General features: G+C 42.5%; 2 protein-coding genes and 2 long non-coding RNA genes across 4 annotated transcripts; all 4 read left to right on the forward strand.

Annotated features, from left to right (window-relative positions):
• Positions 1-37,683: 37,683 nt before the first annotated feature.
• Positions 37,684-48,328, forward strand: LOC109199389 (NLR family CARD domain-containing protein 3-like). Its single transcript, XM_025905282.1, has 8 exons — positions 37,684-37,800; positions 38,014-38,079; positions 38,241-38,427; positions 39,349-41,146; positions 43,049-43,222; positions 44,815-44,970; positions 46,609-46,655; positions 47,759-48,328. The coding sequence occupies exons 1-8, from the start codon at positions 37,684-37,686 to the stop codon at positions 48,280-48,282; spliced, it is 3,069 nt and encodes a 1,022-aa protein (XP_025761067.1). The 3' UTR covers positions 48,283-48,328.
• A 9,898-nt stretch (positions 48,329-58,226) lies between these two features.
• Positions 58,227-64,107, forward strand: LOC112846417 (uncharacterized). Its single transcript, XR_003219352.1, has 3 exons — positions 58,227-59,281; positions 63,027-63,156; positions 63,765-64,107. It is a non-coding gene; the product is annotated as an uncharacterized LOC112846417 (long non-coding RNA).
• A 17-nt stretch (positions 64,108-64,124) lies between these two features.
• Positions 64,125-74,819, forward strand: LOC112846048 (NLR family CARD domain-containing protein 3). Its single transcript, XM_025905283.1, has 7 exons — positions 64,125-64,153; positions 64,791-64,876; positions 65,009-66,803; positions 69,833-70,006; positions 70,243-70,416; positions 74,089-74,135; positions 74,284-74,819. The coding sequence occupies exons 1-7, from the start codon at positions 64,125-64,127 to the stop codon at positions 74,817-74,819; spliced, it is 2,841 nt and encodes a 946-aa protein (XP_025761068.1).
• Positions 74,820-76,975: 2,156 nt separating this feature from the next.
• Positions 76,976-98,103, forward strand: LOC112846399 (uncharacterized). The gene is made up of 2 exons (XR_003219327.1): positions 76,976-77,044; positions 97,961-98,103. It is a non-coding gene; the product is annotated as an uncharacterized LOC112846399 (long non-coding RNA).
• The last annotated feature ends 46,076 nt before the right edge of the window (positions 98,104-144,179 follow it).

A 144,179-nucleotide genomic window follows, 5' to 3' on the forward strand; every position in this document is an offset into this window, starting at 1 on the left:
AACCTCTGACTGAGTGCCCGTTTACTCAGTCTGACCACCTGTTGAAGGTAACGTGCTAACATGGCTAACGCTAGCATCACCGCACGTAGCCCCGTTATTTTAAGGTCATTTTAGCTTATGAAAATTTTACTTCGCAGCTGTACGAGCTAGCTACGTGTTTTGTAAGCTGCTGTGCTCTTCACAAATAAAGCTGGAAGCAGCTCAGACTGTTAGAACCAGCACTGAGCCCTGTTACATTTATACAGTGTTAGAGCAATGGCTGCAACCTACAGCCTTTAAACTAGCGATTAAAATGCTGACAGTAAACTCGTCAGTCCAGATGTTACCACATTACTCTATGGTACTTAGAGTTAAAACAACTGAGACAGGCTGATTAAAATAACAGCTGTCAGTTCTCTCATTCCTTATATCAAGACTGGAGATCACACTACTGATTTCAGTTCATTTAATATGTGAGTGCACAGATTCATTCTCAACTGGATATAAATGATGATCAAAGGTTGTATATATCAGCGGTCCCCAACCTTTTTTGCGCCACGGACCGGTTTATGCCCGACAATATTTTCACGGACCGGCCTTTAAGGTGTCGCGGATAAATACAACAAAATAAAACTAGTACCGGTACCGAAAAAAACAAGATTTATTCATAACACACGTGAAAAGACCCAGGAAAACCGAGTTAACGATAAAAACGATAACAAAATAACGCTGAAAACCGATAAAAACCCTGAAAAACATACATTTCACACCTAAGCCTCAACTCTCGCGGCCCGGTACCAAACGACTCACGGACCGGTACCGGTCCGAGGCCCGGGGGTTGGGGACCGCTGGTATATATGATGAATTCATCAAATCCCAGCCTCTAACACAGTGCGCTGAATCTTAGCTTTGAATGTCCAGTATATTCTAATCAGTGCAATTTAAGCATTCACTGAACCTACAGTATCTACACCTGTGTGGTAAATGTGTGGTAAAGATACAGATAATGAAGTTTAATTATTAATACAATATACATCATGAAAAACAAAAGCTGAAATTGATTCAGTTTAGTACTTTTCTCTGTATGTTCTGTGATCATAAAGGCCTTAAATTCTGTGATATATACTGTAAATGATTTTCACAGAGGTCTTAAAGTACTTAAATCACTGCTGATAGTCTGGTTGTTTATATTTTCACGTTTTTGTGTCTGTAGGGCTGTTTGATGACGATTTGGACTCCTCTGGGAGATGAGGACACACCCACATCTGTTCCATACTGCAGCCATGGATGGTGTTACGGCTCTGAGTCAGCTTGGGGCCATCAGATGCACACACTGGAAAACCAGCGCCTGTACTTCATGCAGGAGAGACGGCCTCAGTGATGATGGACTCTGCATCCTCTACTTTACCTCCTAATCTCTTTCTCTTTAACACACAATTAAAATCACTCTAAAAGAGTGTAAACTTACTGAGGAAGTCTCTAACTTGTACACATTTGTACTTTTACTTGTTTTAGGAGTTATTTTTAAGAAGAGTAAAGTTATTCACAAAGTTTTTATTCTTCTGTATTTATTCTTTTGTATCATGTACCACAGTCATACTGAAATTTACAGACCTGGTGAATTGGGGGGGGGGAAAGTCATATATATACATGAATGAATCATTCAGCAGTATTCATCTTATGAATTCCAGTCTAATGTCAATTCACTGTTTGAGTTCAGTTTTGGTCTTAAACTCCAGAGAATACCACCTAGTTCAACAATCTTTTTATCTGATTATTTGCAAAACGGTTTTCTTCTGAGAGATGCTGCTAGAGCTGAAATTGAGCCCAAAGAAACAACAACAAAGTTTAGTTCCTCTGGATTTTCCATTGAAAATTGTTTTATCACTCACTCAGGTGACTTCTCCAGTGTCACGGATGAGTGATGAATGTATCTCCCACTGGAAACCATTGTGTCCAGTTAAAGTCAATCGACTTTTTTAAGGAGAGTTGTTAGATGCTGTGCTCATGAGGACAATGAGTTTTAACTTGGAGCACAATAAAAAGCTGCCATATTGGATCAACGAACAAAACACTTAATTGAGCAGAATTAAGTCAAAATGTAATATCCTCATATAATGACACATCACACATGACCCAGCATTGTTCTAAGAATGCAAACTTTATTATTGGAAGTTTTCACAGCTGCCAGAAAGGGACAGATTTCTGGCTGGTCTTAATGAGTGGTCGTTGCTCTCTCGTTTTCTCTGGAATTGCTGCACAGAGGATGTAACACCCATGATAAGCGCTGAGGTGTGTCCTTGTCAGAAATCAGCCATCCTCAGCTTCCAGGTAAGGAAAAGTGGAACCAGAAGATATTCAAATGCATCTCTCCACAGCTGCTGATGAATTCTACAAAAAACAAAGTTTGTTAAAAACATTTGCAGGTGAATCACCACTGATTTATCAGTGACATCCATTTACTCAAAAATTACTGACAAGTGGATAACTAGAATATATAGTTTATACTTTCAACAATGTACTGTACAAAATGGAACTGTATATGACAAATGTGGTGTGGTGCTTGTGGAATTTTTAACAAGGGCCCTACAAAACTTTACAGTACTCATGCTGCCAAACTTCTGATGGCTAGGTGTGCAGTTCCTGCTTTAAATGCATTCACTGTTAAGATTAAGAAATCTAGGTGATAAGAGGCCAGAAATAGTTTGAACTCGCTTATGAACCTACATCACTGAGGCCGTCTCTCCTGCATGAAGTACAGGCGCTGGTTTTCCAGTGTGTGCATCTGATGGCCCCAAGCTGACTCAGAGCCGTAACACCATCCATGGCTGCAGTATGGAACAGATGTGGGTGTGTCCTCATCTCCCAGAGGAGTCCAAATCGTCATCAAACAGCCCTACAGACACAAAAACGTGAAAATATAAACAACCAGACTATCAGCAGTGCTTTAACTACTTTAAGACCTCTGTGAAAATCATTTACGGTATATATCACAGAATTTAAGGCCTTTATGATCACAGAACATACAGAGAAAAGTACTAAACTGAATCAATTTCAGCTTTTGTTTTTCATGATGTATATTGTATTAATAATTAAACTTCATTATCTGTATCTTTACCACACAGGTGTAGATACTGTAGGTTCAGTGAATGCTTAAATTGCACTGATTAGAATATACTGGACATCCAAAGCTAAGATTCAGCGCACTGTGTTAGAGGCTGGGATTTGATGAATTCATCATATATACAACCTTTGATCATCATTTATATCCAGTTGAGAATGAATCTGTGCACTCACATATTAAATGAACTGAAATCAGTAGTGTGATCTCCAGTCTTGATATAAGGAATGAGAGAACTGACAGCTGTTATTTTAATCAGCCTGTCTCAGTTGTTTTAACTCTAAGTACCATAGAGTAATGTGGTAACATCTGGACTGACGAGTTTACTGTCAGCATTGTAATCGCTAGTTTAAAGGCTGTAGGTTGCAGCCATTGCTCTAACACTGTATAAATGTAACAGGGCTCAGTGCTGGTTCTAACAGTCTGAGCTGCTTCCAGCTTTATTTGTGAAGAGCACAGCAGCTTACAAAACACGTAGCTAGCTCGTACAGCTGCGACGTAAAACTTTCATTAGCTAAAATGACCTTAAAATAACGGGGCTACGTGCGGTGATGCTAGCGTTAGCCATGTTAGCACGTTACCTTCAACAGGTGATCAGACTGAGTAAACGGGCACTCAGTCAGAGGTTGGCTCTCCGTTTCGCTGCAGGCTCCCTTCATTCTTCACATATCCGTGTCGAGCCGAGTGTAAATCCCGAGGCTGAACGGCCTTTGTACAAGCACACACGCTTTGTAGCAGGGCGAAGCTATGAGCTAGAAAAATCCAGGCTGGCAGACAGCCTGTCTGACCAACCAATCAGAGAGCTCCTTACATCCCACGGTGTGGCTAATTTGAATAGCAGCAGAATTTTTAAAATGAAGTTGTTAATCCAACTGCTAATCCACATGTTAATCCCTGAGCGAACAGGAAAGGGAAATGGATTTTGAAATGCAGTTTATTAAAGTGCAATTCGAAAATGTTTTTTGAAATGAAGACTTGAAAAGAATTTAAAAATCAGTTTATTAAAATTAAGCACAGAATTTTTTATTTCGATGCGCGTGGCTCTTGTGGTCCTCCATAGCCCCCAGCTGAACACAAAGTGCTGTACACTTGACATGCCAAAAATGATACATTGAACATGTTAAAAAATAATAATAATAATATAAAATAAATAAAATATATATATAAAAAATTATTATTAAAATGACATTTAAAATAAATAAAATTAGCACAAATAGCAAAAACAATAATAAAATAGTAAAAAAAAAAATGATGATGAGAATTACATTTAAAACAATAAAATCAGCACATTAGATTAAAACAATAAAATCAATAAAATCAGGGTCAGACTGTGTAATAAGCCAAGGAGTAAAAATGGGTTTTAAGACGTGTTTTAAAAGTGGACAGTGAACACTCAAAAAAATGAATGAGGTGGATTGTTCAGTGTATATTAATTATTTATTTTCATTTTACTTAAAATATATGTTTTTGTTAAGTTAACATATGTTTTTCTAATCAAGTCTACGTAATTGTGTCTATTATTCAACGTACATAATACTAATGTGTTACTTGATGGCATAATATTTAAGTTAAGTCAATTAGGATCGATATACTTTGTATATCCACAAGGTGGCACTAATGCAAAAACAGTTGTAATGAAACCGCGAAGAACAAGAAGGTTTCACAGCTTGGGCCTGCTCATGCGCAAGACTTCAAATTTAACTTAAAAACGTTGGCTGTGTCCGAATTCAGGGGAAGGATGCTCATAAGGACACTACCTACCTACGTCACAAGGTAGTGTCCTTAGACGGACGGGTAGTCAGGAAGTGAGCGGCTATGGACAGCCCCCTTTTTTTCTCCATAGAAACTTTATTGAACAAACAATGGGCTGTGGACAGCCTCCTAGCCTTCAACTCCGCCCTTACTTGTGTGTTTTTCCGGACGCTAGCGCCACAGCGCGAAAACTTTAAAATGGACCCAGAAATGTCACTCTGTTGTTTGGACAATTTTATTTATCGAGGAGCTACAAAAACCTTATCGTCGCCGCCCGCACGTTTTGTACCTTAGGCTCATCAGAGACAATCATATCCAGGTAAAATAATTTCCTTTAATCTACACGCATTTAGGAATTACTTAGCTAATTACACGGATAATTGAAATATCGCCGGCGTTGTGCCAAAAAAGTGTTCGCCTGCCAAAACTGATTTCCAATGTTTCCGAGTGTAATATGTGTAATATCTTTATGTATGTTGGTAAATAGACTTCGGTGAACATGGTTTACTAAGGGGTTTTATATATACAACAATTACCTGTTGTTCAAGTATCTTTATAACTTTATAATGTAGGTACAATTGATATAATTATACCTACATTAGGTACAATTGTACCTAATATATATTGTAATATATCTATATCACGGCTAAAGCACTTCTGGATGGATGCAAACTGCATTTCGTTGCCCTGTACCTGTGACATGTGCAATGACAATAAAGTTGAATTCTATTCTATTCTATTCTATTCTATATATTTGTTGCGCTGTCTGCTGTCCTCTTGGCCAGATTACTCCTAAAAAATAAATTTCTAATGTCAATAAGATTTTTTTTTAACTGGATAAATAAAGGATATATAAAAGTAACTGCCAAAAACTGATTGCAGCTTCTACCTTGTTACAGGAATGTTGCTGGTGGCTCAAAGTGACTTGATATCACTAATGAGGGATTTGACATGTTTCACGTATTATAGACCAACACGTTATTCATAGCAGGTTAAATACGAGCAATCAGTTTAGGGCAAAAACCGGAAATCATTTTTTGGCAGACGATCATTTTTTGCCACAACATCGGTCATTCTCACACATGTACTGTATCATATAAAATATATAAACTAAATATCTTTGAAACGTATAGAATCTAATCTTTTGTTTGTTTGTTTTTTTACATAGCACTTTATCAAACTGTTGTCTGCTACAGAGTTACAAGTATTATACTAATAATATAGCATCCACCATCTCCTGCTTGCATATTTCTGTAAACATCTTAGTGGTGTGGCAGCCACGAGTGAGCCAGCCCTGCAAACCCTGTGGATGGACGATGCAGTGGACAGTGGGAGGAAGCATCCTGAAGCTCTCTTTGCAGACCACCCTGTGTGATTCTCCACTCACCAACCAGAAAAGACAAACCGCAGGTCTCAGTTGCAGCAGCTCATCCACGTCTGATCTTGCTCGGGCAGATTCAGCAACACTGCCAGAGACTTCCTGCAATCTATTACAGTTGTTCAAGAAACGGTCCAGGAACAGGTCACTCAGGTTAATCCTGTGTGAACAACTGTAAATATTGTTTTGTCATCTTTACATACTGTGTATTTGAAATATTCTTGTTTAATTGTTATTGTTATTTACTTTATTGCTATCAAATAAATATCCAAGTAATATTGTTCAAAGTTAGCGTCATGTTCATACGTGTTACAAATGCCTGTAAATCAAATTGAGTTCAGTGACAATTACTGTTTGTTTGAATCAATTTATTAATAACATAAAACCTTTAAACTAATGCAACACATATAACAATGTAACAAATATATTCAAATAAATAAATTTCTCAATACATAACTCATTTGGGAACTAATCTTTCTAGAAGTGAAAACAGTCTGTCCATCCTCTCCCTGCTCTCCTCTCCTCAGCCTCTCTTTGCTGCCTCATGTTCTCTCTGATGAGGTCTAGCAGCTCATCATCCCTGTCTCGTTTCCTCTTTCTCCCTGTCGTAGGTGGCTGAGCCGCTTCGTCATCGCTGTCGTTTTGGTCACCCACTGCTGCGCTCGGCCCTGGAGTGTCCTCAGGGAGAGAGGAAATTAGGACAGGAGGCTTAATGGAAGGCATCTGTCCTATCACCTCATCCATGAGGGCAAACCAGGGCCAAGTAGCAGCAGTGGGCTTCCCACTGACCCCCTCTCCTGAGCCTGGATACTTGCAATCCTAAAGGCAGAGGAAATCAAAAATGACAGCAGGCAAATAAAAACGCCACAACAACTCTTAGTAATTGCACATTTATTAACTTGTGTTCTTAAGAATTATCTTCTTGATAACACACATACGTACTTTGTATTCTTTAAAGTTATCTCATGTCTTCTGGCCTGCAAGGGGGTGACTTTCCCCTGCAGGCCCATCTTCTCCAGAATTGTCCTGATCACACACAACAAATAAGAGAAGAGAGGAAACCATGGCAACTATGTTAATCCCTAAACCCAAAGGTTTTCACAGCAGAACACCAGAGGAACACCGTCTGGACATCACAGGTTCTGTACAGCAGCGGTCCGTGAGTCGTTTGGTACCGGGCCACAGAGTTAAGGCTCCGGTGTGAAATTTATGGTTTTCAGGGGTTTTATGTTAACTCGGTTTCCCTGAGTCTTTCCCTTGTTGTAATTGTGTGTCTTATTTTGAAAGAAATATTTACACGTTACCATAGCGACCAGAGAGCATTAAGCAGCAGAGAGGAGGATGTTACTGTCAATATTGGCGCATTTTCAGGAGGACACTGCTAATAAAGTTACACAATTACACAGTACATTCATGTTTATTATTATATTTACAAAATACCACAGTTTTTGTCTTGGTCGGATCATTTTATGTGGTTGTATTTATCCGTGATACCTTAAAGGCTCCGTGTCTGACATAAACCGGTCTGTGGCTCAAAAAGGTCGGGGACCGCTGCTGTACAGCATGAGGGTTAATAGGACCGTACTCATATGAATATGATGTGTACATTGATTTATTCTTGTACATCCACGCCGTAGCGGCCCAATTCTTCACCCCAGTGAAGAGGTGATCGTTTTCTCCTCGTTTTAATAAATTAAGCCGTTTGGTCTTAGTTCCCCACAACATATCACCAATTCAAAAAAATCAAAATTAGCTGTATGTAAGCGGCAATACATGAAAAATCATGGGACCCCCTTTACAAGCTGGTTTATGGTTATTTTAAAGAAAAGAAACATGTCTATGCAGATGCCCAAAGCTTAACAAAATGACCGCTATAACAATTTAACTTTTGTACAACCAGATTTTCATATACTTACATTTGAAAGTGTTTTCCTGTCCTGCTTCGACCACCATCGTTATCAGAAACAAATCTCCTCTATGACCCGCAATGAATCCTGGGATATAGTAGGACATGAAGGATACATCAGACCATCCTTAGAATTCAGGGCAAAGTAGGACGCATTTGTTGCCACATTTTGAGTACTCTTTGAATTCGGACAGCCTTCGTCGGGTCGCCGTGACGTCATTGCCTCCAAATATGGCATTGGCGCATCCTTCCCCTGAATTCGGACACGACTAACCCTCAAATTCGCGGAAAAGTAGGACACATTTGTCGCCACATTTTGAGTGCTCTTTGAATTCGGACAGTCCTCGTCGCGTCGCTGTGACGTCATTGCCTCCAAATATGGCATTTTAAGCATCCTTCCCCTGAATTCGGACACAGCCGTTGTTTTGGCGCCAAGCTGCTGTTTCTTTGAGAGGTAAGACCACTTTTTTCTTTGACTATGTTGTGTAGTATCTATATGTCGAGCATGGTTATATTTTGCGTTTGTCTTACAAGACATGTTATATCGTTTGCGTGCGCTTGTTCTACATTAGTTTTACTGGGTCCTGGACATGCTTAACATCCTTATTTTGTGGACTGTGTAAGAAACATTTTTATTGTTTTTTGTTTTATTAAGGGATTAGCTACAGGGGTTTATGGGGTTATTTTTTCAAGGGGTTATTTTTTCATTTGCTTTCTTGGGATTCCTTTACTGTAATCCGAGAGTCGTAATTATCGAATAGGATAGCAAGGATAGCATAAAGTGACATTTAAAATCCAAAAAGTCGAGGGCGAAAGCCACTGTGACACCATTGTTATGCTCTGTCAGTAATCTGTATTATGTAAAACTGGTCTGTAAATACAGCATGTTTCCTACCGGAGTTATACATATCAACATAGTTATAAATTACAGTTTGTTAAATTACACACTTAATTTTTTTAATAAAATTATTCACGACATGTGAGTGGACAGACAATGGAGGTCGACAGACCTGGTGATAATTGCTTCTATAGAAAGTTAGCACATGGCAGTGTCAATCTCTTGCTTTTCTTCTGAGTAGTATTTTATTTAGTTGTAATTCAATCAATAATTTGCTTCTTGAAATTAAGTAATGAATTTCTTGTTTTATTTTATAAATCTCAGATCCTGCCTTTACCTGCTCCCTCCTATACTGATGTGGTGTATGTGGTACCGCTGAGCTTGTATGTGGTATGTGAACTGTTATACTTTTAAAAACAAAACTGTTTTATAAGTTAAGTTTTCTTTAGTGACCCCTCCCATGCCCCTGTTATTTCTTCTCCAGATCTGAACCATTGTAAAGGTTGCAGTTCAAGGGCCTGAGGCATGAAATTCTTTTCAGATCAGCTGTGATCAATATTTTTTGGATCTTGATAAATAACAATAAAAGCTGTAATGGCTCCATTAGCATTTTGTGTAAATGTTTGTGTTAAAATTATAGCTTTAATGAGGTCTTTCTACATTAGTTTTAGTTATAAAGTATGTATATGTGTACATATAGTATATATATTTACAGTAACGTATGTTGTGTTTGTTGACATGTTTTCAGGTGGAAGCAGAATTTGTGAGGATTACTACTGCTCCACTTGTTCCAAGGCTTTTTGCACAACTTGACCAATACACTGACCAGCTCATAAAAGTCTTCAAGAAAAAAGGAGGCACTGCAGTGAAGAAAATTAGACAAATTTTTGCCCCCAGCCACACAGGTGTGTTATTCTGTTGGTAGCAAAATATTATGGCTAATAAGATCACTTTCAAATTTAACAGCTAGTGTATGGTAGCTGCACAGTGTACTTACATTTATATTAAGCAAGACAAAGTTTGGTACTCAAAACTTTGGAAAATTAAAATTCCCTAAACATAAGTAAAATCTGATCCTTCAATTTTGGGTTAAACCGGAAGTGAATGTTTTTATGTTAAAGATCAGTTTTTGAATGCAAAAAAGATGATGTATTAGTTTGTCTATACCTCCATTATGGACATATATAATGTGGTGGAAACCCTGCCCAACAGGTTAACTATTCATGTCCATGTGATGATTAGTTGGTCTTGTGTACATGTCTATCTGTGCAGTGAATATGTCATTCATTTTGCGTATAATGTGAGTTTGTGTCATCCTAAAGTATTTCTGTTTTCTCTTCCTGTATCTCTGCCACTCTCTACAGAAGCAAACTATTGAAAAGGGGAGGGAGTGTGTCCTCAGGGCACTACCTTTTTACCTGAATGAAGACCCAAGCATCCTCTTCAAAGAATAATAGGTTGGTAATTTTAGTTTAGTTTTTTATCTGTATTAAACCAAATTTTGAATAACTAATGTTGTTGTTGTTGTAATTTGCATGGAACCTGTTTAAATGTTTTGGGGAATCTTCTTGTATACCCAAACTATTTATATTTATTGTTGAATCTGTAGTCTAAAATAGTGGCGCACTGGGCTGCATGTTCCTAATATTGTGTTTACTTCATTAAAGGGTAGCTTTGGCCCTTTTTTTTCCTTTTTAAACTGGATGCCATTTTTCTATGTTTTTGTGTCTAAGCTGCAGCTACAGCTGTTCAGAGGGAGCTGGAACAAATCACCCTTGCTATCTTCACCATCGAAAAAGCTGATGTCAGCACTCCTCCAGCCGATGTGGGTATAACCATCTAGGGTGTTCTGCATGACCTGGAAAACATGGCCTCTGCATGTGTACTCTTAATGGGTGGGATATATGCACTGAATCTCAGTTAACCTTGAGACTGAAAGCTTTCTTTGAAGTACTTCAGAAGCTCTTCCTTTATCTGTATGTCAGCAGACTCTTGACCAAGGTACAGATGCTCAGGAATAAACTGAATGAATAAGCCAACCTTTAATTTGGATGATGAATGTTCTGTCAGATGGACAGAAGTTTTTCGGAGGCTGAATGGGAATAAAACGGTAATTTGTTAAATGACAGATAAAGGGAAAATTACATTTAAGAGAAATTTAGAACATTTTGAAAAGTTTGTAAACTACTACAATTTGAGAGATTTTACTCTTGTGGGTGGAGGGGGGGCTAGTAAGAGACAATCAAAAGTATTGAGATTTAAAGGATTTAATTGAGAGATGATACTGCACCAGAAATGTTGAAGGGTGGTGTGTATATTAGCGTTCAAGGCATATTGTTATGAGGTGGAAATATGTTCATATTCTGTTTGTGTTACATTGTGTGCATTGTAAAGGTAATTGCAATACATACTAAGTATAAGGGTAAGTTAGGAATGCAGGATGAATGTATATTTTGCGGACTTTTAAAGACGAACAATTGTTTCCATGTTAAAATGTTTACAACTTAAGTTTTTTGCCCATACACTGGTAAAATAAACGTTGAGTGTGGCAAGTGTTAAATGGTTACTGCTGTGCTGTTGCAAAAAACCTGAACGCTGACAAGCTGTTTTATTGTTAGACCATAATGCTGGCATGTTTTATTTAAGTTTTATTTGGGATGGTGATATAATTTTCTTTTATTGCTAATATCAGTGGACTATTTATTATTATCATTATTATTATTATTATCATTATTATTATTATTACAAAATTTTTTTTTTTAATTGTGGCTGTTGAGGTGGACACTTCACTTTGCATTGTTAAAGGAAAGCACTTCATTGGCGTTGTGTTACTGGACTGACCCTAAGCAATCATTGCAAATAGCAACTTTGCCATCCATTTTAGACACTAAAAGAAAAAACACTCCACAGACCTTGCTAGCATCACATGTGCATAACTCAAGTGTCCTCTTATCAACATGTTATGTGGTCTTCAATGTTTTTTTCTTCTATTTCTGGCAGATACAGACATTTAATTTAAAGTCTTGATGTTGCATCTGTCTACATACTGTTAGTTACTAACCCTAATGAGCTGTTGTGTTTTATTTTGGACTGGGTTTACACAAATGCTCACTGAATGTGTTGGCAAAAATAAGTTGGATGTACTTAATTCATTTGTGTGGAACCTGTTGACAAAATAGATTTATGTAAAACTAATTAGTAAAGCACAAGGTGGCTGAAAATATAATACTTGAATTAATCTAACTAAAATTTAACATTTTACTGCCACAAATAAGAAATGTGTTGAAGTAACTAATCTAAACTATCTAACCTGTAAATATATCATCTATGTTCATACAACATAACTTGATTTAGGTAGTCTTAAATATGTCTTGTTAATCTTAAGTAGTTTTTTAAAATTAGATGAACTAAAGATTTTTGCTTTAAACTAACACAATGCAATTTCATGGAACCTGTTGACAAAATAATTTTAATTAAAGTCAACGTTTCATTTTTTTGAGTGAAGGGGCCTCTCTAATGTGCTGGGAAAGATTGTTCCACAGATTAGGAGCAGCAATAGAGAAGGCCCTGTCCCCTCTGAGCTTTCTCTTGGACCTGGGTACCTCCAGGAGCAGCTTGTCAGCTGACCTGAGAGACCTGGGGGGTGAGTAAGGATGCAGAAGCTCAGAGAGGTAAGTTGGGGCAACACTGTTTAAACATTTAAACACAAACATGAGAATTTTAAAATGAACTCTAAGATGTACAGGCAGCCAATGGAGTGAAGCCAGGATGGGAGTTATGTGCTCTCTTTTACGAGTTCTGGTTAAAAGTGGTGCAGCAGCATTTTGGACCAGCTGCAGACGAGAGAGAAGAAGTTGACTAAATCCAAAATACAGTGCATTACAGTAATCTAAATGAGATGAAATAAAAGCATGGATTACAAGATGCAGCCTGGATAAAATAGGTCTTATCTTTGCCAGGCGCCTTAGATGATAAAAACTGGACTTGACAGTAGCCCTAATTTGACTGTCTAATTTAAAATCACTGTCCATCTTATAACCCAGGTTTGTAACAACAGATTTAACATACTGTGCCAGAGGTCCCAAATCAAGAGCGGAGGGTACACAAGGTGGACTAGGACCAAACAGAATCACCTCAGTTTTGCTTGAATTACATCTTAGAAAGTTTAGGGACATCCAAGATTTAATGTCTTCTAGACATGCTAGAAGTGGCTTAATAGCGAAGGCCTCTTTCTGCTTCAGAGGCAGATAAATCTGACAGTCGTCAGCATAGCAGTGGAAGGATATTCCATGCCTTCTGAGGATGGTTCCCAGGGGCTGTAAATATAATGAAAAAAGAAGAGGCCCTAAAATTGAGCCCTGCGGGACCCCAGACTGAAAAGTGGCAGAGGAAGACTCATACCCTAAAAAGTTCACACTAAAAGTTCTGTCACAAAGATAAGACCTAAACCATTTCAAAGCAGTACCATGAATGCCTGCAAGATGGTGCAAGCGAGACAGTAAAATGTTGTGGTCTATAGTATCAAAGGCAGCTGTTAGGTCAAGGAGGACAAGAACAACATGATTACCAGAGTCACAGGTAAGGAGGATATCATTAAAAACCTTTAAGAGTGCTGACTCTGTGCTATGAAAGTTTTTAAAACCTGATTGGAAGACCTCTAAGATACCATTCTCATTTAAAAAATCCATCAATTGGCAATGTACAATTTTCTCTAAGATTTTAGACATAAAGGACAACTTGGAGATAGGTCTGTAGTTAGCCAATACAGTGTGGTCCAGGGCAGGTTTCTTAAGCAAGGGTTGTACTACCGCATGCTTAAAATTAGCAGGGACTACACCAGATATTAAACTGCTGTTTATAACAGTAAGAACAGCCTGGCCTATGCTAGAAAAAAATCTCCTTAAAAAATTGTGGTGGGACAGGATCATTTGGGGAACCAGAGGGCCTCAGGTGGCCGACCACATCCTCTAAATAAGAAAGAGACACAGGCACATACTGGTTAAAAACAGCAGAGCAAGGGATCAAGACAGAGGGGTCAGACTCAGGGGAAGAAATGAGAGCCTGAGTAGTTGCAACCTTCTCAATGATAAAACACATAAAATCATTAGACAGTTTATGAGAGGCCTCCAAACAGCCACTTTGTGGAGCATTTAAGACGGAGTCAATAGATTTAAATAACACACGTGGATTGTGACTGTTGGAGGAAATGATCTTAGAGAAATATTTTCTTTTAGCCTCTTTGACTGTATCCTGATAGAGGTGCCAGCAGTCCTTTAGGATTTGAAGAGACACCTGCAGTTTGTCCCTCTTCCATCTGCGTTCAGCTCTAGGACACTCCCTCTTCACAGCCCGAGTGGCGTCATTAAACCAAGGGTCAGTTTTAGCCTTGGGCTTCCTGGTTTTTACTGGTCCCACAGAGTCCAGAATAGTAAGGCAAGAATATTGAAACCAGGAGCTGAGGTTCTCTGTGTCCAAGGGAGTACGATCGGCGGGGATAGACAGCTGGTTAAAAGCAGTTGAGAACTGGGCAGCAGTGAAAGGGTTAATAATCCGACAGCGGCGAACAGGAGCGCTGGTTTGAACTGTAGTGCGTGAAAACACAGCATCAAATAATACAGCCATATGGTCAGAGAAACCAGTGTCAGACACTTCCACGTTAGACACAGGTAAACTGTGTGACAAGACCAGGTCTAGTGTGTGTCCGTGTTCATGTGTGGGACCAGGTACAGACTGGACCAGATTAAAAGAGTCAATGAGGCTTAAAAACTCCTTCACCAGAGGTTTATCAGGGCAGCAGACATGGATATTAAAATCTCCCACAATAAGAACATGATTGTAGTTGGGCATAATCCCAGCTAGAAATTCTGAAAAGTCATTTATGAAATTCTTATTGTATTTAGGGGGACAATAAATAACAGCAAAGAGCACCAATAGCTCTTTGCTCTTTGCACCTCTTTGCTACCAATAGCAAAGAGGTGCAACACTGATGAAGCTGTGAGCTGAGCTGCAGTGATGAGTGAGGGAGCTGACTGTCTGCACTGCTGAGGTGAAGCAGAATAACAGTTGTACTTTCTTTTAAAGGTGGATAGTGGAAGGTTAGGGAAAGATGACTCCTCATTCATGAACAGGTGATAAGTTTAAGTACTCAGCAATGAGAGAGAAGGCTGGCTCAGATCCTCGTGAGTGAGGGTTAGTTACTCCAGGACAAAGTCAAGATATGATCAAGAGATTCTGGGAGACTGAACCAGTGAAGTTTAATGGAAATCATTTCTACTAAAGCAGAATTAATGATTAGTCCTTCCATCAGTCGTCCACAAAGCAGTGAGATAAAGTCTCAAGTCTCATTCTGCACAGTGTAAATGTCAATGTCCTCTGGGTCCTCACTGATCATTGGATTCTGTCACAAACTGTCAAGGTTCACAGACTGTGTACAGTCAGAAATCAAAGTGATGACATAGGAGGGATTGAAAAAGAATCAAGCTAATAGATCTAACAGCAGGAAACCTGAAGAGACATGAGGAATATTATTGAATCTACCAGCACAATACAATCACCAGTACAGTTCTCCAATCTGCTGGGTAACTGTACTGGTGGGGCTGATTGTAACATATAGAAATGAATTCATCTTCAGCTGAGCAAGAAGACCAGAGGAGGAATGAGGGAGTTGATGATTATCACCTATGGCTCAATCACAGTCTCTCAACGTCTTCAGTCAGTGCCCTGTGTGGTCAAGTCCTAGTTTATATTTCTGACCTTCTACAATCCTACAGCTCTTCTCACAGTCTGAGATCTTCCAGTGAAAGGCTGGTACTGGTCCCACTAACTCATTTATTCAGATTCCTGTACTCAGAGTGGCCTTTAACTAGTTTTAGGCTGTATGATGTTCAGTGTTTGCTGTTTTATGATTTCATCTTCTGTTTTTATTGCCTGTTTCTATTGTAAAGCACTTTGTGGTTTTTCACATGTAAAAGCTGCTGTATAAATAAAGTTTACTTACAGAATCAAAGTCATGATTCTGGACATGACTTTGATAAAAGCTGAAACCGAGAAATATTTAAGACCCTCTGACATTTACTGTTGCTATCAAACATTAAATAAAATCAACTTTATTTAGTGCTGATGATCATTTAAATAAATATGTTTAAGTTTTTAAGCGTCCATCACACATTACACTGATCACAGATTTACTTACAGAGCTTTGTTGGAGGCTTTGACCACTGGCAGCAGCCTCAGAAGAGCCTCCTCTGAAGCAGAGTATTTCTTCAGGTCAAACACATCCAGATCTTTTTCTGATGACAGTAAGATGAAGACCAGAGCTGACCACTGAGCAGGAGACAGTTTATCTGTGGAGAGACTTCCTGATCTCAGGGACTGTTGGATCTCCTCCACTAGAGAACGATCATTCAGTTCATTCAGACAGTGGAACAGATTGATGCTTTTCTCTGCAGACAGATTCTTACTGAGCTTCTTCTTGATGTACTGGACTGTTTTCTTATTGGTCTGTGAGCTACTTACTGTCTGTGTCAGCAGACCTCGTAGGAGAGTCTGATTGGTCTGCAGTGAAAGACCCAGGAGGAAGCGGAGGAACAAGTCCAGGTGTCCATTTGGACTCTGTAAGGCCTTGTTCACAGCACTTTGGTGAAAAGCTTCTTTTGGTCTAAAAGAGCTAGACCGCTTGGAGGTTGTTTGTTGTTCTTCCAGCAGATTGAGTCCAGAGTTGATGAAGGTCAGATGGACATGAAGAGCAGCCAGAAACTCCTGAACACTGAGATGGATGAAGCAGAACACCTTGTCCTGGTACAGTCCTCTCTCCTCTTTAAAGATCTGTGTGAACACTCCTGAGTACACTGAGGCTGCTCTGATATCGATGCCACACTCTGTCAGGTCTGATTCATAGAAGATCAGGTTTCCTTTCTGCAGCTGATCAAAAGCCAGTTTTCCCAGTGACTCAATCATCTTCCTGCTCTCGGGACTCCAGTGTGGATCTGTCTCAGCTCCTCCATCATACTTGACCTTCTTCACTTTGGCCTGAACCACCAGGAAGTGGATGTACATCTCAGTCAGGGTCTTGGGCAGCTGTCCTCCCTCTCTGGTTTCCAGCACATCCTCCAGAACTGTAGCAGTGATCCAGCAGAAGACTGGGATGTGGCACATGATGTGGAGGCTTCGTGATGTCTTGATGTGGGAGATGATCCTGCTGGCCTGCTCCTCATCTCTGAATCTCTTCCTGAAGTACTCCTCCTTCTGTGGGTCAGTGAACCCTCTGACCTCAGTTACCATGCCAACACAGTCAGGAGGGATCTGATTGGCTGCTGCAGGTCGTGTGGTTATCCAGAGGTGAGCAGAGGGAAGCAGTTTCCCCCTGATGAGGTTTATCAGCAGCACATCCACTGAGGTGGACTTTCTAGGGTCAGTCAGGATTGTAGTTTTGTGGAAGTCCAGAGGAAGTCGACACTCATCCAGACCATCAAAGATGAACACAACCTGGAAGTCTTCAAAGCTGCAGATTCCTGCTTCTTTGGTTTCAGTAAAGAAGTGATGAACAAGTTCCACCAAGCTGAGCTTTTCCTCTTTCAGCACATTCAGCTCTCTGAAAGTGAATGGAAATATGAACTGGATGTCCTGGTTGGCTTTGTCTTCAGCCCAGTCCAGGGTGTATTTCTGTGTTAAGAATGTTTTCCCAATGCCAGCCACTCCCTTTGTCAGCACTGTTCTGATTGGTTCATCTCTTCCAGGTGAGGCTTTAAAGATGTCTTCTTGTCTGATGGTTGTTTCTGGTCTGTCTGGTTTCCTGGATGCTGTTTCAATCTGTCTGACCTCATGTTCATCATTGACCTCTGCAGTCCCTCCCTCTGTGATGTAGAGCTCTGTGTAGATCTGATTCAGAAGGGTTGGGTTTCCTGCTTTAGCGATGCCCTCAAACACACACTGGAACTTCTTCTTCAGTGCAGATTTAAGGTTACGATGACAAACTCCAGCTGGAATATGAAAAAAATGTAGAATATCATTTGAAATAAAGACTTATTTCCAAAAAGAATGAATATTTAAAACATGTTGTTCCATCTCTTGAGACAGTAGTACTTCATTTATCCAGCAGCTTAAATCCTCTTACTGCTCTGCAGACGGTCAGCCAGCTCCTCCTGCTTCATTCTCCTCAGGAAGTCCACTGTGATCTTCACAAATTCCTCTCTGCTGCTCCTCTGCTCATCATCCTCCCTCTGAAACTCCAACCACTGGGGTTTATTTGGATTCAGAGCCTTCTGGATCTTCTTCAGCTCGTTCTTCACAAAAGTGATGATGTTGTCCTCCAGCAGCTGGAACAGAATACTTTATGAATGAGCCAATCAGACTGAAATCATGGAGCCAAACATCTGATCCATGTTGGACACACTGACACTGGTCTACAAAGAGCAGCATGGAGATGACTGTGAACAGAATAGATGTAACAGTAGTTGTTGTACATGTACAGACCATAAATATGGAGTCCATCTGTGTTTGATGCTGCTGGGCAGACTGACCACTGGGAACCTCTGAGCTCTGCTGGTCCACTCTGTGGAGGAAACATGAAGAATTAGATCAACACAGGATAAAGATCCAGGAGTTTCTGCTCAAATAACTTCATCTCAATCAAGTTTGTCAAACTTTAAACTCTCAGATTGTGAAAATATCAGTAATTTTCAGTCTGTTTTTATGGACGTCCTCAGTGGTGATGTTTCATTAGCCACTTTCATTACTAAAATATGAATTTAGCCTCTAAAAGCTCCCTGTGTCTGACCTCACGTATGTGCTTCTGAAAGAACCGTTAAAAATTCTCGTAAACACTTTTAAACCTGTGAAAAAACCTTTTTAAAACAGTTTAAGCTGTTATATGTTGAACTCTTGGCTGACATCATATTAAATGCTGTGGATTCAGAATCTGATGTCACTCAAGTTTACATGTGTGTGAAGGCAGACGAGTCAGTACTTTTGGTAATACAGTGTAAAGTTGCACTGATTGATTTCCATGAACAGCACTGTGGTTCAGTGTTGTCCTGATGGAGTAACAGCAGCCAGTATGATCCAGGCTTTAGCTGCTGGGTCTCTGTGTGACCTCTCAGACTGTTTCACAGATCAGACACAAAGAGAATCAGAGCAGCTCTTTAAAGACAAACATGAACCCACTCAGGTCACACTTTCCCCACAGATATGAGCATCACTGTCCTCAAACAGCAAATGACCAAGTCTAACATTTGGATCTTTTCTCTTTCATTGTTTTCTTTTTAATGAATCTTTGTAACAATCTGAGGATGTTTCAGGTCAGATTTATCCAGGAAACACAAACATGTAAAGGAGTCATCACAGCTCTCTGACCTCGTTGGTCCAGGTTCACCACTGAAGTCTGGAGGTCGATCTTTGGACCAGTCACTCCTCACAGACGGACAGCTGGACCCTGCAGACTGTGACCTCTGACCTCTGCAGACAAAAACATGATTGAAGCAGCTGTGATCACACAGACTGCAGATGATGCAGCTGTTTCCTGTCAGTAACATCCTCTTAGATTAGAGTTCAGCTGTTTACAGGAAAACTGGACAAAACTGATTTTTGTTACAAATTCATTTTCATTTCCTCTCAGCTCACAAACACAGAAAATCAACACTGATTATAATGTCAGTGCAGAATTACTTCTGTTACTCAGTGAGTTCAGCTCTCTGACCTCGTCGGTCCAGGTTCAGCACTGAAGTCTGGATTTTGACCTTTGGACCCGTCACTCCTCACAGACGGACAGCTGGATCCTGCAGACTCTGCTCTGTCCTCCTCTTCCTCCATCATCATCTTCAGTCAGTCTGAGAGGTAAACCACAAACACTCAGTGAGTTCACATTAACAGGAGTCACTGAGTTACAGTCGCTGACCTCTGACCTGTGGTGTAACCTAGAAACCAGGTCAATATATCTCTAGGTTCTTAGTCATCCAGGTCATGTGATCTAAGTTGCTTGGAAAGAAAAGAGAGACCTCTTTATGTTTCTTGAAGACGTTTCATCTGAGAAGCTTCTTCAGTTCTAAAACCAAACGGTGGAGAGTCCCAGATATTTAAACCTGAGAGGGAAAGAAAGCATGTTGCTGACCCACTATTGATCCTGTTATTTCAAAGAAGAAAATGAGAGCCTTTCCACCAGGAGCACAAACATCCGGAGCACAGACATCAGGAGCACAAACATCTGGAGCACAAACATCTGGAGCAGCATGTCGACGCTGTTGGTTGAGATCCTGAAGACTGAAGTCCAGGCAGCTCCAGCAATGATCCACTGATGTGTTTTTATTCCATGTATGAATGTTATTATTGACAGAGATGAAGTTTGTGTGTCAGTGATGCAGTGACTGTTGTTGTTACCTGTACAGGCTGGTTAGACTCTATGAAACAGATCATACAGATCTCTGCATGTTAGAAGAGACTATTAAAGGTCATGAATGAGACAAAGGCAGGGAGGCGTCCTTTACAGCTAAACAGCAGAGTGAGAGAACAGCCAGCACCTCTACATTTATCACATTATACAGCACATGTATGATACTGACAGGGATGATAAGGATTTAGTGATTCCATCATTGATATTACTTATTGATTCTCAGTAGCTCTGCTCTGACAGTCACCACCATCACTGAGCAGCATATCAAAGACATTTGTGCACATTAACTGCAAGTTGTGGGTCAAATGTTTGTGCACGTTGGAGGCATTTCCTCTTTGTTGTGATCAGTGTTGGGTCATTAGTCAAAAAAGTTATTATTACACTGTCTCATAACGACCATCTAACAACATAAAGCTGAGGTACAGCCCCACACACCAACACAGATCCTGATGAGGTCACGTGATGTTTCTCTGAGTGTTTATGAACACAAAGATGAAACAGCACAAATACACTTCAAAGTGATTCTACTTTAGAAACATGAACAGGTAGAAACCTGCAGCCTGACTGCTCATCACTGTGTTACCTGTTCAGGTTCAGCAGCAGCAGCTCACTTTATCACGGTGCTGGTCTGGGGTCAGTGTTTACTCAGCTTTAACGTCACTCTGGGCTCTTGGCTAGCTTAGCGGTAGCTTAGCTTTAGCTTAGCGTTAACATGCTGTCAGGTGTCTCGTGTCGTGTGTAAATATTAATCACAGTGACAGTAAAGGAGGTAAAGGGCTGTGACGTCATCACGTACGCTGCGTCCTCTGTGGACTCTGAGTGAACTCACAAAGTACAAACTACAAGTACACAAACACGAACGTAGCTCAGAGTGGCGGACACACTCGGCCTCGTTGGTCCAGCTGTGAACTATGGAGCGGCAGATTTGTGCTGAACTAAGCTGCACACAGCTGATGTTAGCCAGGAAAACATTACACACTGACTTTAATGGAGAGACCGGAAATACAAACACACACAGTTTGTTGTGTGAAGAACTCAAACATGAGCTGAACAAACAGTAAAGTTCCTAAAGACAAACTGTTAAAGGAGGAAACAAAGCAAACTTATAGTTTCTTCACACACCAACAACAAGCTCCACTCCACAGCTGGACACTATTTTTTTTTTTTAAACTTTATTTAACAAACAATGAGTATACAACATACGAACAGATGAAGTATACAAAACAACAGAACATGAACACACAAAGCCAGGGGTAAAAAGTTACAAGAATACACGCAAAAATTCACAGATATATATTGTTTTGAGAGCCTTTTTGTTGGTAGAGTCTGATATTGATTGTATATACATTTCCACATCCTTAAAAAAATGACAGAAAAATGGTGTTTTGTTTGTAAACTTACATTTATGGATAAAAAATTTAGCTAAAAGTATTAACAAATTTATCATAAAAAAACATTTATCATTCTTCTTGGGGAACTTAAAGAAACAGAATAAAACATTTTCCCATCGTAAAGAAAATTCCCTTAAAATATGGACAACAACAAACCTGCTAAATTCCTTCCAGAATCTCTGTGTAATAGAACAGTACCAAAAAAGATGTGTCACAGTTTCTGGATGATCCCCACAGAAAGTACAGTTAGTATTTATGTCTCTTTTAAATTTTACCATGTAGTGACTGGCTGGATAACATTTATGCAGAATTTTAAATGAGACTTCCTTCACCTTATTTACAATCAAATATTTATGGGGGATCATCCAGACTGTCTTCCACTTGATATCTGGAACATATCGGTTCCAGTAAGATATTACATATGGGAGAGAGACGACATCTTCTTGGAATAAACTACGTATTCTCTTATTGCTGTTACCAAGTTCCTGAGAAAAGCAGATTTTTCCTATTGGTGACTCAGCTGGATCAGGGAGAGTGACTGAGGTAGATATTGAGCTGTCAGTGTTTTTATATAACATTAGAGTCCCTGAGGGTATGGCACCAAGCACCATTGAGAATTCCTGAACACTGATTGGAAAATTATATAGTGCAATAAAGTCATTGTAAGTAAGTAGTTGTCCCTCTTTATTAACCAGCTGAGCCACCAATAGGATCCCATTTTGGACCCAAGTTTCCAGGAAAAGTGATTTATTTTTAAATAAAATATCTCTGTTGTTCCAGATAAGGTATTTGTGAGGTGAGAAGTTGTGTTTATAAATGAGGGTCCACTAAGAGCACTTGCTTATGGAAGGATGAAAGTTTTACAGGGAGTTTCTCAACATTGTAATTACAATTTAAAATAAAGTTGAAGCCACCAAAACGAGAGAAAACATGATATGGTATAAAGTTCCAGATAGAGGTAGGATTTTTAAGAAAATGTTTAGCCCAATTAATTTTGAAAGTGTTATTTAAAGTAGAAAAGTCTAAGACGTTAAGCCCACCTGACTCGTACTTATTCATCACAACAGTTTTTCTAATATAATGCGGACGGTTTTTCCATATAAAATTAAAGAGCATACGGTCAATATCTTTACTAATTTTCTTATCCAGATGTAAGGAGAGAGCAGCATATGTTAATCTGGATATCCCTTCAGCTTTAGTAATCAACACTCTACCTTTCAACGACAAGTCCCTTTGCAGCCACTGGTTGAACTTTTTTAGGGTTTTCTGTATAATTGGAGTGAAGTTTGAGGAGCATCTTGATTTTTGGTCTTTGGATATTAACAGTCCCAAGTATGTGACTTCTTGTTTAACAGAAATATTACAGATAGTATTTGCAGGGCAGTCTTTAATTGGTAGTAACTCACACTTTTTTAGATTTAGGCATAAACCAGAGGCCTCAGAGAAATCTCTAATCACACTAAGAGCTGGAGGGATTTGGTTTGCATTCTTCAAGAAGAGTGTGGTGTCATCGGCTAACTGGCTGATGACGAGCTCCTTATCAGCTATGGTGATTCCTTGTACAACACTGTTTGAGATATTAGTTGCAAGAATTTGTGTACAAAGTAAAAATAAATATGGTGAAATAGGACATCCTTGGCGAATACCACGTTTCAGGTCAAATCTCGGGGTGGAGCCGTTAATCATTTTAATAGAACTATTGCCATTTGTGTATAAGGTTTTGACAGCGTTACAGAAAAATTCACCAAAGCCAAATTTTTCCAAAGAATGGAAAATAAATTGATGTTCAATTGTATCAAAAGCCTTATAAAAATCCAGGAAGAGAATGAAGCTATTGTCAGGTACCAAATCAGAGTAATCAAGTAAATCCAGAACCAGTCTAATGTTATTAGAAATGTGTCTATTTCTCATAAAGCCTGATTGTGTCTCATCGATAATTGTGTCCAAGACCTCTTTAATTCTGTTAGCAAGTATTAAAGCCATAATCTTATAGTCATTATTGAGCAAGGAGATGGGTCTCCAATTATCAATAAAAAGTAAGTCTTTGTTTGGTTTTGGAATAAGTGTTAGGAGACCTTGAGTAAGAGTAGGAGGGAGGGTGTTATTCTCTATACTTTCTGTGAAAACCTGCAGTAAAAACGGAGCCAGGAGATTAGAAAATGATTTATAAAACTCTGCAGTCAAACCATCTGTGCCAGGAGATTTATTGGCCTTAAGTGCAGAAATGGAAGTACAGACTTCCTCCACAGTCAGAGGGCTGTCACAATAACTCTTATCTTCCACAACAATAGTTTTTAGGTTTTTAATATTATTGAAAAATCGCGTTGAGACAACATCATTATATTTTGAGTTATATAGTTTAGAATAAAATTCGGCACAGAAATGTGAAATTTCTCTAGGATTGTCGGAGACAATGCCATTAATATTTAGTTGATGAATAGAGTTTGTTTTTGATCTGTATTTTTCAAGCCTGAAAAAGTAAGCAGAATTTTGTTCACCCTCCTCCAGCCACCTCTTCCTGGATCTTACAAAAGCACCCTCAGCCTTGCGTCGATATAAACCGTCCAATTTATTTTGAAGTTCTAGTAAAGTTAATTTATCTTCCTCTGAGATTTCTTCTGGGGACCTCTGGTAATAAGAGGCAATTCTGCTTATTACTTCTTGTTCTTCAGCTTTCCTTAATTTAGCAATTTGACTCCCATATCTTCTCAAGAATTTGCATGCTTCAAATTTAAAAAGTTCCCAATTGGTACAAAAGGACTTCTCTCTGTTAGCTTTATTCCAATAATAAACAATTAATTTATTAATCTGCATGTTAACCATCTTATCTTTTAGTAAAGAATTATTTAACTTCCAATAAGAGAATTTATGAGGTATATTATCTAGTGTAAACATTTGGACGTCAATGTGAATTGCTCTATGATCAGTGAGGGGGGTGGCAAGTATATTAACAGTAATATTCTCTTTATCAATACAGTCAGAAACAAGCCAAAAGTCAATACGTGATTGCCTGGATCCTGTCTTATTGCTCCAAGTAAAGAGTCTATCGTCTGGATATTTTTCTCTCCAAATATCCACAACATTAAATTTTCCCATAAAATTTTTTAAGTTTGCACTGTATGAAGACTGCTGCCCTGGAGGCCACCTATCAACCGTATTATCCAAAGCAATGTTAAAGTCTCCACCAATTAAGAGGACTGAATTTGGGTATTTGGAGAGCCAGAAAGTAATTCTTTCTTCTAAGGAGTCAAGTAATTTATCATTTTCAGTTTTATTATTGTAACCATATATATTTACTGCAATGAAAGTACTGTTATTGTGTCTGATTATTGAGCAGAGGTAGTGTCCTAAGGTGTCACAGTCAGAATGTAACACATCCCCAGAAAAAGAATTTTTAAGCGTGGCAACTCCAGCAGAACGCTCAGAGCCATGGGACAACCAGACTTCATTACCCCATTGAGATTTCCAAAAATTTGTATCAGCAGGTGTGGAATGACTCTCTTGGAAAAAGCAAAAATCTGTTTTAAATTGTTTGGCAAACAAAAACAAAGCTTTGCGTTTACATGTTTGTCTTAAACCCCTGGTATTAAGAGAAACAAATGAAAAAGACAAAGTTATTAGAAAAAGAAAGAGAAAAAGTAAGTTCTAAACTTCTACAGCTAAGAATAGATCTATAGAATAAGGGGACCGGGTGCTGCACAATTTAGGTAATAGAACAGTAAAAACCCTGAGTGACTAAGCTTATAAAAATATAGTATTTAACTATCTGCTATGGTTTGAATATAGCTTTTTATAGAAAAACACACTCTTCAACACAAAATAAAACTTTAACCTGAGGGTGAAAATATCAAGTTCACCATGTAAACAAGCTTACAGAAATGTCATTTTGGAGACTGAAAAAGTGTCTCTATGAAGGAGGGAAAACTTCTGATCCACTGATGAATCCTCGGCCTCCCACGAAATAAGCCGACTTACCCTCCTTACGGGCTTTGTCTATCATCGGCCACAGTTTGTCACGACGTTCTCTGTCCTCCCTGGACAGATCTTCAGCGAACCTCAAATGATTGTCCTGCAGGTAGGAGGATGTTTTGGCTGCTTTCCATACAGCATCTCTGTAGATTCGGGAGGTGAACTGCACGATGATGCCTCTAGGTCTGGTGCTACCTTGTCGCTTGGCTCCGAGTCGATGTACGGTGTCGATGACGTCAGGCAGCCTATGATTTTGCTCTGGCAGAACAGACTGGCATATCTCGATCACCTTTCCCCTTACGTCTTCTTTCTCAGCCTCCTTGACTCCATGTAGTCTGAGATTCCACCTCCTGGAATATCTTTCCAACTCAGATATTCTCTGTTGGCAGTTGTCCACTCGACCTTCCTCTTTAGTTACTTTTTTTTCCAGGTCGCAAACTTTTCCCTTCACATCTTTCATTTCTGCGCACACAAAATCAATCGTCTTTTTGAGACCCTCAATCTGGAGCGTATTCTCTTTCACCATGCTCTCAATGTTATCAGACCTGGTGTTTATTAATGCCGACAGACGAGAAATTATCTGATTTACATCATCTGGGTCAGAGCTGCTGCGTTCATACATCACCTTCTTCGGAGCTGGCGATTTAAGAGGTGTAACAGGGAGAGGTGGGAACTCATCCATTTCTTCTTCGGCTAACGTGAGTGCCACCGCAGTAGCTGCGTAGTTATGGAAGCTATCCATTAGCACGTTGCTGGGTGTAGCCCTCTCCTCGTTAGCATTCTCAGGGGCTAGCTTAGACTTGGAACTTTCCAGTCCCCTTTTCGCTCCTTTCTGATTCGGCATTCTGCTGCTTCTTGCCCTATGATTGCTGTATCTTCTCTTGTTTAGTTAATTGTTAGTGTTGGCAGCATAAAGTTGAGGTTTTACTGTTGTTCGCGAATTTTCTGTGCAGAACTCGGTAGAGAGCGTCTACTCACTCCGCCATCTTGGCACGCCCCCTGGTCAATGACCTTGCGCTCTCCCACTGTCACACGTTGATGACGTATTTGGAAATCAATTTGGATGGGACATGACAACAGCGCCACCTGCAGGAAGATTTTCTGAGACCTGACAATTTTCCGTGTGAGTCTGAGACCTGACAATTTTCCGTGTGAGTCTGAGACCTGACATTTTTCCGTGTGAGTCTGAGACCTGACAATTTCCCATGTGAGTCTGAGACCTGACAATTTTCCATGTGAGTCTGAGACCTGACAATTTCCCATGTGAGTCTGAGACCTGACAATTTCCCATGTGAGTCTGATACCTGACAATTTTCCATGTGAGTCTGAGACCTGACAATTTTCCATGTGAGTCTGAGACCTGACAATTTCCCATGTGAGTCTGAGACCTGACAATTTCCCATGTGAGTCTGATACCTGACAATTTTCCATGTGAGTCTGAGACCTGACAATTTTCCATGTGAGTCTGAGACCTGACAATTTCCCATGTGAGTCTGAGACCTGACAATTTCCCATGTGAGTCTGAGACCTGACAATTTTCCATGTGAGTCTGAGACCTGACAATTTCCCATGTGAGTCTGATACCTGACAATTTTCCATGTGAGTCTGATACCTGACAATTTTCCATGTGAGTCTGAGACCTGACAATTTCCCATGTGAGTCTGAGACCTGACAATTTCCCATGTGAGTCTGAGACCTGACAATTTTCCATGTGAGTCTGAGACCTGACAATTTCCCATGTGAGTCTGATACCTGACAATTTTCCATGTGAGTCTGAGACCTGACAATTTTCCATGTGAGTCTGAGACCTGACAATTTTCCATGTGAGTCTGAGACCTGACAATTTTCCATGTGAGTCTGAGACCTGACAATTTCCCATGTGAGTCTGAGACCTGACAATTTCCCATGTGAGTCTGATACCTGACAATTTTCCATGTGAGTCTGAGACCTGACAATTTTCCATGTGAGTCTGAGACCTGACAATTTTCCATGTGAGTCTGATACCTGACAATTTTCCATGTGAGTCTGATACCTGACAATTTTCCATGTGAGTCTGAGACCTGACAATTTCCCATGTGAGTCTGATACCTGACAATTTTCCATGTGAGTCTGATACCTGACAATTTTCCATGTGAGTCTGAGACCTGACAATTTTCCATGTGAGTCTGAGACCTGACAATTTCCCATGTGAGTCTGAGACCTGACAATTTCCCATGTGAGTCTGATACCTGACAATTTTCCATGTGAGTCTGAGACCTGACAATTTTCCATGTGAGTCTGAGACCTGACAATTTTCCATGTGAGTCTGATACCTGACAATTTTCCATGTGAGTCTGATACCTGACAATTTTCCATGTGAGTCTGATACCTGACAATTTTCCATGTGAGTCTGATACCTGACAATTTTCCATGTGAGTCTGAGACCTGACAATTTCCATGTGAGTCTGAGACCTGACAATTTCCCATGTGAGTCTGATACCTGACAATTTTCCATGTGAGTCTGAGACCTGACAATTTCCCATGTGAGTCTGAGACCTGACAATTTTCCATGTGAGTCTGAGACCTGACAATTTTCCATGTGAGTCTGAGACCTGACAATTTTCCATGTGAGTCTGAGACCTGACAATTTTTCGTGTGAGACTGATACCTGACAACTTTTTTCCTGAGACCTGACGATGTCCTAAAATGTACACCGTACAGATGACACACCTTAAACATCATGTGATCCACTCTCAGTGTGCACTTTCATTCATGACTTCAACAGGTTGAAATGAGCTTTGAACAAACATTCAGTGAAATAAATCTTTCATCACAGGATTCATGTGAGCACCAGATGAACTTTGTACTAACAACATCTTCAATAACAGAGTCTGAATGAAGCTCAGGTGTTGATGCTGCTCCCTGATTGGCAGTGTTGGGAAGGTTACTTTTAAAATGTATTCCACTACAGATTACAGAATACATGCCCCAAAATGTATTCTGTAACGTATTCCGTTACGTTACTCAATGAGAGTAATGTTGGGATTCAGAGATTCTTTTATTGCTACCATATAATCTGCCTTATGATAAATGCATTAATAACATGTTTTACAGTATTATTTTATCAGTAATATTTCTTACAGGGTTCATATTGCATTGAATATGTTTGTCATCACAACGACCTTTCTATTCACAGGTTTAGTTTATTTTATACACATTGCATATCTGTGCTTGTTTAGAGTTGATGTGCCATCGAAGAGGGTTTTAAGCTTCACTGGTGAGAGTGTCCAGGTGATACATGTTGAGGGAAGATGAGAACATAGCAGGTTAATTGCATGCATGCTTACAATACACATATTAATCTAGTAGCAGGCCTGAGCAAAGGCCCAAGTGTCTTCTGCTTCTTTTTGAGACCTGAGACCTATTTTTGATCTGTATTGACGTACGTGGAGGCGTGATCCTCTATGCTATAAAACCTGCATCCATTGTATTTTTATCAGAGGAAGACATATGCTGATGTTTCCTCTCCGGTGTTAATAAACTCATCGTTTGATTGCACTTGTCTGGTGCCTCCGTCGTTTGTTGTCTGGTCTGCAGTTTCACTTCAGTAACGTATTCTGAATACTTTGGATTACTTAATATATTATCATGCTGTTTACAACTACGTGAATGTACTATTGCTGTGATTTATTACTGTTACTGAAGGTCCGCGGCTCCGAACCGTAGTAAAGGGACCTCTGACAAATATGGTTCCGTGTCGGGCTGGTAGCCGAAAACTAGCTTTACTTTGTTGTCTGGGTCAACTTTGCTAGCGAGAGACAGAGAGAGGCGTTGAAAGGCTGCTCCTATTGTTTCGGAGGAAAACACGAACACAGTGTACAGTTGAGTCTTAATAGCTTACTTACAAATGGGCTCGTCAGGCACTCTTCTTGGCTGCTGTGGTTATTATTATATTTACATGCTTCCAGCTCCCGTTTCTGCTACGTGACAGCTCGGACTTTTCCTTTTTCTTCCTCCCTCGCTCACAGACACATAACGGGTATGGTAGTCCATTCTCCCTGCAGCACGGACTACACTGCCCATGAGGCTACATTCTTTAGAGCTATACCTGTATCATTCTGCCTATTAGCTTAGCACAACAACAACAACAAAAAGGCGCTCTCTCACCCAGGAAACACGCAGAAAGAGAGAGCGTCACCCTGTAACCATGGCAACCGTAATGCTGCCGCCTGGAACAACAGAACGTAGCTGTCAAACAAACCCAAACGGTTCTGACATATTTCTTCACGTCATTATGCGGCCGCAAGTAGAGGTGACATGGGCTGCGAGATTGAGACGCAGGCACTATCTTAATGCGTGTTTTTTTGGGGGCGTGGAAACCAAAAGAGAGGGCATAGCCGAACATATGAAACAGGGAAGTACCGCCATGTAATCCACTTATTTCAACAAAGTAACTGTATTCTAAATACCACCTTTTTAAACAGTAACTGTAACGGAATAAAGTTACTCATATTTTGTATTTTAAATACGTAACGGCGGAACATGTATTCCGTTACTCTCCAACACTGCTGATTGGACGGTTGGTTTCAGCTCTGCTCTCAGTCTTTACTGCACAGGTGAAGGTAGAAAGTGTGACTGGATCTATAGACTGGAAAAAGAGAAACATGCTGAACATTTGAAGCTTTGCAGCAGAAATGTTCATGTTACAAATACAGCAGAGCTGATCTGGGATCAGTGTGTTCACACCTGCAGCTACAACAAGGTTTCGTGTCTTCACACGTCAGCATGTGAACTTTACTCTGACTCAGTCTGAGCAGTCAGACGGCATATTTTTAAAGTTAACACATCAACACACACAGCTGAGCCCCTCCCACCTGTACTGTTTCAGGTGGAGTCCCGCCTCCTTCCAGGAAGCAGCTCACCTGTGTGTCCGTGTTTAGTGTTCAGGTGTGCAGTGGAGCTTGTTGTTGGTGTGTGACGAAACTGTAAGTTTGCTTTGTTTCCTCCTTTAACAGTTTGTCTTTAGGAACTTTACTGTTTGTTCAGCTCATGTTTGATTTCTTCACACAACAAACTGTGTGTGTTTGTATTTCTGGTCTCTCCATTAAAGTCAGTGTGTAATGTTTTCCTGGCTAACATCAGCTGTGTGCAGCTTAGTTCAGCACAAATCTGCTGCTCCATAGTTCACGGTAACGGACTCACAGCTGGACCAACGAGGCCGAGTGTGTCCGCCACTCTGAGTTACGTTCGTGTTTGTGTGCTTAGTTTGTACTTTGTGAGTTCACTCAGAGTCCAAAGAGGACACAGCGTGCGTGACGACGTCACAGCCCTTTACCTCCTTTACTATCAACTAGCTGTGTCCAAATTCATGGGTTGCATCCTCATGAGGACCCGGCCTTCGCGGTCTACGTGGGCCGGGTCCTCAGAAGGTCGGGTAGGTCGGAAGTAAACGGCTGGGGAAATTGGACGGTCTCGCCTTCTGATTAGCGTCACCGCTGTCTCGGTGGAGTTTGATAAACTCGGCCGTCTGCTCCTTGCCATCTAAAATATAACAGGACACTGGAGTAAATTCTCGACCGTCTCATACTTCTGTTTAATCAGTTTTCTGTTTGACGTTTATTCAGCTGTGTAAAAACCACCCGGGGGATTAATAAAGTTTTATTTTATCTAATCTAATAACTTTAATCTCAGCCAAACGGATTTACTCACGAAATCTGTATACTCACTGAAAAAAGTCAAACAATAACATTTTTAGGTTGTCTAAGTGACTTATATATTACGTTTAACCTGAGTAGCAAAAGTCAGCGGTGATCTGAAAATGATGTGCCAGGAGTTGTGCCGTTCTCGGCGGCTTCAGTGACCCTCGAGCTCTCGGTTAGCTATCGAGCTGGTGGGTAACAGACGTCTCCGAAAACGTCGAAGTACTTTTGCAAATATGCCATATCTGTCAGGGTTCCTGGGTCGTTGACCCAGTGTTTTCTGTTTTGTCATGTTCAGTTTATTTTCACATCCATGTTTTCTATGCCAGCCTGTCTACTAGTGTATCATGTTCCAGTTCCTTCTATGCATCATTAGTTAGACTAAGTTCAGCTGTGCTCTCACCTGTCTCCAATCGTTGTCATTGTTAGTCATGTATTTAAGCCCTCTGTTCCCTTCAGTCCTTGTCGTGTCATTGATGTTCTTGTGATAGTATGTTGTCGTTTCCTCCTGCATTCAGTCAGCTAGCCTTTCAGTCAGTCAGTCAGTCGGTCACTCCTTCATTCATTCCTTCATTCAGTCAGTCGTCCTGCCAGCCAACCCTATCCTACTTCTGTTCTGTTTGTTTACTCCGCTGACAATAAATACCAACCTTCACCTACCTACCAGTGAGTCCAGTGTTTGGGTCCGCCTTCTTTCATCCACGACTTCATCCTGACAGAATGACAAGACCCCGCGTTGTGGACCCAGCGGACTCGGAACCTTTTGAGCGGCAGGAGACAGCTCTCCTTCGCTGGACGGAGGAGCTCAGGGGGAAACAGCAGATCTCGCTGAGAGAGCGCACGTCTTTGAGGGGACTCGTCTGGCTCTGGGCGGGCCTCGGAGACGCCGCGGTTCTCCACCTGCTGACTCACCTGCATCGGGGCATTCGCCGCGGAGAGTGGGTGTCACCGGCCAGGCATCGGCTGCTCGCTCTCCCGCCGCTCCGCTCCTCGCTCACCCGCCAGCCATCTCACTCACCGGCTCTTCCACTTCGCCACGGCACAGCGGCTATGCCTCCCACCTCGGCTCAACGGAGGCTCCCGCGCCAGAGGCTCAGCTGTTCACCCCGCCCGCTTCCTCTTCCCGGAGAAAGCGGCGCACATGCCGTCATAACTCAGACTATTCTCAGCAACTCCCGGTGGTGAGTTCCGGTGACTGTTTTCCACACCCTTCATCCTATTGTCCACTCAAAACGCATAACGGACTCATTTCTGATTCATGGGGAACTTCCCTCCTAGAGGATGAAGTGGACTGGGAAGATTTTTTCTGCTCTGCTCCCCCAAAGACTGTTCAGTCAAAGACTGTAAATAGTGGTGGCAGAAGGACCAGAATAAATCCCGATAGACCTGTCAGCATCACTCACCCAGTCATCATTTCCACTCCCATCAGTCAGCCTACACCCACACCTGTGCCAGCTCCCAGGGGGAGGGCAGCTGCGACCCAGTCTACCTCCATACCCACTCCTGTTTCTCGGGTGGGGGTGACTGGTGTCCAGCCACCTCCCGTGCCTGTCCCGGCACCTAGGCTGAGGGCAGCCCGACTCCAACCTGACCATCCCAGAGGCCCAGCCGAAGCTCTCCAGCCAGTGCCCTCATGCTCTAGAGGCTCGGAAGAGCTAGCCTGCTTCCCAATCAGTCCACCGCCTGATCCAGCCTTTTACGCACTAGCTCTATCCCTGGTTAGGCTAGCTGAGGTGTCCCCTGCTCAGGCACCAGCTTTATTAGCCCAGGCCGTAGCTTTATCTCCCTCACTAGCTCAGTCTATAGCTCAGCCACCAGCCTTACCAACCTCAGCTCCGTCGTCAGCTTCGCCTACCTCTATTCCTCCCTTAGCATCCCCACTCCAGCCAGTTCACTCTCCTGCTGTTCAGCTCCCAGTCCAGCTAGTTCACTCTCCTGCTGTTCAGCTCCCAGTCCAGCCAGTTCACTCTCCTGCTGTTCAGCTCCCAGTCCAGCCAGTTCACTCTCCTGCTGTTCAGCTCCCAGTCCAGCCAGTTCACTCTCCTGCTGTTCAGCTCCCGGTCCAGCCAGTTCACTCTCCTGCTGTTCAGCTCCCAGTCCCGTCAGTTCACTCTCCTGCTGTTCAGCTCCCAGTCTCGTCAGTTCACTCTCCTACTGTTCAGCTCCCAGTCCCGTCAGTTCAGTCACCTGTAGCTCAGTCACCTGCTCTCGTCCAGTCACCTGTAGCTCAGTCACCTGCTCTCCAGCCTGCTCCAGTCCAGTAAGTCCAGCCTGCTCCAGTCCAGTCAGTCCAGCCTGCTCCAGTCCAGTCAGTCCAGCCTGCTCCAGTCCAGTCCTCTATAGCTCAGTCTCCTTTCCTCCAGTCTCGTCCTCTCCAGTCTTTTCCGGTTCCCCAGTCGCCCGTCCTCCAGCCTGTCCAGTCTGTCGTCCAGTCAGTTCAGTCTGTCGTCCAGCCTTCTGTCGCCCAACCTTCTGTAGTCCAGTCACTCATTCACCACCCACTCCAGTTCCCGGACCTGCAGCCACAGCATCCAGAGCCAGCTGTGAGCTCTCCCGCTCCTCAGCCAGGGGTTTCCGCACCCGCTGGCCCGGCCGCTCCTCAGCCAGGGGTTTCCGCACCCGCTGGCCCGGCCGCTCCTCAGCCAGGGGTTTCCGCACCTGCTGGCCCGGCCGCTCCTCAGCCAGAGGCCTCCGCGCCTCCTGGCCCAGCCTCTCTCCAGCCAGAAGGCCTCCGCGCCTCTTGGCCCAGCCTGTCTCCAGCCAGAGGCCTCCGCACCTCCTGGCCCAGCCTGTCTCCAGCCAGAGGCCTCCGCGCCGCCTGGCCCAGCCTGTCTCCAGCCAGAGGCCTCCGCGCCGCCTGGCCCAGCCTCTCTCCAGCCAGAGGCCTCCGCGCCGCCTGGCCCAGCCTCTCTCCAGCCAGAGGCCTCCGCGCCTCCTGGCCCAGCCTGTCTCCAGCCAGAGGCCTCCGCGCCTCCTGGCCCAGCCTGTCTCCAGCCAGAGGCCTCCGCGCCTCCTGGCCCAGCCTGTCTCCAGCCAGAGGCCTCCGCGCCGCCTGGCCCAGCCTCGGCTTCTGCTTCTGCGCCGCCTGGCCCAGCCTCGGCTTCGCACGGTCCAGCTTCTGCCTCGGCGTTAGCCTCGCCTGGTCCTGCGGCTGCCACGCCGGCACCCAGGCCATGTTCTGGACGTTGTCGCCGGAGCGGCCGCCCACCGGACCTGCTCAGTGGCCGCCGCCATCTTCCTCGCGGCCGCCCACCGGACCTGCTCAGTGGCCGCCGCCGTCTTCCTCGCGGCCGCCCACCAGATCGACTCCAGCGTCACCGCCAGCCACGTGGCCGCCCACCTGAACTGTCTCTGTTTGGACTCCGTCCCTCCATCCTGGGCCCCCTCCGCCCGCCCTGTTTGGTGTCTTTCTCTTTCGGCCGTCGGGTGCCGGCCTTTGAAGGGGGGGGGTACTGTCAGGGTTCCTGGGTCGTTGACCCAGTGTTTTCTGTTTTGTCATGTTCAGTTTATTTTCACATCCATGTTTTCTATGCCAGCCTGTCTACTAGTGTATCATGTTCCAGTTCCTTCTATGCATCATTAGTTAGACTAAGTTCAGCTGTGCTCTCACCTGTCTCCAATCGTTGTCATTGTTAGTCATGTATTTAAGCCCTCTGTTCCCTTCAGTCCTTGTCGTGTCATTGATGTTCTTGTGATAGTATGTTGTCGTTTCCTCCTGCATTCAGTCAGCTAGCCTTTCAGTCAGTCAGTCAGTCGGTCAGTCCTACCTACCAGTGAGTCCAGCGTTTGGGTCCGCCTTCTTTCATCCACGACTTCATCCTGACAATATCTTGATAAACCGAGCAGATATTTGATGTTTACACAGCTACATTCTTGCCTGAAATTATGTTCAAAGTTTATTTTGTGACCCAGAAAGATTAATAAGAGTAATTTTAAAACTTAGTAGTGGCCGCCATTGCCAGAAACTGGATTTTGGCTTGGCCGCGCTATGAATTCTGGGATATGGTGGGCCACGAAGGACACACCCGACCCATCCTTCAAATTCGGGGATAAGGAGGACACATTTGTCGGCTGCATTTGGAGGAGTCTACGAATTTGGACAGCCTTCGGCACGTCGCTGTGACGTAATCGGTCTACAAATGCGTCCTCAGGAGGATGCAGACCATGAATTTGGACACAGCTACTGTGATTAATATTTACACATGAGACACCTGCAGAGCTCTAAAGCTAAGCTAGCCAGACAGCATGCTAACGCTAAGCTAACCCTAAGCTAGCCAAGAGCCCAGAGTGACGTTAAAGCTGAGTAAACGCTGACCCCACACCAGCACCGTGATAAAGTGAGCTGATGCTGCTGAACTTGAACAGTGATTATGAGACAGTGTTTCAGCTCATTTTACACAGTAACATCAAAGTAACAGCAGTATAATAAGGTATTTGTGTAATAATAACTTTTTTGAGTAATGACCAAAACTGATCACAACAAAGAGAAAATACATCCAACATGCACAAACATTTGACCCACAACATGCAGTTAATGTGCACAAATGTCTTTGATATGCTGCTCAGTGATGGTGGTGACTGTCAAAGCAGACCTACTGAGAATCAATAAAACCCACCATTGATCATGTGCCTGATCATATGATCAGTGGTGGGTCAGCGACCCTCTTTCTTTACCTCTCAGGTTTAAATATTTGGGACTCTTCTTTAGAACTGAAGAATCTTCTCAGATTAAACGTCTTCAAGAAACTTAAAGTCTCTTTTCTTTCCAAGCTCCTTAGATCACATGACCTGGATGACTGGAAACCTACAGACAGGTTGACCTGTTTTCTAGGTTACATGACAGGTCAGAGGTCAGCAACTGTAACTCAGTTATTCCTGTTAATGTCAACTCAAGTGTTTGTGGTTTACCTCTCTGACTGACTGAAGATGATGATGATGGAGGAAGAGGAGGACAGAGCAGAGACTGCAGGATCCAGCTGTCCGTCTGTGAGGAGTGATGTGTCCAAAGGTCAACCTCCACAGTTCAGTGGTGAACCTGGACCAACGAGGTCAGAGAGCTGTGTTGAAATGTAGATGTTGATGTAACGATAAGGTTTACCAGCAGGGGGCACTGTATTTAAGAAAGTTCATGAATACCAACACGGGAGCACATAAAAACTATGGTGTTGAACAATGATGATAATAAAATGTTTGGAGCAGTAGCTGGATGTAGCTGGATGTAAGTGGATGCTGTGTTATTTTTAACAAGCGCTATGAAGAAGAAGACACACAAGAACTGAACTCACTGAGTTAACAGAATTAATTCTGCACTGACATTATAATTAGTGTTGATTCTGGTTGATTTTCTGTGTTTGTGAGCTGAGAGGAAATGAAAATGAATTTGTAACAAAAATCAGTTTTGTCCAGTTTTCCTATAAAAAGCTGAACTCTAATCTAAGAGGACTGTTACTGACAGGAAACAGCTGCATTATCTGCAGTCTGTGTGATCACAGCTGCTTCAATCATGTTTGTGTCTGCAGAGGTCAGAGGTCACAGTCTGCAGGGTCCAGCTGTCCGTCTGTGAGGAGTGACCGGTCCAAACCTCAACCTCCAGAGTTCAGTGGTGAACCTGGACCAACGAGGTCAGAGAGCTGTGATGACTCCTTTACATGTTTGTGTTTCCTGGATAAATCTGACCTGAAACATCCTCAGATTGTTACAAAGATTCATTAAAAAGAAAACAATGAAAGAGAAAAGATCCAAATGTTAGACTTGGTCATTTGCTGTTTGAGGACAGTGATGCTCATATCTGTGGGGAAAGTGTGACCTGAGTGGGTTCATGTTTGTCTTTAAAGAGCTGCTCTGATTCTCTTTGTGTCTGATCTGTTAAACAGTCTGAGAGGTCACACAGAGACCCAGCAGCTAAAGCCTGGATCATACTGGCTGCTGTTACTCCATCAGGACAACACTGAACCACAGTGGTGTGGATGTAGTGGATAAATCCCACCATACTGATGCTCAGATTTAATCACAGGGAACAAACCAGATGTTACCTTCAGATTGTGACCTTTGGAGTGGACGATGCAGATTTCAATAGAGAATAAATGTTGTTGTTTTTCAGCTGTGAAAAAAGAATCTAATTTTCTGAACTTAAGAATTTATGATGCTGGAAAAACATGGAGACTATAACACAACATTTCCACTGTATTCATAGAATGAATGTAAAACTGTCAGACATTCATTAAATATGCAAAATGTCTACAGAAACATCAGAGGGTCAGATGTGAAGCACTCAGTGATTTTGATCAAATGACTCATCAGTTATTGATCTGTACTACACTGATCTACCACGTTAGTAAAGCTGGTGTTCTGGTGGTGGAGAGACCTCGGATCATGTTCTGGTGTTGGAGCAGTGATCTGCTGATGGTTCAGTTTAATGAGCTTCTTCAAAATCCTCCCTGACATCACCACTGAAAGGACGTCCATGAAAACAGACTGAAAATTACTGATATGTTCACAATCTGAGAGTTTAAAACTTGACAAACTTGATTCAGATGAAGTTATTTGAGCAGAGACTCCTGGATCTTTATCCTGTGTTGATCTAATTCTTCATGTTTCCTCCACAGAGTGGACCAGCAGAGGTCAGAGGTTCCCAGTGGTCAGTCTGCCCAGCAGCATCAAACACAGCTGGACTCCATATTTATGGTCTGTACATGTACAACAACTACTGTTACATCTATTCTGTTCACAGTCATCTCCATGCTGCTCTTTGTAGACCAGTGGATTGTCAGTGTGTCCAACATGGATCTGATGTTTGGCTCCATGATTTCAGTCTGATTGGCTCATTCATAAATATTCTGTTCCAGCTGCTGGAGGACAACATCATCACTTTTGTGAAGAATGAGTTGAAGAAGATCCAGAAGGTTCTGAGTCCAGATTACCCAGAATGCTTAGAGAGTCAGAGGAGCAGCAGCAGAGAGGCATTTGTGAAGATCACAGTGGACTTCCTGAGGAGAATGAAGCAGGAGGAGCTGGCTGACCGTCTGCAGAGCAGTAAGAGGATTGTTCTGAATTCAACAATATTGAGGAGGAAAACAAAGCAACAATGGTCCAGAAGAGTTTGGTCAAACAATGATTTTATTGAACACACGCGCGGGGAGATGAATACTGCAACACAATCAGCATAGATCTCCACCCAAAAATACACAAGCAATTCTCTTTATAATGTCAGGGTTTGACACCCCTTCACGCGTTAGAAGAACATTATTTGCATCTTAAGAACATTATTTGCATCTTTTACAGACAATTATCAGTTTTAAGAGCTAAATGCATCCCCTTTCTAGCGTCTTCTTCTAAATATGGCGATGATTTCAGGCCCTTGAGGTCCCCATGGACTTGTCTTCTTTTTGGCACATCTTCTGTCACCTGTTACTAAGCAAACTCAAACGCAACAGGTTGCTGAATATATTCAGGCCTTTGCTCAGGCCTGTTTCTAGATTATATGTACTATATGTGTTCTGTAAGCGTGTATGCCGTTTTAACCTTCTATAGCTCCAAGTCACTTACACAATAGATCGTCCGGACATTGCGCCAAACGAGGCTTATGACCTTTAATTAATTGATTGAGCTTCAACTCTTTAATAAGCACAAAATGCAATGTGTATACAATGATTATGGCTGCACCTGTAATAAAAGGTTAATGTGAGGCCAGCAGGTTTATTAACCATCTTAATGTAATATCAATGCTGTAGATTATATTGTTAATGCAATGTTAATGCTGCAGGATATATTGTAGCTATAAAATAATTTCTTTAATTCCATAGGATTTATCTAAAGATTTAAGCTGCTGGATAAATGAAACATTTACTGATGTCTGAAGAGATGGAGCATGAATGTTTTAAAGATTCATTCTTTTTGGAATTAACGGTTTATTTCCACTTTCAAATGATATTCCACATATTTCTTCTCTTTCAGAGCACCTTGATGCCATTTGTCAGCATAACCTTAAGTCTGCTCTGAAGAAGAAGTTCCAGTGTGTGTTTGAGGGCATCGCTAAAGCAGGAAACCCAACCCTTCTGAATCAGATCTACACAGAGCTCTACATCACAGAGGGAGGGACTGCAGAGGTCAATGATGAACATGAGGTCAGACAGATTGAAACAGCATCCAGGAAACCAGACAGACCAGAAACAACAATCAGACAAGAAGACATCTTTAAAGCCTCACCTGGAAGAGATGAACCAATCAGAACAGTGCTGACAAAGGGAGTGGCTGGCATTGGGAAAACAGTCTTAACACAGAAATACACCCTGGACTGGGCTGAAGACAAAGCCAACCAGGACATCCAGTTCATATTTCCATTCACTTTCAGAGAGCTGAATGTGCTGAAAGAGGAAAAGTTCAGCTTGGTGGAACTTGTTCATCACTTCTTTACTGAAACCAAAGAAGCAGGAATCTGCAGCTTTGAAGACTTCCAGGTTGTGTTCATCTTTGATGGTCTGGATGAGTGTCGACTTCCTCTGGACTTCCACAAAACTACAATCCTAACTGACCCTAGAAAGTCCACCTCAGTGGATGTGCTGCTGATAAACCTCATCAGGGGAAAACTGTTTCCCTCTGCTCGCCTCTGGATAACCACACGACCTGCAGCAGCCAATCAGATCCCTCCTGACTGTGTTGACATGGTGATAGAGGTCAGAGGGTTCACTGACCCACAGAAGGAGGAGTACTTCAGGAAGAGATTCATGGATGAGGAGCAGGCCAGCAGCATCATCTCTCACATCAAGAAAGCTCGAAGCCTCCACATCAGGTGCCACATCCCAGTCTTCTGCTGGATCACTGCTACAGTTCTGGAGGATGTGCTGGAAACCAGAGAGGGAGGACAGCTGCCCAAGACCCTGACTGAGATGTACATCCACTTCCTGGTGGTTCAGGCCAAAGTGAAGAAGGTCAAATATGATGGTGGAGCTGAAACAGATCCACACTGGAGTCCAGAGAGCAGGAAAATGATTGAGTCTCTGGGAAAACTGGCTTTTGATCAGCTGCAGAAAGGAAACCTGATCTTCTATGAATCAGACCTGACAGAGTGTGGCATCGATATCAGAGCAGCCTCAGTGTACTCAGGAGTGTTCACACAGATCTTTAAAGAGGAGAGAGGACTGTACCAGGACAAGGTGTTCTGCTTCATCCATCTGAGTGTTCAGGAGTTTCTGGCTGCTCTTCATGTCCATCTGACCTTCATCAACTCTGGACTCAATCTGCTGGAAGAACAAAAAACAACCTTCCAGAAGTCAGAAACAAGAGAATCTGGGGAAACACACTTATACCAGAGTGCTGTGAACAAGGCCTTGCAGAGTCCAAATGGACACCTGGACTTGTTCCTCCGCTTCCTCCTGGGTCTTTCACTGCAGACCAATCGGAATCTCCTACAAGGCCTGCTGACACAGACAGGAAGTAGCTCACAGACCAATCAGGAAACAGTCCAGTACATCAAGGAGAAGCTCAGTGAGAATCTGTCTGCAGAGAAAAGCATCAATCTGTTCCACTGTCTGAATGAACTGAATGATCGTTCTCTAGTGGAGGAGATCCAACAGTCCCTGAGATCAGGAAGTCTCTCCACAGATAAACTGTCTCCTGCTCAGTGGTCAGCTCTGGTCTTCATCTTACTGTCATCAGAAAAAGATCTGGATGTGTTTGACCTGAAGAAATACTCTGCTTCAGAGGAGGCTCTTCTAAGGCTGCTGCCAGTGGTCAAAGCCTCCAACAAAGCTCTGTAAGTTGTATGTCACAGTAGCATTCATATTAATTGCGGTTAATAGCCTTGTTAAATGATGAACTAATGTGTTTGATCATGCGTGTTTTGTTTATTTTAATTTTTTATGTTTTGTTCCTGTCCTGTTTGTCCATGTAGCTATTGAAATTGTTCTCTGAAGCCATCAATAGTCCACTTTTCCCCAAGTGGACCCTTTTGGCTTTTGCTGTAATTTGACTTGATAGTTATGTTTTATTAGAAGATTATTATTTTTTTCAACTTACTATCACAACGGTCAAGGAGAATGGACAAGAAAATAAGAAAAAGTAGTTTTTACAACACTTAAGATTAGCCTAAAAGCTTTCCTTTTTGCCAGAAAATATAGTTAATGATGAATTAGATGATGCTGAATCCACCCTTAGTTATGCTGAAATAGGAGCAGAAGAACTGGTGTTATTGTAGGGTCTACCTTATTATATAAACCACCTTGAGGCAGCTGTTGTTGTGATTTGGTGTTGTATAAATAAAGTTGAATTGAACTGCATTTACTCTGGGGTACAGATAAGAAGGTTGCACCAGTGCTTGCAGCAGCAGCCACCAACCCAGACCCCCAACTGGACGGCCAGCTCCTGCTTCTAGCCTCCAGCCCCCGATAGTGTACAGAGAACGGAGGTGTGAACAGACCCCATGCCTCATTCCGCCTACTCATGTCTGGTTGTCATGAGTGTAAAGTGCATTTAAAATGGGGGAACATAGCACCAATGACCCTCTGTGTTATGGAGTGGGAGGAAGGAAGCAATTAGGGATCAGGAGGAAAGTATGGGGGGGACTAACTACCACCTACCTGTTGCCTACTCACCTACTGACCGCCATAGGCACCTGGTTCCCCTGTGGTAATAACATGTTAAGCCCTTTGGGTTTTTTAGGTTACAGCTTAAAGTTGACATGGCCAAATCAAATTGACATTTTTTTTCTGCAATTACAATCTCTGTGTAAACCATCTTGGTATCAAAATGAAGCTAACATTGTGACAGCTCATCAGAAGTGCAAACATCAGAGCAGATGCAACTGTATCAAATAACTGACCATAGGAAAAAAAAATATGAAGTTTTTCTTTGCTTTAGTAGATAAAAAAAAAATGAAGAAAACAATGAATCAACAAATGGACATTACCTGTGCAAAGGTCAATACTGCTGAAGCGAAACAGAACTTTACAGACTGTTGATTTGAGACAGCAAATTATTTTTGCAATTTGTCATAATCTATCAAAGATGAAATTTCTTTAGTATTCAAAGACAGAAATTGAGTTGTTTTTTTTTTTGTAGACAGTAATTTTTGAAAAAAAAAATTAACAGAACCACAGGATTTTTGTTTTTAGATCTTTATTCAAAATCAGTTTACCTGCTCTTTAGTCATTTGTTCTTTTAATAGTTTGTTGTTTAGATTTTCTTTAAGAATCTGAACTTCAAAACTGAAATTGTGACGTTTCTGTGGATATCACCAACCTATATTTATTTAAATAATATACATGGTAGTACATCCTGTTAAATCAGATGTTCTCCCTCCCGCCTCTGCTACTGGAGGGCTGAATAAGCCCAGTTATTTCTTGATGCTTTGCACTTTGTGTTTTGTCAGTTGACCAGCATGCCACAGCAAAGTGTGTGATGCAAACTTGTGTTTCTTGTGTTTATTTGGTTTTCACTGTGTAGCCTGGTGTGGCTTACTATACTTGCTATACACATAAATAAGAGATTGATGAAGAATGATTTAGCTACCCCCCCCCCCCCCCCCCCCACACCCCCTCCAACATGAGCTCTATAAATGAACTGTCTGATATTTCTCTGAAAAATAAATAACAATGTATCTAAATTATATATTAAATAATACAAATAATTTTCTTGGTTGCTCTTATTGTCTTATCAGACTGAGTGGCTGTAACCTCTCAGAGAGAAGCCTTGAAACCCTGTCCTCAGTTGTTAGCTCTCAGTCCTCTAGTCTGAAAGAGCTGGACCTGAGTAACAATAACCTACAGGATTCAGGAGTGAAGCTTCTGTGCGTTGGGATAGGAAGTCAACACTGCAAACTAGAAACTCTAAGGTCAGTTCAAGTGATTTTTACATTTTTGTTGTTAAAGATGGTGCAAAAAAATACAAAGAAACTGATGTTCATCTTTCTGTTGTTTTATTGTTGTGTTCTTAGTAAAAATGTGAAATTTCTTACTTGGCTAATTTAGTTTAACACTCATGTCAGAATTCATGAAGGAACACAGGAAAAAAAAAAACCATTACATATTGCCAAATCTAGTTACTACTTGCTGTACCATAAATACACTTTAATAACTGGGTTATTTGTCTTTGTGTTCAAAATTTTTCAGACTAACTGACTGTAGCCTGACAGAGAAAAGCTGTGAACATCTGTCATCTGTTATGAACTCTCCGTCCTCCAGTCTGAGAGAGCTGGACTTGAGTAATAACGACCTACAGGATTCAGGAGCGAAACTTCTGTGTGTTGGAGTAGAAAGTCAACACTGCAAACTAGAAACTCTAAGGTTAGTTCAAGATATATTTAAACTTTTTGTCAATGATTGAGAAAAATACAAGTTACTAAGAAGCAGATCTTTATGTGTGTATTGTTGTATCTTTGTGTTATTAGTAAAAATTTGACATTTCTAATGTGGCTAACATGGTTAAATATTCCAGCCAGAATTCACACAAGAACGGGATAACATTACATATTGCCAAATCTAGCACCTCCTCACTGTATCATGAATACACTTTAATAAATGTGTTGCCTTTGTTTTCAATATTTTTCAGACTAACTGGCTGTAGCCTAACAGAGACTAGCTGTGAAGATATGTCAACAGTTGTGAGCTCCCAGTCCTCTAGTCTGAGAGAGCTGGACATGAGTAACAATGACCTACAGGATTCAGGAGTGAAGCTTTTGTGTGCTGGAATAGCAAGTCAGCACTGTAAACTGGAGAAACTAAGGTCTGATCAAGTGATGTTTATATTTCTTTTGCAGTGTTTGAGAAAAAATTACCAACAAGCTGAAATGTATCCATTTGCTGTTGTATCTTTGTGTCATTAGTAAATATGAGACATTTCTAATGTGGCTAACATAGTTAAATATTCAACTCAAAATTCCTGTAAAAACCGGATAACAATACATATTGCCAAATACAATAACTCCCCACTGTACCATGAATACACTTTAATAAATGTGTTTTTTGTCTTTCTGTTCATTATTTTTCAGACTAACTGACTGTAGCCTGACAGAGACAAGCTGTGAAGATCTGTCATCAGTTATGAGCTCCCAGTCCTCTAATCTGAGAGAGCTGGACCTGAGTAACAATGACCTACAGGATGCAGGAGTGAAGCTTCTGTGTGCTGGAATAGCAAGTCAGCACTGTAAACTAGAGAAACTAAGGTCTGATCAAGTTATATTTAAGTTTTTTGTCAGTGATTGAGAAAAAAATCACTAAGAAGCTGAACTTTATCCATGTACTGTTGTATCTTTGTGTTATTAGTAAAAACTTTAAATTTCTAACATGGCTCACTTGGTTAATCAATCAAGTCACATTCATGCAAGAACAGGAACAACATTGCATTGCCAAAAGTAATAACTCCTCCACGAGTGATGAATACACTTTAAGACCAATGTTATTTTTCTTTCTGTTTATAATTTTATAGGCTAAGTGGCTGTAACCTCTCAGAGACAAGTTGTGAAGCTCTGTCCTTAGTCCTCAGTTCCCAATCATCTAGTCTGAGAGAACTTGACCTGAGTAACAACAACCTGCGGGATTCAGGGTTGAAGATGCTCAACACTCCAAACTCGACAATTATCAGGTCAGATCAAGATTATTTTTCTTTTAAAAATGACCAGCAAGAATTAGAGGTAATGAGGAGATTGTTTGCACGCTATTAGGACATTGAGCTGTGCCCATGAGCAGAGTTTTGATTTATTAAATGCATCTGTTTTTGATTTACTTGTTTTGAAAATATGTTGTTTAACATATATTTTTACAATAATAATAATAATACATATTTTTTTCACAATAATTAATTTAGTATTTCTCATTCTTTTCATGCACATCATAGTTATCACTGAAAATATCTACTACTCAAGTATGGCTGAATTTACTATCATACTGATATAACTCCAACTATGCACAGTGACCCTTGTGGTGTCCTTGGGATTCCCATATGCTTGTTTGCCATTCACCTAGGGACCATTTTTGATCCCAGGACACCACTTAACAGTGTTCTGGAATACCACTGTCTCCAGGAATAAAAATTAACCATTAAACACAGCATTTGGCTGATTATCAAGGGTTACCTATCAAACAAAAATTTAGGCACTATTGAGGATCCGGATTGATATATTATTATGTTAATACATTATTGTTTAGGTTCAGCTTTACAATGGATATTGTTAATGGATATTTTACATAATCTTGGTCTTTTGCTCAAATTTATAATTTGGGGCCATCTTATATCTTAAAATTGCATTGTAGGTGTCAGAGAGTTGGTATCGTAACCACCACCTCCGTTCAAAAATGGTCATTCACAGTGGACATAGATGGGTTCTTTCACTCCATTTTCAAACCAAAATGCAAACCGAAAGACTGACGTTTGTCTTTTAGATGGAGATGTATATCTGAGTCTTTCCTGTTGAGTTGGCTCTTCGATGTTGTGCCATGTGTTTATGGAGTGCATGTTTCGTTTCTCCTATGTAGAGATCTAATACCTCCTCACTGCACTGCACAGCATACACTACATTGTTTAGTTTGTGTTTGGGAGTTTTATCCTTGGGATGAACCAGTTTTTGTTTGAGTGTATGATTGGGACCGAAGTGTACTGGGATGTGGTCCTTGGAGAAGACTCTCCTGAGCAGATAAACCTGCTACATTTTACATTTTTTGCCAATTTGATGAAAGCCCAAGTGGGATAACTACATTTTTTAAGTCCATGAAGGTTCTCAGTCACCCAGATCAGTTCTTTCCAAGCTCCTTAGACCACATGTTTTGAGAGCTTTCTTTACGTGTGTGGCCCTTTCTTTTCCTTTTTGCCTTAGAGGGAACTTTTTCTTCACAGTGTTGCAGGGTCCTGATCACCCCAAGATTGTATTGAAGAGAATGGTGGGAGTCAAAGTGTAGGAGCTGATCTGGGCTTCTGGTAAACTTTAATGTTTAGTTTGCCATTTTCCTCAGTGTGCACAACATACCAGTGCAGAAACACATCTACTCTTTGACTCGTACCATACTGTGAATCAGTTATTTTTCATTCAATGCAGTGGTGTACTGACAGATCCAGGATCAGTCCAAATCAACAGCAGTTTGATCCATGTATGGATTGAAGTGTATTTGGGAAAATGTTGGACTGTACGTTTATCAGTGTCTAACAGTCTGTGTATGAGAGCCATGTAATGTCCATGTGTGCATGCTGAAAGAGACTGTGCTGGTCTGACCCCCCTACTCTTTTCAGGGTGGAGCCTGCTGGAGTCCGATGGTTGAGACCAGGTTTGAGGAAGTGTAAGTGTGTTTTTAATGTGATTCATGAAATCAAAGCAGCACACATTCAACCATCTTCAAACTGTCACATCACTCATTCACATCTCTGATGTCAGGAGTCATCATCAAAGTGTCAGTCAATGAACAGGTGGATCAATAACTGCAGCTGATTCAATAAAAGGACTAGATGTTACAATCCCTGATAATACATTGCTTCAAATGGAGAAAGTCTTGAGGGATGGCTGCCTTGAGGAAAGGCAGCCCAGAAACTTTACCAGAAGGACACACCGTTGTGTGCCTCAACTTCCAGGGTGTTCCCATCTTTCATCAAAGGCTATTTTTATTAGTTTTTCTTTTTTTTTTACCTTCCTTGGTTAGGTTTAGGGATTAGAGATCTGATGTAACCTTTCCAGCGTTGATCAGGCCTCGGAGTGTGTCACTGGTTTATGTTAAATTGTTATTTCTCTTCTACTTTTTTCTGTTTAGTTGTATTCCAATTCATTTCCTCCTGTCAATTCACTACAAGACGCCATGAAATACTTACCTCTTTATTACTTAAAGAACCTCAGTTCTTTAAAGGGATAGAAAAGATGATAGCGAGAAGTAAGACAAAAGAGACAAGATAGGAGAGAGGAGGGCTGGAAGGGGAGCACCCAATCTGGCATCCCACCTCTCTCCACCGGATCGGGCTGTACGCTCTACATCCCCGCTGCATTCCAGAAAAGGGAAAAAGAGCAAAGGGGAGAAGAGTCCAGTACAGATTTTAAAGCTGGCAGGGCATGATTGCGGATACCGTGTAGGTGTAGGTGTGTCCGCCTTCCTCGTAGCGGCAACACAGACCACGTCACGCCACACAGCTGTATCAGTCAACCAGGGTTTATCACAGTAAAATTTCTACTGTTGGGTTTTCTATCCTTTTGACGCCCTCTGCTGATCAATCCTGGCTGTGTGTCTCGCGGTTAGCTGACTGCCTTAGCTGCCCAAGTGATGTGAGCCCTCTTTAGCCACAACCAGTTACTGGTCCTCTCAGCCGTATTAGTAAATTCTCGTTTAGCCTGCCATTGCACCTGTCCTCTGACTCCAATCTCTCTAAGCAGTGTTTGTGTGTTTGTTCTCTCCATCAGATTCCTGTCAACTCACAATCGACACAAACACAGTACACAGAAACCTCAAACTATCCGACAACAACAGGAAGGTGACATGTGTGAAGGAGGTTCAGTCATATCCTGATCATCCAGAGACATTTGATGTTTATCCTCAGCTGCTGTGTAGAAATGGTCTGACTGGTCGCTGTTACTGGGAGGTCGAGTGGAGAGGAAGAGTTGAGATATCAGTGAGTTACAGAAGAATCAGAAGGAAAGAACGCACTAATGACTGTTTGTTTGGACGGAATGATCATTCCTGGAGTCTGAACTGCTCTGATGGATTAGGTTACTCTGTCTGGCACAATAATAGACAAACATCTATCTCCTCCTCCTCTGTCTCTAACAGAGTAGCAGTGTATGTGGACCGTCCTGCTGGCACTCTGTCCTTCTACAGAGTCTCCTCTGACACTCTGATCCACCTCCACACCTTCAACACCACATTCACTCAAACTCTTTATCCTGGATTTAATATTTGGCCTGGTTCGTCAGTGTCCCTGTGCTGAGTGGAGTGTAAAGAGTGTCTCCTGTTAGAGAAACACTCTGACCGTTGAACAGATAGTTCAGTTTGTACATGTCTGTCTCTTTCATTCAGAAACACTTTTTCAGATTCATGGATTCAGTTGATGTTTGAAACTCTTCTAAATGATTCCTTGTAAACTTCTTCCTCTTCAGTCCTTTAAAGATGGAAGCTCCCATTATTCCAGGATCCACATGTTGTTTTTCTGTTTTTTTCCACTCAAAGCTTCACAGTGAATATCAGTATGTTGTGTTTCTCTGAAGCTCAGTTCACAACCAGCTCCTCTGCGTTTTCAACAAGTCTGAGCTCATTAAAATGAATCCAAATGTTTGATTTCTCTTTCTTAATGGGATGTTTCCATCATGTCTGAATAAGTGGAGATCCAATAGTACTCAGTGTCTGTGAAGGTTCTCAGTCATCCAGGTCATCGTAGACTAAGGAGCTTGGAAAGAAAAGCGTCTGGACTTCTTGAGTTGCTTGAAGATGTTTCACCTCTCATCCGAGAAACTTCTTCAGTTCAGAACTGAAGAAGTGTCTGTGAAGGTTCTCAGTCATCCAGGTCATCGTAGACTAGAAGTTTAGAAGATTCTAAAGATGAATGCATGGACTAGTTTTTCCAGGTCCTGTTGAGACATCAGATCTTTTATCCTTGAAATATTCTTGAGGTGATAGTAAGCTGATTTTGTTATTGTCTTAAAAGTGTTTTTCTAAGTTTAGGTCTGAAGTTTCATCTTTAGAAGGCTTGATTACTGAAACAGGTCTACCTAAAAAATCAGTCAGACAACTACAGCTCATTCAGAACTCTGCTGCTCGAGTCCTCACTAAGACCAAAAAAGTGGACCACATCAGTCCAGCTCTGAGGTCTTTACACTGGCTGCCTGTCCATCAGAGGATAGACTTTAAAGTTCTGATGCTGGTCTATAAGGTTCTGAATGGTTTAGGACCAAAATACATCAGTGACCTCCTGACCCAGTATGAACCTTCCAGATCCCTCAGGTCATCTGGATCCGGTTTTTTATCAGTTCCCAGAGTCAGAACCAGACACGGAGAAGCCGCATTCAGCTTTTATGCTCCTTATATCTGGAACAAACTCCCAGAAAGCCTCAGATCAGCTGAAACACTCAGTTTATTTAAATCCAGGTTGAAGACTCACCTGTTCTCAGCTGCATTTGAATAAAGCACCAAATCCACACTTTTAAGCTTAAATTTCAAAACTTACATTTTAACTACTGATTTTATCTACTGGTTTTTTTGTAATCAATTTTAAATCATGCTTTTTATTTGTTTTTGTTTTTAATGTCTCTGTAAAGCACTTTGAATCACCTTGTTGTTGAATTGTGCTATATAAATAAACTTGCCTTGCCTTGCCTTACATTTTCCAGAAAGACCAAGCAGTTAAAACCTGTAAAAATACTGAATTAAGAAAAAAGTGTCACACTATGTTTCACCAAGTTAAAAACAAATCCAGCAAAGCTGCTTCTAACACAAACATTTATCTTTCAGATCAGTGTCTAAAAAGCACCATTAAAAAATGATCCTGCATTTACAAAAGTAACTCCTGTTTGTACAAATTCACACTGAAAACCAAAATGCACACAGCGGCTGATAAACAAGATTAAAACAATGTATTGCACAACTATGTTTTAAAGATGGCATCAAAAGTCAATGCATATTTTCTCGAAAAAATTTGAAATTTAGACGGTCAAAAACACAAACTAACGTGCGGGTCTCAGGCTCAAGGAACAACAACAACAACAAACTTTATTTATATAGCACATTTAAAAACCAGTGGTGTACCAAAGTGCTTAACATGCAAGAGAGTAGGATGAAGTAACAGGGAGGGACGAGGGCTATGGCAAGGTACCAAAACTTGCTAGCCGGTTGAATGGCATTAAAACACAAAAGCAAAAGAATTGCATATAAAAGCGTGTAAAGTGTAAAACATAAAAAAAAATTAAAATGATTAAAATTAATTAAGAATAAGCTGAAGATAAGAATAAGCAAACGGGTGGTCACCTTCAGCCGGGATCTCGGGAGTACCAAGAGTGACTTGGAAGATGATCTTAGTGCTCTAGTAGGGGTGGGTAATCTAAGTAGCTCAACGAGGTAGCTTGGCACTATATTGTTAATAATTCGGAAGGTAAGCAGCAGGATTTTGAATTGAATGCGATACTTAACGGGAAGCCAATGCAGGTCAGCAAGGAGAGGGGTAATAGAGACATGGCGCCCGCTACCAGTAAGGAGACAAGCAGCTGCATTCTGAACAATTTGAAGTCTATGGAGGAGAGTAGAGTTAAGACCGAAGTAAAGTGAGTTGCAATAATCCAACCTAGATGTCACAAAGGCGTGGATAAGCTTTCCAAGGTCACTATGTGGAACATAATGTCTGGCCTTGCTAATAAGACGCAATTGATGGAAGCAAGATTTAACAACAGAAGACACTTGTTTGTCGAACTTAAAAGAGCTATCCAAGAATACACCCAGGTCACTAACAGTGTCGGTGAGGAAACTGTTAAAGGAACCGAGGGCATCACGGAGTTGGCCACGGGGGACTCTACTGTCAAACACTTTGTGATTCTGTCTACAAAGGTGCTACATAAATACAATTTATTTATTATTTATTTATTTGTTTGTTGTTTTTGTTGCACACATTAAAACATGTCTTTGCACATAGTAGTAAATGATGCCCAAGGAGTCTTCTCATATCTGCCACAAGTTTTTATGACTCCACTTACATTAGAAAAATAATGTGATGGATAAAAGGGAAACAAGAGAAGAAGACAGGCATATAAATAAATAGGTAAATACATGTTTGCCAAAAGTGTGGTTAAAATATGGTGTTCATTACAGCCTCTTTGCTCTTTATTGAACTCCATATCCAAAGATCTTAAATATAACCAAGATCGTAGGACATGTGGAAGTGAGATTAAAATATTGTTTCATCTGAACTCTATTCAGTGTTATAAGTAAGCTTTTCCACAGTCATGCATTTTACTAGTTCAGTTTTACAACTGTCCAAAATGGCTTTCAGTCACTCACAAAGCTCTATTCAGATTCTTTTCATGACCTTGTTAAGCCTCCTCCAGAATAAATAGATGTAGAGCTTCAGGTAATAGACCAGACTGACAGCCTACACTCCAGATGGATCAACCAGTCAGACGTTTTTGTCCTCCTGCAGCCACCATAGCTGGGATAATGCACTTTGGAGGGGCAAGACGACAGAACTCAGCTGACTGCAGTCTGTAGTCCAGGCACGTGCAGAGGGGTGGGCTAGAGGGGCTTGAGCACCCGCCCCTTTCCTGATGAGTGCCCTTTTGTTGAGGCAACTTAAAAAAAATTAATTAATTTTTTTTTTTTTTTATGTGTGTGTGTGTGTGGAGTCCTGTCAGTGCCCCTCAACAATAATATATACTATTAATCACAGTTTTGCTAAATAAAAGGATCTGGCTTGCATCAGTCACATGATCACATTTAGCCAATGATCGCCCTTGACGGCAGAACGCGCTGGTTACGAGCCGGGAACGAGCTCACAAAGAGCACGCGCATTTTTTGCAGTCCGGAGCTGTAGGAGAAACACAAATTAACTCAGAGACACAAACTGATGCAACAAAACCAGTAAGTAGGTGTACAACGTACACTGTATTGCTCAAGCCCCTCTAGCCCCCTCTCTCTGCATGTGCCTGGTCTTGTTGCAACTGTCGAACTGAAACAAATGAGCGTGCTGTGTGTGTAACAGCGCTACAAACATTACCTGTCATTTGATTAACTGCACAAGTAGTGCTGGTCATAGCTGCTGGCTAACTGGGTAAGGCTGTCATGGGTCTGTAGCTCTGTCACCGTTTTAGGGAACACATTTAGTTTTAAAGTAAGTTACAGGGCTTTTCCTGCCTTTTTGGAGGGCTTATATTTCACTTAAAACGATCTAATATGCATGTCCACATAATAATGCATTCTTATAATTATAATATATTAAAAAACACACGCTGTATTTTAAAGAACATACATTAAGAAGCAGATTATATTAGATTTATATTTTAAATAAGACAAAATTTGGATTTTACAGCAGCAAAATTATTGTATCTCTACAGTTTAAACATGTAATAAGCTTTCCCCCTGCACAGAGTGGATAGTGAAACAAATGGAATCATCATAAATACATTATTTCATATTTATCACTTCCCCCTCCTCATTGCTTTATTATTGTAGCTCTAGTAATAAATAATAATGTAAGGATTCTGGATCAGCACCATGATGGAAACTTGTGCCCACAGTATATACAGTATTCTGAAGAAGGTCTAAAATGTCACTGTGTGTGCATGCATGTGTGTGTTTTATGTATATGGATTTTTGAATTATTACTCATAATATAACATTGTCCAGACATGGCTGGTAAGGACATGAGGAGGAAACAGTAGGAGCTGTGTGAGGCTACTAAAGGCAGTGGATCCCTCAGCAGCTGGATTACAAAGAGCACAGGTAACATTAACACATGTACCAGTTGTTGGAGATGTATTCCAGTATAAAAATAATAATAAGCACAACTGAAATGTTTTGCTTCTATAACATTTTTCTGTCATCATTTTATTATAGATTAAGTGTAAGAGTTATTAAGTGTGGATAATTAAATAATAGTTTATTGCAATAGCAAGTTGTGCCTTGTTCTCAGATGGACAGCAAGTGGAGAGTGATAGATGAGATGAGGGGATGGAAGGAGGAAGAGAGGCAAAGAGTGATTCACAGGCAGGGTCTAGTTTATTTCTCAGTTTTTTGTTGCCTTATGGTTCCAAGTGCTGTCACCAATCTTTGCATTTTGTTATTATCTCATGACACTTGTTTAATCATCGTTGCGTGTTGACACTTGGAGTTATAGTTGAATTATAGGAATGCCCAGACCTCTACATTGGAGAGACCAAACAGCCACTTCACAAGCGCATGGCACAACATAGAAGAGCCACCTCCACAGGACAAGACTCAGCAGTCCATCTGCATCTTAAGGATAAAGGTCACTCTTTCGAGGATGCCAATGTTCACATTTTGGACAGAGAGGACAGATGGTTTGAAAGAGGAGTGAAAGAGGCCATCTATGTCCACTGTGAGCGACCATCTTTGAACAGAGGCGGTGGTTTACGACACCAACTGTCTGCCATCTATAATCCAGTTTTGAGTTCCCTCCCCAGACGCCTTAACGCCCACTCACATCCTGGGCCATCTGACCTCAGGAATTCACATGACAAGGTGGGGCCAGGTTTCACAATGGGCGCACCCGAAACCCTGGCTGATTAGGTCCCACACCCGCTTTCACACCTTGGCGCATGTGATTAGAGGATCACCAGGGGGTCCTTTGTCCCTCCTTGGGGGGATACTCCCACTGGGTTTAAATCTGGGACTCTCGGCCATTTGACCTTAGAACTGAAGAAGCTTCTCGGATGAGAGGTGAAACGTCTTCAAGCAACTTAAAGAAGTCCAGACGCTTTTCTTTGCAGACTCCTTTGACTACGATGACCTGGATGACTGAGAACCTTCACAGACATAGTTGAATCATGTTACTCTGCTGAAAGCAATGATCTTAAAATTCACTTATCAACTAAACTGAAAACACATCAGAATAATCGAGATTTTGTTCATGATGCAGTCGTGATCAGCTGATCAGGTCTGTGGTAAAAACACTGTTTCCTTTTTTTTTTCTTTCCCTCTTAAGAAATATCTGGGTATCAGCAAAAACTGCTGAGCAGTCAGTGTAAGTGTCACATGAACACTAGCCACAGTGAACCAGACTACTTCAAACGTCTACGTCTGTCACGGTTCTGGGTCATTTTGACCCAGCTTTTTTGGTTTCTTGTATTTTGGTGTTTTCTAGATTATGTGCATTATATTTATTTTATCTGATTCTTTAGCTATCCTGTGAGTATTATTATCATTCTGGTTTAGGTTTTGTTCTCTTGCCCTCATGTTTAGTAGTTCGTAGGTTTAGTTCTGTGCTTAGTCTTCTCTGCCCATGTGTCCCTCTGTGTAAAGTCCATGTTTCTCAGTCCGCGTCTTTCTGAATTGTTTCTCATTTCTTGTTTTACTTTGAAAGTTCATGTCTCATGTCAGTGTGTTCAGTTTTACTTCTCCCCTGTCTCATTAGCCTAATTTCTCCCAGCTGTGTCTCCCTCCTGTTGCCCATTCCCTGATTACTGCCCTGTATATATAAGCCTTGTGTTTTCCTGTGCTCTCTGTTGTGTCGTACCTGCAACTTGTTGTGTGTTTCTTATGTCCAGTCCTCCAGCACCTCTGTTTAGAGTCTTGTAGTGATGGGTAGATGAGGCCTCGTGAAGCGTTTCAGCACATTCCCCAAACTGTATCGATACTGTGTTGACACAGTGTTGCTGTTTTGCTCCATACTGACACCTGCTGGACCTTAAATATCATTGCAGGCAACTTACTTGAGACTCACAACAGACACTGATTCAATGACCTAGTCATACTTGTACACTGTAAGGTATTGTACTTTCCATGGAATCATTTTATATCTTTTACATTTCAAATATTGTAGACATCTATAAAATATATTGTGAATGACACTAAGTGAAAATTAAAATGAAAGTATTGTGAATGTAATATTACCCATTTGACTCAGAGTTTATTATAAAATTCTATTCAGAAAAAAAAGTTTATCCAATGTGTTTGCATTCAGTCCATTGCATTTTTTTGACACCATTTCCCCAGCTTTGGAAAACTCACAGGCACAGATGAAGCTGGGGCACACTAACTGTAAAGCCAGGTGGAAAAAGTTCTGATAAGATGTCTTCCTATTCCCCCAGAACGTTAAAGGATCCTCTGATCTTGGAATGTTTCTCTCCGACACTCTCCACAATACTAAGGGGTTGGCAGTCCTTTATAATAAAATTCAGGACTGCCTGGTCCAGAACAGTCTTCCTAGATGCTTGATTTCAAAATAATAAAACACATATTAATAAAAAAAAAAAAATGATGATAAAGCTGTTCAGTGTCAATATAGGCCTACCTGTGTTCATTCTCGGTGTGTTTGTCTCCTCATTTTCATGTTTGGCTCTGTAATGCCTCTGTAACACTGAGGAGGTGCTTTTGTTTGTGTAAGAAAGCGCCGCAGAACAGATGCGACATTTAACCTGCATAAAATGAAATAAATAATTTACACTTCAACTCACATTGCTGTTTTTCCTATTCTGATAGATTACACTGAAACAAAGACAGTCAAACTATTACCTTATTTGCAGTTAAAAGATCAAAATGATCCCACACAGCAGAAACATTTCTTGTTCTTTCGGGCTCCATTTTGTTATGGAGAGATGTGTATTTTTTTTTTTTAATCTTTGCGACAGTAATTTTGTGTTTTTTTGGTGGCGACTCATTCCGTTGACAGATGCGGATGCGGTACTTTTTAAACACAGTTTGGCGCGTTGGCAATGAGCGATACAGCAGCTGTATCGATCACGTGACTTTTTCTTAAAGCGACGCACGCACCGATACAGGCTTCGCTAGGTGAGCTTGATACATGCGTCGGTGCGTCAGTGTTGCAGGACCCATCACTAGAGTCTTGTTTTGTTTTTGCTTTTCTGAGTTTTATTTTCTGAATAGTTTTGTCCAGCAATAAAGCTGCATTTTCGGTTTAAATCCCGTCTCCGAGAGTCCTGCATTTTGGGTCCACCATTTCTGCCTGCCTGCCTGCCACACAGCCAACCATGACAGAACGACACGACCAGTACATGGACCCAGCGGACTCTTCCCGGGAGCACGACCTGGCCTGCATCCAGGGACTGATGAAGCTGATATCCCACACCTCGGACAAGAAGGCAAGGGTGGTTGGGATAAACGCCGTTGAGGCAATTCTGGAGGGAAACCCTCATTTTTGTCAGCTCCCGGAGGTAACGAGCCTGCTTAAAGAGCTGCATCGAGTCCGGGACACACTACAAGCTCAGGAGCTAGCAGATTTTATCTGCTCCCGGCGATCCACATCAAAGCAGCAGCAGCCACAGCAGACTCAGCTCGCCACGATGCAGCAGCAACAGCAACATTTGGGGAAGTGTTTCTGTCACCCCCTCCACACTTCAACTGGATCACCATTCACCTGCCTCTTTGCTGGCCACGATGTGGTCGTCGGAGGAGGAGCAGGTATTCACCTCTACACCATCTCCCACTTCTTCCATCGCCTGCATTCCCTCTCCTGGAAGGAAACGGCGTCCACGTCACCGGCACTCCTCTCCGCAGCCAGATGCTGGTACTCCTGAACAGCCGGTTGCAGTGAGTGAAAAAGACACTTTTTCAGTTTCTTCAGACCATGGGACTAGTTAGCCATCACTGTCGCCTACAGCTCCATCATCTACTGTTTCCGCACCGCCGTCTAGTGCATCACCCTCGTCATCGTCATCATCCTCGCCTGCGGCAGCCCCGTCGTCATCATCCTCGCCTGGTCCTGCAGTTGCTACAGCACCATCTGATCCAGCTCGGCCTGGATCACCTCACCTCTGCCAGCCACTTTCCAGGCCTCTGGCGGGACGTCATCGCCGTCGAGGGTGGCCCCCTGAACGAGGTCGCCACTGCCACTGCCTTCCATGCGGCCGGCCTCCGGACCTGCTCGGGTGCCGCCACTGCCGTCAGCACGGTCGGTCACCTGAACTGCCTCGTCGTCGCCGCAGCCTTCCCCGCGGTCGGCCTCCCAACCTCCTCGGGCGCTGCCACTGCCGTCAGCACGGTCGGTCACCTGAACTGCTTCGTCGCCGCCGCAGCCTTCCCCGCGGTCGGCCTCCGGACCTGTTTCCTCGCCGCCGCTGCCTCCCACGCCGTCGGCCTCCGGACCCGTTTCCTCGCCGCCGCTGCCTTCCCCGCAGTCGGCCTACAGACCCGTGTTGTCTTTGTCACTGGCCTCCGGGTCGGCCACCTGAACTGCTCGGACTCCTGTGTTGTCGGCCCCCCAGTCGGCCTCCTGAATGGTCTCAGTGGACTCTAGTCTGGTTAAGCCCTGTGTTTTCCTGTGCTCTCTGTCATGTCATACCCTCAACTTGCTGTGTCTGTGAAGGTTCTCAGTCATCCAGGTCATCGTAGAAGAAGCTTCTTCAGTTCTAACTGAAGAAGCTTCTCGGATGAGAGGTGAAACGTCTTCAAGCAACTTAAAGAAGTCCAGACGCTTTTCTTTGCAAACTCCTTTGACCTCAACTTGCTGTGTTTGTTATGTCCAGTCCTCCAGCACCTCTGTTTAGAGTTTTGGGTCCACCACTTCTGCCTGCCTGCCACACAGCTAACCATGACAACGTCACTCAGGTTTTACTAACAGACAATTTGGTCAGCAATGCTCAGACAACATGATGTACAAACACTCAAAGAGGCAAACATGCTGCTGTTGTTGGTAGATTTCCTCGGGGTAAAGTTCAACTTCTGTAGTTCACAAAACCGCTAGCTTTGAAATAATGCACAACAATAAAAATATGAAAACAGGGTAAAGTTTGTTGGACTGACAGGTTTGAAACATTTTTCCTGACGTCAGCTGGTTGTTGTTAGTACAGTGTTATTTGTTGCTCTTATGGACCTCCTAAAATATTACCATCACCTGCCACTGGCTTTTTGACAACCATTATTAGTTTATTATTATTAAAGCTTTATTAAGCTTTAATAACATCTAAATACGTCAGTGAGCGCAAAACTTTTTTTTTTTTTCAACCTATGAACATCTTTTTTTCTATTTAACATTTTAACATTTAAGGAGGTCTTATTTTTTTTTTTATGACGCACGAAAATGAACTTGAATGACATACTGTTCTTAATCCATCTTAATGTGATGTCTGCCCCACCTTTGCAGCTGTAACAGCTTCACCTCCTCTAGAAAGGATTTCCACAAGATTTGGAGTGTTTATGGAATTTTTTGTTAACACTCTTCCAGAAGAGCAAGTGTGAGATCAGACACTGATGTTGGATGAAGAGTCCTGGCTCAAAGTCTCCACTCTAATTCATCCCAGAGGTGTTCTTCCACACCAAACTCTTTCATCCTTGTCTCTATGGACTTTCTTCACTGGTGCACAGTCATGTTGGAACAGGAAGAGGCTATTTGCCTCAGTTTGAGCTTTGCCCTCATGCTCTTTCAATATCTGTGTGGGAAAAAAAAGCTAACTAATGTTCAAATCTTCGACATTGCTGTAGCTGCGTTTTTACCCCATCTACAGGAGCAGTCAGCTGACTGTGACTCAGTGTTTAAGTGATGATGTTTGAAATTCAGGCTGATGAAAGTGTTTTAATTTAGAATGGCTGTAATGGAGCTGTGAGCTGGAATAAATCCAGTCTGCTGCGTGGAAACAATCAGCTGCAGTTTGTTCATCGGCTCTTTTTCTGCAGACAAAGCATTTATAGAATCAGTGGAAAATTGTATATTTATAGAATATTGATGCATTTCATGCAAACACGTTTGAACTGATTTTATCTAAATGAATGCGTAAAATCAGCTCCAAACAAATCATTAAAGAGGAGCAGTTATTCACTGTAGTGAGACAGGAAGTCAAAGTTTCCAGTTAAAACAAGTAGAAGAACAAAACATGGCGCTGATAAAGTGTAACATGAGTTTGTCATGAAGAGGCTTCCTGCTCTGCAGTAAACTGTTCACTTCAGATTGGATTAATGACACGGCTCAGCTAAGAACAACTTCCACTAACACACTGAGTGTTTCTGTGATCTGCAGTGGAACCAGGTTAAAGTGTCACTACAATAGAAACTACAATAGAAACATAATTTTAATGCTGCACTCAGTAACAGGACAGAAGCCTCCAACAAACATTCCTACATGTTTCTAAAGTCCAGACTCCATTTCTGCTTTTGCTTCATCCCAGTTTCCCCACAAACGCCTCCTTTCCTGCTCAAAGTTTCACTTCCCTGATGTCAGTGTCAGATGATCGTCTCCACCACAAATCTGCTGCTCCATAGTTCACAGTAATGGGAGAACTGCTGATCATCTTTGAATCCTGGATCAGGAAGTAAAGCCGGTAAATATTTGGCTTTTAAATAAGTTTTTTGTCTTTCACTCAGCCTGCTGTCACTGTGTTTTAAAGAGAAAAGGAGATTTCAGATTAAAAGGTGTTCCTGCTGCTCCAGCACTAAAGGAGGTGACCGCGCTGATGCCTGTTCATAATTTCACCAAAGCTAATAAACTGTTGGCTAAATGTTCTTGTTGTCTGAGGTAAACAGAGGTGAGAGGAGCAGATGATAAGGATTAAATATAATGCTGAATAACTAAATGCTGCTAGACTGTGACGTCACTCCCAGCAGCATCAGCTTATTTCTTTAGTCTGACCTTTAACATAAGGTAGCTTAGCTAGCATAGCAGCTAGCAGTTAGAGTATGAACTCTGTAAGCAATCAGCTTGGTCTTGGTGGTTACCTGGTTTTCAGGTTCACTGGTTTAGATTTGATTACATTTGCTTCCATGTTCCAGATGTAGCATTTTTATTAATTTCATTGTATCAAACAGAGAAACAAAGAAGAGGTTTATTTCTGAGGTAGTTGTCGTGGAGTCCCTATTTTGTCTCTGAATCACTGAAACAACTTTTTATTGTCTGGATGAAAATCTCACTAAACTCATTTCTTAAACACCCACACCCCAAAAAATAGGGGCAAAAGGGAGGTGATCTTGTTTAATCGGTTATAACATGGGGTGAAAAATAGGGTGACCATATTTTGATTTCCAAAAAAGAGGACACTTAGCTTAGTCATGAAGAACTTGCATAAAGAAACATATTTAACATATTTAAACAATGCCTTCTCTGTGCGGTTAATAATTTTAGAAATAAAATATGTCATATAGGCTTTTACAAGTCAATGGGTGCAAAAAAAATAACTTAAAAACCTCTGGAATTAAATAATGGTACAGAAATAATGCCTCATCGGCATAAGAAAAATTACCAGTACTGGGTTGTATGAGGGCTGGACTGGGACAAAAAATTGACCAGGGCATTTTGACTAGAGACCGGCCCACCAGGTATTATAGGAAAAGCCATAAAGCCTTTGAATGAAAACAAATGCTGTTGTGACAGTGATGTACACTGTCTTGTTGGTATATGCATGATTCATATAATTATTTATGAAAAGCTAGACATTTTAAATGAGAATAAGAAAGAAAAGTATTTCTTTGAGACCCCCTCTCCCTGTTAATGCCCTACCTGCCCCCCTGGCAAAAACTTTGCTAGACCCGCCCCTGCACGGTTACCAGCTGTCAGCTACATAGAAAAGGATCCTGGTGTTATTTCGTTATTTTACACATTGGCCAGCATATGGCCAATCCACCACCTTTCACTGTTTATACTGTTACAAAAACAACAACAACAGCAACAAAACCATCAGCCCGTAAAAACGAACAAATGCCCGGTATGCCCGATGGCCAGTCCAGTTATGGTCAGTACAAGGGAAATTTCTTTAGCAGTTCATCTGAAAAGATGCACTTGCGCTTTGGGATCTAGTTAGCCTTAGTAACTGCTGATCATCATGAGGCTATCAGCTCCCAGCAAAGATAACGGAGGAAATCGGGATAGTAAGTCAATTTCTTTTCTAGTGCATTTGCGCTGCTGTGCATTTCTGTCATGGCTTGTTTTAGCTGTGTTTTGATGTTGTAGAAATGGTTCATATCAGATTTTAGCTTAGGTTCAGAGGTTTTTCTGGATACCACACATTTCAGAACTTATATTTTTGACTAGGGTGACCAACAGTCCTCTTTTCCCCAGACATGTCCACTTTTCACGTCCTATCCGGGGCGTGCGGGGGTATTTTCGAGATTGATACAAATGTCCGGATTTTCCTGTATTCTGACAGAGGACCCATGTGTGAGACGTCATCCCCGAACTGCTGTTTTGTGAGCGCTTGTTCTGCACTCACAGACTGGACCGACAGTGCGCAGCAACGCGTCTAATGATGTTTAAAAGCCGCATCAGAGCCATTTCTGTCAAAAAACGCCATTTTAGACCCAACTACAGACACGTGACCAGACAGAAACCACATGTTGTAAATTTTGGCCCACATGTGGTTTGGCTTTGCAACTTCTGATTGGTTGAAGTGACGTGAACATGATATTATTACTACGATTTTATTGGCTCAAACACATAAAAAGAGGTGTCAATCATGCAAATTGGCCAAAAGAAACCAAAGTTGCAGCCCCTCAGAGGGGTAAAGACTCCATGCGCACAGGAGACAGGGCCTGTTGCCTGTGAGTGTGTGGTTAATTCTTCAAAAATATTCAAAAACAAGCATTTTAATGAGAAGCCTGTTAATGAGATTAAATAATTTCTGCACTTTAATACCTAAAAAAAATTCAACGCACATATGGTGTCCAATGTGTGCCAAAATGGGACTTTTTGTACAACACCTGGATATTTATGAATTAACAGTACTGTAATTTTTCACAGTTTCACTTTAGAAAAATAAATTTGTGCACAGATAATGTTTATATATTAGTTGCTGAATTTCTGGAATAAAATGTAAACTAGATCATATTTTTAAAAGGCATATTTGCTAAATAAATAAATTAGGTGAGGATAAAATCTACTTACTTTTTCTGTGTTCCAGTTTCAATACTTTTGACATTGTAACACCTGCAGCGATATTTACACCTCTGGTGAAATCTCACAAGTGTTAGCTTTATTTTGATACCACAATTGTATACAAAGATTTTGTAATTGCAGAGAGAAAGCTCAGAAAACTCCTGAGGGCTGAACAGGTTAGAGATAAACTCACACAACACTGACAGACTTTGTGTGTTCTCTATAAGTCAGACTCAGTTGGGATAATTTGTTTTTCAAACAAAGGCTGATATAAAGATTTATTTCTCCTCATTTTTCTGGAAGTTGTTTTTATGTTCCTGGATGATGTTCATGATTATGCTGGACTGTACTCCAGGCTGTATCCCAGTCGTGTCCTCATCAGACAAGAATCAGCACAATGTGGGAAGATGGTGGAATTTTCCTTCTTTCACTAAAATCACAGTTTTGAAGTGTTTTCACAATGATGTGATGCCTAAAAAAAAGGGAAACAATGTTTTTCAGTTTGTGGCAGAGGTGTCAATATGGATGTTTTTTCCACTTTCGTAACAGGGTTTGTGGAGAAAAAGTGCAGTGTTTGTGTTGTGTGACAAGTTTAACCTTGTGTTTTAATCCCAGTACTGGAATCACTTTGCCAAATCATTAACAGGACTACTGGGCATTACCAGTCCAAGGAGGATCACATGGTTAACTCAATACATTGTTAAATGTTGCAAAGCCCCAATCTACTCATAAAACACTCACCATGAACTCCTGCAGCAAGACGTCAGGATTGTCATTCAGAGAGATGAAGAGGAGGGACTCAGAATTTATAGTTTGTGATGGCCGTAACAAAGAAATTCTCCTCGATGAAGTTTTGAATGGGTTATAACAATGGAACAGGACGGGCATCTTTAAAGAAAAAGGATGTTAATAAAGCAAATAATAAATTTGTTAAGATGTTTGTTAATAAAAAATGTTTACACAATTTATCAGAAATAACAGAACATAAACCACAGAAACCTACAAAGCGTTGTATAAAAAAAAAAAACACTTCAGTTTGACAAATTCTTCCCAAAGAACCTGAAAACACAGTGACACTATTTCACCTGATGTGGATCATGTGACCTGGTTTTTAGGTTACACAACAGGTCAGAGGTCAGCGACTGTAACTCAGTTACTCCTGTTAATGCGAACTGACTGAGTGTTTGTGGTTTACCTCTCAGACTGACTGAAGATGATGATGGAGGAAGAGGAGGACAGAGCAGAGTCTGCAGGATCCAGCTGTCCGTCTGTGAGGAGTGACCGGTCCAAGGATAAACAGCCAGACTTCAGTGGTGAACCTGGACCAACGAGGTCAGAGAACTGAACTCTCTGAGTGACAGAAATAATTCTGCTCTGACATTATAATCAGTGTTGATTCTGGTTGATTTTCTGACTGTGTTTGTGAGCTGAGAGGAAATGAAAATGAGTTTGTAACAAAATCAGTTTTGTCCAGTTTTCCTGTAAAAAGCTGAACTCTAATCTAAGAGGATGTTACTGACAGGAAACAGCTGCATTATCTGCAGTCTGTGTGATCACAGCTGCTTCAATCATGTTTGTGTCTGCAGAGGTCAGAGGTCACAGTCTGCAGGATCCAGCTGTCCGTCTGTGAGGAGTGACCGCTCCAAAGGAAAACCTCCACACTTCAGTGGTGAACCTGGACCAACGAGGTCAGAGAGCTGTGATGACTCCTTTACATGTTTGTGTTTCCTGGATAAATCTGACCTGAAACATCCTCAGATTGTTACAAAGATTCATTAAAAAGAAAACAATGAAAGAACAAAGATCCAAATGTTAGACTTGGTCATTTGCTGTTTGAGGACACTGATGCTCATATCTGTGGGGAAAGTGTGACCTGAGTGGGTTCATGTTTGTCTTTAAAGAGCTGCTCTGATTCTCTTTGTGTCTGATCTGTGAAACAGTCTGAGAGGTCACACAGAGACCCAGCAGCTAAAGCCTGGATCATACTGGCTGCTGTTACTCCATCAGGACAACACTGAACCACAGTGGTGTGGATGTAGTGGATAAATCCCACCATACTGATGCTCAGAGTTAATCACAGGGAACAAAACCAGATGTTACCTTCAGATTGTGACCTTTGGAGTGGACGATGCAGATTTCAATAGACAATAAATGTTGTTGATTTTCAGCTGTGAAAAAGAATCTAATTTTCTGAACTTCAGAATTTATGATGCTGGAAAAACATGGAGACTATAACACAACATTTCCACTGTATTCATAGAATGAATGTAAAACTTTCACACATTCATTAAATATGCAAAATGTCTGCAGAAACATCAGAGGGTCAGATGTGAAGCACTCAGTGATTTTGATCAAATGACTCATCAGTTATTGATCTGTACTACACTGATCTACCACGTTAGTAAAGCTGGTGTTCTGGTGGTGGAGAGACCTCGGATCATGTTCTGGTTTTGGAGCAGTGATCTGCTGATGGTTCAGTTTAATGAGCTTCTTCAAAATCATCCCTGACATCACCACTGAAAGGACGTCCATGAAAACAGACTGAAAATTACTGATATGTTCACAATCTGAGAGTTTAAAACTTGACAAACTTGATTCAGATGAAGTTATTTGAGCAGAGACTCCTGGATCTTTATCCTGTGTTGATCTAATTCTTCATGGTTCCTCCACAGAGTGGACCAGCAGAGGTCAGAGGTTCCCAGTGGTCAGTCTGCCCAGCAGCATCAAACACAGCTGGACTCCATATTTATGGTCTGTACATGTACAACAACTACTGTTACATCTATTCTGTTCACAGTCATCTCCATGCTGCTCTTTGTAGACCAGTGGATTGTCAGTGTGTCCAACATGGATCTGATGTTTGGCTCCATGATTTCAGTCTGATTGGATCATTCATAAAGTATTCTGTTCCAGCTGCTGGAGGACAACATCATCACTTTTGTGAAGAACGAGCTGAAGAAGATCCAGGAGGTTCTGAGTCCAGATTACCCAGAATGCTTAGAGACTCAGAGGAGCAGCAGCAGAGAGGCTTTTCTGAAGATCACGCACAGCAGTAAGAGGATTTATATAAAGATTTAAGCTGTTGGAAAAATGAGACATTTACTGATGTCTTATGAGTTGGAGCATGAATGTTTTAAAGATTAGTTCTTTTTGGAATTGAGTGTTTATTTTTCTTCCCATTCAGAACTTCATGCTGCAGTTTGTCAGCATAACCTTAAATCTGCTCTAAGGAAAAAGTTCCAGTGTGTGTTTGAGGGGATCGCTAAAGCAGGAAACCCAACCCTTCTGAATCAGATCTACACAGAGCTCTACATCACAGAGGGAGGGACTGCAGGGGTCAATGATGAACATGAGGTCAGACAGATTGAAACAGCATCCAGGAAACCAGACAGACCAGAAACAACCATCAGACAAGAAGACATCTTTAAAGCCTCTCCTGGAAGAGATGAACCAATCAGAACAGTGCTGACAAAGGGAGTGGCTGGCATTGGGAAAACAGTCTTAACACAGAAATACAGCCTGGACTGGGCTGAAGACAAAGCCAACCAGGACATCCAGTTCATATTTCCATTCACTTTCAGAGAGCTGAATGTGCTGAAAGAAGAAAAGTTCAGCTTGGTGGAACTTGTTCATCACTTCTTTACTGAAACCAAAGAAGCAGGAATCTGCAGCTTTGAAGACTTCCAGGTTGTGTTCATCTTTGATGGTCTGGATGAGTGTCGACTTCCTCTGGACTTCCACAAAACTACAATCCTAACTGACCCTAGAAAGTCCACCTCAGTGGATGTGCTGCTGATAAACCTCATCAGGGGGAAACTGCTTCCCTCTGCTCGCCTCTGGATAACCACACGACCTGCAGCAGCCAATCAGATCCCTCCTGACTGTGTTGGCATGGTGACAGAGGTCAGAGGGTTCACTGACCCACAGAAGGAGGAGTACTTCAGGAAGAGATTCAGAGATAAGAAGCAGATCAGCAAGATGATTTCCCACATCAAGACATCACGAAGCCTCCACATCATGTGCCACATCCCAGTCTTCTGCTGGATCACTGCTACAGTTCTGGAGGATGTGCTGGAAACCAGAGAGGGAGGACAGCTGCCCAAGACCCTGACTGAGATGTACATCCACTTCCTGGTGGTTCAGGCCAAAGTGAAGAAGGTCAAGTATGATGGAGGAGCTGAGACAGATCCACACTGGAGTCCAGAGAGCAGGAAGATGATTGAGTCTCTGGGAAAACTGGCTTTTGATCAGCTGCAGAAAGGAAACCTGATCTTCTATGAACCAGACCTGACAGAGTGTGGCATCGATATCAGAGCAGCCTCAGTGTACTCAGGAGTGTTCACACAGATCTTTAAAGAGGAGAGAGGACTGTACCAGGACAAGGTGTTCTGCTTCATCCATCTGAGTGTTCAGGAGTTTCTGGCTGCTCTTCATGTCCATCTGACCTTCATCAACTCTGGACTCAATCTGCTGGAACAACAACAAACAACCTCCAAGCGGTCTAGGTTTTTTGGAAAAAAAGAGTCTCTCCACCAGAGTGCTGTGAACAAGGCCTTAGAGAGTCCAAATGGACACCTGGACTTGTTCCTCCGCTTCCTCCTGGGTCTTTCACTGCAGACCAATCAGAACCTCCTACAAGGTCTGCTGACACAGACAGGAAGTGGCTCACAGACCAAACAGAGAACAGTTCAGTTCATCAAGAAGAAGCTCAGTGAGAATCTGTCTGCAGAGAAAAGCATCAATCTGTTCCACTGTCTGAATGAACTGAATGATCGTTCTCTAGTGGAGGAGATCCAACAGTCCCTGAGGTCAGGAAGTCTCTCCACAGATAAACTGTCTCCTGCTCAGTGGTCAGCTCTGGTCTTCATCTTACTGTCATCAGAAAAAGATCTGGATGTGTTTGACCTGAAGAAATACTCTGCTTCAGAGGAGGCTCTTCTGAGAATGCTGCCAGTGGTCAAAGCCTCCAACAAAGCTCTGTAAGTAAATATTTGATCATAGCTTCAGTTGTAATATGGCTGCTGGGCGTGAGCCTACATAGTTGTATAGTGTAAAAGAAAAACTTTTGACCACAATATTGCAACTTGAATGAATCCATCCATCCATCCATCCATCCATCCATTTTCTTCAGCTTATCCGGGGCCGGGTCGCGGGGGCAGCAGCCCAAGCAGAGAAGCCCAGCTCCCCCTCTCCCTCTTCCAGCTTGTCCGGGGGATTACCAAGGCGTTCCCAGGCCAGCCGAGAGATATAATCTCTCCACTGTGTCCTGGGTCTGCCCCGGGGCCTCCTCTTGGTGGGACATGCCCGGAAAACCTCGCCCAGGAGGCATCCTCGTCAGATGCCCGAAGCACCTCAGCTGGCTCCTTTCAAGACCTCCCAAGGGAAAGCCCTCTGCCACTTGGCTGCACCTAGAAATTCTGTCCATAAAGATTATGAACAGAATCAGTGAGAAAGGGCAGCCCTGGCGGAGCCCATCACCCACCAGAAACGAGTCCGACTTATTGCCAGCTATACGGACCAAGCTCTTTCAATGGTTATATAAGGATCAAATGGCCCGTAGCAATGGCCATAAAATGTTTCTCAGCTTTATTATTTTCAGTCACATCTGTTTTTGATTATTAATTGAATATTTTAAAATTCAGGCTTTTTATGTTATACAAAACATATTTTCTTATTATGTCTTGTATTGATTCTGAAGGAATTTTACTTTGTATTGGATAAGAAAGGAAATCAGTGGTATCACACATCACTAACAGCAACTTTAGTACCACTTCATTTTAATAAACGGGGGGTGCACCAAGATTGAGTATGAGATAAAGAATTATTTTTAACTGTAAGGTTGGAGAAATCTGTTGTTGGAAATTGGAAGAACAGGTCATCTTAAAAGTCACTGCATTGTAGTTTTCAGGCCCCTACAATCTGTGATCGCTTTTGCTTTGCATTATAAATGCTGCTATTTCTTTTTTTTTTTTTTGTCTGTCCCATTTGGTTCTTAAGCTGTCAGAATTGTTGTCTGAAGACCAACAAGGATACCAAATGGATTTATTTTGCCAAATGGATCATCATGGCATTGCCGTATTGGTCCATTTGATCAAACTTTGTTGTTATTATTTATTTTATTTTCAGTTGTTACAGATGGGACAGACATGACTGGGGGATAGGAAAGGGAGAAAGAAAGAGAGGAAGGAAAAGAAAAACAGAAGGGAAAAGGGACATTGAGAAAGGGCACTTACAAAGACAAAGAGAAAGAAAAAATAAAAAATCTCCTGGATCACCTGTTGAGAGAAAAAGAAGAGAAGACAAGCAAAAAAAACCAAACAAAAACAAAGCAACATACTAAACACAACACCATCACGTTAATCTAGCTGAGTGTGAACAGCAGTAAATACTAAATATTGAAAGTTGTTGTGCAGCACGCAGGACAGACAGCGCACAATGTGCTTTGAAGTAGCAGCTAAGAAAGGTGTAGTTTGTCTACGAACAGTGAACACCCGTGTGCACACCTGTGTGGATCAACGCGCTTGTATACAAAAGGTTTCCCCATGTAACGGTCTGCTAGAGGGTGTGGAGGCCCATAGCCCCGTCCCCCAGGGCATGAAGCAGGCATGGAGGAGATCCAGGCTCCAGACATCCAGAGGCCCCAGAGTGCGAGAGCCCAAGGAGTACCACCGGAGGGGCATCCGTGCCACCTTCCTGGGAAGGGCTGAGGAGATCCCCAGACGAGGGGGTCACCCAGTAGCCACGGAGCAGAAGCCAGAGGGGGCTGCACCGGCGTGCCCGCCGGCTCTGCCGGCAGCCAGCTGTGCCAGAGTGAACCGAGTTGCAGGCCCCGAGGCCGGAGGCCCGAGGGCCCCCTTTGCCCCGGAAGAGGCCTGACCGAGCGACAGGCATCGGGCCCCGCCAAGTAGCCACCGGGAGTGAGCCGGTGCATACCTGAGCGCCCAGCCCCGGACACCAAGAACCACCAATGCACCAACCCCTGAGGGCATCAGTTACCAGCAGGGAGTGTGGTGAGGGGAGATAGGCCTCCACACTTGGAGGGCCTGGGAGTACCCAGGGAGGTGGAGTCTAAGACCCGACCTGACATATAGACACAGACAAACAGGCACACACAGACATAAACATGCTTTCCCACCCTCATGCACACATATACAAACAGTCAGCACTCACCCAACGTAGGGACAGACATACATAGACATGTACACACAATCATACTCCCCAAACATACTCTATGCCCTGGGTCCAGGTACCCTCGCCCCCAGAGGGGGAAACGGCACCCAGACCCAAGAGATGTGACCCTTTCCCCCGGGGTGGAGGCAAGCAGACCGCCCCAGGCTCCGCAGCAGCAGGGAGGCCAATCGGACGGCCAACACCTCCTCCCAGCCCCCCGCCCCGATGGCTAGTAGAGAACGGGGGTGTGTGAAGACCCCATACCTCCCTCCTCCCGCTCATGTGTAGTGTTGCTGCGTGTTGTTCTAAAGTGCATTTAAAACAAGGGAGGGCATGGTGCTGCTGCCAGAGAGCAGCAGGTGTTAGCACGGCCCTCCCGAGAACCCTCAATGTCTACATGGATTTAAAATTGAGAGGTGGGCACCGGCGCCAGAGGTAGGGTTGAATGCTGCTATTTCAAAAGTCACGAATATTAGTGTATGTGTGTGTTATTGGGTAATAAACCAAAAAGAACAGAATCTACCAGCACCTCACTGATTTCTGCTTAAAAACAACAAAAAGGCAATAAAGCTGTAATTTATGGTCATTTCAATGGTCATGAGAATTTGCATAACCTCCAAGCCCATTGTTCCTTCAGTGGGCTGGTTTCAGTCATTATGCAAATGTACTGTTTATAAGATTTGGGGAAACCTGCAGTCAGCTGAGACTGAAGAAGTCACTTGGATGAGTGACGAAACGTTTCTCCCACAAAATGCTACGTCCAGATGAACAGAATCAACTTATGGAGAAAGCTGTGATTTGTTTTGTTGATCTTGTCTCCCTTCCCGCTTGATTTCAGACTGAGTGGCTGTAACCTGTCAGACAGAAGCTGTGAAGCTCTGTCCTCAGTGCTGAGCTCCCAGTCCTCTTGTCTGAGAGAGCTGGACCTGGGTAACAACAACCTGCAGGATTCAGGACTGAAGCTTCTGTCTGCTGAGATGAAGAGTCAATACTGCAAACTGGAAACGCTGAGGTCAGATCAAGCGATATCAATTTTTTTAATCAATTAACGTCATTTAATCAATTTCATTTGGAAAATATTCACATAATAAGTCACAGTAAACTGCCACTCTTTTGTCACATAAAGCAATAAGGATTCCAGCATTTCCTGAAACAGTGTTGAAATATTGTAAATATAGTAGCTCCTCATGGCACCATGAATATACTTTAACACAAGTGTTTCATGTCTTCTTGTCACCATTTTCTCAGACTGAGTGGCTGTAACCTGTCAGACAGAAGCTGTGAAACGCTGTCCTCAGTGCTGAGCTCCCAGTCCTCTAGTCTGAGAGAGCTGGACCTGGGTAACAACAACCTGCAGGATTCAGGACTGAAGCTTCTATTTTCTGCAGTGGAAAGTCCAAAGTGTACACTGGGAATTCTCAGGTCAGGATTCAGTCTTTTCTGATGATGATTTAAAACCTGAGTCACATCGGTAAATGGCTTACTCATTTATAACAGACATGATTTGTCAAATCGCCTTATATCTAACCCAAAGGTCCTGTATTTTACTACTTTACTACCTCCTAATAGTTATCTTAGAGAATGTATATGTTCAAGTTTCAGCACCAAAATACTAATCAGAGTTTTTTTTTTTTTTTCCCTGGATCACATGTGTACCCTCCTGGTTGGAGCTCTAGCAGCCTGTATCAGTGAATGTAGCTTTAAATGAAATTGCTGCCCCCTGTCAGCAAGTGGTCTGAGTGACCCACAAAACAGCAAATATGAGCACTGCATGTGTATGAGGCTATGCAGATACATACCTGAATGCGACACTAACTTTGTCTCTGAGAGATAACTTTTATTATTAAATACACTTCATTTCTCATCTGTGTAGAGAATGTAGAGTTTGACATGCTAATATTACAAAATGCAAAATCCCACTGAATCACAAAGAAATTGTTTTTGAGTATTTATGGTTGAGCTGATGAACTTGTTCAAACAAACCAGTCATTTACACAGAAACAGCAAAAGTGAAACTTTTTCAGGGGACTTACCACTAAGCTTGTCCTGCTACACCTCACTGCAGCATTGAAAACTGTTGATCACAGTGAACACATTGTTAATATTCTCACACATTTACATTATCCATGTAGTTCCACAGGGTCCTCTGCTGGGACCAATCCTTTTCATGTTATAATGTCTGCTTTGTATAATGTCTGCAGACTACATTTAGATAGTGACATTAAAATGTATTCAGTTGAATCACTGTCCACGGAGTCTGAGTCAGATGGAGACTATAGATTTAGTCTGGATGGATAATCAGTGTAAGTACACTAGGAGTAAAAGGACATCTTTGCACAGCCTGTGGTAGACCCCGGCCTCTATGGACCGTGTGCTTAAATCCTGTGCTGCTATTATTAGCGCCTGTGCTGTCTTTCAGTTCAGCTTTGTCGAGCCTCTGGTAGGATTTTTGATTTTTGATGTCAGACACTTTTTTATATGACCTGTGTAAAAACAAATCAGTAAACACATTAAGCTGAAGTAAGATGCACAGTTTGAAAAGTGGGGCACAAAAAATGTTGCTGTTTTCTGGAAAGTGTGTCTAAAAAGATGGAGAAAGTGAAGAGAAAAATCAAAGATTAAGAAGAAGAAAATGGCAGAGGCAGTTTCTCTGGGACTGCCTGCAGATGGGGCAAGACTTTATAAGCAGGGACGATTGGAGAAAATGTAAAGAGGCCATAGGATAAACCAGGAGATGAATATTCTGGGGATAGTTAACAGGCCATGCAATTAACTAATAACCACAAAGGCCCTGACAGGTAATAAACCTGTTATTACTTACAGTGGCTTCATAAATGCACTGACGGAAATGTCCAGTGTATCATAAGCCAGCCAGTCCTGTTACTGCAATTAACTGAAAATGTAGAGATGCTGGGCAAACAATTTGATCAAATCCACTGTGGGAATAATTGAAGTGATGACGGCAGATGTGAGAGAACAAAAATGAATCATATTGAAATGTTAAATCAGGAAAATCCTGGAGAGGAGGATAGTTCTAATGTTCAGTTTGTAATGTTTGAATTCAAAGCAGCTCTTAAATGTATAAAAATGACTTCACCTGGGAAGGATCAGGTGTGTTACATCATGATGAAGCAGTTAGAGGATGCTCTGCTGCTCTTCTATAATAGAATATATCAGGAAGCTGGAAAGAACTGTGAAAGCAGGGAAAGACCCCACTAAGACCACAGGTTATAGGCCTGCAGCTCTAACATCTCATCCAGGGAAAGTCATGGAAAGTATGACAGTGGACAGACTGATGTATGTGACTCAAAGAAGGCAGCTGTTTGCACCTTCTCAGCAGGGGGAGGAACACCATGGACCCAGCAGTCAGTTAGAGTCAGAGATGAGGAAAGCTCAGTGCATTAGGAGATGAGGTGTGGTTTGTATCAGCCAACTTAAATGATGGAAATGAATGAGCTGTTCCTGGTTAATATCCTGTGTTTGCTAACAGTATTACAGACCCAGGCCTAATCTGTCATCTGTTAACACGTCCAATATCTCCTCATTTATTGGTGGATAATCCCCTAACATGTTTTAATGCACAAGTTCATGTTCTGTGTGCTGATAACATCCAGTCTGTTCTGTGTGGAAATAAAATAACTCAATGAAACCAGAGGAGGTCTTTTCTGGAGAAGTTGTGGTGGGATTGTTGCTCCTGTCGGACTCGTCTGTGTCGCTGCTGCTGATACAAAGTTGGAGGTAAACATGTCGGCTAAAAAAACTGAAGGGAGATGGCTCATAGACAAGTGACCGCCACTTTATTAGGTCACAGGTGTACTGTACCTGAGACAGTGGCCACTGTGTACCTAATAAAGTGTCAGCCATGGTAAACGTGTTTCCAAGAGGAGAAAAGCAGCTGGCAGCAAAGGCAGGGAGGTGTCCTTTCCAGCTAAACAGAAGAGGAATATAAAGATAATGAAGGTCACAGTTTGAATCAGTCATATTTCATTCAATACAGTGATGAACTGATCTAGGATCAGTCCAATCATCAGCAGTTTGATCCACGGATGGATTGAAGTGTATTTGTGAAAATGTTGGACTGTTCCTTTATCAGTGTGTAACAGTGTGTGTATGAGAGCCATGTAATGTGGAGTTTTGATACGTGAGAGATTTGTGATGTTTAGCGTGTTTGGAGGCTGCAGTTAGTGTGTAGTTGGTGTGTAGTTGGTGTGTAGTGTAGTGGTTGTGTTGTGTGTCAGTTCTATAGTGAACATCACAGTTGCTGCTTTAAAGCCACCAAAGGCAGATTGCAGTGTAAACGCTGTCTCTACATGGAAAACAGGAGTGATCCACCTCCTCCTGTCAGACCTGCAGGTTTATCCCTGTGCTGTTCTCCTCTGTCTTATAGTGACACAAACTATTTTTTGCAGTGGCACAAATCATTTGTGTGGCTTCTTATTTGATGCAGAAAACCTGATTGTTCTGTAAATAGTTTGGAATGCTTATATAAAACCCTCCTGAGGCCTCGGCTGCATTTTTAGGGAAATAGTTGCAGAGTTTTTGTTTGCAAAACTTGTGCATCATTTTTAAAACGTACAAAATGATTGGTTAAACATGTTTGTGGTTTTTCCAGTAAAAACGTGACTTTTTTCTCCTCTGATATTTCCTCCAATAACTGGAGATATGGTGCTGATGAATGTGTCAGAACTAATCCAAAGATATAACCCTGTACAGTCTGGAGAAATGGCATCATCCAGTCTGTCCTGTTTCCATCAATCACTGTCTGCTTGGCCTCAGTCATGAAGCATGACGGGGCCAGACAATAAGGTCTTTAGAGAGGCTCATCTGTGCTGTCTTTCCTCCATCCAGGACCTGTAAAGGTCCAGAATGAGGGACAAACACATCTCTACAGACCTTTCACATCATGGAGATAAACTGTTCACTTTTCTTCCTTCAGGCAGACGATGCAGAGTGTTGTTAACAAAAAAACAGACACCACAGACAATTCATTCCCCCGGGCTTTCACTTTGATGAACACTGTGAATGTTCATGTGTATGAGAGCCATGTAATGTCCATGTGTGCATGCTGACTGCTCTGACCCCTCCTCCTTTCAGGGTGGAGCCTGCTGGAGTCCGATGGTTGAGTCCAGGTCTGAGGAAGTGTAAGTGTGTTTTTAATGGGATTCATCAAAACAAAGCAGCACACATTCAACCATCTTCATCATGTCAGGAGTCATCATCAAAGTGTCAATCAATGAACAGATGATGGATCAATAACTGCAGCTGGATTGTGTTTGTTCTCTCCATCAGATTCCTGTCAACTCACAATCGACACAAACACAGTGAACACAAAGCTCCAACTGTCTGACAACAACAGGAAGGTGACACGTGTGGAGGAGGTTCAGTCATATCCTGATCATCCAGACAGATTTGATGTTTGGGAACAGCTGCTGTGTAGAAATGGTCTGACTGGTCGCTGTTACTGGGAGGTCGAGTGGAGAGGAGACGTTTATATATCAGTGAGTTACAGAACAATCAGAAGGAAAGGACGCAGTGACTGTGTGTTTGGATACAATGATCAGTCCTGGAGTCTGAGCTGCTCTGATGATGGTCCTCTTTGTGTTTGGCACAATAACATACAAACATCCATCTCCTCCTCCTCCTCCTCCTCTGTCTCTAACAGAGCAGCAGTGTATGTGGACTGTCCTGCTGGCACTCTGTCCTTCTACAGAGTCTCCTCTGACACTCTGATCCACCTCCACACCTTCAACACCACATTCACTCAAACTCTTTATCCTGGGTTTATGTTAGACTGGTCTCCTGGTTCCTCAGTGTCCCTGTGCTGAGTGGAGTGTAAAGAGTGTCTCCTGTTAGAGAAACACTCTGACTGTTGAACAGATAGTTCAGTCTGTACATGTCTGTCTCTTTCACTCACAAACACGTTTTCAGATTCATGGATTCAATCAGTTGATGTTTGAAACTCTTCTCAATGATTCCTTGTAAACTTCTTCCTCTTCAGTCCTTTAAAGCTGGAAGCTCCCATTATTCCAGGATCCACATGTTGATTTTCTGTCTTTTTCCTCTCAAAGCTTCACAGTGACTCTCAGTATGTTGTGTTTCTCTGAAGCTCAGTTCACAACCAGCTCCTCTGCATTTTCAACAAGTCTGAGCTCATTAAAATGAATCCAAATGTTTGATTTCTCTTTCTTAATGGGATGTTTCCAAACTCTCCACATGCTCTTACTGTTTCACTGATTGTTGGAAGCTCATCATGTGAAAATGTTTCAGCCATATAAGCTGAAAATATTGGCTCAATAGTTTTGAATGCAGTTCTAACCAGTGTGCTGGGATTTTAAAAATCCGTGGCTGCTGCCTGATGTTGGGCCCACAGAGGAAGACGACTCACTCACTCTTCTTCTCTTCCTCCTTAAACATGTGGAAGGAGAGCAAAGTGCTGCCAGACTCTTATTTCTGACAGGAACAGAAGAAACCACAGCAAACTGTTCCAGTTATTCATCTTCATCACAATCTAATTATTTATGATGGTGTCTTCAGTCTGAGGGTTTGAAGTTTCCATGTCTGTGTGATGTGTGGTGTGAAGGCTGCTGGTTAAACTGGGACTCACTGTTTAAAGCACTGAGTGCTCATAGAGAGATGCTCCATGAGTCCCAGTACAGACTACAAACATGGTGGAAACTTAGCTTTGATATCCACACACTCTGCACGTCTGTGAGTAACTGTGATGAAGATGTGCAGAGATCTGTGTACAAACAGGAGAAAGACTGTAAAGACTCTGTGCTTCTAACAGCCTCTGTTAACATATGTGAGGCTGTTTGTTGTTGTTGCCATGGAGCTTTTCACTGTTTGGGTCAGCAGGTCATGTGATCAGGTTTGTTCTGTGAAAGCTGGACGATGGTTCAGTGTCAGGGTTTGTTTGCATTCATCAATAAATATCTAAATAAATCAAAGACTCCATGTTTTTTCTTTCATCATGTGACCTCTGCTCATCCATCTCTGTGTGTATCAGGATACATTTAGTTCATAATACACAGAAAAATCAGAGTTATTACCTGTAATAAATGTGAAAGTAAAGATTCCTGCAGTGATAACCAGGCAGGACTGAAACACATCCAAGCTGTCACCACGGTAACAGCACCGTCCATCCACAGGTGAGGGGAGGAGCAAAAAGAGGGACTTTCACCATTTTATACTAAAAACACTCAACTAATGTTTCTAATATGAAACAAATAAGCCCACATTAATGTGAGCATTTATTAAATAATAATAATAATGATTTCCTCCTGATCTCATTTCCATAGCAGAGAAAACTGTGGTGTATATTGAGGTGGAGGGTGTGGTCTATGGCTCAGGTGTAGAGTGAGGGTGGGGTGCACCACAGCAGCATGCTGGGACTGCTGAGGGTGGAGGAGGGAGTGATGATGACATCAGAGCTGCAGCAAAGCAGTCAGCAGCACAGAGACCAGTGAACACACAGTCTGTTCATCTTTGCATAGATACAATATATAGCACAATATTGAATGACAGAGACGCTGTGGGAGCTTCCACAGATACACTGACGTCAGCATCCAGAGTCCTCCTGCTGCTCCCCCCTCAGAGCCCCGTGATCAGCACCAACACATTCAGTTAGATGACAGAGTCCAGCTGCAGCTAGAATCAGCTCCCCTCTGTCAACAACAGCACAGCGTCAGTGTTTCACACTCAGTGAAAGGAGGAAACACCAGAAGAACACCATGTGTGCTACGTTTCCCAGGACACACTACAAACTGCACAAATACAGCACGTGGAAGGACCTGGAGCTGCATTTAAAGAGAAAAGACAGCGTGATGTCCTGTATGGACAGGTGGAAGGAACCAAGTCCTCAGCTGAAACACTCGTGTTTGTCCACAGACAGGAAACACAGCAGGAAACAAAGAAGCTCATGGATAACACACTTCCTGTCAGTCAGAATGAGGCTGGAGCCAAACACAGAAAGGTGTTTTTGTCCAGATGAGCCCAGAGAAGAAACACGAGTGTTCACAGACATCAGAAGCTCAGAGAGGTGAAACATGAGGTTGGAGTCCTCGTCAGCATCCAGAAGAGCTGCTGTGAAACCCTGAGTACTCATGACAGACTCTGATGGCACAAACACATCATGATTCAAACATGAAGACAAACATGGAGCTCCTGATCCTCCTGCATGAGAACAAGCTGACATGAGCGCTGTGTCTGAGAGTGTCTCCCTGTCACAGTGACAAGAACACAGCTGCTGCTCACAGTCATTAAACTGACCTGAGGTCAGCTGCTAGGACGTCTCTGTGCTCCTTACATATGAACCATGTGACCTCACATCAGTGCTGTGGATGACTGTAGTCCAAGGGCGTAGATTTGGTTTTGGCATTGGTGGGGACGGATGATTCAACCACCGAACCCTGCCCTGTTTCTTTTTTTTCCATTTTTGTCTTCGCTTCTTGATTAAAAATAAAGGAGAAATATACTTGCCTACATATGCTATTCTACATGCTTTTCAACCATTTAAAATTACAATTCATAGTTTTATATGTGAAATATATAATGTTAAATTACTATTAAACAAATGACTAAGTATTTTAGACTTTAGTTTACTTCAGCCATATTCCATATGAATCAGGTATCATACAATAATAAAAATAGCTTCAAATAGAGTCATGACAATAGAAGAATATGACTTTAAGGACTTAACAACATTACTTCAGTTATAGTACACCAACATCTCTTATACATTAGCACTAAGAGAACACTGAATGACCTGGTGGTTTTTGTCGATAAAACTACTCATCTAAGATTACCACAAAGTAAAACATCTCTCAGCAACATTATGCAACATTTTAGGCACTATTGCCCCGATCAGCTCAGTGAGCTGGGATTTTATTATTCTAAACATGAACTACTGTTACAGCAACAGACATGGACTACTGGTGCCCCACACAACAACTCAATGTCCACTATGTGAAGCAGCCAAACACATGCCTTCTCCTCTTGTTAACTGAGATGAACTGCTGGCATGTTTGTTTTACATCTATACTGTCCAGTCTCTCCTGGTGGACATACAGCCGCATTGTTTAATCTCATTTGAGTCATTGTTGACCTTAGCCATGTTTTTAGTCTTCTGAGAGCACTGAAGCTTCTTTCAGCCTCAGTACCTGCGTTTTATCCTCAGATTAAAATTATTATTCTGTGCTTGATGTGCCTCACCTTCGGCCCTGGCTCCTCCCCTCTGACTGCACTAGGACATATTGCCACCTGATAAAATAACACATTGATTTGTGCCATATAAAAAGTGAGACTTCTCAATTCAGATTCTTTGTCAAATATACACTATGAATCAATTTACATCAGCAGCCTAACAATTGTCATGATAATAAATACTAGTTAATCTTTAGCACCAACACATCAGTCAGTCACCTGTGACCTCGCCTCTTCACCTCTGAGCTACAACATGGCAGAGCTGCCTCTGTCACCTGATTAATGACAGTGAGACATTCCAAATACATGCAGTCACACATGTGCTTCAAATACAGTCATGAACCACTAGGTCATCATCCAATTTCACCTGTGATCTTGTATCACCATTACTCTCTGAGCTTTGTGTTGGTTCTTCTGTCACCTGACAAATAGGACATACATGACAATAAGAATAAAATGTGTAGCTGCTTCGGTGTTTCTGTCAATTTGTGCAGATCTTGACTCATCAGTAATGTTTGTAGGGTGAGTGCATTTTTAAAACAATTTGTGCAAACTGCACTACAAGGTGGAATATTTGCAAAATCATGACTACCTCATGATATTTTGTCTCAAAAACTAACCCTATGAATATGTCAGTACCATTAGGATGAAATTATTGTGTCACCAACATTTTAATGTTAGACATATAATTTTAACAGCCTCTGTAAACTAATATCCTGGCTTGCTCGAGGCTGCTGTTTTCTCTGACAGTTTCAATCAAAATTAGAAATGCTACTCTGAGACTGAGAGAACTAATAGTGCTGCATGTTGTGCAGTTAGTTTCCAAAACATGTTATTCATGGTTACATACAATTTTAGACTGATGTGGGCCAAAGCCTAGCATAGCCTGTAACGTTATTATGACGGACACATTTTATGAGGGAACTTGGCTTTAAGTGACTTCCAGGTTCTTCCTTTTTGCTGCCATCCTCCTCTCCTCCTTGCAGGTCCTTGCAGCGCAGGCTTGCCACTGCTCAAACTAAACAGAGCTACCTGAAAGGCACAGCCAATCACATTGGCCATATTTGTCACATGAGGTAGGACTCCAGTAGAGAACGTAATTTAACTCTTTCTGCACCGCTAGGTGAATGAGACGTTGACAGATCGTTTTTTTTTTTTCTTTCTATCGGGTTTATTTTTCTTTACTCGAAGAGATCAAATTATTGGTGGGGACAATTCAATAATCGCTGGATATTGGTGGGGACATGTCCCTTCCGTCCATGCCAAATCGACGCCCTTGCTGTAGTCATAGAAGAGTAGAGCTGTAGCAGGTGGTGTGAGGAGGAGGAGGAGGTGGTGTATAGGGCTTTGGAGTTGACGTCACGCCGCAATGCATTGTGGGAGCGTGGCACCATTTTCGGGGTCTACCAACGACTACAAGAAAGATGCTTAAAAGCAGCTCAAAAGAGAATGGACTGTATAGAAACCGATTGCGTTCAGAGGCTAAGCGGCGGTACTTGCAGAAAATAGCGTGCATTGGAAATGTGGACCCGTATGAAATACGGCCGTGGAGTAGAAACCCTGAAGACCAACCGCTATGGACGTAGCCGGACATATTTTCGTACCTTGTCTGTGGAGTGTTAAGGTTCCAAAATATAGGGAAGTAAATACAGGCGGAATGCAAGTAACCACACTGGTCCAAAAGGTAAAGACGATGATTTTAATGAAACATGCAGCGTGGGAGAATGAGCTGACTCTGTAAGCCGAGAGCCCCACAATCTCATCCTCCAAACATCAAACTACAGTTTTATATGCATCAGAGTATATTTAGTGACGCCCCCTCATTGCGTCAGTACATCAGCTTCAAAACCACAAATGTTCTGTTTGACAACTTGTGACACAATTAAAAGAACATCGCGTCTTCGCCTCCCTGCAGATGTTTTCCCCCACACCGCTGTCGCTTATCGCTGGAATCAGCAGATCGGTTTCCTGAAACAGCTCAGTCGCGTACGCCGGCACTCTTACAGTTATAGCAGAATTAAATCTGAAATCTTTACCACAAAATGGGCCTACTACTATGTGTATGTATGTATGTGGTTATGTCATAACCGCAGCTGCACTTTGTCTCACCTCTCACCTTCTCCCCAGACAAAGGCCAGCATATACACAACTGAAACTGATGTGTAATATATTGAATAAATGTCTTACTTAAATGGTACTACTTAAAACTTAATCAAAGAATGTAAACAAATAAAAGATCATAAAAATAACCTGATATACATGTCTTGTAAGCGTGTGTTGCGATCCTTCCACAGCTCCAGTCAAACTCACAGTATATTTGCTCGTCATAACGCCAACCAAAAGTTTTTGACCCTCACTTGACCAAGGAGCGACAGCTCTTTAATAAGCACAAAATGCAATTGTATATAAATGATTATAATCATTTTCATAACAGAAGTTCCAACAGTTTCAAGAGTTGCCAATATGTTCGCTCCTCCTAATATAGTCTAAAAGCAACCCCAAGCAAAACAATTTAAACTTTCCCCTATAAATGATCCCTCTAACTAAGTGTGTGTGTGTGTGTGTGTGGTTACATGTGTGTCTATGTGCTAACCACAATCGCACCCCATTTCACCTGCCGACTAGCTCCTCAGAATAACTTTCACTCAGACTCTGGTTTTGGTTTCACTTCCTGCAAAGCATGTAACTTCAAAAACATGTAACTTCCTGTCTTATTTCGGCACCAAGTTACTCTTTCACACTGCAGTCTGCATATAAACATTTAAGATTATAAATCCAACTCAACAGTTTAAAGTGGTTATAACTGCACCTGTAATAAAGCTTAATTGGGTGCCAATGTGTTTAAACATCTAAATGCAATATCACTATTAATAAATGCGTCAATGCAAATGCTTGTTGTATGATTATGATGCAATAGCAATAACAAAATAATAAAAATAGAATTAATAAAATGAAATAATAAAAATGGCAGAAAAATAACACCTCAATTTCTCACAGGAGTCAGCGCGTACAAGTCGTCATTCAAACAAAGGTAAGTCAGCTCAAGTACTGCGTGTGAAATGTGTTTGATTTCCCTGCAAACATTCAGATTAGTGCAACATAAATTCATTCATGAGGGGAAATTACAGTGAGAACATGTGGAGGCTGTTAGGTGGATAACATAGTGAGTTCAGTGCATTGATGTGACATTGTCCTGAAGGACTTAGTTATTCTTTATGGTTAAAGAAATTGCAATAATTTATTCATATTTATTATAAATAATTCTAATTATACATCTTGCTTCTATGTTTGTATCCCGTGTCACTAAAAATACATTTTATTTTAGTTTTATACATTGATTAATGACCTGCAGAATCTCCTTATCATATTAAGTGATTCATAATTGTCACTTTATGCTTTCTCCATTTCTAAAGTGATGACATCCTTACATTACATACTTTAGGTTCATTTTCTGCAGGCAGGTTTCTGACAGAGAACAGACAGATTTAGAATATAACATGCAGCGTTCTATAGATGAGAAATGAAAAATTACATGTATGTGCTAACTTTCTAAACACTTTGTTACATTTATGATAAAGTAGATAAAACACATTTATGTCGGCCTTGGCTCATAGTTCTTGTCTTTAAATGAACTTTGTCTGTGTGTGTTTCAGGTGCTGCACTCTCAAAGACTGAACCAGCATTGCAGCCATGGGTCACTGTGAGCATCACAGGGAAGGTTGAAGCCGCCCACTGCACCTGTATGGCCGGAGTCGTGGAGACCTGCATCCATGTCGCTGCTCTTCTGTTTAATGTAGAAGGAACAGTGCAGATCTGTGGCACAAGGCCTGTTACAGATGAACCTTCATACTGGGTTTTGCCTGGTAATATGACCAAGATACAGTCAGAGGTTGGCCATAAGATAGACTTCTCCTCTTCAGCTGCCCAAAAAAAGGCTCTTGATCAAAACATAAACAGACCATCCGTAGTGAAAGGTAAAAGGAGCCGTCCTCAAAAAAGAAAAATCCCACCTGCTACTGTGGAGGAGTTGTCACTGCTATTGGATACTTTCCTGGAACACAGTAAAGCTGTGGGTCGTAGGAATGACCCATAATAATAAAGTATTGTGACTTTATTATTGTGAATCCTCACAGTCATGTTGCAGCTCTGCTTTGCTTTAAGAAAATGTTCTACCAGGATGTTACTTTCCTAAACGTGTTCTCCAAATGTTCCCAAAGACTTTGTTCTAAGTAGTTCTACATGATGAAACATTCACACTAAGTTTAAGAAGGACACACAAACACCATCTGTCCTTTCATCATGTGTACAAACGTGTTCAGATGTCAAATGTACCGTGAATGGATGCAAATGTGGATCGTTCCAATAAAATGAGACAGTTTTGTAAGTGGATCCCAGTTTGAAGTTCATTGAAACCTATAAGAACATGTTATTCAAACCAACTTTATCCAACAGGAAGAAGCATCAGGGGAACAGGAAACATTCAAACATGTTTACTGTAAGAACTGCACAAAGGAAGGAAAACACAATCCTACACACGACCACTTTAAAATGGACATTTAGCTTTTCAAACATCAGGGAGTGCTGCAATAACAACACTGTGCCCATTCTGATCAGACTGAAAGATTTATAGAGATTTATCCATGTGCTGGAAAAGGATTTGATATCAACATATATGCAGATTAGTAGGAGCATTTTCTTCATATTGATTTAGAGTTCAGTACTAGGAATATGTAGAATTAACATCTGTGTACATGACGAGTGATGAAAACTTTCAAAGGACGTCAGAATTGGTGTCTCTATCTGTGACTGTCCCAGAGGAACCTACCTGAGGGATTATTAAAGATCTGTCTATCTAGAAAGACTTGCATTGATTCACAGTGTACAATTCTTTCTCATCTATTAACATCTTCCTCCAAATCCTGTTTCTGCTGCATCAGAAGGGCTCAAACCTCCTGCTGTTGTCTGCTGGACCATCAATTCTACTTTATGATGATCTTCAAAGATAAAAACGTGAGTTTATTTGTGAACTCTGTGAAATGATGTTTAGTTTGAACCAATCCTGTGTCAGCTGCAGCCACATCATTGCCACGCATACAAATGGCTGCGTTCCTGTTTAGACCTGCTGGCTGTCAATGGGCTTCATTCCATTTCAGACTGCCGGTGGTCGCTGTGATCTAAACTCAACATGGCTCCTGTGTTAGAAGAGCCTCTGATTTTAAACTTTGCACATTGAATAGTTTCTTTGCAACACTATGGAGCTACCAGCCCAGTATATGTAGCCCACAGTAGATGGAGTTATCAAGCTGCACTGACAAACATCAGGACTCATGTGATCCCTACATGTGGACCTTTCACACATGGATCCAAGTGCAGATTCAACTCTGCATTACATTTGACTTCAGCTGTTACACACTTTCATTTTCTAGCTGTGTCACTTCCTGCTTTTTGGATCAGAGAGTTTATCCATGTCCACAAATGTTTGGCTGCATGTTTGTATCATCTATATTTTCCAGTCTTCATACAGCCGATATTTCATGTGGACTCCAATCTGCCACCTGCCATCACGTTTTCAGGGTTCATTCAGTGTTGAAATGTAGGACAAACAGCAGCACATGTTCTCTAAATGTTTGCAGTCATTTTAAATGAAGCTGATACTACATGAGACATTTTGCACATTTATTGTCTTTGAACAGAGAATAATAAAGCCATCAAACATATACAGGCTGTGCAAATACAAACTTCTGTGGTGCATTTGATGACCTGCAGAGGAGAACAAGTCGGGCTTTTCAGCCCTAACACAACCTCTTTGTTCTCAATGCTACAAAACCTTCAAAGGCTGATATGCAAGTTTGCATGAATCACCAACACAGTTGTGTTTGTTTCTAGTATAGTTATAAATAAGCTGATCAAATATCTGCTGACTGATTAGATCCAGTATCTATTACAGATGAACTGGATATCACAGCATGTTGTTAATCCGTCATATCAAACTAAACAGTGTTGCTGCTGTAAATATCCTCCAATAAAGTCAGATGAGGGCTGCTGTTGCCAGGTAACGATGATGTCACACTGGACCTTCTGACCTTTAGCATCGTAGCGCTCGGAGTCTGATGTTGGCTCATGTGTTGTCATACACCAACATGACGTTCTACTAGTCAAGGCCTCACCTTAACCCACTGATGCTGATCACACAGACCCACTAATAGAACTGTTTTATCAGGTTTATGCAGCGTCACCATTAATGTCACATTTAATCAGACACATTTACATTACAAGCCCACTACAACCATTATCAACATGTTAAATTACATTATACATCTGCACTGATTTAAAGTATTTTAACCTGATTCATTTTTTCACCTTAACAGTTCATTCCTCAAATCAAACAACATATCTGACCCTCAAAAATGTACCAACAAATAATTTTGCAATAAAATATTTATTTCTCAACTTTTACAAGTGAAAATAAACAGGTGTATTTAACAGTGAAACCAGAGTGGAAGCTGCTCATATAGAGTCCAACCGAAGCTAAAAGTGTCGGCTCTCTGAACACGGTGCAAGATCGCCATCTGCAGGACAAAATTAGTTTTTCTCGCCCTCCTCGTCAACGTCAAGATGATGTCATCGTACAGCAAAACATGCAGATCAGGTGACATGACTGTCTGAGAGGCGGAGTTAAACTGTGGCATGTAAGCATGTGGAGGAGGAGCAACAACATGACGCTGGAACACCATCATTGCATTATACAGTTTCCTCTCTAACTGGATGCAGCTGTGAACAAGAACAGCTGTGGAACTGAGTGTCACCTATGAATGAATGCAGGTCAGTGTGTTGCTGGTGGAGGTGATGAATCACAGTGTCCATCTCACGTTGGAGTCACAGCTTTTCTTCAGCTGCTCTGGTCTTCAAATGTAAGGCATCGACAGCTCTGCTTTTCAGCTCCATTGGAATATCACCTTCTTCTGTCTGAGAAATATTCATGAAACAAACCTGACAAAACAAAAACAGCAGCAGTAACAGTAACTTGTACTTATAAATTCACTGAAAACCCACATTTGAAGTCTACCTACTTGTTCATCAAGGCATGAGTACAAGGGCAAGGAGACTTCACAGACATGTTGAAATTGTCCTTCTGATGTGAAGATGGTGGACTGTGGTCGCCACTGCAGACTGTTGGACTCTGTTACAATCTTCTTCAGTCTCCTGTTACAGACGTGGATTTGCTTGGACAGCCTTATAGCTGTAGGGGTGGCTGTAGCTCAGGTGGCAGAGCAGGTCAGCCACTAACCAGCAGGTTGGTGGTTCGATCCCAGGCTGCTCCAGGCTGCATGCCAAATATCCTTGGGCAAGGTATTAACCCCATGTTTACCTACTGGTGGTGGTCAGTGTTTGGCAGCTTCACCTCTGTCAATGCGCCCCAGGGCAGCTGTGGCTACAATGTAGCTTGCTACCCCCTATAGGTGAATGACTGAATATAGTGTAAAGTGCTTTGGGGTCCTTAGGGACTAAGTAAAGCACTACACAAATGCAGGCCCTTTACCATTTATAGCGACTCCCTGTCCTTCTGGAATAAGACATTTACAGAAAATACAAACAACACATGTTAGCATCACATGATATTTTATTATTTATGATATGATTTTAATATATTTATATTTATTAATTAAGGTGTGGAGGGGCATGAAGACCATCACTGGATTCAGGCCAGTGATAGTCCCTCAGCTCCCCTGCTGTCAGGGGAGCTGAGGGAGTTGAGGATAGAGCTAATGAGTTGAATCTGTTTTTCAATAGATTCGACACCACAGTGTCTGCTCACACCCCCACAACCTCACCTGTAGTCAGCCTGGAATCCAGAGCCAGACCACTGTGCCAGCCTCTCTCTCTTCACATGGCGCTGTTGCCTCCTGTGAGATTCCTGACACCCCTCCCCCACCCATCACCTTCACTCAATACCAGGTTGAGATGCAAATGAGGAGACTTCACTCAGGCAAGTCTGCTGGACCAGACGGAGTGAGTCCCCTCGTCCTCAAGACCTGTGCCCCCCAGCTGTGTGGAGTCTTTCATAAACTGTTTATGCTGAGTTTGAGTCTGCAGAGGGTCCCAGAGATGTGGAAGACATCATGCCTCGTCCCTATTCCAAAGACGCCACGTCCCAGTGGCCCCCAGGATTACAGGCCCGTGGCACTGACCTCTGTAGGATTAAAGAAATTATTTTACTGCTACTGTTCATAACCATCATCTTTATCGTTGCATTAATTATCATTTCATCAAAGCATTTATTGAAGTTGCTGGCATTATGTTATAATTTGTATTACAGGTGTTATCATAATCACATATTAACATGTTTATTACAGGTGCAGTTATAACCACTTTAAATCGTTGAGTTAAATCTATAATCTTAAAAGCTTATATGCTGAGTATATTGTTACAGTAAAAATAGTAGCGGAGCAAGGGCGTGTATTCAGCAACATATTGCACTAGAGTTTACTTGACAACAGGTGACAGAAGGAGGACAAGTCCATGGGGACCTCAAAGGCCTGAGATCATCACCATATTTGGAAGAGGATGCCAGAAAGGGGAACTTCTGTGTCTGCATTTATCTCTTAAAATTGATCATTGTCTGTAAAAGAGGCAAATAATGTTCTTAAGAGGCAAATATGTGCTTGTAAACGCAAGAGGGGGCGTCATAATACCCTGATGTTATAAAAGCAATCTGAAGTGTATTTTTGGGCGGGGATTTACAACTGATGTTTTGCAGTGTACATCTCCCCACGCTGCGTGTATTCATTAAAATCAATTGTTTTGATCAAGCTCTTCTGGACCATCGTTGTTTTACTCTCGTCCTCAATATCGGACCCTTAACACCTCCCACTTCATGAAGACCCTGGAAAGGCTCATCATGGACCAGCTGCGACCCATAGTCAGACCACATCAGGATCCCCTTCAATTTGCTTATCAGCCTCGTCTCAGAACAGAGGACGCCATCATCTACCTGCTCAATTGTGTCTACGCCCATCTGGACCAGCCGGCAAGCACTGTGAGGGTCATGTTTTTTGACTTTTCCAGTGCTTTCAACTAGAGATGGCACGATACCACTTTTTTATGTCCGATACCGATACCGATATCATAAATTTGGATATCTGCCGATACCGATATGAATCCGATATAGTGTTTTTTAATCAATAAAACTGTTTTTTTAATATCTTGCTGCATTTTGTATAAGTTCATACTCAAGTTTAAATAAACAACAACACTAAAGCTATTCTGTTATACCTGTATGTAAAAAATACACTGCACCCAAAATATTCTATAGTTCAGCAACACTGATCAATCTAATAAACTTAAACCTGCTCCATCCTTCCTATTCTGGTATTTTAAAGAATACTTAGCAGAAATATTAAGCAACCTAACTAATAGGGTTGCAAACTCCCAGCAAAAAAAAATACGGAACCACCCCCCACCCTCCACCTCATGATGCTTAATCGATGTAATCAACTTTAATTTGATGCAGGGTGAAAAAATATGCACAGAATTAAATTATTTTTCAAGAATAATTAAATAGATTCAACATCTTTCTTCAACAGAATTGCAGAATTCACAGATGGTACTTTCCCAAAGGAAAAAGTACTATAGCTTACTAGGGTATATTAGACTTAACAGTTACTATATACAGTAATGGACTTCTATACATTTTACATCAGATTAAAACTTTGGGTGTAAGATTCAGATAATTATTTATTAAAAGCTAGACATTTTAAATGAGAATAAGAAAGAAAAGTATGTCTTTGTGCCCCCTTTTCCCTGTTCATGCCCTATCGGCCCCCCTGGCTACACTTTGCTAGATCCGCCCCTGCACAGTTACCAGCCGTCAGCTACGTAGAAAAGGATCCTGGTCTAGAAAGTAATATTAAATACATTCTAACAACAGCTTATCAAGCTTACACGTGCTGCTGTTGTTCAGCCGCTGGTTTCCTCTTTCTGGTGCAAAGTGGGCCAAAAACAAAGAAGAGAGACGGACTCGCGACAGAAAAGCCGATCAGCTGATCATTAATCAGTTTCATGATTGAAGTAGCAACAGGAAGAGGCAGTCGCTCCATATATCGGTTGTTAAGCTTAACGTGGGAATGCTTTACAAACATTCAGAGATGAACTTACACACTTGCTTTACTTCTCTCTGGGATAACTTCCTCGGAGATGAAATGCTCGTTTGCTAGCGAGGATCCAGATACACACAGCCGCTGTATCACGTGAGGCACACTGCTCCAACGTGCTACGGTTATGAGCCGAGTTACGCAGTGTCGCAAGTTTTGTGAGGTGCTTTTTTGATATTTAATGGATCGGATTACATTTTTTATTTCTCGCCGATATCCGATCCAGTAATTTACGTCAGTATCGGACCAATACGTAATATCGGATCGGTCCATCTCTAATTCATATATGATTCATAATTCAGTGTCTAACATATTATCACAGATGGACTCCACAGGAGATCTCCTTTATGAAGAAACTGTGAAAGTTTGTCCAACAGTGGAAAACATTTCAGAGAATATCTGTGAAGCAGAAACTAAACATAATAATAGAAGAAAAGCCAAATAATGATCCAAATCCTGCTCTGAGACTATCAGACAGTAAAGGCTTCCAAAGACTGCTCACCTCTCAGACTTAAAGATACTGGTGCTGTCCACAGATCAGCTGGCCTGCTGGGTCTCCATGATCAGCTTTGTTTCTTGGAGATAAAGGCTGAACCCTTTAGAGCTTCAGTTCTCCAGAGCAGCAGGATGTCTGAGGTCTGCAGAAACACAAAAGCACAGCAGCTAAAAATAGTTGTTCAAAGAAAACGAGGTGGGAGCTGCTGGTTCCTGAGCTTTGATACTGGATTAGCTTCAGTAGTTATTCCCATCACTGCTGTAGGAGCTGCATTTAGTCACAGCTGATTGTCTTCTTTGAACAATCACAATGACTACTGTTGTAAAAACAAGCACACAAAGAACCAATGAGAGTGAAGAACAGGATAAAGAGCTCCTGTGATGGTGGCAAAGAAATGAGCAGCAGACAGCCGTCTACATGTTGTAGTGGTTTACAGTCACCAGGGGGCGCCGTCACGGCCACGCAGTTAGTGGGCTGCTCTGCTTATGCTGTTGTTGGTGAAGCTGAAGTGAAAGCGAGTGTTAAAACAATGAAAAGTGTCCACTGCAGCCTCCATCTGAGCTTCTCATGCTCTTCTTCTTTGATCCTCCATGTTTGTGCTGAACGCTGCTGTCGCTCTCTAACCGGTTCCCGCCCACTTTCTAACCAATCAGCATTGGAGCATGCACAGCGTCATCCACACTGAGCTTTGTAAGCGCGTGGACTCGTCTGCAGAACATTTCCAGTACAATAACCAGCTGTGCAAGCGCCCCAAGCAGCAGCTTCAAGCTCACCTCAAAGAAGTTTAACAGGAAGGACGACTCGTCCATCAGGCGTCCCGCTGTGACCGTGTCCACAGCAGAGTGTGACCGAGGCTTAATGTTAACACGCACACATGAAGCTAATACCACCACGAGCAGCTGCTCAGTGGATTTGGAGGAGAAATGTCTGCAGCTTCTCACAGGCAGTATGCAGAATGTGGATCTCCACAAAGACTGTGGACACCTCGTCCCAGACTCTAAATCCACACTTGTCTGCACAAAACTTCTCACACGTTCCCGTCACAAGTGTTTTCTAAGTGAAGCTACCAGGTTCAGGTCCAGCTCTGTTTATCTGGGGCTGCAGCAGATGGGTGATCCATCCTCACAAAGCAACACAGACACCAGATATGCAAACACCGCATCATACAACACAACCAGGAGATCCAAAGAATTTTCTCTGCATTTCTGTGGCTGATGCTGCTGGAACGAAGCTGTTTGAAACCTTGTTGTTCTGCACTTTGGGACCAGAAGAGGAAACTGAACCTCTGTGCAGAGGGTTCAACTCTGAGGATTCCTGTTCATTTTTTTTATTTCACACGGCAAAACTTGACAACTTTATGATAAATGTACAACTTCAATGTGAAAAATTCATTTTTTGCTCTTGTTTGTCTGAAGCTGCTTCCTGTTGGCTTCAGCTGTTTGGAGTTTCCATTTTCTAAACTTCTACATTCTGAACCTTCTTCAGCTCTGAATAGATGATGAAACACTGAATGATTTCAAGCTCACACTTTGTCTAATAAACTTACATCTTTCATTCTTTATACAGATTGGTGAGCTGTGGTTTATCAGAGATCAGCTGTGATTATCTGGCAGCAGCGCTGAAGTCCAACCCCTCGTATCCCAGAGTGCTGGACCTGAGTGGAACCTACAACAACCTGCAGGATTCAGGAGTGAAGCAGCTGTGTGTTCTTCTGGAGAATCCACGATGTCGATTTGAAACTCTGAGGTCAGTCACATGTTTTAGTTGTGCTGAGATGAATATGATGTGAAAGTTGTGCTGACACTATGGATCAGTAGGCCCACAGACCTCTATACAGGAAGTCTTGTTCGGCTTTTTGTAGAACTTCTGATCCCTGATCCTCTGAGTCTGACTCAGTAGATAATGCAGAGTTCTTAACTGATATGGATGAGCGGACTCGGGCAGCCTGACAGATTTGATGTCCATGTCTTCCCTGCTTGTCCTGATACACATAAACATGAGTATCCTTGCAGGTCAGATCCTATCAGTCACACCTGTTAGTGCAGCTCTCCTCTAGATTTTAGTGCTTGTTAAACTAGGATGATTTTAGGAGCCTGGACCGCAGACTCCAAGGGAAGTTATGACTTGGAAAGACTAAACCAACCTATTAGAGGTGTTCGCACTAAGATAGATAAATACTCAGATTTACATCTTTATTGTCTCACAAAGGGTTAAAAAGTAAATGTGCACAGAGAGGTTGGTCATGAGACGGGCACTTCCAGCACTGTAGATGTGTTCCAGCTCAGTGTTCATGGAAATAATCCGGAGAGCAGGATTCCTTGATGAATGTCACATCTTCTTAAAGTTATAATCCACAGAGAAAACTGTGAAACTGTCGATCTGATATCTGGTCAACCAATCAGGTGTTTACATGCCCTTCACTGATCTTCAGCCCCACCTTATTATCACCCCCTCTCTCTCTTTTACATCTGAATTATCTTCACCTCACATTCCAGTCAGTTCAGATTTCATTAGCACGTTCACTTTAGCGTAATCCATTTTAATCCAAACACCTTTCTCTTTAAACTCTGTTTGTCAGTCACAGTATACCCAGTACAATCCTCTTTTTCACTAAGTCACACACATTCAGAGATCAGAGTGTCCTGTGTGTGCTCTCATTCACTCACACTCACTCTCATATGGCTGAAGTCTGTTTGTACACAGGCTAACCTTAAGAAATCACATGATAGGATGGGGCTGGGTTTCACAATGAGCTCTCCGCAACCTTGGCTGATTGTGACCTACACCCATTTTCACACCTTGGCTCGTGTGATTAGGTAGAGGATCAACAGGGGGGTTCATGACCCCCTTGGCGGACTCTCCCACAGGGCTTAAATCTGGGACTCTCCACCATTTGACCCTAGAAATAAAGAAGCTTCTTGGATGAGAGGTGAAACGTCTTCAAGAAACTTAAAGAAGTCCAGATGCCTTTTTTTCTAAGCTCTTTAGATGACTGAGAACCTTCACAGACACCTCATCAGTGGGACTCTCAGAGCTACCAGCCCTTTGCTACAATCACAAAGCTCTTCATTGAAATCAATGATATCGAAGCTGGAATTAAATGAGTCCTACTCTTCTGCGGATTCAGCATCACATTCATCTTTGGTCCTTGTTCTGCATCCCCACCATGGACTTCATTCCTTTCCAATCCAGCCTTGAGTGTCCTTTATTCAACTTATGCTCTGCTTTACTTTTACACCTGATTTTAGCTGCTTTATCTCTCTTTCAACAAGTTTCTGTGCCTCGATCTTTTTCTTCTCTCCCTCATAACAAGACAGTTTCTTCTGACTGAGAACATGTTTGAGTGATTTACTAATCCAGGGCTGATTTTTGGGGAAAATAGTTCTTGTTTTCAAAGTAATCCCCATTTTTCCCAGAAAGAAATGTAAGTAGAAATAAATGATCTAAGTGAGAATATGAGCCTTTAAAAAGGCTCTTCTGAGGCTGCTGCCAGTGGTCAAAGCCTCCAACAAAGCTCTGTAAGTAAATATGTGATCATAGCTTTAGTTTGTAAATGTTTATTCTAGTTAACACAAATCAGGTGGAACAACTCAAATAAAATATCAAAAATATTAAGTGGTCATCGGTACTCAGTTTGTTCAATACTGAATACATTGGAGCACAAATTGTCAACATTTCTGAAATATTTCTGGGTGTAACTGTTGCCAAAGTGCAATTTAGACCTGACCTGTGTTTGTTATCTAAGTGATAATCATCAATTCTAACAAAATGAATACAAAATAAAGAAATTTGACACATTTTGTTGATATCAAAAGCACACTGAACAATTCAGTGTTGTTTTACTGCTGTTCTCTCTTCACTTCTTCTCCTCTAATTCTCTCCACATGTTGCTCTGCATAAGTGCTCAGATTCCTGACAAAGACAAGATTAAATATTGCTAAATATAATAGTATCTCATTACACTTCAACATAAGTGTTTTATTTTTGTAATCTGTTATTTTTCAGACTGAGTCACTGTGACCTGTCAGAGAGAAGCTGTGAAGCTCTGTCCTCAGGTCTCAGCTCTCAGACCTCTAATCTGAGACAGCTGGACCTGAGTAACATTAACCTGCAGGATTCAGGCGTGAAGCTTCTGTCTGAAGGACTGAAGAGTCCACGCTGTACACTGGAAACTCTCAGGTGAGATCAAGCATTTTTCTTTCATCAACTGACAGAATTAGCAGATTAATAATAAGGCAGTCCTCTAATAAGAGGAGAAGTGGAGGTGTTTTGAAGGGCAACATACTGTTATGTTAACAAGACAGGAAGTAGCTCCTGGGAACTGCTTCCTTTGTTATTGTCTAAGTAGAAACATGATGGTGAAACAGTGATGAGTTTGCAGAGGTGAATCCACAGCACACAACACAACAATGCTGCTGCGTGCTGAAAGCAGACTTCTCACAGATTCTGAGACTGCAGGTTTCATCACTGTCTAACCAAAATTCACTGAACCAGCAGTAAATGAACGTCCAAAACTACGCTTCATGTTTAAAAAAAACATGATCAGGGGGATTTGTGTTTACATCTTTTTTGTGTTATCTGTTCACCTGCTGTTTTAGCTGTTTGGTGGTTGTTGAGATGGTTTTGTGAACTTTTAGCTGAGATTCTGACATTTCTGTAGATACCACACATGTCTAATTACTTTGTATAGCATGAATGGCCATAACGAGGTTTTTAACAGTAAGAAAAGTTGTAAAACTTAAGAAAATATATTTAAAAGTCCAAAACCTTCTACGTCTGGTCGCTTGTGGTAAGGAGCAGATCAAACGAGTTAAGAATTAGGTTATAATTATAAAAGGCTTCAACAGCACATTCAGGTCTGTGAGACTCATTCAGACACTGAGCCATGGCTCTGTGCTATATGCACATATTTCTGCATCTCTGCCATTCAGACACACTGTATATATAGTTTATTTTATGTAGTATTCAATACTGAACTGTACATTTAGTCTTTTTAAAGGCAGCAATTTTTATTCAGTGTTTTCATAAAAGCCTTATTTTTATCCATTTACTGCTATTAGGAAGAACACGTGAAGTTTAAGACCTGGAAGAGTTTGAAACCATTTGTCCTCCACAATGGAAAATGGGTGGAAATAAAAATGGGTATCACTTTACCCAGCTCCTAATTTTATCAGTTCTACTCTCAGCGTCTCCTACAGGGAGTGCAGAATTATTAGGCAAGTTGTATTTTTGAGGAATAATTTTATTATTGAACAACAACCATGTTCTCAATGAACCCAAAAAACTCATTAATATCAAAGCTGAATGTTTTTGGAAGTAGTTTTTAGTTTGTTTTTAGTTTTAGCTATTTTAGGGGGATATCTGTGTGTGCAGGTGACTATTACTGTGCATAATTATTAGGCAACTTAACAAACAACAAATATATACCCATTTCAATTATTTATTTTTACCAGTGAACCCAATATAACATCTCCACATTCACAAATATACATTTCTGACATTCAAAAACAAAACAAAAACAAATCAGCGACCAATATAGCCACCTTTCTTTGCAAGGACACTCAAAAGCCTGCCATCAAATCAAATCAAATCAAAGTTTATTTATATAGCACATATTAAAACAACAGTGTTGACCATAGTGCTTCACAGTCAGTCAAAACACAAGACAATTAAAACAAACAATAAAATAGGACAACAAACAATAGGTAACAACACAATAAGCTAAAATCAGCCAACTAGTTAGAATCAAAGGCCAAAGTAAACAGATAAGTTTTAAGACGAGATCTAAAAGACTGGATAGACTCAGCCATACGAATATGTACAGGGAGGTTATTCCAGAGTCTAGGTGCCACGATCGCAAAGGCCCGGTCTCCTCTCGACTTCATTCGAGACCTAGGTTGTGCAAGGAGCAAGTGATTGGATGATCTAAGCGCTCTGTTGGGATTATATAGGTGGAGTAGGTCAGAGAGATAGGTGGGCGCTAAATTATTCAGAATTTGAAAAGTGAACAAAAGAATTTTAAAATCTATGCGATATTTAACAGGGAGCCAATGTAGTTTGGCTAAAATAGGAGTTATGTGTTCATGGATTCTTGTACCTGTTAAAAGACGCGCAGCTGCATTTTGAATTAACTGAAGCCGATAAAGAGAAGAGTGTTGGAGGCCCGAGTAGAGGGAGTTACAGTAGTCCAATCTGGATGTGATAAATGCGTGAACAAGCTTTTCAAGTTCCTTTAAAGGAAGGAACGACTTTGCTTTGGAAATCTGACGCAACTGGTAAAAGCTGTTTTTCACCACAGTGGACACCTGTTTCTCAAGTTTAAAAGAGCCATCCAGGAACACTCCGAGGTTTCTTACAGTGGGCGAGAGATGGCTAGCGAGAGGGCCTAGGGCATCAGTCAACTGGTCTAGCGGGGTGTGACTACCAAAGACTATGATTTCGGTCTTATTCTCGTTTAATGTAAGAAAATTATGTGATAACCAAATTTTTACTTCATGCAAACAGTTGAACAGAGGTTGCAAAGAAGCAGACACATCGGATTTCAGAGGTGAATAAATCTGGATATCATCGGCATAACAGTGAAAGGAGATGTTGTATTTTCTAAAAATTAATCCCAACGGCAACATGTACAAAGAGAAAAGAGCAGGACCGAGCACGGACCCTTGAGGCACACCACAATAAATAGGGGCAGAAGCCGAGGAGTGTTGCCCCATAGCAACAGAGAACGACCTCTCTGAGAGGTAGGATTTAAACCAAGATAAAACCGTACCTTTGAGACCAACAACATGTTCCAATCTTGATAGAAGAATGTTGTGGTTAACCATATCAAAAGCAGCAGTCAGGTCAAGTAAAACTAAAACCACGGAATAGCCAGAGTCAACAGTTAAGAGAAGATCATTAAAAACTCTAAGTAAGGCTGTCTCTGTGCTGTGGCGAGGTTTAAAACCAGACTGAAACTTTTCATTTATACCATTTGCATCTAAAAATGCCTGAAGTTGTTTTAGAACGACCTTTTCCAATATTTTGGAAATAAAAGGGAGTTTGGAGATCGGCCTGTAGTTAGTAAGACCATTAGGGTCAAGATTTTTCTTTTTCATAATAGGTTGCACAACAGCATGCTTAAAGACAGACGGTACACAACCTGATGACAATGATGCATTCAGCAGAGATAAGATACAAGGACCAATAACATGTAAAGCTTCCTTAAAGAAACGAGAAGGAAGAATATCGTGTGGGGAACCAGAGATTTTGAGATGATCAATTATATCTTTTAAAGCAGAATAAGACACTGGCTCAAACTGTTGAAAGACAGTCAAGCATTCAGAGGCTGGAACTGGGTCTAAAACTGATGAAAAATGAGATGGATGAGAAGCCCTTAGAGCTGAGATTTTATCAGAGAAATACTTTAAGAATTTATCACAAAGAGCAGGGGAGGCATCCCTAAAAATGACAGTGCAAGGGTTTATCACAGAGTTAAAAGTATTAAAAAGGGCTCGGGGGTTGTGGCTATTAGTCATAATAATACTAGACAAAAGGGCAGATTTGGCAGCTTTAACAGACTTTTGATACTTAGATAAACAATGATGGAGGATGTCCAGAGAGACGTGGAGTTTGTCTTTCCTCCATTTTCTTTCAGCACGACGACATTCGCGCCTAAGGGCGCGAGTAGTATCATTTAGCCAGGGTTGTGAGGGTTTGGCACGTTTGATCCTCAGAGGAGCCACAGAGTTAAGAATGTCAGCGCATGTAGTATAAAAGAGGTTAGCAAGCCCATCAGCTGATATAACCCCATTACAGTTAGCATCAGAGAGGGGAGAGTCAAGGAAAGCATCAATGAAGTGGGCGATTGACTGAGAGTTAATCGTGCGCGTTTGCCGCACAGGACCATCACTGTTCAAATCCACATCGCTCCCTACAGTATTAAACAAAACCGGGAAGTGATCAGAAATCCCAGAGTCCTTTATGTCCGTGATGCAAATATCCAAACCATAAGAAAGTACCAAATCAAGTATATGACCTTTAGTGTGAGTTGGTTCACTTACCCACTGGGTGAAATTGAGGGTGCTAATAAGAACGAGGAAATAGCGAATTGTCCTCACAGCAAACATGAATGTTGAAGTCACCAACAATTAGTATACGGTCATAACGTAGCACAAGGCTCCCCAGTAGATCAGCAAATTCTGGAAGAAAATCCTTGATAAGATTCGGGGGGCGATACACCACAGCGCAGAGGATGGAGGGGACGCAGTTCGCTTCCAATAACTGCACCTCGAAACTGGGGTACAGAACAGGTGGCAGCTGCCGATATCGAAGTTTGTCTTTAAAAACTGAAGCTAGCCCTCCACCTCTTCCAGTGGTCCGGGGTGAGCTGATAAAAGCGTACTCAGGTGGGAGCAGCTCCAAGAAGGGAAAAAGTTCGCCGGGGCGAAGCCAAGTTTCCGTCAGGAATAAGAAATCCAGTCCCGACGATAGAATAAGATCATTTAAAATAAGTCTTATTCGCCAGTGACCTTGTATTTAGCAAGGCCATACGGAGAGTGGTCACTGTCACTGGTAGAAGAACGCCGCAGCAGGCGAAGGTTGCCGAGATTCGCACCTCCTCTGGAGGACCGCACCCAGCACCTACCGGGTGGAAGATCAGCTGGGAGGTCCAGGTAACCATGAGGTCCAACGGGGCGAATCTAGCGGTGACAGAATAGTCTGAAGTTAGCATGGTCCCGGAGGGCAGGGATAGATGACAAGGTGTTTATAGAATAGCGATCATTTGTCGCAACATAGGACTTTAAAAAGGCCTCGATACGAACACGGATGCCGCCACGTTTACCCCGTCTCCGTGAACGTTTCCTTTGAGAGAAGGTAGATGGTAAGTGGTGGAGGTACTCAGGAAAGTCCTTCGAAAGCGGAGGAGGATTTTCAGATCTCCATTTAAAATCTTGTGTCTGGTAGTCCAAAGGCCGGAGATTCAAAAGAGTTTGGCGATCGTAGGCAAGTAACGTGGAGACATCAGGGCAGCACATAGAGAGAAGGACGACAAACAACAAACAACAGCGGAGTAGACGGCTTGCCGTGAACACTGGCGCCATCTTGGTGATGCTATTGATTATAACTCAAACATGAGGTTGGAGTCCTCGTCAGCATCCAGAAGAGCTGCTGTGAAACCCTGAGTACTCATGACAGACTCTGATGGCACAAACACATCATGATTCAAACAGAAAGACAAACATGGAGCTCCTGATCCTCCTGCATGAGAACAAGCTGACATGAGCGCTGTGTCTGAGAGTGTCTCCCTGTCACAGTGACAATAACACAGCTGCTGCTCACAGTCATTAAACTGACCTGAGGTCAGCTGCTAGGACGTCTCTGTGCTCCTTACATATGAACCATGTGACCTCACATCAGTGCTGTGGATGACTGTAGTCATAGAAGAGTAGAGCTGTAGCAGGTGGTGTGAGGAGGAGGAGGAGGTGGTGTATTCTAGTTAACGCAGTACTGAAACACTCCAGCAGAGGGCGCTGTTAAGTCCTTATTGTAACACAGTTACTGTGTGCAGTTAGACTTCATACATAATCTGCACTTATTTCAATCAGACATGCTGTCAGTAAATGATTGGTTTCTATTGATTCTACTTCCTGTTGACTAGTTTGATGACAGTGAAACAATCACAGCTGATTGTGTGATGATGTAAACTGTCACTGTTACATTCAGTGTGTGTGACATCATGTTAGTGCAGCTGATAACAGCCTGGTTATGATGCTGTTAGAAACACATGAACGTGTCCATAGATCAGTGTGTGTTTAACATGAGAGCTTCAGCCCTGCTGATGTGTTCAATAAAGACATGCAGGAAAACTGATGAGACTCTGAAATAACTCTTTATATTTATAATGTAACTCTGCATCAAAAGAACAACAAAGGATCCCAGACAGGTTTATGTCAACAAAGACGATTCTGATGTTTCTGTGTTTCTAACAGTTTGACATTATTAGTAAACAGACTGCAGTGAACAGGATTTATAAAGAGCTTATATATAAAGATATGACAGCTGTTTGTTGATCACTCTGTGTTTGGACCTGATCAGTCCAGCTGTTTACTTGAAATATGTTCATTTACCTGTGACGTTATATTTATGTTCTTGTCTCTGTTGAAAAACACATTTTAATCTCCCTCAGATTTTTCTCCCAGATGAATAAATATAAAAATGACACAAACTGACTGCAGCTACTTTTTGTCCTTTCTGTCAGAAACCTTCATGTGACTCATGAGAGACACGTTTCAGCTGTTTGTGACAGATCAGAGGCCAACAAGTCATTTATAACACTTTCCATCATTGTTTAGCACAAACACATGTTGACACAGCAGCGGGGCCGCAGTGAGAGTCAGAGCCAGGAGATAAAAACTCCTGTTTGACCACAGCCTCAGTTTGTTCCTGCAAACACTTCCTGTTGTTGACTGGGTGGAGTCAGGAAGCCAGCGAGGCCCTGCAGGACTGAGACTGCAGACTGGGACGTGCTCTGTGATGGAGATCAACAGCATCACTGACTGTTTCTGTGAGGACACCATCATCCCAGCAGGGCTGTTTCCCAACAACAAGCCTGGACCATCAGAGACCTGAAGCTGCTGCTGAATGAAAGAAGAGGATCTTCAGGTCTGGAACAAGGACGAGCTGAGAGTGTTAATAACGTTACTAATGTTCAGCTACACTTTACTAGGTCACATCTGTGACACACGTCACTTAAATAAAGAAGGAAATATTGGCTCTGTTTTATCTGCTGGGCCCAAAAGTGACTCCCCGTATTTAAACTGCTATGAATAACTTGTTGGTCTATAATATGTGAAACATGTGTCAAATGTCTCCATCATGAAAGATATCAGGTCATCTTGAGCCACAAAAACATTCCTATCATGAGGTAGAAGCTGGAATCAGTTTGTTGCAGACGTTTATATATCCCATATTTATCCAGTTAAAGTCACATTGAAATTCAAAAATGTCTTTTCAAGAGTCGTCTGTCCAAGAGGAGCAGAAACAAATATAACAACAGTTATTTAAGCTGTTTTAAAGGCCACAAAGGAGCAGATTGGTTATAATGCAGCTGCTTCAGAGGAATAAAGATGAAACACTGTTTTTATTTCATGTGTAACACCTTTCAATCATGTGTTGACTAAAGTCTATTGACCAGTATAAGTAAAGACATCACACACACACACATGGAAACACTGAAACCTGTTTTTGGTGCAGCAGCGGTCCCAGCTGCTCGCCTTTATCTAGACTGGGTCGGCTGCTTATCTCAATATAATCAATGTTTAAAGTTCTCAGTGTTTCTGTGTTGCTTCGTATAGGATCTCCCAGCATCATCACTGTGCTGTCCAATCATTGTGTGCTAGGTTACCCTTATAGTGCAATGTGTGTTTGCACAAAGAGAAGCATGTGTGTCAAATATAAATAAGCACAGAACAGAAAAAGCTGCCAGTTTCTTCTATTTAGAGTCAAGTTAGTGTTTTGTGTCTTTGTTTGAGGCCTAATGTCAAGCAGAGGTGTGTGTAACTGCACTGGTCTGTTATATGTGTGACATGTGTGCTTCAGCATCATCTTCGTCACTGCTGATTCCTTTGTGTCATCATGTGTTGAGAAGAGAGAACAGTTATAACGGAGGAGCAACAGGAAGCTGAAACTATCAAAGGTCTAAAAACAGCCTCAACCCTCCCAAAGACAAACTTTACACACGTCATCTTTCAGCTACAATCTTTGTTGCAGGGATCTTCTGCCAAACAAGGCTGAGAGAAGATTTCTTACAGCTGTCATGTTGATGCTGTTTCAATCTTTGGGCAAACACACTCATATATTAGGGCTGATATCAGGGCTGCACAAGTTCTTTGTGATCATGAATAATAGAAGTGTGCCTGTTGAAGATCATGTTTCTACATGATTATATGTCCTGTTATTGTTCTGTATTATATTCAGCTTTCAGCATCCTTTCCCAGCCCCTGTTACACCATCCATACAAAGCCAATCTGACTGTGAGCCAATGTGTTTGATAGTTTGTGTTGGATCAATAGATTTGACAGACTTGGTTCTCATCCAGAGGGAAACAGTCCAAATTCAGATCTAATGAAATGATGGAGGCTGTTTCCTACCACGGTGCTAATGTGTGACTAACAAGGCTCATGGTCTCCAGCAGACAAGCGCCTGGAATGAGGTGAGCTGAGTGTTGCTTTGGTGGGTCTGTGCCCACGTCATGCATCAGGATTCATATTGGCAATAGTTCATATCTCTGTTCTTTAGCCTTCATCACAAAGCTGTGAAGGAAAAACAAACATCTAACAGGATTTGATGGATGCAAAGTCCACTGAGCTCTGTCATTTACAAACTTGTCCAACCAACAAGAGCACAGATGAAAAACACAGTGACACTTAAAGGATTTTGCCATATATGAGCATAGATTACTTTCATATAGATTTGCAATGCAGGCTTTTGGTGAGCCGCTGGGTTCTGTCTAATAATCATCTCAGCATTTTACAATAGAATAGCTCTTTATTAGCTCTTCATTTATTGTTATTGGACATGAAACAAGGAAGCTGTGTTTCTCATTGGATGTTAGTTTCATGTTCATCAGGATCATTTTCTAAAGAGCTGATATTTAGACCATTTACTGCACTGGCTGCACATTCTGTCTACATTTCTCTGTATGTGCTGTGTTTGTCTTTCATATTTCTCCATATTGACACAAACAGTGAACAGCAGTAGATCTACTCTTCATCTGTTTTAGGCCCAGTGAAAGATCTGAAGCAGAAATGGTGTCATTAGGAGAAGAAGAGAAGAACAAGTCCGGCGAGGAGGCAGCAGCTCTTAAAGATGAAACACAGCAACTTAGCCCTGAGCTCAGAGAGCTTCACATGAAAAAGCTCCTCAAGCAGATCATGTCAGAGGTTTGTCATCAACAGGAGGAACTGTTCATATCATAGAATGAAGGATGCTGTCAGCTGGATGAAGAAGGTTATTTAATGGCAAACGTTCACATTGAAGTCAAATTGTTGTGGTGTTGAACAGATTCATGGACTGATTGTCTCCAGAATGTTAGAAGAGCTTCAATGAATCATTAGAAACAACTTACAGCTGCACAGTTGTGTCAAACACATCTTTGTGTCATTGTGGGATTTTTGTGTTTCTACATGTGACACACGTCTAAAACATGCACACAATTTGAAGACAAACAGGGATCATTTGTTCCCACAGCCAGATGCTGAGAGCCATTTCCTTGTAGTCCTGTGTCTATATATATGTACCATTAGATGTTATTGGAATGATTGTCAGCTTTGATAGTTTCATGTATGTTTAGCTGGACGGCTGTTTGATCCTCCACATGTTTAAAGGTGTCCAGTCCTGAGACACTGGGGGTGGAAACAGCTGTGATGTCATTGGACTGTCACAAAGACAGAAGTGCATGAAGTGAGCAGCCAAGGAGCCGCTGATGTTTTGGATTCAACAGCATTTGAAAGGTTGACACAGACACATTTGCACATAGAAAGCTGAATTTGTCATATGCCACAGTGAACTCACTGTTCAGTGTTTTTCAGGAAGCTTCTTAACTGCCTCTGCTGCCAAACAAGCAGCTGATGTCCTTGAGAAGAAGCTGAAGAAGTCTTCAACAACAAATACAGGAAGTGGACTTTCAAATACTAGATTCACTTTAGACTCACACAAGAAATGACTCAACTAGCTGTGTTTGATTGACTCCTTTGACTCTATGAAAGCTCAGTGTGTGTCTGTACACAGACTGTTGTGTTGGACTATTATTCAGTTGTTTTCAAATGTCTGCATCTCAGTGTAGATGAGGCTGGGGGTCATGGGAGGCCACCATAGCAGTCTCTTCAACATCATGACATCATCATAAATGCTGCTGGACTGTCTGATGGGCTGACGGTGAAAAAGCCGTCGGGAAGGAAACAGAAGACATTTCAGAGGCTGCAGCAGATTTCTTTGATTTGGGGCCTTTTTCAGCTTTATTGGACAGAGCAGTGAAGATAAGTGACAGCAAAGCAGAGGGAGAGAGAAAGGGGGCGTGGTCAGAATCAAAGCCAGGCCAGCTGCTCTCCACCTCGTGGCACATGGTCACCTGCTCATCCTAGTGAGCTCCACCAGCAGCCCTTTCACACAGTTTACACTGTCAAACACTGTGTGTGGACCTCAGCTAACAATAGGCTACATTTAAGTCTGGACTACATGCTTTTATATTGAGGCAGATTTTTACCTGTTTTTATTCCATCAGCAGCTCAACATCATGAGCAGCTTTGACATAAAGACATCAAACTCAAGCTGACTTTAAACTGGATCTACTTTTAATACAGGGGCTCAAAAACAACTAACATCTTTATTATATATCAGGACAGAAAGTCATTTCATCTCAAATGGAAAACAGCTTTATTTGGAATAATCAGCACTATCAACTGGTTTGGGATCTCCACCAGTTTCATGTCTTTCCAGCTTCTCCAACAAAGTTCCTGTAAAATCAGCATCTTTATTGGTTTGTGGTTTATTGGTTTGCCCTTAAATCTCCCTGCTGGGAGGGCTTAAGATGGGTCAGTGACACCAAACTTGGCCCTGATTTGCCTGTGGGAAAAAACTGTTCTCCCTCCTCTTCATCCTTGACTGCCCGAACAAGACAGTGCTGTTTTACCTGCTGCATGGACTGCATTGGCTGCTGCTGCTGCGTGGTGGGCTGCTGCTGCTGCTGCTGCTGCTGCTGCTGCGTGGTGGGCTGCTGCTGCTGCGTGGTGGGCTGCTGCTGCTGCGTGGTGGGCTGCTGCTGCTGCGTGGTGGGCTGCTGCTGCTGCTGCGTGGTGGGCTGCTGCTGCTGCTGCTGCTGCGTGGTGGGCTGCTGCTGCTGCTGCTGCGTGGTGGGCTGCTGCTGCTGCTGCTGCGTGGTGGGCTGCTGCTGCTGCTGCTGCGTGGTGGGCTGCTGCTGCTGCTGCTGCGTGGTGGGCTGCTGCTGCTGCTGCTGCTGCTGCTGCATGAATTCCTTTAACAGGTTAATATGGAAGACCTGATGTTTCTTCCTCCTGTCAGGCATGTACAGCTCATAGTTAACATTGCTGAGACGTTTTGTAATTTTGTAAGGGCCTTGCCACCTGGCTAGCAGTTTACTGTCTGTTGTAGGAAGCAACAGCAACACCTGCTGTCCTGGTTGGAATGTCCTTTCCCTGGCCTTCTTATCGTACCAGATTTTCTGCTTATTTTGAGCCACTTTCATATTTTGCTGTGCCAGTATTGTCATTTGTTCTAGTCTCTCTCTCATTTTCAGCACATAAGCTATTACATTATCTCCATCAGGCTCTGGATTCTCCCATTGTTCTTTCAGCAGGTCGAGTGGACCTCTCACCTGACGGCCATAAAGCAGTTCAAATGGTGAAAATCCTGTAGAGGCCTGTGGCACTTCACGATAGGCAAACAACAAGTAAGGCAGCCACTGATCCCAGTCTGAGCCAGTCTCTGTTACAAATTTGCGCAGCATGTTCTTTAATGTCTGGTTAAAACGCTCCACCAGTCCATCTGACTGGGGGTGGTAAGGGGTGGTTTTAATACCTTTTATGCCAAGTAATCTATATACCTGCTGCAGAAATTTAGACTGGAAATTTGTGCCACAGTCTGTCAGAACCTCTTTAGCTATACCAACTCTAGAAAACAACTGCAGGAGACAATTGGCAACCTGTCTCGCTTTCACTGATCTTAGGGGGAAAGCTTCAGGATAACGAGTGGCATAATCACAAATGACCAAGATGTAACGATTACCTGATGAGCTTCTTTCAAGGGGCCCCACTACATCCATTCCTATTCTTTCGAAAGGTGTATCTATGACAGGCAATGGCTGAAGATGGGCACGGGCCACTCCTTTATTTAGGGTGAGCTGACATATCTGACACGACTTACAAAACTGCTGTAGTTGAGTGTACATGCCAGGCCACACAAAACGGCTTGCAATCCTATGTAGAGATTTGTGAAAACCAAGATGGCCTGCCCATGGTACAGAATGACCAAGTTCCATGACTTTGTGTCTTAGTGCCTGTGGTAACGCTATAGCTTCAGTCTTGCCTTTACACTCATAAAGGACACCATTTCTCAGCACATAGGTTGCATCTGCCAGCACATCTACTTTCCCTTGCACCTGTCTATCAACCTCAGACACCTTATCAAACCAGGATTTTAATGTTGGATCTGCCTGCTGAAGTGAAGAGATATCTGGTGGGATATCAAGTTCCAGAGGGAGGTTGGGGCTCTGGTCTATTCCCTCTAACCTGGATGAACCCCTAAATTTGTCTCTTCGTCTTTGTGCTCGAGATTTAGCTGGTTTTGCTGGGCTTACTTCTAATTCTTCATCATAGAAAGGTACCTCTTTCAACGGGTCATTTGCACTCTGAGCTCTTGTGGTGATCAAACTGGGGATTGCACTTTCTGGCTGTGCCTGCAGAATAATATCTTGCTTCTGTAAGTTGTGATCCTGATCTACCTGAACTGTATGCACATGACCCGGAACTTCATTAGACACCAAATCTAGCAGTGTAGGTATATCTAAGCCCAATATCACTGCATATGGTAGTCTGGGTGCTAAAGCCACTGGCAGAAGAAATGTTTGGCCACCTACAGTCAGATACACCTCCGCCATGGGATAATCCTTCTCATCACCATGTACACAGCTTATTTTAGTCCTTGTGTCACTCCATAGCTCTCTTGGTACTAGACTAGCCAAAACCACTGACTGAAAGCTCCCTGTATCTAAGAGTGCTTCTTTACGCTGACCATTAACAAGTACAGGTGCTGTTCTTACTGCTTCATGATCAGGACCTGGCAATGTGGGTCTGGGGGCTGAACACAAAAGGGATGGCCTACTTTTTGTTGCTGGGCAGGTATACTGAGTGTGGCCTATTTGGTTACAGTGATAACATCTAACATCTGATTTTGAACCTGAATGTGACTTTTTAGTGTTGTTACTTTTACCAGAAACAAAATGTCTGCTTGCAGGATAACTTCTACTCTGGCCTATACCACCACTCCTTACACCCCCATCAGACTTACTTTGTCCAGTCACGAAGCTGTCCCGGCCAAAGGTGATTCCTCTCGATCCTGTTCTGGCAGAGATGAAGATTTCCGCTAGCTGTGAAGCCTCCTCTGCAGATTTGGGGGCACGTTCCCTGATCCACACCTCCAGATCTGGGTGGACCATCCTCAGAAACTGCTCCAAGATCATCAGTTCGGAAATGTCTTTCACTGTAGATTTTTCAGGTTTCGCCCATTTGCAAAACATATCTTTTAATCGCACATAAAGTTCTCTTGGAGTTTCACCGGGATGAATATCCAAGGCTCGAAACCTTCTTCTGTATGTGTCAGCAGTTATTTCATATTTAGCAAGAATGGCATCTTTTACTTTATCATAGACTTCCGAATCACCAATGTCCATTAGCACATAAGCACTACGTGCTTTACCTGTGAGCAGAGGTACAAGTTGAACAGCCCACTCTTCTCGAGGCCAACGGCAGACTTGAGCCATTCTCTCAAAAGTAGTGAGAAAATGCTCAATATCATCATCTGGAGTGAGTGGCAACAACTTGGGATCCCTCTGGTGAAATGGTTCCTGTCTTGGCAGAGACCACATCTGCTGACCAGTCAGACTAGGCCCCTCATCAGGTTCACCTCCCTCCTCGATTTGGTTGTCCTCTTGTTCCTGCTGCTGTTCTGTCATTTCTTTCACTTGAACTTGAATTTGCTGGAACTGGTGTTGCATACTTTTCCATCTTTGTTCTTGTCGGGCTGATTCTTTGTCCATTCTCTGGTCTCTTGTTGCTTGAGACTGCATCAATGATTTCACCAGAGCTGTCAGTTCATCCAGTCTATCGCCAGGTTTAGCTCCTGCTTTAGCCACTGGATCAGCTGTAGCACCTTCACCATCCTCTGCCACTTCATTACTGTCATTCTTCTTTCCACTTCTCGTCATCATATTTACCTCATTCATTAGAGGCAGCACTCCTGACACCACTTGTCAGTTGGCCGGCGGTCATAGGTTCTGTCCAATAATATGATGCGAGACTGGAGTAAAATACATCCACTTTATTAAAGAAGGAGCATGACAACACCACAAACACTAACATCAACTAAACAAAATGGCTTCCTTTTATACTCTACCTTTTCAGGTGAACATTCGGGAATAGCCCAAGTATGGGGGTTAAACTAATCAAAATGAACACATAACCCCCCACACACACAAACATACAATAACATTAAAGCACATCACAAACATATACATATTTCCAACACTTACTATAAACAAACCAATAACATAAGCTACACCCCTTACTATATAAATTAAAACCCACTTTATCCATACTCCCTAACCTGGCACACTGGTTTGCTCCAAGAGCTCTTAAACAGGTGATTGAGCCGCTTTCAATCTTTTGCTCCACATCCTGCACGAAGCGACCAGGACAGGTGAGTACCTTTATAAGTTCTCATTTCACACACCTTTAGGTTATTGACAAATGATTAACTGCAAGCAGCTCTAACTTTGGCTCTTCTTTGACACAGGTAGGATGGCCAGTCCCACTGTCTCATCACCGTTACAAGCTGTCAATTTAAGTGTATGTCAAATAACCTAATAAAAAAAATTCATAAGAACTAATGTGTTTTTCCTTTATTATACTAATTTAAATTTCCAACCCATCAATCAATTACTAACAATACCAACCAGGTAATGGAACCCCTGGTCTCCATTACAGTTTGATAGTGATTGATTATTCAGTCCCAATCTGCTGTCATCTAAAGAACAAAATGATGTTTCTATGAGTCAAAAAGCTCCAGATGTTGTCGGCTTCACAAAGAAAACAAAGATTAGGAACTTAAACACAAAGTGTTTGGAGCCAAAATGTTCCCAAGCTGCTCTTTTTGAAATGGCAGAGGTACAGTGGTGTCTAACAGCACACTGTGGAAGGCAAACATGTTATTGTTGGATGAAACTTCATGAATCCTTTGTAGATTTGAGCTTTTGGAGCCTTTCTTTTCTCTTCAGGTGTACAGAGCCTGAGGAGGCAGGTGAAGCAGGTGGAGCTGTTGTAATGCTGGCAGAGGGTGTGTCTTAGTAACTCTGTGAGGTAGAACTGGATCCAACATTGTGGATGTGTTGATGTTGGAGCCATTAAGATTCTCTGCACACTGTAGGATTTCCCTCTGATTCACTGCGGGGGCAGTTTGGAGTCTGTCAATGAAACTCTTCATATTTGTGTTTGACACCAGTTTATAGAAACAGAGAAATGTGTCATGCTTTTGTTCGGCCTCCACAAATATACACATTTGTTCATTGGTTGGACTTTTTGGAAGGAGACACATTGAAAACCATGTTAATAAGATCTTGTTGTTTCCTGTGGATCCGACACAGAGAGTGGACTTCAGACAGAAAGCGTGGAAGAGATTTTAGAGGCCGTGTGTGGCAACAGGAAGTTTCTGTGTGTTTGCTGATCTTACATGTGGAAAACAACACGTGATGTTTGTGAAGTTCTACAATGATCATTGTTCTGACAGCATTTTGAGTGGGAACAGTTCAAACTGAGAGTAGTGGGAGTTATTTACTGATTGAAACAAGCTGAATGTTTCTGTGCACGATGAAGATCAGCAGCTCAGCTGATCAATGAATTGACATCTATCAGTCATTTCATGAGATGAAGTCATCAGCAGACATTTGTTCTAACTGTGTGATAAATGTCAGAACGTCAGGGCTCTGCTTTAGTCACTACTTGATGCTCATTGGCTCATTGTTGAATCACGTGGCCCAGTCTGACCTCTGACCCTTTGCTGCAGGTCTTCTGTGTTATCTCCACTTTCATGTCTGATCTTCTGCTGTATCGTCCAAAATAAACATCTGAATCATTTCCAACACTTCAGCAGATCTTTAGTTTGGGCAGCACAGTACAAAATAACACATATTGTACTATACTGCCCACTTCCTGATCTTATTGGATCTGTGTGTGAGGTTGGTGAAGGAAACACATGTTTACTGAGTGAATCGCTGCCATTAGGAACTAGTTTTTATATCACAGCCTAGAAATCACACAGGACCATTTCTGCAAGTGAAAAGTCGTCATTGGAGGAAAATAATTGTGTAGTTTGTGCGACTGTTGTTTGTAAATGAAGAATTGTCCCAACTACATGTGCTGCTGACCTTTGACCTTTTCTTTAGGTGCACAGAGGAGTCTGTGGAAACATCCAGAACTGAGGCAGTGCTACAGATGTCTTCAAATAAAGTGGTGTATTATCCATGTTTTCTATGGATCACATCAATATCCTGATCTAACAAGCCCCCTTTTTGTGGATTTTAGAGCCTCTGACTTTTGCTGCGTCTGCGTCTCATTTCAAGCACAAGAGCAAGAAGTGGATGAAGAAATGGGGCGAGTGGGGTCAGTGTGGTGCATGTCAGCTGTGCTCATGCTGTCACAAAGAACATGTGTGTTCATTGGCAGCATTAAGGTGCACTTTAGTCTTCATAATAATAAAGTATTCTGACTTTATTATTGTGAATCCTCACAGTCATGTTGCAGCTCTGCTTTGCTTTAAGAAAATGTTCTACCAGGATGTTACTTTCCTAAACGTGTTCTCCAAATGTTCCCAAAGACTTTGTTCTAAGTAGTTCTACATGATGAAACATTCACACTAAGTTTAAGAAGGACACACAAACACCATCTGTCCTTTCATCATGTGTACAAACGTGTTCAGATGTCAAATGTACCGTGAATGGATGCAAATGTGGATCGTTCCAATAAAATGAGACAGTTTTGTAAGTGGATCACAGTTTGAAGTTCATTGAAACCTATAAGAACATGTTATTCAAACCAACTTTATCCAACAGGAAGAAGCATCAGGGGAACAGGAAACATTCAAACATGTTTACTGTAAGAACTGCACAAAGGAAGGAAACACAATCCTACACACGACCACTTTAAAATGGACATTTAGCTTTTCAAACATCAGGGAGTGTTGCAATAACAACACTGTGCCCATTCTGATCAGACTGAAAGATTTATAGAGATTTATCCATGTGCTGTAAATTGTAGTTATAAATTCACTGAAAACCCACATTTGAACTCTACCTACTTGATCATCAAGGCATGAGTACAAGGGCAAGAAGACGTCACAGACATGTTGAAATTGTCCTCGTGATGTGGAGACGGTGGACTGTGGTGGCCACTGCAGACTGTTGGACTCTGTTACAATCTTCTTCAGTCTCCTGTTACAGACGTGGGTTTGCTTGGACATTATAGTGACTCCCTGTCTGTCTGGAACAAAGCATTTACATTAAAAAACGACATATACAGAAAATACAAACACCAACAACACGTCAACATCACATTTTATTATTTATTATATTATATTACATATTGTATTATATTATTATTATCATTTATTTATATTTATGTTTCAATGAAGATGACAACCAACTGCAGCTTGAATCACTGAATTTACACAAAGCACTGCAGATATATTTTAAGACTTCTTTGTTTTATAAATAGTGAAAAAAATGCTTTGGGTTGACTATAGAGACACATTAAAGCAAACTTTGCTAGAGGACAATAAGCACAGTTGAATCAGTCCAATAAGTGTGGAGCCCTTCCTTCAGAACGTGTCTGCGTAGGTTCTCAGTCATCCAAGTCATGGTAGTCTAAGAAGCAACCACACCTTCCCTGAAGAACATAAGGAAGAAATATTGTTTTTGTACGTGGTCCATAACCATGCAAATCATTTATGTTTCACAATAAGTCTGGCCCACCTTCTGCATCTACATTTTAACCATCTTCAGGAAGAAACTTTCAGTAGAGAAATTCAGCAAAAAAGCTAGTCTGAATGATCAGACGTAGCTTTAATGATATTGCTACACTTGAAAGGGCTGTAGGGTGTAAAATTATTGTATTTTATCATAACGAGGGCAATCGCAGTCTGTGTAAATTTCAGACTGATACACAGCATGCAGTCAGGATGTAATCTGCAGGTCTGAGCTTTGTTTGGAGAACCATAGAAAAACCTGTAGGTAGGTGCCACCTGTAAAAGGTAAGCAGCAGAGGTGTGAGGCAAATACGTGTAGAATTTGTGGAAACATCTGATGATAGCGTCTTGATGTATTCTCAATCATCCAGGAAAGTAAATCTCCAAAAGTTGGGGATTTGCAGTGGGTTTTGGTCAGTGATTGTTGATCAATGGTCATAAGAATTTGCATAATTATGATTAAGGAACTGACCTCACAGCCCATTGTTCCTTCAGTGGGCTGGTTTCAGTCATTATGCAAATGTACTGTTTATAAGGTTTGGGGAAACCTGCAGTCAGCTGAGACTGAAGAAGTCACTTGGATGAGTGACGAAAAGTTTCTCCCACAAAACGCTACGTCCAGATGAACAGAATCAACTTTTGGAGATCTGATGATAGCGATGAAACACATCAGTGCAGGTTTTAGAAAGGGAGACGAGACATAACAACAAGTTGATTTTCTATGATTTTGAAACATTTGTAAACCATCGAGGTGAACACACTCCTTATCTCGTGTTACCAAATGGTAAATGTTGGAGCTCTGAAGCCGAGGATTGTACTGATAAGTTTCTTTCACATTTTAGGCGACCTCTCTATAAGGCCTTCATCTTTATCGCTCATAATTCAAAGGGTTTTGATGCTTACATTATACTGAGTGTTATGGTAAAGCAAGGTTGAAAACCTTCCTTGATGATGCAAGGATCAAAAGTGACCAGTTTTACATACTTTAATCAGCAGCATATCAACTCGTTCTGTTTCTGACTTGGTGAGAGTCCTTCTAACCTCACAACACAGCTGTGAAATGTCAGAAGTCTTTTACACAGTTCATCATAATAATAAAAGTCTGCTGATTTTGTTCCTCTCCTGTCACTGAGGGATGATAAGTTTGTGTGTGTTGATTTCTCTTGCGTGATTCCTGTTGCAGTTGCATTTCCCTCAAGCTCCTTTGTACATCAGGCGTTACTGTCAGGCTGAAAACAGCCCACAGAAGAGGGGCCTGAAAACTGAAGGCTCTCCCTCCCATTCTGCTTTTAAATATTCTAGGAACAACAAGTAAGCCTGCAGTGCGAGAGTGAAGTGCTCTAATAGGGTGATGCAGGACTATAAGATAAGATCTTTTAGTACTGTATCAGCCCATTAGAGCAGAGTTTAATGGATTATATTTTTCTGGACCAATTCCTACAGACCAGTATATCCATGTTAGATTAAATGTATCCAGCTTCATCAGACATAATGTGGTGGTTTGTAGGCATGCTGGCATAGTGTGGGCTCATACAGTGCAGCATGTTCCTCCATCGCTCATTCCTAAAGTGGGTCTTAAATCAAATAAGTACTCTCATACTAACAACAGTACTAATCCCTCCCACAGCATAATACAAAAAACAAATATTCACAGTTCAACTTTTAACTATTTAAATTTTCAGCCTTTTCCTTTTAAACATATTTAAACGAAAAAAAGTGCTAGAGAGTGTTAAGGGTTCGAAATTGAGGGAAGATACAAAACCAGAATAGTCCAGAAGGGTTGGGTCAAAACAATAATTTTATTGAACACACGCGCGGGAAGATAGTTACTGCACAACATCAGCAAGGATCTTCACCCAAAAATACACTTCCGATTGCTTTTATAATATCAGGGTATTATGACGCCCCCTCATGCGTTTACAAGCACATAATTTGCATCTTAAGAACATTATTTGCCTCTTTTACAGACAATGATCAATTTTAAGAGATAAATGCAGACACAGGAGTTCCTCTTTCTGGCATCTTCTTCCAAATAAGGCGATGGTCTCAGGCCTCTGGGTCCCCATGGGCTGGTCCTCTCCTTCTTGTCACCTGTTGTCGAGTAGACTCTAGTGCTACAGGTTTGCTGAATGCATTCAGGCCTCTGCTCAGATCTGTTTCTAGGTTATATGTGATATATATGTGTTTTGTAAGCATGTGTGCAATCTTTCTTCAGCTCCCAGCCTCTTATCCAATGGATCGTCCGAACCTAACGCCGAACGAAGCTTTTAACCTTTAATTACCTGGGGGAGCTTCAACTCTTTTATGAGCACAGAACTGCAATGTGTGTATAGAGATATAACAATATAAAAATGATTCTAACTGCACCTGTAATAAAGGTTAATATGGTGTCAGTGTGTTAAATGTCTCCCTGCCATCTTAAAGCTATATGTGATATTATTAATGCGATGCTAATGCTATGAGATATATTGTAGCAGTAAAACAATTTCTTTAATTCCACAATTCCTCCTTTTGACCTCTTGACCACAAGAGGTCACCATACTGTGTGCTGTGTCACTCCTCGGCCTCCTCAGCTGCTTCCATGTCTATCAATGGCATCATGGACACCGGGGTCACTTCCCCGGGATCCATTGCCCTCGTGATTACCTTTTCCAGCAATCCTCTGACACAAGGAATGAGGCAGCACCCACAGGTGACCAAAATCCCTAGAAAAGCAGCGATAGAAAGCATTGCAGAAATCACAAACCCCTTCCACTGCCCGAACACGGATGTCATCCAGCCCTCTAGGGGATTTTCAATCCCTGAATCTTCGTGCATGGTTCTGGACAGAGTTTTAAGGCCCTCCAGAGCTCGGGTAACTGAGCCGTCTGGGGCAGTGTTGTTGGGGATGAAGGTGCAGCACTGATCGCCGAACATGGCACAGACCCCTCCCCTTTCCGCCAACAACATGTCCAGGGCCATCCGATTTTGGACCCCCATCAATGAGGTCGGGCCCAATTGCTCCACTAATCCCTCCATGGCGTCTCTGGTTAGGTTTGAGAGTCTCAGCACATTATAATGAACATAGTTTATTCTGTCCACATTCTTGTTTGGGGTCACTGGGAAAAGAGCAGAAATTATTGGTAAGTTTTCAAAGCCAGCAGCTATCTGATCCACTAATTTATATTCGTTTGGAACCCCCCTGGACACTCCTATGGAGTCAATCCAGGTGGGTGAATCCATTCTAGGGTCGTATGCATGTGTCCCCTGAGTCCCTCTCTTTCTCAATATGTGTCTCTTACGTCTAGCTGCCAATGTGCGTGTATTTCTTTGTGGTATGACTTTTACTTTGTTTCCAATTAGCATCAGTGGAGCTCCCAATCTCACCATAGCGCATGTCCCGACACTTCCCATAGGAACACGAACCAAAATAGTTTTCTGCCCACAGTAATAATATAACCCACTTCTTGCCCATGTGCCAATTACCGTGCTCGAATCGTTTCTAATATTAGTGGTCCTCCCTGTGAGTGTCACAGAGCACCAGCTAGGGTCAATCTCTCCCAGCTTGTATCTCATGTCATCTGTAGAGAACTTAAAGCACGTATAGTTATCTTTTTTACTTGTGAATGGTCCTACCTGTGTCTGCTTGTCAATTGGCGGAAAGAGGCTGGCCAAGATTGAACAGTTGCCAGTACTCACCGCTTCTCTAGTAAGTCGCAGCATGCAGTCGTACCCCCACTTGTCCTCTGGGTACAGTGGAGCGGGCTCTGTAAACAACCGCGGCCTAGCTGAAGCACAAGCAACACAGTTAGATACCTGTTGTTCTTTAGCATTTTGGGCCACCCAGTCCAGCCAGAGGTTACTGTCACTGAAACCGGTGGCGCGCTCGATTAAATCCTGAGGCTTCAACCTAGTATAATCGACCGTCAGCACTCGTCTGCCTTTTGGTTCATGTTCCTCTGGTGTGGCGGTTGGCGACCCATCCCCTCCTTTTCCTGTAATGTTCGTGACAGAGTTTGTTACATTGTTAGTCATGGGATTGACTAAGTTTATTCTAATTACCCCTATTGGATCTGTACCTGACACGTCTACCCCAATTACCAGGTAGAACACATTTCCTGGGCTATCTGACCTGGGCAGAGTGTCCCAGGGGCCCAGAGAAAGTGTGATAGGGTTTTGGGCAGCAGAAAAATCCCTCTGAATTGCTATTCCCTTCAATCCCTCAGGCACATGTGGCTGCCACCCTACTCCGGTCCAACTTACCACGTTCCCCCAGCCAGGGGCGCACCACTGTCCTGCTGTGTATGACGCCAGTACAGGGCGGATTCCCCGGCTGGAGTGAGGGTTCCCTCCCCGGGTGCAAATATCAGGGTGACTGCAAACCCACACATCATATCCCCTCCAGCTGCTGTTTGCTCCTTTACAATTAATCACTTCACACAAATCAAACGTGTATGAGCTTGTGGACCCTTTAACGTAGTCCAGTTCTATGCCATTATATGCGCTGAGAAAACCATCCCTTTTACCTGACACCTCACGCTTGGGTCTTTTCAACGGCCACATCTCAGTGCTCAGTTTCTCAGTGGGTGTTGGGCTGGACTGGCCTCCGTGCTCAGACAGGTTACCTGGGGCGGTCTGCAAAAAATACACAAGAAAACACACGGCCATAACTAATATTATCTGATATAGCAAGCATGTGGTTGTGAGAAGCATTTTTACCAATTTCTTCTCTTCACGTGTCCCATTACGTGTATCTGATTCGTGTGGGTGCATTGTGTTGTGTGAGATTTGTATTTTTAGCATAAACTTTTGTTCCTTTTCTTCTCCTTAATTTGTTACCACTCCTTTGTGTTGACGTGGCGATCTCCTCCTTGGCTGTTCTTCTTGCTTCGGCCTTCCAGGTGGACTACTGGTCGGCCCGTTGCACACGTGAGAGGAGTTATTCTACCTCTGATTCTCGTCACCACCTGTGTCTGGTATAGCTGGGTTGTCTTGCACCAAGCTCTCGTCTGCTGCAGCGCACTGCGTCCAGTGGAACCAGGTGTCGCCTTTCCCTTTCAGTCAGACCGCTGTGGCCGTCCGGGCAGTCACTTCGTACGGACCGGTCCAGCGGGGTTCTTTCCACTTGCGCTTGATGACTTTCAGCCACACTGCTTTTGCATCTGGGACCTCTTTTTCCGCTGTGGGTCTTCCAGAGGTAACCTGTGTTGTGAAACTGGACACAAGAGCTTTCAACTCATTAAAATATTCAGCATGAGACCTGTTACTTTTTCTGGGCTGCTCCACTGGGACCACTGTCCAGGGCGCCGGAAACTGCCGTCCTGTCAGCAGCTCGTAGGGCATGAAACCTGTTGATTGGTTAACAGAGCATCTTATGGTCATCAAAGCAATTGGCAGGGCTGCAACCCAATTTAACCCTGTCTGCGTGCAGATCTTAGCTAACTTGTTCTTCAAATTTAGGTTCATTCTTTCTACTTTCCCCTGGGACTGCGGATGATACACTGTCCCAAACTTATGCTGGACTCCCAACATTTTCTCCACCTCTGCCAGATCTTGATTCCTGAAATGGGTTCCATTATCTGACCTAATTCTCTTGGGAAACCCATGCCTTGGTATGTAGTGGTTGATCAGACATTTAATAACGCTTCTCGCGTCCTCTCTTTTAGTCGCCCACGCCTCTGGCCATCCGGTCAGAGCATCCACACACACCAGCAAATACCTGACTCCTCCCGGTCCTGGATCGATCATGTCGGTGAAGTCAATCACGATTTCTTCTCCGGGCCTCTCTGGCATGAGGAACTTACCTGTTTCTGGCTTCACCGCTGGCTTTGGATTGTGTGCCCCGCAAATTAGACAGGTTCTGGCTTTCTCCTTTATCATGTTTCTCAGCTCAGGGTGCCACCAGTGACACAAGTTTCTCTCCATCTGTGTCACTCCTACATGGCCAAGCCCGTGCGCCTCACTTACCTTCTTTTCAGCCAGCTTAGCTGTTAGAACCGGTCGCCCGTGAGGTCCTCGCCACAGACCTCCTTCTTTCCGGGCTCCTCGGTTCTGCCATACCTCCTTTTCCTCTTGGGCGGCTCCTTCCTGAGCCTGTCTGGCTTCCTCCAACACATCGGTGCTTGGTTCCTCCTCAGCAGTGACCTCCACCATTTGCCTTCGTCCTTTGTAGCCTGCAGCTTCTTTTGCGGCTTCATCTGCTTTCTGGTTCCCTTTGGCCACCATTGTGTTTTCCTGAGAGTGTCCTTTGCATTTTATGATACTTACCTCGTCTGGGTCATTCAGAGCTTCTTCCAGTTCCTCCATTTCCTTCTTATGGCATATTGGGGCATTGGTTGCTGTTCTGAAACCTGCTCTCTTCCATTGAGCAAGTTCCATGTGAGCTGCCCCAAACGCATAAGCTGAATCAGTGTAAATGTTCACCTTCATGTCCTTGGCCAGTCTGAGGGCTCGAGTCAGAGCTATTACTTCAGCTCTCTGTGCTGACTGTTGGCCCTCGATTCTTCCAGCTTCTCTTACCTCATAGTGTTGTCCTCTCCTGCAAACCACAGCGTAGCCTGCTTTCAGTCCTTCTTCATCACGGTGACAGCAGCCGTCTGTGAACCAGTCCTCAGCTCCGGGGATGGGCTCCGCTTTCAGGTCTTCTCTGACTTTCTCTTCAGCTTCGGCTTTTTTGGCACAGTCGTGTGGTTCCCCTGACCCCATTAGGTCTGCCATGTTGATTCCTTCATGTGTGAATGTCAAGTTTGGAGCGTCTAGAACTTTGCTCAACCTCTGTTGTGTCAGTGGTGTCATGGTGAAGGCTTGTGAGTTCACGTATGCTACTACACTGTGTGTGGTGAGCACTTTAAGTGGATGTTCTCTCACTACATGTGCTGTTTTCTGGATGATTTTTGCTACCCCAGCTGCGTGTTGTGTACATGTGGGATGCCTGGCCTCTGTTGGATTTAATCTTATGCTAACATACATAAGCACATCTCTACCTCCTCCTTTTTTCTGAAACAACACCCCATTTACAATCCCACTTGTTTCAGAAACATCAAGGTAAAATGGTTCGTCATAGTTGGGTGTGGCAAGGTCTGTGGCTCTTGACAGATCTTGTTTCAGTGAAATGAACGCTGTTTCTGTGGCTGGCGTCCAAGGCAATTCAGCCTTAAGGTTTCGAACGCCCACCTTTTTTATCAGGTCCCTTAAAGGGGCCGTTTTGCCTGCATAGTTAGGAATGAACTGTCTGCTGTAACCTGTCAAACCAAGAAAAGAAAGGAGCTCCTTGACAGTTCTTGGTTTAGGGTGTGTCAGAATCTGGTCTCTGTGTGTGTTCATCAGGCCCACTGACCTGTGTGCAATTACACGGCCCAGAAACGTTACTTCTGGTCGGACCAACTGCAGTTTTTCTTTACTTACTTTGAATCCACATTCTGCCAATCGGTTCAGTACCACGAGCGAGGCTGCTGTGCAGGCTGATGCTGACTTGGCTGCAATTAGAAGATCATCAACATATTGTATTAGTGTACAACCTTCAGGCAGATGGCACGGTGACAGTGCATCTTTCAGCACCTGATTGAAAATGCCTGGGGACAATGCAAAGCCTTGTGGCAGGCTTGTGTATCTGTATTTCTGGCCTCTGTATGTGAATGAAAAAATGTCCCTTAGTGACTCATGTAAGGGGAGACAAAAGAAAGCATTAGCAAGATCAATACATGTAAACCACTTTTGGTCCCATGAGATGGCGGTTAAAGCCGTGTATGGGTTTGGCACCGGCACAGTGTCGGTGCGCAGTATGGCATTAATGGCCCTCAGGTCATTTGCCATCCTGTATTTTCCTGTCCCGTGCTTCTCCACTGGCAAAATAGGTGTGTTCCAAAATGACTGTGAGGGCTCAAGCACACCTACTTTCAGTAGCCCTTCAATGGTTTCTGCAATTCCTTCCTCAGCTTCCGGTTTGTGTCTATACTGTGGTCTATTGATTGGCGCCTCCGACTTCAGCTGAAACAAGACAGGTGAACAGGTAGCGAGGCCGACGTCAGTGGGCCCCGTCGACCACAGAGTGTCAGGCAGTTGTGAAAGCGCGGCGACTGCATCAGGGTGGTCAGTTCTTTCCCTGCCATGTGTTCTTGAGATTTCCTGGTGTTCTAGAACCACTGCATCATTAGACAGACAGGTGATTCGGTACGTTTTGCACTTTGGCGCATACCATACATTTGGAATCTGAGTGCTTTGCCACCAAGCGTTATCCAGCGCCCGCTTGACCATCGGTCCCATTTCTCTCGCCTGATGACCTACGTGGACCGCCAATGTGACATGAGGAGCTGAATCTGATCCCATCTCGTACCAAGGCAGTTGTTCGTCCGTCAATTTCACAGCCGCTGCTACTCCTTCCGGGCCCACATAGATATTGTGGCTACGCACGTTCCAAATTTGACCTTCAAGGTCAGATTGAAAGCTTTCTCGGTACATGTCGTCGTCGTCCCTGTCATAAAAAAGAGTGACGTGGTATGGATCGCGCGGCGGGGTGTAGACGGCCAGGCTCATTATCCAGGGTTTCCACAGCTGATATTGTCTGAGAATGCCGTCTTCTACTAGCCTTCCCCAGTATATGTCGGCTGTAGCTTGTTCAGAGTCTTGGACCAGATATTGGTTCTTTGAAAGTGTCCCCAGGCACGGGAACTCTTTTCCTCCTGGAAGACTGACAGTAAGCCCATCTGCAGAACACATGATAGTGGCTCCCAGTTTCACGAGCAGATCCCTGCCCATGAGATTTACAGGCACTTGTGGGGACACCACATATTGGTGCTTCAAAGTTTGTTTTCCCAGCTTTGTGAGTGCTGGATCAGTTAGTGGCAGAGTCATCGGAACCCCGGAAAAACCCACCACACTCACAGTGTGGTTGGAGAGTGTTGCACTGTTTGGTGTGGCTCTCAGTGTTGAGTAAGTTGCTCCAGTGTCCACCAGGAAGGTCAGTTGTGTTCCTTCCACGGTCATTGACAGCATGGGATCTGCCATCCCCACGCTGTCGGGTTTCTCAGGGCCCCGTCAGTATTGCTCCTCCTCCCAGTTCCAGTCAGCCACTGGATACTGAGCGACTGGCGCTGCACCTGGGTTTGGGGCTTGGTGCCCTCCTCTGTATGCACCTCTTCCTCTGGGAGCTCCGCGTGCCTGGGTTTGGTAGCCTCGCCCTCGATAGTTTAGGGGCGGTTCCGGGCAGTCTCGCACCCAATGTCCTTCTGCTCCACATCTCAGACAGGCATTCCATGACATGTTGCTGGGATTCCCCATACCACGAGCCCTTTGTCCTCTCCCGGCGGATCCACCACGCCCTCTGAACGGTCTAACAGCTCCCCAATTCCCCGCGGGTTGTCGCTGCCTTGGTGCATTGACGGGCCAGCGGTCATCAGGGTAGACGTTGGGATCCAGATCTGGCCATTCAGGCACGGGACCAGGCTGGGGCTTTACCACCATTATTGCCTTGCTTGCGTCTTTCGTTTCTTTTTTCTTACCGACGTATTTGTCGCGAGCCTCACTTAGCTGCAGCTTCAACAATTGAGCTTGTGCCTCCTCCAGTTCTTTTTTCTGTTTGTTCACCTCGTCCTGCTCCAGCGTCAGTCAGTGCGTCAAATGCCGCTCCCATTGTGTGGAATCTGCGACAGCAAAGTCTGGATTCTTCTCTAAATCAGTTCTCACTTGTTTGGGCAGCCCTGCCAGCACCGCAGCACGAAACCACGCCCTGCTTTCTCCTTCCTGACCAGGGTGTATTCCAGTTTCTGACAGCCATTGCTCCTTTGCTCTCGCTAAAAACTCCCTGGGTGTGTGTTGTGGATCCCAAATTATTTTAGGAATGGCTCCCGTGTTGGGGGTTGGGTACTTCTCACGAACTGCGTCCGCTAGGTCACTTTGCACTTCACGATATGGCATGTCGTTAGCGCGATGAGTCGTCCCAGCGATTTCTTCCACGTCGGCCAGCCCCCCGGCGATCATCGCCCTCCCACCAATCGCGCGAAAGTCTCCAATCCCAAGCTCCTCCCCTTCCGTCAGCGTGTTCAGTTTCCTCAGCCATCTTGCTCCTCCCTCTGTGATGGGTGGCAGTTGTTTAACCAATGCGTCCAGGTCTCTTACCTTGTATGCGCGATAGATTGGTTCATGTTTGGGGCCCATTATCAGTGGCAAACTCAAACTTGTTGTTGTGGCTTCATCCCTGAAATTCACTTCCTTGCTCTTCCTGATCTTTTCCGAGCCCCTTGGGACGTCAAACACGGATTGGCGTTGTCCTCTGCCACTGGATTTCCATTTTGTGCTTGGTTCTCTGCTCACTCTCCTGTTGCGCAGTTTGATGCTTGTGCCTGGGTCAGAGGCCGCTTCTGCTGTAATGGCTTCCTCCTCTTCTTCAGTCTCTTCTTCTGATGAAGTCCCGCGGTTTTTGATTTCTTCCTCCGCAAGTTCCTTCAGGGCTTTCTGTTTCACAAGGGTCAGTGTCTCAACGACCGCCAGTAGAGCGTCTCGGTCCTCGTGCATGTGCCCATGCACTTGTCCTTCCCAATGGTCTTCCTTCACTGTAGTTGGCTTGCCTGGCTGCAGCTGTGCCTTTCTCCTCGGGGTCGGCAACTCAACAAACTCTGGTCTTCTGATTACCCCGTCTGGTGAGGTCATGTCTTCAGTCAGGGGTGTGAGTGGAGCCTCACTGTGACTGACTGACTCCCCAGGCCTCACAGCTTGTCCTGATAAGTCCTCCAGGTTTGAGGCATGGCCAGGCGAGGTCAAGCCTTCACTTGTGGCTGAAGCCGCCTGTGTCCCTCCATCCTCCGTGGTCTGTAGTCCCACTGCTGTCATCTCCTCGGCGTGGGTTGCTGTGGTTGTGCCTGTGTACCTGACGTCTGCGATTCCTCCGAGCACAATGCCAGTTTGTCCATCTGGGCCACGCACTTGTCCTCCTTCAAAAGTCATCATAGGCATCACGTAAGGTGGTGGGGCTTCAACTCGAAGAGCCTGAGGTGGGGCACTGGGCAGTTGCGGAATCCACGGGTATATTTTTGGTGTGTGTTGTCTGTTTGCTTCCTCCTCCTTAGCGGTGAGTTTTGTCATCTGATCCTCCAGCTTTTTGTTGTCGTCCTGTAACTGGCGCAAAGTTTTCATTATACTCACCATGTCCTCCGTTCCCTTTATCTTCTGATCCTCCTCCTTTACAGGTTCCGTCTTTTCCACTTGTTCCTTCATCCAAGATGGCACTGCATTGCACATCATCATCCACTTACAGCAATTGCCATGCATTGACTTCAGGGCCTTCATTTCCTTTTTTGTTTTCCGGTTGACTGAGCGGCCTCCAGATTCCTCCTGTAAATCTTTCAATTTCTTTTCACATCTCTCCCCTTCAGTTTTGAGCACAAGGTCCAGGGACACCCTATCATCCGGCCCTTTCTGTTGGGATTGAAAGAGTTTGCTTACCTCAGCTTCCATGGCTTGACACTCCTTTTCTGCTGCTTTAGATGTACCAGGACAGGCCATCCGTATGGCCTTTTTCAGCTGTTCCACCTGATCCTTCAGTGTTTTGTAACGCCTCTGTCCGCTGGCCGAGCTGTCCGCCATTTTGTGTCTCTCCCTGCAAGACAGCACTTACCTCTTCAAAATGGCTGCTGTCGGCTCCTCCCACCGAGTTACCCCCAGACGCTTCCCTGTTCAGTCTCAGAGCCCGTCTCACCGCTCTAACAGTCACTTCCTCTTTTTCTCCTGCTTGGTGACACACACACAACAGTGAACTCAGGACTCACAATTCAGTTTTTATTTCATCATTCGTCACAACCAGCCCCTTGACAACACCCCAAACTTAATGTGCAAGGAACTGTAGTTTGTCACTGAAAATACACCCAAAAAACCCTTAATTAAGTTGTAGTGCGTATATATATATGTGTTTTATGTTCTCTCCAACCCCTTTAACTCCTGAAAGGCTTCACTGTGTTTTCTCCGAAAGCATCCCAGCTGCCCACCATGCACCAGTGAGAAAGAGGAACCAGGCCCGAGCTCCCCAGGGCCCAGGCAGCTCTTCTACTAAGCTAATTTAATAAAATACCACAACATAACAGTCAATATCCACAATTTCGAACTCAAAATCAAGTATCTCAAATGTACTTATTGTCACAGGAACCAAATAAACACAAATCCACATTGTCTTTAACTTCGAGAGAGAAACCAGGCCTCCCCCTGTGAAAGTCGTAGCTATAGTGATAAGAAAAGGACAGAATCGCACCCCAAAGTGTGTGTAAATGCACTCAACCGTTTCAACGGGCAGCTCAGTTCTTGGTCAGAGATATCTAAGCACAACAAACATCACATACAGAACAAGGCGAAATCACATAGAAAAACCCGAGGTGTGTAAACACAACAATGATCACATCCAGGGCACGGCAAAATAACATATAAAACCCTCATCACGTGTCTTCCGCAGGGCTCTCCTCCTCTGCTGGTACCCAATCAGTGGTACCTGCTCTCTCGCACAGGTCAGCTATCATGACAAACAATGCCAAGGTCCTGCCCAACCACTCGTCAAACTCCGATTCTCTAATATCTTCTGCAATGGAGAACTCATAAGGTTCTTCCACCGTTTCCCCTCGCATGACACAAGTCACTGTAAGCTGATTTTCTCCTAATGGCACAATTTCTATCCTGCAGGAACCAAAAATGAGCATAATTCTATGTAACTGGACAGTGACAATAACAAAATCAAAGAAATAGAGGTCCACTGACCGACCAACATGCACTCCTTACTAAATCACACAATATCGCCCGCAGCAAACTCAGGGTAGATATGGTATCGACTATATTCACATAAATATAAAAACTTATTTCTAAAATCTGGGTAATTACATAAATCTTAGCAAAGTTATTTCAAATATTTAACTGAAATTACGACAAATATCACAGTTTCACCCCCAAAACCGACAGCCAAAAAACACATGTAAGTGAGAAAACAAGGTATTACTTATTATAAATATTTCTCAATATATTGCAGTATTCATAATCCTACGGCATTCATATATTTCATAGCAAACCCAGCCAAAAGTCATACAGCAATTGCAAACATAAACATCATTTATAGCATTATAAAACACAGAGCCAGAATTGTGAATAAAGGCCTTTAGTATCCGCCAGTAGGCGTTTAAAGGTCAATGGTAATCTAAGAAAGTCACAGCTGGCTCATTTGCATACAGACAGACACACAGTCTTAAAATAACATATTTTCAGGTCTCTGTGTATGACAGACTTCCTGGATCTACAAACTCTTATATTATATTACAGAGACGTCTTATAATTACAATAACAACAATTATCAGGCCAGACATTGCACAACCTAAAGAATTTTGACAAATTTAAATTAACCCTCCAAGGGACAAACTCCAAGTTTTTTATTATCAGTTACACAGTATCAGTTCCAAACTGTAGCTGGTCGAATCCCTAAGGTCCCTAACACAATTTAAAAGCGTCTAACGCCCAAGCTCCAAGCTTTACTGCCCAAAAAAGCGCAAATACCGTTCCAAACGGTAAACTGATCGAATCAGTAGCTATTTTGGAGGTTCCCAAGTTCTCTACGAATGCCAAATCGGACTATCCCTACCAACGGAAAATCCTGAGCGTCCCCAGGAAATTTGGAGCGTCACCTCCGAGAAATGCGCTTCTTAGAACTTCCAAAGTTCCGTTCTACAGAAATTTAATTACTTTCAGGACAACTCATAATATCACACAAGCAATTATATTGTTGTCCACGCCCAACTTTATATTCAATTGACACCGCAGTATCACAATAGATGACCAATTACCTATTATCTTCTATTATGTTAAACCTTTTTCTCATGTATTCATTACCTTTATCACAACACTATTATTGTCAACATATCATATCCGACTTTGCAAATTTTCAAACCATCACAACACAAACATTTACCAGTAATCTAATGAGTAGACTTTAATTTCAACATCCAATTCGGCACACTTTGGAATAATTCAACAGGTAGTGCCTACCTTTTAGATGGGCTGCCCTTTGTCCACTCAGTTCGATCACCGGGTCTGTCCGTGTGACCCCCCTCGGACGTCCAAACCTCCAACAAATCTCCTCACCTCAACCACCGGCCAATGCACCAAATGTTAAGGGTTCGAAATTGAGGGAAGATACAAAACCAGAATAGTCCAGAAGGGTTGGGTCAAAACAATAATTTTATTGAACACACGCGCGGGAAGATAGTTACTGCACAACATCAGCAAGGATCTTCACCCAAAATACATTTCGGATTGCTTTTATAATATCAGGGTATTATGACGCCCCCTCATGCGTTTACAAGCACATAATTTGCATCTTAAGAACATTATTTGCCTCTTTTACAGACAATGATCAATTTTAAGAGATAAATGCAGACACAGGAGTTCCTCTTTCTGGCATCTTCTTCCAAATAAGGCGATGGTCTCAGGCCTCTGGGTCCCCATGGGCTGGTCCTCTCCTTCTTGTCACCTGTTGATTTTTGTTTTGTCCGAATATTGTAAACTCTTTCACTTTTATCAACATAAAATCACATCTTAATTAAAGTGCTGAATGCAAGTATTTTCATGCAGCTATTAATAAGTTTTCACTGGCAGTGCCTCAATGGATTGCAATATAGTTTGAAATGTATGAAGGGCTCAGGTGAAATTTTGTCTAAAAACCCGGAGGTTGTTACTCTTATGTTTACTCAAAAATGTTTTTGTGCTATAACTCTCTTCTGTTCCCAGTTACAACAGTGACTACCAAATTTTCTGCACTTTAAGGTGCACTTAAAATCCTTTTGTTAGAGTGAATTGTTAAATGTTGTCATTTTTATGCTTACCATCTCTACATTGTTTTAACTGTGTGATGAAAGGAATTCCACTGTCCCCCTCCCCAGCCTCTCGAGGTTCTGGGTGGGGGGCTGTAGTCTTTTATTGCAGACACATCCTTGTGAAGGTCTTTTTGATGTAAGCTTCCTGCCCAGGAGGACGGACTCACACACACACACAAGTACACACACACATTCTTACATACATACAGAAGTTCACACATATACATACAATGCCTTGTCTTAGAACCATGTGGGCGTTGCCTTGCTGTGATGAACTGTTTTCCCAATAAAAGGCAGCGAGAGGAGGCCATTGTCGGGGTCATTCGTAATGAGCTGAGATACCATGAGACCTCCCTTGCAAGTAAACGATCGATCATTGTTGCCTTGTTTTTCTTTCACGGGAATAAGTCCTGGATACAGCAGGGTCTGAGTTTAGACCCAACACCTTTAATTATCTCAAAAATCAACAGTGCGCTTTATAATAAAAATGAAGAGGATAATTAAGAGGGAGCATCAGTTCTGTCTCATCTAACTACACAGTATTATAATCATGCACTCATGTCTCAAACTAAGACTAAATGAGACAAAATGAGTTATGTGAGTCTTTAGATTATCATTAATGTGCGCGCCCATATCTGAGAGGACATGGAGAGAGTGTCGCAGACTCGAGGTGAGAAGATAAACCTCAGAGCTGGATGGCCTGCACGTTACCTATGTGCATCTTTTCAATGACATCAACTAAACCCATAATAAGCATTTCTATGTCTTAGACATCTTCGGTCCCGCGAAGGCTGAAGATGCGATGATGAATTAATTTCTTACGCTGGCACTGAAACTGGAACTAGTGTTCTAGTTTGTGTTCAAAACGGACTCTTTAGTGCGCTGCACACTCGCTCTCTCAGCCCGCGGGTTTGGGAACAAGAACAAAGGACAAAAAAGAGCACGAGCGCGCATCGTTAAGGCCGACTAACGTGAAAACACGTGACGAGACGAAGGTAAGCGGTACGGTTTGGTGACGTCACAGTGAAATCCAGCATCATGACTTTAACATTAAACAAATCCAGTCCGCACAGGCTCAGGGACAGACTTCATCCTTTTACTTTAACCATGAAACATGAAGCTGTCACTCATAATGAGACAGGAGCTCAGCTTTCAGCGTCACAGCTGGAACAATATCAGCTGACATGAAAGAAACACAGACGTTTGTTCCCTGTTAGCAAAGATGAAGATGGAGAGCGTGAGGGAACTACAGAGAGGAGGAGGAGGAGGACACGGGCTGTGAGGGACGCAGTGGAGCAGCCCTCAGACCTGTGTGTCTCACACTGTGATTACACTCCACACACTCAGTTTCAGTAACACTCATGAATAACAATGAAAAGATAAAGTAATAAGTTACTGTAGTTCTCAGTTACAGCCTCGTGTTTCCTCCACATTCGTCTCTTTTCAGATATCAGCAGGAGCGAGGACGACCCCCCCAGTCTGAGGACGCTCCCACCACATGAATGGGGGACAGGAGGCGGAGCTTCCAGCCCAGCTGGTAGGAAAGTCCTCCTTGGGTGGACTTCTCTGTAACTATGGACTCATGCATGCAGACGTTTCAGTCCACAGTGATGTCAGTCAGTGCTTTTTAAAGATGTGCACGTGTGCAGGATGTGAAATCTTCACTTTGATTGTTAAATGTTCGTTCACTTTGTTTGTGCTTCAATTAAATTCACTTCATGGATGAAACAGTTTGTTTTGGTTCTGTGGCCCCATGAAACCCCCCTGAGCCCTAAATGTACTCTGTCCACTGATGACTGCTGACATCTAGTGGACATTTGATGACATTACAACAACAGCCTGCAGTCAAACACCACCTTCAGCATGTTTAAGCCTTTTATCCACCATCACACCATGAAGCCGCCTCCAGTCAGAGATGTTACTCTGAGCGCTTTGTCATCGGGTCTCCTTCGTGTTCTCGTGTCCTTGTCTCCTCCCTCCTCGTGTCTCAGGTGAAGCTCCACAGAAACCTGCCCAGCTCGTGTGATTCATCTGTGCAGAGCTTTAAACTCACACTCTCCTGTCACACAAGCTCAGTGAAATCAAGTTTTTGTCCTCATGTGAACAAAGTGAGTGTGTGTGCTGAAAGCAGCTGCTGTGTGTGTGTGTTTCACTTCTTATTGCACACTAAAACACACACACTCTCTTTCAGCTTAGTTTTGTGTGTGCAGCCAAACATCACGACAGACTGCCACAGAGTTCAGCTTCCTCATAGTTTCACACGTCATAAGCCTTCACATTAAAAACATTGTCCTAAAGTGGTGGGAAAGTGTCTGTAAGCTGGCTGTACATGCACTGTGTCCAGTACTCCCAGTACGTGCACCTGCAGATGATATCCACAAAGCTCTGAGTGTCACAGAGTGGGCCTGTGCTCAGGTCACTCTGCCCCATTGAATTCTACTTACAGAGTTTTACAAGTGTGAGGAAAGTTATATATACAAGCTGGTGGCTGATAAGTTCTTGTAGTGACCCCTGACCCCATGGTTCTTATTGGTTAATAGTAGCTTAGAGCATCTGCACCAATCATAAAGCACCAAGTTTGGAGCTCGTGGGTCTCTGCAAGTAAGTCCCTCTGATAGTTAATCCTGCTTAACTGACTGAAACTGTTTAGAATACAATCAGGTATAAGTTTAACCAAAGCAACCAATAAGAAAACATGATAATAACTCTGTAGGCCCCACACTGAGAGTCTGTGTGGAAAGGATGGAGGAGCCACTAATCTAACATTAACATGGAAATCAAATCAATTATACTGAATATATTTGTTTCTGGGAAGAAAGTTTTCCTGTGTGTTTGAATCAAAAAGACATTATGTGGATGCTCATGTGAAAATGAGCTGATGGTGAATCTAACTGAAGATGAACTGCATGGGTTGATGCTTCATAAAGTGAAGTATATTCATATGCAGCCAAATGTTCATAATGGAATTTTCTATGTTAAGAAGAAAAGAAGAAAATGAAATGAAGCGATTTTGAAGCTAAAAGTCAGACACAGAGAGGATGAACGTTTATGGTTAGTTGCTCGAGTTCTTGCGATGAGCAGAGACGTCATCTGAAGACTCGTCCCGTGAGTCCACAGTTTGACACAAATTCATAGAAATTCTATCAGGATAAGATAGAAGATCTTTATTGTCACTGTTACCAGAACAATGAGGAGTTTCTCTCCATTGGCAGCTTGTATCTGTTTACATTCAGATTCTCAGGATAATAGAAGAAGATAAATAAAGATAAGAACAAGTTTCAGAGGTACCTACACAGGGAATGTGTGTAATGCACAATAAATGAAGTAAACAAAAGGATCTGCACAAGTTCTATACAGAAACAAATCTATAGATATATCTGCAGGTACAGTGTAAAGAGGAGGATCAGGTCAGTATAAGGTGCTCTGTGATTGGTGGGATTGCACATTGAGTAAGTGGTAGGAATGCTGGTTGCTGCTGTAAAAGAATACAGTTCTATAAATAGAGGCAGGAATTCTACTGTAATGAATACTGGTTAAAAATAAATCTAGTGCAAGTGTCCATGAGTGTTAACAGCACAGTTAACCTTCAATCAGGGTGGAGGTAGAAACTTCTACTGAGTCTGTTTGTCTTTGTTGGACCTGTAGAGTTTACCAGAGGGAAGGTGGGAAAGTGAGTGTGCAGGGTGGAGGGGTCCTTGATGATGATGATGCTTCCTGCTGAAGGCTGCTGTTAAGGTTCAAAAATATTGAGAGAGGGATCTAAAAATAACACAGATCCAGCCGGGTGTGATTGGACGGCATTTTAATAAACACATGTGTGAGTCCGACCGCTGTGCAGATTTCAGCGTCGAACTAAACTTACAATCATTAGACAAAGGTTTTATAGGGGTAGGACAACAAAGCCCCCCCTTTTGCAAAACAGACAAAGTACAGCTTACGTCAGTCCAAACCACAATGACTTTTAACATAGTTTAAAAGAACATCGTCTTCGGGTCGAAGGCAAATGCTTCCTGTCTCCATCCTGCCCAGGCTTATCTTCCTGGAACAGGCTTCAGGCTTCAATTTTCAATCCAATTATATCCTATATTCTCGCAGTCAAACTCGTCCAGCTTCATCTCTCACTGGTCCCTCTCTGCACAATGTCCTGTTCGGGCTTCAAAGCTCCAGCAAAGACAGGCTCAACTCAGCTGTTGTCCTCTTCTCTGTTTCTTTACAGTCTTTTCTTTCAAGATTGCTCCAAGCATGGCAAATATGACACTCAATGTCCAGTGCTCTTCCACAATTCTTTATCCCACTGTTCAACTGCCCAGCCTACTTTACATCACAAAAGAAATATATTTCATACCATTATTTCATACACACTTTTAAATGTTCTAACCTCTTACAGACGCCATGAATCGTCTCACACACACTGCCTTTTCTCTCACTCAGACAACTCACGCAGAGTCACTCAAATCAAATACTGACAGCATTCACACAGTTAAAATCACACGAAATACGCTTTCATGCGAGTATTTTGGACATGCCTTCCATGATCAGAAAGAGCAAGTCAAAAAGAAAAAAGAAAAAGAAAAACTGAAACCTCTCATCATCCTCACGGCTTCTCACCACACACACATAACTGAAAAATAAAACACACCAGCATTTATGGCTCAAGATATATACAGCTATCAAAATTCAGTCATTACTATACATCCACACTAATGAATTCACACTCTATTTATACTCTCGTAATAAGCAAAACCAACCTCTTATATACAGGCATTTAGCAATATAGGCAAACAATAGTTATAAAGCTCAAGACTCTCGAAACTGAAACCACCCTCTCTGCGCGTCACCGCTGCTCATTTGCATGAACACACCATCAGTGCACATCCGGTAGTGCACTGGTGATACAGAGACGGATCTCCCACATAGATCTCATATTATTATATTACAAAAGACGTCTTTATATTTACAACTGCACAGATTCTAGGCCTCTTAGGTCCTACAAATTTCGATAAATTTAACATAACGGCTCCAACCGATAAGTCCCTGACTTTTTGTGCTCAATTCACCAGACCAGCTCCAACCGTTCCGTCCACATTTCTAGCCCTAACTTAATTTACAGGTAGCCAAAAAAGCGCAAAATAGAGGCTCCAACCCCTAGCAATTTTGGAGGTTCCCCAGTTCTCCCCGGTTTGTCGTACCATACTATCCCATTAGTCGCCGCTAGGTCAAGGATAAACGTCTTTATCCAGGAGGGAGCGTTACCTCCGAGAAAATGCGCTTCTTAACAGACGCCGCTGTCGTTCTACAAAGATTTAGAGTAATTTGAACCAACAATCTACACTCCCACACAGGAGTAAGAATCCGGCAGACCTATCCTTGTGGACATAGGGGCTCCAACCCACAAAATGACCATCACAAAATAGAGTCAATTACCAATAGGGCTCCAACCCACAAAATAACCAAATTCCCTACCTCACTAAATTAGCAGCTCCAACTGCTTTAATTCTCTCAACGGCTCCAACCGTTCTTAATTCTCTCAGCGGCTCCAACCGCTTTTAACTTTCTCAGTACTGTACTTTATTACTTCATTATCATTACTTCAACCGGTAAACCTCATAAAAACTTCAGCAAAATCAAAACAGACCTTCACCAGTAATTTTCAGTGAGTAGACTTTAATTTGACATGTCCAATCTAGCACATTTTGGAAATTCAACAGGTATGTGCCTTACCTTTGTTTAAGCCGGCTTGTCTCTCACTTCAGACCACTGACTCGTATCTGCCCATCTAATCACCACGGACCCTGGATCTCTCCATCTACACCAAAATTCCCTCTCTCTCACCGGAACGAGCCCCCAAATGTTAAGGTTCAAAAATATTGAGAGAGGGATCTAAAAATAACACAGATCCAGCCGGGTGTGATTGGACGGCATTTTAATGAACACATGTGTGAGTCCGACCGCTGTGCAGATTTCAGCGTCGAACTAAACTTACAATCATTAGACAAAGGTTTTATAGGGGTAGGACAACAAAGCCCCCCCTTTTGCAAAACAGACAAAGTACAGCTTACGTCAGTCCAAACCACAATGACTTTTAACATAGTTTAAAAGAACATCGTCTTCGGGTCGAAGGCAAATGCTTCCTGTCTCCATCCTGCCCAGGCTTATCTTCCTGGAACATCAGGTCCACGTTCTGCACAAAATGTCACTCATGCACAACTTTGCAGTCGCGAGCAAAACATGATTCACTCTTACCTACTAACTGAGTCTATCTAATTTGTGTGCGTGCACGTGCGGGGGCGCGTGCATGCTGTGTACTGCGTACGTGTCGTGACCTCTCTATTTGTGTCTGTGTGTGTGTGTATGTCTCGTCTGTCTGTGCGCAGATGCTCTCTGCACCTTAGTTGACCTCAACTTAAGCAACCAGGCTACGGCCATCCTGTGTGTAATGATCTTGACTTACATGTAAAATGTATAAAACAAATGTTTCAATCTAATACACTACTTAACGCTTCCTCAACGCTAAATCAACGATAAATGCATAATAAACACCCTGCTCTTTAACTTGCAGTTAAACTCTGGTTTCAGTTTCACTTCTGCAAAAGCATGCAACTTCAAACACATGTAACTTCCTGTCCCTGCAGTCTACACAGAAACATTTAAGATTATCGAAGCATTAGAAAAGCATTTAAAATTATAGATTCAACTCAACAGTTTAAAGTGGTTCTTCTTGGACCTGTAATAAAGACTAATTAATACCAATATATTTGAACATCTGAATGCATCTGAATGCAACATCACTATCAATACTGAAATGGTAACGATGATTATAAAAATAGCAGCAAATAATAGCAGTAAAATATTTCTATTCTCAATACTGCCAGTATAGATGTCTCTGAGGGGGGTCAGTGAAGTGCTGATTGGCCGCTCTGCTGCCCTCACCACGCGCTGCAGTTTCCTCTTGTCCTCCACAGTGCAGCAGTTGAAGCAGAGGGTGCAGCAGGAGGTCAGAAGGCTCTCGATGGTGGAGCAGTAGAAATTAATTAGCAGGCTTTGGGGCTTGACATTGCTTCCTGAGGAAGTGCAGCCTTTGTTGTGCTTTCCCTACCTGGTGGGAGATGTTTGTGGACCAGGTAAGGTCGGCCGAGATGTGGACTCCGAGGAACTTGAAGCTCTCCGCCCTTTCTACCTCCTCCATCAATGTAGAGGGTGGAGTGCTCAGATGGCTTTGTTCTGCTGAAGTCGATTATCATGTCCTTGGTCTTGGCTGTGTTCAGATGCAGGTTGTTGTTGTCACACCATTGCTTCAGATGCTGAACCTCCTCTCTGTAGCTGAATCATCGCTGTTGTCCATCAGTCCTATGATGGTGGTGTCATCAGCACATTTATAATGGTGTTACTGGTGTGGAGAACAGTCATGGGCGAAAAGTGAGTATAAGAGGGGACTGAGGACACACGTTCAGAGTGAGGGTGGAGGAGGTGTGGCTCCCATCCTGACGTTCTGGGGTGTGTTGCTCAGGAAGTCCAGTATCCAGCTGCACAGTGAGCTGCTGGGTCCTAAGTTGCTGAGTTTATGAACCAGTTTGTGGGCTTGAACTGTGTTGAAGGTAAAGTCCACAAACAGCATTCTCACGTACGTGTTTCCTGCTGTCCAGATGTGTGAGGGTTGTGTGAAGAGCTGTAATGATGGCGTCCTCTGTCCACCTGTTTGCCTTCTACAGACTGTAGCAGTGAGAGGTTGAAGATGGTGGTGAAACCTCTGCTAGTTGGTCTGCACATGCTTTAAGCACTCCACCGGCTGCACCGTCAGCACCAGCTGCTTTCCTCGCATAGACTCTGTCAGTGTGGCTCTGACCTGATGCTGCTCCAGCTGGATGGGGGCGTCGTCCCTCTCTGTAACGCAGGATAGGTGTTGGTGTCACTGTTTTGTTGGTCAAAGCGAAGAACTGCTTTATGGTGTCAGGTGAGGTGATGTGCGGGGAGTTTGTTTGTGTGCGATTGTCCTTGTAGCCAGTGAGTGTCTTGATCCCTGCCACATGTTTCTGGAGTGGTTTGTGTTAAAGTGTTCCTCGATGCGCTGTTTGAATCTGCGTTTGGATTCTTTGATGCATTTAGATTAGACGCCTCTTTGTAGGTTTGTTGGTCTCCTGATCTGAAGGCGCTGCTCTCAGTAGAGCTTGCACCTCACTGGCTTCTGCTTTGGGAACACTTTGTCTTTGTTGTTGTTACACTCTCAGTGCAGATGTGTGAGAGTACAGCAGATGTGTGGCCCTCCAAGTCTGTTCCTTCTGTGAATACACTCCAGACCATATTGTCCAAACAGTCCTGCAGGGCTGTGGTGGATCCACAGTCTAGTGTGGACTGTGTTACTTCTGGGTCTTAGAGACAAGGTTTGGATTTCTGAGGATGTTTCTGGGGGATCTAGTTTTGGTTAAATTATAGTTCTGCATTCTTCATCATCATTTCACTTATTTCTTGGTGTTCACATCTCATTTATTTCCCTTTCCTGATACAACTGTTAGTTCATGCTGGTTTAAATGAGTCCTAAACTTCATTGTATGTGACATTAAACATCTTAAATGTAACTTTCTGTAGCAAAGAAAGCTGCAGGAGCCCAGGTTTCATCTTCACACACATCAGGAGCAGCTGCTCCATCACAAACACCACAGAAGAAGAACAACACTGGATCAGATTTAATGTAACCGGCTGTTTTTATCTGGATTTATCTGACAGGGACAGAGTTCATGTTCATGGACATCAGGATAAAAACAGAAGATGGAAACCTGCCAGATTTGAGCTGCTCATGTGTCGTCCCTGGGCAGGTCACATGACTCTATCCAACACACAAAGACACACAGACACACAAGAAAAGCCAGAGAAACAAAGACAAATCCAAACAATCCATCATACTGAGTTAAAGTGATCACAGGTCTGCTTTGTTGGAGCCTTCAAAGTGTCACATGTGGACTTATTACTACCACTGAAGGCCACGCCCCTCTGGTCATGTGATCATGTGGTTTGTAGGAACGCTCCTCTTCCTCAGAGGATCCACCTGTGCTTCCTCTCTTCCACCTGTTACAGTGAGGGAACGTCCTCCATGATGAAGGAGCTGCTGGAAAGTGCTGAGAGTTTCCTCCAGAGTGAGACCTCTGTCACAGTTTAGAGGATCTACAGCAGCAGAGACCTTCATGGACACTAAAAGTCTCAAACACACAACAACAACATCACACTGACTCCACTCTGACATCACTGATCAATAATTAAAGAACACACAGATCAAACTGTTTGATCAGCCATCAGAGGAGTCGGATCAATGGAGCTGCTTCTGTTCCTGATGTTTGATCCTGGACCTGAACCGTCCCTGCAGAGGAGACACAAGACAGTCACACACACACACACAGACACACACACAGATATATATATATATATATGTATATGTAGAGAGAGAGAGAGAGATGGCACGATACCACTTTTTTATGTCTGATGCCGATATCATAAATTTGGATATCTGCCGATACCGATATGAATCCGATATAGTGTGTTTTTTAATCAATAAAACTGTTTTTTAAATATCTTGCTGCATTTTGTATAATTTCATATTCAAGTTTAAATAAACAACAACACTAAAGCTATTCTGTTATACCTGTACGTAAAAAATACACTGCACCCAAAATATTTCATAGTTCAGCAACACTGATCAATCTAATAAACTTAAACCTACTCCATCCTCCCTATTCTGGTATTTTAAAGAGTACTTAGCAGAAATATTAAGCAACCTAACTAATAGGGTTGCAAACTCCCAGCAAAAAAAAAAATAAAAAATAGGGAACCACCCTCCACCTCATGATGCTTAATCGACGTAATCGACTTTAATTTGATACAGTGTGAAAGAAAATGCACAGAAATCAATTATTTTTCAGGAATAATTAAATAGATTCAACATCTTTCTTCAAATGAACTGCAGACTGCACAGCCTTCCCAAAGGAAAAAGTACTATAGCTTACTAGGGTATATTAGACATTTAACAGTTACTATATACTGTAATGGACTTCTATACATTTTACATCAGATTAAAACTTTGGGTGTCAGATTCGGATAATTATTTATTAAAAGCTAGACATTTTAAATTAGAATAAGAAAGAAAAGTATGTCTTTGTGCCCCCTTTTCCCTGTTCATGCCCTATCGGCCCCCCTGGCTAAACTTTGCTAGATCCGCCCCTGCACAGTTACCAGCCGTCAGCTGTGTAGAAAAGGATCCTGGTCTAGAAAGTAATATTAAATAAATTCTAACAACAGCTTATCAAGCTTAAACGTGCTGCTGTTGTTCAGCTGCTGTTTTCCTCCTTGTGGTGCAAAGTGGGCCAAAAACAAACAAGAGAGACGGACTCGCGACAGAAAAGCCGATCAGCTGATCATTAAGGAGTTTCATGAAGTAGCAGCAGCAGGAGGGAGAGAGAAGAGGCAGTCGCTCCATATATCGGTTGTTAAGCTTAACGTAGGTACGCTTTACTAACATTCAGAGATGAACTTACACACTTGCTTTACTTCTCTCTGGGATAACTTCCTCGGAGATGAAATGCTGGGTTGGTAGCGAGGCTACAAATACACACAGCCGCTCTATCACGTGAGCACACTGCTCCGACCTGCTACGGTTATGAGCCGAGTTACGCGGTGTTGCAAGTTTTGTGAGGTGCTTTTTTGATATTTAATGGATCGGATTACATTATTTATTTCTCTCCGATATCCGATCCAGTAATTTAGGTCAATATTGGATCGGTCCATCTGTAATATATATATATATTAGGGGTGCAACGATACTCAAAATTCACGGTTCGGTTCGGTTCGATACTTTGGTGTCACAGTTCGATATTGTTTCGATACAAAAAAATGTTCATGCCTTTTTAATGTCATTTATTAAAATTATAAATATATATTTTAACTCAAAAGTATAGTTTTTAAATTTAGTGTTGCTGAAACAACAAAATAATTAAAAAAATTAATCTATCTGATCGAGAAATCACTCATCTTTGGAAAAGAGAGTTTATTACAGAGGAATGGCTCTTTCCAAAATAAAAGCTATACTATACGCTTCTTCTGGGGTATACTCTCAGCAGCATATTAAACATATCAGGTCCCCATAAGGAGAATCATGTGCTAACGGCTGTCTAAATGACTTGGGTAAAGTTTGTAGCGTGCATGCTTGTTGTTTTTGTCTGCTTCCACTTGTCTTTGCACTAGGATGATGTCGGCGTAAATGTGCAGTCATATTCGTTGTGTTCCCACGCCATAACGTGGCAAATCTCCCTTAACGAGTTACCGCAGATCACCTCGTGCATGGGGCTGGACGGCGTCAACACGTTAACAAGCTAAATGCGCTAACGCACTAGTTCCCACATCCAAAAGTTGATTCTGTTCATCTGGACGTAGCGTTTTGTGGGAGAAATGTTTCGTCACTCATCCAAGTGACTTCTTCAATACGCTGTGCCAAAAACTGGTCCACCCCAAGGATCGGGTCCCCCGACACAAACAGAGTAACATAGTGTACGCTGTTAAGTGCCAGGAGGATTGCCAGGATTTATACATCGGGGAAACCAAACAACCTCGGGCAAAGCGGATGGCACAGCACAGAAGAGCGACCTCGTCAGGCCAGGACTCTGCAGTTTATTTACACCTACAGGCCAGTGGACACTCTTTCAAGGATGAGGATGTACACATCCTGGACAGGGAAGAACGCTGGTTTGAGCGCAGAGTCAAGGAGGCCATTTACGTGAAGAGGGAAAGACCATCTCTGAATCGAGGAGGGGGCCTAAGGGTACATCTTTCGCCATCTTACAATGCTGTGATTGCAGCCATTCCCCAACTCTCTGTGAATGGTACTCATGGCCATTGATCAGTGTTCTTTGATCAGTGGGTTTTGGTCAGCGATTGTTGATCAATGGTCATGAGAATTTGCATAATTAAGATTAAGGAACTGACCTCACAGCCCATTGTTCCTTCAGTGGGCTGGTTTCAGTCATTATGCAAATGTACTGTTTGTAAGATTTGGGGAAACCTGCAGTCAGCTGAGACTGAAGAAGTCACTTGGATGAGTGACGAAACGTTTCTCCCACAAAACGCTACGTCCAGATGAACAGAATCAACTTTTGGAGATTTACTTTCCTGGATGATTGAGAATGCATCAAGACTAGTTCCCACCAATTGAGCATTGTTTGGCACATCCGACATACTGTTTTACTTTTGTCCATGACGCGCTTACCGTCATGCTTCACATGAAAACCAAGATAGTTCCAAACGCCAGATCTAAATGAGGGTGGGGGAGGCTCAATTGTCATGTTGCAACGAGCTTAGCTTCTGTCTTGCTAGCTTGCGCTGCGCTCAGTGGATCTGCACTCGACAGTGCAGCCTAGGCGGAGTAGTCGAACGCAGATCCACTGAGCGCTCAACACAGACAGCATCGTCAGAAGAAAAGTTGACAAAATAAATTAAACGTTTTGTATTGTTCGATATATATGCGTACCGATCCGAAAGCACTGTATCGAACGGTTCAATATTGATACGAGTATCGTTGCACCCCTAAGATATATATATATATACAGTATATATAAAAAACCCACCCATCTCGCCCCTGCGGGTGGTTTCTCCTTCAAGCTCGGGTCCTCTACCAGAGGCCTGGGAGCTTGAGGGTCCTGCGCAGTATCTTAGCTGTTCCCAGGACTGCGCTCTTCTGCACAGAGATCTCCGATGTTGTTCCCGGGATCTGCTGGAGCCACTCGCCTAGCTTGGGAGTCACCGCACCTAGTGCTCCGATTACCACGGGGACCACCGTTACCTTCACCCTCCACATCCTCTCGAGCTCTTCTCTGAGCCCTTGGTATTTCTCCAGCTTCTCGTGTTCCTTCTTCCTGATATTGCTGTCATTCGGAACCGCTACATCGATCACTACAGCCGTCTTCTTCTGTTTGTCTACCACCACTATGTCCGGTTGGTTAGCCACCACCATTTTGTCCGTCTGTATCTGGAAGTCCCACAGGATCTTAGCTCGGTCATTCTCCACCACCCTTGGGGGCATCTCCCATTTTGACCTCGGGACTTCCAGGTTATACTCGGCACAGATGTTCCTGTACACTATGCCGGCCACTTGGTTATGGCGTTCCATGTATGCCCTGCCTGCTAGCATCTTGCACCCTGCTGTTATGTGCTGGATTGTCTCTGGAGCATCTTTACACAGCCTGCACCTGGGGTCTTGCCTGGTGTGATAGACCCCAGCCTCTATGGATCTTGTACTCAGAGCTTGTTCTTGTGCTGCCATGATTAGTGCCTCTGTGCTGTCTTTCAGTCCAGCTTTGTCCAGCCACTGGTAGGATTTCTGGATATCAGCCACCTCCTCTATCTGCTGGTGGTACATACCGTGCAGGGGCCTGTCCTTCCATGATGGTTCCTCGCCTTCCTCCTCTTTCTTGGGTTTCTGCTGCCTGAGGTATTCACTGAGCACGCTGTCAGTTGGGGCCATCTTCGTGATTTATTCGTGGATGTTTCTTGTCTCATCCTGGACTGTGGTGCTGATACTCACCAGTCCATATATATATATATATATATATATATATATATATATGTATGTATATATAAAAAAGAAATGAAAGCATCTGAGCCTTTTCAATGTGGCCTCACAAAATTATCACGACCACAACAACCGTGAAAATAGTTGGATGGATGTTGCTGCTCAGTCACAGCTGCCTGGTCAATGTTTTTCATTAGCAATTTGGTGATGTGTGTGTCTGTGTGAGTGAAAGACAGAGAGACAGATTTTGTGTTATAACCTTCATGTTATGGACGCCTAGTGTGAGCACTCAGGTTGCATCAGAGCATCAGGCTGTATAGTGTGAGAACCTGCATAGTGACCTTTGAACTTCTAACCTCTGAGATTCAATCGTACAGTTTGAGCAGGAACTGAATAACGCTACTGAAAACATTCACACAGCTTAAGTGTGAGAATTTTAAAGCAAACCTAAAACTAACCAGGAGCCAATGTAAGAAAATAAAACAGGGCTAATGTGAGCTCGCTCCCCAGAGGCTGTCAGGAGTCTGTTTCATGGAGGCGTCACACACATGATTGGTGGTTTTGCTCAGTCAGAAGCAGAGACTGAGTTGCATAAATGCAGTTTATTCATATTCAGCATGCTGTGGTTTATATAAAAGGAAAATATGACTGTATAAATAAAGACAAAGTGTTCATGTCACTGCCCCAGAAATCCTCTACAGTCTGTTACGGAGGTGCATCAGTCTAATTTAGCTTTACAAGAACAGCAGTTCTTAAACCTGCCACAAGGTGGAGCTCCGACACAAGGAATGGAAGTATCTCTGCTGTCCACAGTGTGACACAAACACAGACACACTGTTCACAGTCACATAAAGCATTGAAGGAAACACTTATATGTAAGTTCAAAGTAGAAACAACATGTGCATCAGTGTGTCTAAGTACAATCATCTTAAACATGATGTAGTCAAACCCCCATCCATGTGATGCACAGTCAGAACAGTAGGGGGTGTTTTTTGTCTTTAGTCCCTCACAGGGGTCATCACTGCAGTCAGCCAGGGTGACCATCTCCCTGACTGCTGCCCTCCAACATCTCCAGCTTCAACGGACTTTAGGATTATTTTCCAGCTGTTAATTATCCTAGCCAATTCCTGTCATATTTGATATATTACACTGACATGTTTTTCACCTTATTTAGCCTCATTTTCAAACTTGCGAGATAAATAAAGCATTTCTTATGTTAAGTAATGATTAATTATGATGTCAAAAAGGAATAATCCTATTATCACATCCTGATGAGTTTGATCCTGAAGCAGCTTTTATGTCAAACTTGCTGCCTGTTTGACACCCGAGGTTTTAGTTGCAGGCTGACGCTGCGGTGATGTGCTGCCACCAGCTGGCAGCTTCCTGTAACTACACAGTCTGTGTGAACAGCTCCACAGGCGTTCACATGTAGTGTCTACTCCACAGTGGGAGCTTGTGCACTCTGTGTGCAGGTGTAAAAACTGAGCCAGCTGAGAGCATCAGCGACCATAACCATCCATTTCTTAAACACAGAGGTCTCTGCTGTGGTTTCTCTCACTCACCACCAGGTGAAGATTTCCTGTCATTGACACTCACTGGACCCAAACAGGTAATTATAGTGTAAAAAGCTGTTTGTCTACAAGCTTGTCTCTCACCCTATCATGCGATTTCCTGAGGTCAGATGGCCCAGGATGTGAGTGGGCGTTAAGGCGTCTGCGAAGGGATCTTAGGGGGACACTCCAACAGGGTTAAATCTGGGACTCTTCACCATTTGAAGAGTCCCAGATTTAAGCCCTAGAACTGAAGAAGCTTCTCAGATGAAGGTGAAACGTCTTCAAGCAACTTAAAGAAGTCCAGACGCTTTTCTTTCCAAGCTCCTTCGACTACGATGACCTGGATGATGGAGAACCTTCATGGACATACTGACATAAACTGATCTGTAGAAGAAAATGTAGAAAAATGAGTTATATGATAAAACATGTTTATGATAGTTTAAGCTATATTTCATACATCACACTGACTCCACTCTGACATCACTGATCAATAATCAAACAGATCAAACTGATTGATCAGCCATCAGAGGAGTCGGATCAATGGAGCTGCTTCTGTTCCTGATGTTTGATCCTGGACCTGAACCTGCAGAGGAGACACGACAGCTTCACACAGAAACACAATAAAATAATAAGTGAAAGAGAACCAAGTGAAAGTGAACAAACACCTGTAACTGTGAGCAGCACGATTCTCCATCCATGATGTTTCCCTGGCTCCAGGCCACACAGCTGTATCTGTCTGTGGGGCGTTTAAGGGTCAGGCTGAACTGTCCGCTTTTCACACGCTCGTCTTTCTTTCACTCTGTGATGCTGCTCCTGTTTGTCAGGCTTCTCAGGACGGTGCCACCACTCCACCTGAGTGTCCTCAGGCAGCTGAGCTGTGGTTCTGAAGGGCAGCCGGACAGACTCCGCCCCCTCCTCCACCTCCACCTGACACTCTAAGACAGGGGTCCCCAATCTCAGTCCACGAGGGCCGGTGTCCCTGCAGGTTTTAGATGTGTCCTTGATCCATCACAGCTGATTTAAATGGATAGATTACCTTCTCAACGGCTGTATCCCAATTCAGGGTCTGCAGCCTCAAAGGCCGCATTTTAAGGCCGATTACGTCACAGCGGCACGCCGAAGGCTGTCCCAATTCAAAGGCTGCTCGAAATGCGGCCCTGAAATGCTGCCTTCATTTCCCTGAATTTTAAGGCTGTGGTGATGTAGACTTCGTGGCCCAACATATCCCACAATTCATAGCGCGGCAGTCACTGTGGATAATTTTGCCGCAGACGGCAGAAGTGGAGCGGCCGAAGAGTAAACTGTTAAATGTAAGTACTGAATATGATGTCACTTATTTATGTGCAAATGTTTAATAATGAGGAACATTAAAACACTACTGTTGGCCACATGTCGGCAAAGTTATGTGCCATTAGCGATGTTTGTACTTTCAGCGTTTACTTGGTTTTAAAGCCTTTAAAATATAATAATAAAATAGTTGACCTTAATCTTACAGAGAATGTGATGATTTCATGGATAATTAAAGTCAGTCATATATCCACAAACACAACAAGCTGAAAGTCAGTGATGCTGCTCGGTTTGCAGTCCTGAATATCACGACACAAGCAGGATTCACTGCACTGTTAATGTTAGCTATGTTATATTGCTGCCTCTGTTCGGTGGTGTTGAGCCAAACGGACTTTAACGTGTGTTTGAACGAGCTGACGGTTCACTCATTAAGCTGAAAGAAAGATGCTTTAATCACAGGAGTCACACATGTGTCCACTGGACCACCTGGAACTCTTCTTGTTTAGCACTCGTAATAACACAAACACTAAATCCTCCTTCTCTTGTGCTGTTTTGTAGCAGTGTGTACACCTGAGACTGTCACCTGTCTGTCTGTCCTGCACTCTCTCTCTGTTTCTTTCTCTCTGATTGTGGAATAAAAGTATGAACATGTATTTATAAGTTACACTTGTGTTTGAATCCTGCAGCTTATCACACATTTGATTTCCATGTGTGACAACTGCAAGTGTCCAGAGTGAGGACAGACTGAGGGACCCACTGCTGCACATCATCTGTGAGGCTTTGCACCCCTGATGATCCACCAGGACAAACTCAGCAGTGTGTGAGGAAGAGGAGGAGGAAGAGCCAGCAGCAGCTGACAGATGGAGAGAATAGACAGACTGTTCCCTGTTTGTGAAGGACTGCTAGGAAAGTTTAACATAACTAATTGTCTGTCCTGAATCAGTCTTATTAGGTAATGTTCAAATAATGTTATCATCCCAGTGTTTTCAGTGTGGGAGAAAGTACTCAGGGCCTTCAAGTTACACACTATGAAAGGCAGCAACAAGTTTAATGTTCAGAAACCTAAAGTATGTATCAGCAGCAGAATGGAGCTAAAAATAAATGTTTGTTTCAGTTCTATGAAGCTTTGAGTATTTTGGATTAGTAGTACTGCTGTGTTTGTTGCATCATATTGCTGTAATTGTTTATATGCTTTATATATTCTGAGGTAAGTTGATCTATAGTGTTACATCATATTCTATAAGGATGTTATGTGTTTGTAGACTTTCTGCCCAGTTTGACCCATTTAGCAGAAGTCAGCCTGTTTAAGGCTCTGATATCTATTCTGTATGACTTAAAGCAGTTATGACATGGTCTGATTTTCTCACCCAATAAAGGAATATTTCATATATCAGTCTGATCTTCATTCTATCAGAAACAGTTATCACAGCTCATACATTTTCTTTTTACACATATATGTAAGCATTGAGCCAAATTTAGTAATGCCAACATATTAAAAGAACAATGTTTGTCTCTTATATATATAATACATCTGTATATACACTGTCAGAGATACTTGTCTTTGAGTGAAGATTTAAGGTGATGGGAAATATAAATAACTGCAACTTGAATCTTTACTGGAGCTCAGTATTTGACACAGAGTTCACTCACATGTGCTGTACCAGTGTACCTGCACATGTGATGTGACAATAGAAGTGATTTGATTTCAGAGTTCAAACTCACTGCTGTAATTGCTTATGATGATTAATATAATAACTATAATATTGGCCATATCATATTTACACTGACTTTAGTCTCATGAACAACATTAGCTAATTGTTATTTACTAACTAATTTTAAATGACTGTTCAGTACAGATATGAAGCCCAACAATCATGTTTTACAGTCTCGTGGTCTCAGCCTCAGATACTTATTAAATCACACAAAGCTCGTGTAGAAACAAACACACGAACAAAATATGTTCTCCTTCATTTCTGTCAAACAAAACTGTATGAAACGTTTCCAGCGATTGGTGTTATGGTTGCTAGGCAACCTGGGCAGCGCGACGGAGGCTAGACCGTCCCATTTCACAAGCCTCGCACTTCCGGCCTTAGCGGTCTTTGAGTATGCAGCCCTTGAGGATCATTGAGGCTGCGTACTTTAAGGCTGCAGACCCTGAATTGGGATACAGCCAACATGTTTTGAAGTTCTCCAGAGGCCTGGTAATGAGCTAATCATGTGATTCAGGTGTGTTGACCCAGGGTGAGATCTAAAACCTGCAGGGACACCGGCCCTCATGGACTGAGATTGAGGACCCCTGCTCTAAGAGAACAGCAAACACAGCATGAGGTGTACAGACAGCAGCAGGATTCA

This window comes from Oreochromis niloticus, linkage group LG3 (assembly GCF_001858045.2).
Source record: "Oreochromis niloticus isolate F11D_XX linkage group LG3, O_niloticus_UMD_NMBU, whole genome shotgun sequence".
In the NCBI taxonomy this organism is placed as follows: Eukaryota; Metazoa; Chordata; class Actinopteri; order Cichliformes; family Cichlidae; genus Oreochromis; species Oreochromis niloticus.

Excerpts from the sequence above, each read along its gene's own strand:
- LOC112846048 (XM_025905283.1), top strand. The coding sequence starts at position 64,125 with ATGTCTGCAGAAACATCAGAGGGTCAGAT. Across the intron at positions 70,007-70,242 it reads TGCAAACTGGAAACGCTGAG|ACTGAGTGGCTGTAACCTGT; the intron begins GTCAGATCAAGC and ends CCATTTTCTCAG. Across the intron at positions 70,417-74,088 it reads TGTACACTGGGAATTCTCAG|GGTGGAGCCTGCTGGAGTCC; the intron begins GTCAGGATTCAG and ends TCCTCCTTTCAG.
- LOC109199389 (XM_025905282.1), top strand. The coding sequence starts at position 37,684 with ATGACTCATCAGTTATTGATCTGTACTACACTGATCTACCACGTTAGT. Across the intron at positions 37,801-38,013 it reads GGAGCAGTGATCTGCTGATG|AGGTCAGAGGTTCCCAGTGG; the intron begins GTTCAGTTTAAT and ends GTGGACCAGCAG. Across the intron at positions 43,223-44,814 it reads TGCAAACTAGAAACTCTAAG|GCTAAGTGGCTGTAACCTCT; the intron begins GTCAGTTCAAGT and ends ATAATTTTATAG.